The sequence below is a fragment of the Heptranchias perlo genome, unplaced genomic scaffold (assembly GCF_035084215.1).
Source record: "Heptranchias perlo isolate sHepPer1 unplaced genomic scaffold, sHepPer1.hap1 HAP1_SCAFFOLD_64, whole genome shotgun sequence".
NCBI lineage: Eukaryota > Metazoa > Chordata > Chondrichthyes > Hexanchiformes > Hexanchidae > Heptranchias > Heptranchias perlo.
The window spans coordinates 791,446-902,694 of record NW_027139666.1 but is presented as its reverse complement, the minus strand read 5'-3'; the positions used below and the strand labels follow the sequence as shown (position 1 = coordinate 902,694).

Below are 111,249 nucleotides of genomic sequence, written 5' to 3'. Positions count from 1 at the left end.
GTATGAGAGCGGAATTGATTAAAGTGGACTGGGAAAATGGTTTAAAGGGTAAGACGGTACATGAACAGTGGTGTTCATTTCAGGAGTTATTTTACAACTTTCAAAAAATATATATTCCACTGAGGAAAAAAGGGTGTAAAAGAAATGACAGCCATGCGTGGCTAAGTAAACAAATTAAGGATAGTATCCGACTAAAAACATGGACATATAAGGTAGCCAAACTAAGTGGAGGATAGAAGATTGGGAAGTCTTCAAAAGACAGCAAAAAGTAACGAAAGGATTGATTAAGAAAGGGAAGATAGATTATGAAAATAAATTAGCAAAAAATATAAAAACAGATAGCAAGAGTTTCTACACTTATATAAAAAGAAAAAGGGTGGCGAAGGCAAACAGAGGTCCTTTAGAGGATGAGACCGGGAAACATGGAGATGGCAAAAATGCTGAACAGATATTTTGTTTCAGTCTTTACTGCAGAGGACACTAAGAATATCCCAACACTGGACAAACAGGGGGCTCTCGGGGGGGAGGAGCTAAATACGATTAAAATCACTAAGGAATTGGTACTCAGTAAATTAATGGGACTCAAGGCGGATAAATCCCCTGGACCTGATGGCTTACATCCAAGGGTCTTGAGGGAAGTGGCAGTAGGGATTGTGGATGCTTTGGTAATAATTTTACAAAATTCTCTGGACTCGGCCAAGGTCCCGGCAGATTGGAAAACTGCTAATGTAACACCCTTATTTAAAAAGGGTATTAGGTAGAAGGCTGGAAATTATAGACCAGTTAGCCTAACATCTGTGGTGGTTAAAATTTTGGAGTCCATTATTAAGGAGACAGTAGCGGAACATTTGGATAAACATAATTTAATAGGACAAAGTCAGCATGGCTTTACGAAGGGGAAGTCACGTCTGACGAATACGCTTGAGTTCTTTGAGGATATAACGTACAGGGTGGATAAAGAGGAACCAGTGGACGTAGTGTATTTGGACTTCCAGAAGGCATTCGACAAGGTGCCACATAAAAGATTATTGCTCAAGATAAAGAATCACTGGATTGGGGGTAATATTCTGGCATGGGTGGAGGATAGGTTATGTAACAGGAAGCAGAGAGTTGGGATAAATGGTGCATTCTCGGACTGGCAACCTGTAGCCAGTGGTGTTCCGCAGGGGTAGGTGCTGGGTCCCCAACTCTTTACAATCGATATTAACGATTTGGAGGAGGGGGCCGAGTGTAACATATCAAAGTTTGCAGATGATACAAAGATGGGAGGGAAAGTAGAGAGTGAGGAGGACATAAAAAACCTACAAGTGGAGAGAGACAGGCAGGGTGAGATTTGGCAGATGCAATACAATATTGGAAAATGTCAGGTTATGCACTTTGGCAGGAAAAATCGGAGAGCAAGTTATTATCTTAATGGCGAGAAATTGGAAAGTACTGAAGTACAAAGGGATTTGGGGGTCCCAGTGCAAGAACATCAAAAAGTTAGTCTGCAGGTACAGCAGGTGATCAAGAAGGCCAACGGAATGTTGGCTTTTCTTGTTAGGGGGATAGAATATAAAAACAGGGAGGTATTGCTGCAGTTATATAAGGTATTGGTGAGACCGCACCTGGAATACTGCATACATTTTTGGTCTCCATACTTAAGAAAATACATACTTGCTCTCGAGGCAGTACAAAGAAGGTTCACTCGGTTAATCCCGGGGATGAGGGGGCGGACATATGAGGAAAGGTTGAGTAGATTGGGACTCTACTCATTGGAGTTCAGAAGAATGAGAGGCGATCTTATTGAATCATATAAGATTGTGAAGGGTCTTGATCGGGTGGATGCGGTAAGGATGTTCCCAAGGATGGGTGAAACGAGAACTAGGGGGCATAATCTTAGAATAAGGGGCTGCTCTTTCAAAACTGAGATGAGGAGAAACTTCTTCACTCAGAGGGTAGTAGGTCTGTGGAATTTGCTGCCCCAGGAAGCTGTGGAAGCTACATCATTAAATAAATTTAAAACAGAAATGGACAGTTTCCTCGAAGAAAAGGGAATTAGGGGTTACGGGGAGCGGGCAGGAAATTGGACATGAATTTAGATTTGAGGTTAGGATCAGATCAGATCAGCCATGATCTTATTGAATGGCGGAGCAGGCTCGAGGGGCCGATTGGCCGACTCATGCTCCTATTTCTTATGTTCTTATGTTCTTAAAGGGTAGTGGAAATCTGGAACTCTCTTCACTCCAAAAAGCTGTTGAGGCTGTGGGTCAATTGTAAATTTGAAAATTGAGATTGATAGATTTTTGTTCGGCCAAAGTATTAAGGATTATTATACCAAGGAGGTTAGATAGAGTTAAGATGTAAATCAGCCATGATCTAATTGAATGGCGGAACCGGCTCGTGGGGCTGAATGGCCAACTCCTGTTCCGATGTTCCGAAATGCAGCCATCCGCAATAAGATTGTGGATGGCAAGGGCCTTGCTCACAAGTGAACGGACATCTGGAGGGAGATGCGGTGAGAGGAGGTGACTGGTCAGTGAGTGTCTGCAAATGAAGCAGAAATGATAACCGGTCAGGGAGTGTCTGCAAATGAAGTAGAAATGTGACAGGTCAGGGAGTGTCTGTAAATAAAGTAGAATGGGGACGGTCAGGGAGCGTCTGTCAATGAAGGAGAAATGGTGATTGGTTAGGAAGTGTCTCTGAATGAAGTAGAAATGGGGACGTTCAGGGAGCGTCTGTCAATGAAGGAGAAATTATGACTGGTCATGGAGTGTCCGTAAATGAAGGATAAATGGTGACTGGTCATGGAGTGTCTGCAAATGAAGGAGAACTGGTGACAGGTCAGGGAGTGTCTATAAATGAAGGAGGAATGGGGACGGCCAGGGAGTGTCTTTAAATGAAGGAAAAATGCTGACTGGTTAGGGAGTGTCTGTAAATGAAGGAAAAATGGTGACTGGACAGGGATTGTCTCTAAATGAACGATAAATGTTGCCGGGTGAGGAAGTGTCTACATGTGAATGAGAAACGGTGAAGGGTCAGGGAGTGTCGATAAATGAAAGAGAAATGGGGATGGGTCAGTGAATGTCTGTAAATGAAGAAGAAATGGTGATCAGTCAGGGAGTGTCTGCAAATGAAGGAAAAATTGTCTGATTATGGAGTGTCTGTAAATGATGGAAAAATAGTGTCTGGTTAGGGAGTGTCTATAAATGAAATCGAAATGGTGACAGGTCAGGGCGTGTCTATAAATGAAGGAGGAATGGTGACGGGTCAGGGCGTGTTTACAAATGCAGGTGAAATGGCATCTGTTAAGGGAGTATCTATAAATGAGAGAGGACATGGTGACAGGTCAGGGAGTGTCTGTAAATGAAGGAGAAACGGTGACGGGATAGGGAGTATCTATAAATGACGGAGAAATGGTGACAGTTCAGGCAGAGTCTGTAAATGATGGAGAAATGGTGACTTGTCAGGCAGCGTTTGTAAATGACGGAGAAATAGTAACTGGTCAAGGAGTGTCTGTCAATGAAGGAGGAACGGTGATTGGTCCGGGAGTGTCTGTGAATGCAGGAGAAATGTTGACAGGTCAGGTAATGTCTCCAAATGAAGAAGAAATAGTGATGGGCCAGGGAGCGTCTATTAATGAAGGAAAATGCTGACTGGTGAGAAAGAGTTTGTAAATGAAGGAGAAATGGCGAAGGTTCAGGGAGCGTCTATAAATGAAGGAGAAGTGGTGTTTGGTCAGGGAGTGTCTGTAAATGAAGGAGAAATGGTGACTGGTCAGGGAGATTCCGTCGCAAAATTTGGGAGATATTACATATGGACTGCTTACAGGCAGCTATAGGGAGTTACATAGTGTCGAAATGAGGGGGAGACCAGATACACACAGCAAGAGTGAGCATCTTCAGGAGAGGAGAGGGGAACCAGTGAGTGTCGAACTGAATCCAACCAGAGTCACCACCTTCAGGGGAGGAGAGGGAGGGGAACCAGTGAGTTTAGAACTGAATCCAGCCAGAGTCAGCACCTTCAGGGGAAGAGAGGGTGGGGGAGCAGTGAGTGTAGAACTGAACCTAGCCAGAGCAAGCACCTTCAGTGGAGGAGAGGGAATGGAACCAGTGAGTGTAGAACTGAAACCAGTCCGAGTCGGGATCTTCAAGACAGAAAAATTAAATAGAAGGAAAATTGTTGCAAGTTGTGCGATGGGTTTGCGTTTCAGCAGTCAGAGGAGGGTGAGTGTGCGGGCCGGGGATTTACAGTCAGGGGGAATGAGCGAGTAGAATGTTCCATAGAAACTAGAATTACCTGTTCTGAATTTCTATTCCGTATTCACAGTGAGGACTTTTGTTATCTCCTTTTACAGGGTATTAGAAGGGGAGGATTTGTAGACGAGAAACGAAAACCAAACATCACGTCAAGATCTGACTCTATTCACCAGCACCTGAAGATTATCGGCCTTAAAATACAGGAGAAATGTTGATCTGTTCCATCTGTGGGAAAAGATTTCAAACATCACTGTGGCTGGAATAGCAGCGAGACACACACACCCGAGTGAGAGTGTTCCAGTGCACTGACTGTGGAAAGAATTTTAACCAGTTACACAGCCTGAAAAAACATCGTACCATTCACAGTGGGGAGAAACCAGACAAATGTTCTCTGTGCAGACGAGACTTGTATTGATCGTCCAACCTGGAGAGACACGTGGACGCCTGCACCATGGAGAAACCGTGGAAATGTGGGGACTGTGGGAGGGGATTCAGTTACTCGTCCCGGCTGGAAACTCATCGACACAGACACACCGGGGAGAGGCCGTTCACCTGCTCCATTTGTGGGAAGGGATTCACTCAGTCATCCCACCTCATTGAACATCAACTTGTTCACACTGATAAGAGACTTTTTAAATGTTCTGTCTGTGAGAAGAACTTCAAAAGAAAAAGTGATCTGCTGACACACCAACGCATTCACAGTGGGGAGAGGCCGTTCACCTGCTCCGTGTGTGGGAAGGGATTCATTCAGTCATCCAACCTGCTGACACACCAGCGAATTCACACTGGGGAGAGGCCGTTCACCTGCTCCGTGTGTGGGAAGGGATTCATTCAGTCATCCAACCTGCTGACACACCAGCGAATTCACACTGGGGAGAGGCCGTTCACCTGCTCCGTGTGTGGGAGCGGATTCACTCAATCTTCCCACCTCATTGAACATCAACTTGTTCACACTGATAAGTGTCTTTTTAAATGTTCTGTCTGTGAGAAGAGCTTTAAAAGAAAAAGTGATCTGCTGACACACCAACGTACTCACACTGGGGAGAGGCCGTTCATCTGCTCCGTGTGTGGGAAGGGATTTACTCGGTCATCCAGCCTACTGACACACCAGCGAGTCCACACTGGGGAGATGCCGTTCACCTGCTCTGTGTGTGGGAAGCGATTCACTCGATCATCCCACCTCCTGAGACATCAGCAAGTTCACATCGGGGAGAGGCCATTCACCTGCTCTGTGTGTGGGAAGGAATTCACTTGTTCATCCGGCCTGATTGAACACCAACTTGTTCACACTGAAAAGAGACCCTTTAAATGTTCTAACTGTGAGAAGAGCTTTAAAAGAACATGGGATCTGATGAGACATGAACGTATTCACACCGGGGAGAGGACGATCACCTGTTCCGTGTGTGGAATGCGATTCACTCAGTCATCATTCCTGCTGAGTCACCAGCGAGTTCACATGTGACTGCAGGGATTGGATTCTGCTGTTATTGCTGTATCCAGGACTAAACCATGTTCATTCTGACAGTTGGAGTTTGTTTCTGATGTTAATGACCCCCTTTTACTGGGCTGGAGTTTAGTATTCTGTACAAGTGTCAAATAAATCAGCTTTCTTTTAAACACAGTGTTTTTGACCTTCATATCTCGTTGATAAAAGAAACAGTTTGAGGACTTATGACGACGTGAGTGGAATACGTCTTAGAACTGAGCTCCTCCACCTTTTTAAAAGATGGATCTACAAGATGTCCAAGTCTGACAGGACATAAAATTCTATTATATCACAGGGTCCACTTCAATCAGCCTGAGCAGATTTCCACTCTCCTTGTGTGAAAAAGAGCTTCCTGATTTCAATCCTAGACGCCCTAGTTCTAAATTTAAGGCTATGGCCTCTTGTTCTGGATTCACCCACCAGAGAAAATAGTTTCTTTTTCTACCCTATCGAATCCCTTTATTATTTTATATCCCTGGATCAGATCACCCCTCATACTTCAAAACTCAAGGGAATGCAAAACCAAGTTTATGCAACCGGTCCTCATAATTGAACACTTCAAGCCCCAGTATCATTCTGGTGAATCTGCACTGTCCCCCCTCCAAGGCCAATATATCCTTGGTGAGGATCAGTACTCCAGATGGGCTCTGACCAAGGCTCTGTAGAACTGAAGCATCACTTCCTTCCCTTTGTATTCCAACACTGGAGATAAATGCCATTTGTCTGTGGTTGCTTTTTGCATCTGTGCACTAGCCTTTAGTGATTTGTGTCCATGGACACCCAAATCCCTTTGCTACTTCACCATTCCCAGTCTCTCACTTTCAGAAAATACTCCAATGTTTCCTTTTTGCTTCCATATTGAATGATCTCACACTTCCCCACATTGAACTCCATCTGCCACAGTTTGTCCATTCGCTTAAACTTTCCCTTTGTAACTTCCTGCTTCCGTCTACACAACTTACTGCACTTCATAACGAAGTGTCATCTGGAAACTTGGACCTATTACTCTCTATTGCTTCATCCAAGTTATTGATAAATGTGGTGGAAAGCTGAGGCCCCAGTACAGATCCCTGGGGACACCACCAGTCATATCCCGCCAATCAAAGAACATTCCCTTTCTCCTTACTCTTTTGTCCGACCTCCCAACCAATTCCAACCCAAGTCACAAGGTCACTTTCAATTTTGTGCCTTTTATTTATTCTATTAATCTCTTGTGCTGAACCTTTTCAAATGCTTTCTGTAAGTCCATATAGAAAACCTTCATAGACACTCCTCTGTCCACCTTGTTAGATTCCTCAACAAATCCAACTAAATTAGTCAGACATGACCTGCCCTTCACGAATCCAAGTTGACTCTCTTTGACCAGCTCATTTTGTCTCTCATGATAGGTTTAAGTAAGTTCCCCACAACCGACGTTAAAATGACAAGTCTGTATTGACCTGGTTTCTCCCTCCCTCCTTTCTTAAATAAACGGAGTGACATGTTCAACATTCATATCCAAAGGCACAATTCCTGAGTCTGGAGAGCTTTGGGAAATTATGATGAATGCATCTGCAATTTCCCCACCTGTTTCCTTTAAAACTCTGGTGTGGAAACCGTCAGGTCCTGGAGATTTCATTCTTAGTTTGCAGTTATTTATTTATCTGACTGTGTATAACAGGACTGAATGTCCCAGCACTGAGTGTGTGTATAACAGGACTGAATGTCCCAGCACTGACTGTGTCTATAACAGGACTGAGTGTCTTAGCACTGACTCTGTATATAACAGGACTGAGTGTCTTAACACTGACTCTGTATATAACAGGACTGAGTGTCCAAGCACTGACTGTGTGTTATACAGGACTGAGAGACCGAGCACTGAGGGTGGCGAGACATGCGGTTGTCGGTGGAGATTAAATCGGTTGCAGGGGATTACAGAGATAGGGTGGGGGTGAGGGCCATGGAGGGATTTGAAACGAGGATTGTAGGGCTGGAAGAAGTTGCAGAGATAGGGAGGGGGTGAGGGCCATAGAGGGATTTGAAGACGAGAATGAGAATTTTAAAATGGAGGCATTGCCACACCGGGAGCCAATGTAATAGAACACGAACAGAGCAAGACACACACAGAGGTCTCACAACAGAGCATGGACGGACTCAAGGACCACCTCCCTCCAGGGGTCACGATACCTCCATCGCGGGTTCGTGGTCACACCATCCCGGGGTTGCGGTGCCTCCGTCCCTGGGGTCGTGGTCCCCCCGTCCCTGGGGTCCCGGTCCCTCCATCCCGGGTTCACGGCCCCTCCCTCCCGGGGTCGCGGTCCCTCCGTCCGCGGGGTCACAGTCCCGCCATCCCTGGGGTAGCAGTTCCTCCATCCCGGGGTCGACGCCCCGCTCTCCCAGGATCGCGATCCCACCATCCCGGGGTCGCGGTCCCTCCGTCCCTGGGGTCTCGGTCCCAACGTCCCGGGGTCGCGGTCCCTCCATCCCGGGGTCTCGGTCCCACCGTCCCGGGGTCGCGGTCCCTCCGTCCCGGGGTCTCAGTCCCACCGTTCCAGGGTCTCGGTCCCTCCATCCCGGGGTCTCGGTCCCTCCATCACGGGGTCTCGGTCCCACCGTCCCGGGGTCTCGGTCCCTCCGTCCCGGGGGTTGCGACCCCATTAAAGCCAATCGGGCCTGAAGTCGGAGGAGCTGTTGCCCGGACCGGCCTCACTGCGCCATTCCAAAGCCCCGGAGCCCAGGCCATTTCCAGATGCGGACCCTCCCTCTGTCGGTCTCGACCCCGCCCACAGCAGCGGCCCTCCGACCGCCGACCCGAGGCCGCCATCATCATCCTCCCTGGACGCGCCTGTTGCGAAAGCAACGCGGCATCGGGACCGCGCGGCGTCCCTCGGGCCGGAGTTGCATGAACGCATCGCGATGTCAGCGCGTAAAGGTGAGAGACGGTACCGCGTGTCAGGTGATAGGAGGAGTCAGCCCAGGACCCAGGCGGGCGGAGGTGAGGGCTGTCATTCAAAGGGCCCGGAGTCAGCACTCACTGCGCACAGGGTTTGGAGAATTTGTTCAAAAAATAAAAATAGAAATGTACAAAAAAGTGGATAAATTGCAAATTCAATAATCTGAATCAAAAACAGAAATGTCCAAACTCACATAAGGCTAATGGTCTGGGTCCTCCTGTCACTTTCAATCTTCTCTACCTGGGGCACAGGATGAGCAGAATGCTTGAATATATATTTTTTAATGCAGAGGGCGCTGGATGTATGGAATGGACCAGCAAGGGAGGCAGTGGGGCCTGATTGTATCAGCAAATTCCACAGAGTTGGGAAAGTACCTGATAGCGGTACCTTGGGATATGACAGCCTAGAAATTGGGATCTTTCATTCATTTTTTACACTTGTGCACTTATTTTTATTGATTGCTGTACCTGGACACGCAAACCCCTCTGCTCCTCCACAGTCCCTAGTTTCTCACCCTTAAGAAAATACTCCCTATTTCTCACCTGATGCCTGTAATAAATGATATTTGTATAACTTCCAACATCTTTACGATAAGAATAGACATAGTGAGACTGGAACTTTTTTTGAATATTTCAAAATATACTTTATCTCATAAAATTCATGAATAGACACAGTGCAATGTAAATATTACAATTACAATTCAAAACAAATACAATACACATCATACGATTCCATTATTACAAGTCAAAACACAGTAAATATCTTCTAACACATGCTGTACAATACAAGGTGGGATAGCCGTACACGGTTGCCTTTCCCCATAAAGCCTTTGTGTAGGCCGCACCTCGCTTCAGTGTGCAGCTCAGCATGAAATACTGGACCTTGGATTGTGCCAGTGGCCAACACTTGGCCGCGGAGAGTTCCCTCGGCTGGAAGACCTGCAGGTTTCGGGGGAACAAAAGGCCTCCTTGACCGAATTGATGGTCTTCCAGCAGCTGTTGATATCTGTCTCGTTGTGCATCTTGGACAACTGCCCATAGAGGACAGCGACCTGTGTTACCGAGCTGTTGGAGATGAACTCCTCTTCGACACCACGGTATAGGGGTTCAGTCTCCGTGGAGGGGGTTATCAGCTTTTACCTGAATACACGGATCCATTCGCCCACATTCATGTTAGTGTTTGGCAAACACTGTCTGATGTCTTTCACACACCTGTCGAACCTTGCGGTCAGAGACGTAGGGGGTAATTTCACCTTCACATCTTGGGCGGTAAACTGACGGATCAAAAATTAATTTCGGGCCGGTTCTGTAACGGGCGGGTAATCCGCTCTACCAGTTCAGTCCCCAGCGATGGTGAAAATTTCCCTCCACGTGTTATGAACTGATGCAATTTGAGAAAATGGACCAGCTTGTGGGCTTCGAAGATTGATTCTAGCGCGTAGGTTAGGAAAGGTGTGGCCGATTTTAAGTATCCTCGCCTGGCGGAAATGGGGTGGTCGAGGCTTGTAAATGGTATCAGGTTACTTACCGCCCCTTTAACACTGGCGTTCCTGGCTCCGCCATCGTGGGTCATGTCCTGAGAAGAGCGGCCCGAGCAACACCCACCTGTTTCCGGTCAGGCCACGTGTAATATGTAAACCAGAGTATTATGACGTACAGGGGAAACCATTTAATGTTGGTTAAAAATGGGTGGAGGATCCGCCCTTTCGATGGGCATTGAGTGGTCCAGAACACTGAGAAGTTTCTTTTTAACATATATTTTGTGGGCCAAGGAGGAGCTGGAGAGCTTTCCCTTGGCCTGCTCGAGCCGTGTGAAATCTCCCAGCCCCTGATCGTCTCAGAAATGTATCAGGAGGTTTCCATATAGATGTATGTAGCCAGGTCCAGCCTCATGTCCCATTAAACTCCCTGCAGTGAGTAAACATTGCTGCACAACAGCTCAGAGAGGAAACGATCTCCGGAACTCCCCACTGGAGTTAGAAATTACATTAATATTTTACCAGTTAGTAACGGTCCGGGTGTTGGTCCATTATTATTCTGTTCTGGTCTGAACAAATGTCCGAATGAATAGGACGCTGTCTGACCCTGACAGCTCACCTTCAGTCCATCCCACCGGGCAGTGTGTGTGATGGGAAATAATCATCAACCGAAAAGGAGTATTTGATTTTATTCATTACAGGATTAAACATTTAATATTGAAATCATATTATTTCCCGACTAAGAACAGCAAACCATTTCATGTTAGAATCAAATCTTGTATTATTTCTCAAAAAGCATTTGTTGGATAAAATATAATTCCTGTCTGGTATTTCCAAATTTATTTGAAGTATTGGATTGATATCAGTTACTTCAGTGAACTCATTGGTGTCAATGGATAGTAAAATCAGGCGTAGTGAACAATGGGGGCCCGATCCGCTATCGCCGACTTACTCCACCGCCAAAGCGGAAAATCCACTCTCATTCAGCATTTTACAAAAATCTTATTCCAGCTGATTTGTAGAATCTCATGTGTTGGGGTTTGAATTGTGAAGCGGATTTGCTCCGCCAGTTTTACCGTCTCACAGAGACTCTCACCCTGAATCTGTGAAAAGGTTATGACCATGAACTGGGACTGGAGCCGAACACATCCCCAGTTACGGTGTGGCCTGGACACCCCATTCTCTCTGTTTTATATCAGACAGTATTCCACCTTCAAAAACAGCACTCGAGAGAGAAAGCGAGACACACACTGTCAGTCTTACACTTCCTATCAGTATGTTCATATCACGGTTAATAGCAGTATCCAACCTTCATATACAGCACCGGAGAGTGAGAGAGAAAGGGAGACAGATACTGTGACAGAGCGAGCGGAGAGGCACAGTGCAACAGTATCAGTTCCAGACTGACTTGTAAAATTGCGTTTCATCCAGAAATTCCCGTTGTAGAGACAGAAGATGTAGTCTTATCTCTCACTGATATACCAGAGACGGACACAGTATTAATCCCACACTCAGGGACAGTGCAGAGAGTGACCAAAACAATGTGGGCAGAATTTAACCCTCTCTTGCCTGTTGTACTACATTCGGTTTTGCAGATCAGGGCCGTTCGCTATTACTCTCAGTGACCGAGAGTTTCAATCTGATTATATTAATATGGGACTGTTGCTGTCAGATATTAATCCTACAAGCTCCCAGCAAATACACGGACTCCGACTTTCATCCCATTTTTCTCCAGGATTGGTTTGAGAAATCCTGCATCCAGTTTCGGAGTCACACGTTAATTAATGGTTAATGGGGCCAAGAATGAACAGAATCCATTGGCTCTTTTCAAAACGTCCCACTTTATCTATGAAAGACTATTTACCTTCAAAAGATACCGAGAGAAACAGCAGGGATGGAAACATCTAGTTTAATAGTTAGAGATTGTAAAGTCAGTCTGGATTCCAGCGTTCGGCACTGGTGGAATCCCATCTGTTTCCCATTCTGGTGCCTGTTCCTGCACTGCCTGTGGACCCCATTCCCTCTGACCTTTCCCCCAGACCCACTTCCTTTGCTCAGACTCTGAAAAATTCCAATTGGGGAAAGTTTCCATCGATTTTTGTATTGGGAATTAAACCAGATATCTGCGCATGCGCGGCTCAGCCCCGCCCCCAGAGCTGATAATTGGTGAGCAGAAGAGCGCATGCGCGCTCCCCTCCCCCAGCTCGGCCTGTGGGCGCCATTCCCTCAGTGAGCGGAAGAAGATGGTTTAAAACAGCCGGGAATGGAGAGATCACGGCCCCCGGGGGAAGGGAGCAAAGAGCAGCCTCGTTACAGCAGCTCATCGCTTCGGGACCGTGTCCGCAGATGGGCTCAGAGATCGGCACTGAGTCCGGGGGCAGGTCAGGGGGAGTCCGGGGGCTGTTTGTAAGAGGCGGAGTGGATCAGGAACTGGTCCCGGAACATGGAGTGAGCGGGGGAAGGGAGAGGTCATTCTCGGGCTGTGTGTGTACCGGGTGTGTCCAGGGGAAGGGAGAGAGAATGGGGAGAACCTGCTATTTAAAATCATTGCTGCTTTTTCGCCCCAAACCAGTAGTGAATGTTCCTGGTTTAGTTCCAGTCTCACCCTGTTTGTTGTTTTTGGAGAGTGAAGAGTGGAAACAGAGTCGGACAGTAATGATGTGTGGACTTATACAAAGAGCATCTATTGAAGGCACCAGGTGAGAAGTGTGAAGGACACAATTTAAACAACTGCTGTTATATTTCTGTTGAAAGGTTATTCTCCTGGGAGAGGGAATTAGAAACCTGACCTGTACAAAGTCCCCGCCCCATCGGGTAGTCCCATTCATGGATCAGTGCGGGGGTTGGGTTGAGTCTGGATGTCACTAAATTGTTGTAAAACAGCCCAACGCACCTGGTGTGCAGAAGCTGAGTGCTGCAGTACTGCAGTGGAGTCAGACACTGACAAGAGATGGGTGAGATCCTGAATGAATATTTCACATCGGTATTTACGGTTGAGAAAGGCATGGATGTTAGGGAACTTGGGGAAATAAATAGTGATGTCTTGAGGAGTGTACATATTACAGAGAGGGAGGTGCTGGAAGTCTTAACGCGCATCAAGGTAGATAAATCTCCGGGACCTGATGAAATGTATCCCAGGACGTTATGGGAGGTTAGGGAGGAAATTGCGGGTCCCCTAGCAGAGATATTTGAATCATCCACCGCTACAGGTGAGGTGCCTGAAGATTGGAGGGTAGCAAATGTTGTGCCTTTGTTTAAGAAGGGCGGCAGGGAAAAGCCTGGGAACTACAGACCAGTGAGCCTGACATCTGTAGTGGGTAAGTTGTTAGAGGGTATTCTGAGGGACAGAATCTACAGGCATTTGGAGAGGCAGGGACTAATTAGGAACAGTCAGCATGGTTTTGTGAGAGGAAAATCATGTCTCACGAATTTGATTGAGTTTTTTGAAGGGGTAACCAAGAAGATAGATGAGGGCTGTGCAGTAGACGTGGTCTACATGGACTTCAGCAAAGCATTTGACAAGGTACCGCATGGTAGGTTGTTACATAAGGTTAAATCTCATGGGATCCAAGGTGAGGTAGCCAATTGGATACAAAATTGGCTTGACGACAGAAGACAGAGGGTGGTTGTCGAGGGTTGTTTTTCAAACTGGATGCCTGTGTCCAGCGGTGTGCCTCAGGGATCGGTGCTGGGTCCGCTGTTATTTGTTATTTATATTAATGATTTGGATGAGAATTTAGGAGGCATGGTTAGTAAGTTTGCAGATGACACCAAGATTGGTGGCATTGTGGACAGTGAAGAAGGTTATCTAGGATTGCAACGGGATCTTGATAAATTGGGCCAGTGGGCCGATGAATGGCAGATGGAGTTTAATTTAGATAAATGTGAGGTGATGCATTTTGGTAGATCGAATCGGGCCAGGACCTACTCCGTTAATGGTAGGGCGTTGGGGAGAGTTATAGAACAAAGAGATCTAGGAGTACAGATTCATAGCTCCTTGAAAGTGGAGTCACAGGTGGATAGGGTGGTGAAGAAGGCATTCAGCATGCTTGGTTTCATTGGTCAGAACATTGAATGCAGGAGTTGGGATGTCTTGTTGAAGTTGTACAGGGCATTGGTGAGGCCACACTTGGAGTACTGTGTACAGTTCTGGTCACCCTATTATAGAAAGGATATTATTAAACTAGAAAGAGTGCAGAAAAGATTTACTAGGATGCTACCGGGACTTGATGGTTTGACTTACAGGGAGAGGTTAGACAGACTGGGACTTTATTCCCTGGAGAGTAGGAGGTTAAGGGGTGATCTTATAGAAGTCTATAAAATAATGAGGGGCATAGATAAGGTCGATAGTCAAAATCTTTTCCCAAAGGTAGGGGAGTCTATAACGAGGGGGCACAGATTTAAGGTGAGAGGGGAGAGATACAAAAGGATCCAGAGGGGCAATTTTTTCACTCAAAGGGTGGTGAGTGTCTGGAACGAGCTGCCAGAGGCAGTAGTAGAGGCGGGTACAATTTTGTCTTTTAAAAAGCATTTGGACAGTTACATGGGGAAGATGGGTATCGAGGGATATGGGCCAAGTGCAGGCAATTGGGACTAGCTTAGTGGTATAAACTGGGCGACATGGACATGTTGGGCCGAAGGGCCTGTTTCCATGTTGTAACTTCTATGATTCTATGATTCTATGATTCTATGATCGCTGATTTACATAATTATCATTAACAGAGCTATTAAACTTATCACTTTTGTATTTTCTACCTCACTGGTTCTGGAGTTACAACAGTTACTTTTTTCTTCTGACAGAAAAATACTTGAAGGGCCAAGAATAAATGTGATGCTTCCTCCATCCTAGGCACAAGGAACAGTGCAGCCAGCTCCTCCTCACACACAGTAGGTACGTTATCATTCACAGAGACACAGACGGGTCATCAGTTCCACAGTCTCAGACAGCAGAAGCAGTCAGTCACAAACTGATCCCAATATCCGGAGGCACATTTTCAATCCAACACGGAAACAGAGCAGGTGAGGCAGACGCTGTTTCCATTTCCCCCTAACTCAGTACCACTGACAGGTAGATACAAAAATCCCAGTCCAAAGTCATGCTTTAAGATTGTCAATCCCACAGTAGGTTAACAGTAGCTACGAATTAAATACCAGATAGTAATCACACATGGTGCCCGATTGAAAGGTACGGAATGAATTGCAATAATGTAACCCGAGATTCAAATTGAATACTTGACCAGAACTCTCACACACATGTGAGTTTAATACATGTCGTATCCATTCGAATAGTGCAGCATGAGATACAAATTGCAGACAGGTCCAAAACTCTCATACAGTGTCAGATTGAGAAATGCTGTGACAGCGTAACATGAGAAACAAATTAGATATCAGTTTATAATACACTCATGGTATGAGATTTAAAGATACAGTATCAATTCTATTAGTGCAGACTGAGATACACATTACACAGCAGTCCAAAAATGTCATCATATCAGTTTGAAAGATATATTATCATTCAAATTTGTGTTCAGAGATACAGATTTAATCATAGTCCAAAAAGCACACAAATTATCTGATTAAAAACCTCCAGCATCTTATCCGAAAGTGCATCCATATTTACAAATTAAATAATGAGAAAAACTATTTAAACATTAAGATATTAAAGCTAAATTATTGAACGCTATAATATAAACAGAGAGAATAATTTTACAGACACAGAATGAATCCCACACTCGCATACCGTACCAGAGACTGAGACATGCAGAAGGAATCTCAAACTCACATACAATACCAGAGACTGACAGATACAAAAAGTGAATCCCACACTCACACACAGCACCAGAGACTGACTGGTAAAGTATGAATCCCACACTCACACAAGCTACCTGAGACTGAGATACAGAAAGAATCCCAAACTAACCTACAGTATAAGAAACTGCATATGTGGAAATAATACAACACACACACACAGCACTAGAGAAGGTATATACAGACCGAAACCCACACACAGTACCAGAGAAGGTATATACAGAGTGAATCCCACACACAGTACCAGAGAAGGTATATACGGAGTGAATCCCACACACAGTACTAGAGAAGGTATATATAGAGTGAATCCCACACACAGCACCAGAGAATGTATATACAGAGTGAATCCCACACACAGCACTAGAGAAGGTATATACAGAGTGAATCCCACACACAGTACTGGAGAAGGTATATACAGAGTGAATCCCACACACAGTTCTAGTGAAGGGATATACAGAGTGAATCCCACACACAGTAATAGAGAAGGTATGTACAGAATGAATGCCACACACAGTACCAGAGAAGGTATATACAGAGTGAATCCCACACACAGTACCAGAGAAGGTATATACAGAGTGAATCCCACACATAGTACCAGAGAAGGTATATACAGAGTGAATCCTGCACACAGTACCAGAGAATGTATATACAGTATAATTTCCACACACAGTACCAGAGAAGGTATATACAGACTGAATGCCACACACAGTACCAGAGAAGGTATATACAGAGTGAATCCCACACACAGTACTAGAGAAGGTATATACAGAGTGAATCCCACACACAGTACTAGAGAAGGTATATACAGAGTGAATCCCACACACAGTACTAGAGAAGGTATATACAGAGTGAATTCCACACACAGTACTAGAGAAGGTATATACAGCGTGAATCCCACACATAGTACTAGAGAACGTATATACAGAGTGAATCCCACACACATTACTAGAGAAGGTGTATACAGAATGAATCCCACACACAGTACTAGAGAAGGTATATACAGAATGAATCCCACACACAGTTCGAGAGAAGGTATATACAGAGTGAATCCCGCACTCACATAGAGTACCAGAGTGTGACAGATACAGAATCTATCCCACAATCACACACAGTACCAGAGACTGAGAGATCCCAAATGAATCTCACAGTCACCTACATTAGTACAGGCTGATTTACACTTAACATACCAGACCAAATATCTCATAATGTCAGATTGAAAGATACATTATCAATTCCATTGGTGCAGACTGATCTACACATTACATATCACTACAAAAAAACTGACACAGATTCAGACTGAAATATACAGTATTCCATTCACACAGACTGAGCTACACATTATATACAAGATCAAAAATGTCACGATATCAGTTTGGAAGACACACCAAATCACAATTGTGTTTCCATCGATACAGATTTAATAGAATTCCAAAAAGTGCCCACATTCTCTGATTATAACCTGCAACATTACATTTTGAAGTGTATCAGTATCTACCAATAAAAGACTGGGGAAAATATTCATACATTAAGGTATTAAAGTACAGTTTTGAATGCCGTACAATAAACGGAGATACAATTTACTTAAATATAATGAATGAATCTCACACTCAGATACAGTGCCAGAGACTGACATGTACAATGAATCCCATGCTCACACAATGTACCAGTGACTGGCAGATCCAGAGTGAATGCCGCACTCACACACTGTGGTACAGACTGACAGATACAGAATTTATATCACTCACATACTGTATCAGAAATTAAGAGGTATGGAATGAATATCTCACTCACTTACAGCACCAGATACAAACAGAAACAGAATGAATCACTCATACACGCGCGCGCGCACGCACACACACACACACACTCACACACACACAACCAGAGACTGATAGGAACACAATTAATCCCACACTCACATACAGTACCAGTGATTGAGAGATACAGAATGAATCCCACACTCGCACACAGTACCAGAGACTGACAGATACAGAATGAATCCCACGCTCAAACACAGAACCAGAGACTGACAGATACAGAATGAACCCCACACCCACACACAGTACCAGAGATTGACAGATACAGACTGAATCCCACACTCACACACAGTACCAGAGAATGACAGATACAGGATGAATCCCACACTCACACACAATACCAGGGACTGAGAGATAAAGAATTAATCACACACTCACACACAGTACCACCGATTGACAGATACAGAATTAATCTCACAGTCATGTTACTGCAGACTGAGTTGCACATCAGATACCAGTCCAAAAACCTCATAGTGTCTGATTGAAAGATGCAGTATCAATTCCATGAGTGCAGACTGAGCTACATTTTATATACATTGCAAAATACTCATACAGTATTGTACTGAAACATACAGTATCAATACTATTGGTACAGACTGAGCTACACGTTACACACAAGTCCAAAAACCTCATAAATGATCAGACTGGAAGATGTAATTTCAATTCTATTATCACAGACTGAGACACAGATTACATGGCAGTCCAACAATCTCATAAATGATGACTGGAAGATACAGTATCAATTCTATTAGCACAGACTGAACCACACATGATATAGCAGTCCAAGAATCTCAAAGAGTATCAGACTCAAAGATACAATATCAATTCCATTAGCACAGACTGAGGTACATGTGACACACCAGTCCAAAAATCTCATAGAATATCACATTGAAAGATTCAGTATCACTTCCATTAGTGCAGACTGAGCTACATCTCACATTCCAGGCCAAAAATCTCATACAGTATCAGACTGATAGAGACAGTATCCACTCCTTTAGTGCAAGATGAGCTACGTATTGCATACCAGTTCAAAAATCTCATACAGTGTTCGACTCAGATACAGAATTAATTCCATCAGTGCAGACTGAGCTGCACACTACATACCAGTCCAATAATTTCACTGTGAACAGATTGAAAGCTACATTATCATTCACAATAGAGTTCAGAGATTAAGATGTGATCCCACTCCAAAACTCACACACATTGTTTGATTGAAGAAAATTAATATTTACAGATTAAATACACGATGAAGAACTATATCATTTAAAGTGTTAAAGATACAGTTTCAAATATAATGCTGTAAACTGAAATAAGAATACAGAATGAATCCAGACTTGCACATTGTCTCAGAGACTGAATTACAGAATGAATCCCAAACTGAGATAAAGCAGCAGAGAATGGCAGATACAGAATGTATCCCACACTCAGATACAACACCAGAGATTGACAGATACAGAATGTATCCCACACTCAGATACAACACCAGAGATTGACAGTTGCAGAGTTAATTCCACACTCACACATAGTACCAGAGACTGACTGATACAGAATGAACCCAGCACTTATATATAGTACCTGAAACTGACAGATGCAGAATATACCCCATGCTCACACTCAATAACAGAGTCTGACAGATACAGAATAAACCCCACCAGACACAGTACCAGAGACTGAACTCTACTGGACGTAAGCGAGAACTGTAAAAGAGCGGAACCAATTCACATTTCCTGTCGTGGTTACAGAAACAGGACAATCTGCAATGTGAGGAAAGTTTCTGTCTGTAACTTTTATTCTCGTATTTTTGCACATTTTGATAGTGAAAAATGAAGTCAATTGATTCATAATAATTTTTTTGTTTTACTCATTCGATAGTTGTGAATTTGCCCCATAATTTTTCGCTTACATTGCGCAGTATTTCTCTCTAATTTCTCAGGATGATTTACATTGCTCCTCTGTCCCGTTTAGACTCTTAATTTCCAAGCAGTATGTGGCCTCCTTAATCCCCCTGGCAAAATGCACCAGCTCACACCTTTCTATATTGAAATTCAATGGCCATTTAAACGGCCGTTCTGCAAGCTGATTTTGTCGTAGTCTTCCTCGATATAGACAATATACCCGAAATTAATTACAAGAATTTAAAACAGCGTTGCAAGTAGTGTTTGGTCCAACAGCTCGTCTCCATTCCCAGTTTTTCTAAATCCCACTCGTGCAATATAATGTGAAGAATGAGTTGATCTTCTGTCCCTCTCTCATCTGCAAACTTCAATGATCCGGGATTTGGGGACATCTACTGGCCGGAAGCAGAACTGCAACAGTTCGGAACAAAATGCTGAAACCGGACAATGTGCAGTGTGAGCGTGTTTGTGATTGGTGCCAGGGACTAAATCAGATTTTTTTTCTACCTGCCCTGTTTGTGATTGAACAGTAAACAGAGCCGGACAGTAAGGATGTGGGGAGTTATACAAAGAGCATCTATTGCAGGCATCATGTGAGAAATATGAAGGACACATTTTAAACAGCGGCTCTGTGGTTTTGGTTGAACTGTTAGCCCCATCGGAGAGGGGATTAGAAGCCTGACCTGTGCAAAGGTCCCCACCCCATCGGGTCGTCCCATTCATGGATCAGCGAAGGTGTTGGATTGTGTCTGGATGTCACTAAATTGTTGTAAAACAGCCCAACACACCTGGTGTACAGAAGCTGAGTGCTGCAGTACTGCAGTGGAGTCAGACACTGACACTGTTTGTATCACTGGTTTTCATTTGTGGATATTACAATGATTATTAACAGAGAGATTCAATTGATCACTTTTGTATTTTCTACCTCACCTGTTCTTGAGTTACAAGACTTAATTTCTCTTTCTACAGGCAAATACTTGAAGGACCCAGAATCAGTGTGATGTTTCCTCCGCAAGGAACAGTGCAGCCAGCTCCTTCTCACACACAGTAGGTACATTATCACTCACAGAGCACAGAGACACAGACAAGTCGTCAGTTCCACAGTCTCACACAGCAGAAATAGTCAGTCCCACACTGATCCCAATCCAACAGTCAAACAGAGCAGGAGAGACAGACGGAATTTCCATTTCTAAACAACTCAGTACCGCTGACCGGCAGATAAATAATTCCCAGTCCAAAATCACACCCAGTATCAGATTGAAAGGCATTGTGTTAATCTCACATTAGTTCAGCCTTAGCTACAAATTAAATACCAGTTAGAACTGACACATGGGACCGATTGATAGATACAGAATGAATCACAATAGTGTACCCCGAGATTCAAATTAAATACCAGCCCACAAATCACACACATTATGAGTTTAAAGATGCAGTATTCATGCCAATAGTGTACATTGAGATACAAATTAGATACCAGTTCAGATGTTACCCATATTTGACTCACATATATGTCCACAGACTTCATAGTGTCAGAATGAAATGTACAGTGTCAATTCCTTTACTGCAGACTGAGGTACACATTAGATACCAGTCCAAAATTCTCATACAGTATCAGATTGAAAGATACAATATCAATTCCATTAATACAGATTGAGCTGCTCATTATATACCAGTGCAAAATTCACATGCAGTATCGTACTGAAATATACAGTTTCAATTCCTTTACTGCAGACTGAGGTACACAGTAGATGCCAGTCCAGAAATCACATTCAGTGTCAGACTGAAAGACACAGTTTCGATTTGACTCGTATAGACTGACCCACACGTTACATGCCAGTATACAAATCTCACACAGTATCAGACTGAAAGATACAGTATCAATCCCATTAGTGCAGACTGAGCGACACATCATATACTGGTCTAAAAATCTCAGTGACAGGTTGAAAGATACAGTATTAATTCCAACAGTGCAGATTGAGCGACACATTATATATGGTCCAAAATTCGAATACAGTATCGTAATGAAAGATACAGTATCAATTTCATTACTGCAGACTGAGGTACACATTTGTTACCAGTCCAAAATTCTCATACAGTATCAGATTGAAAGATGCATTATCAATTCCATTAGTGCAGACTGAGCTACACATTACATAGAGTCCAAAAATCACATTCAGGGTCATGCTGAAAGATACAGTATCAATCCCAGTATTGCAGACTGAGCCACACCTTACAAACCAATCAAAATATATTACACGGTATTAGACTGAAAGGCACAGTACGAATTCCATTAGTACAGACCCAGCTACATATTGTATGCAGTCCAAAATTCGTATATACATATTATCATATTGAAACATACAGTCTGAATCCTATTAGTGTAGACGAAGCTACACATTGCAAACGATTCCAATAATTACTTCAAACTCATGCTGAAAGGTATGGCATCAATTCCATTATTGCGGACTGAGTTATTCCTGACATACCAGTCCAAATATAGCACAAAGTGTCAGCCTGAAAGATAAAGTATCAATTCCATTAGCGCAGACTGAGCTACACAATAAATACCAGATCAATAATTTCACGGTAAAATATCGAAATATACATTATCATTTGCAATAGTCTTTCAAGAGATTAAGATGTAATCCTACACCAAACCTCACACATTGTTTGATTGAAACAAAATACAGAAGTGTATCCATATTTAAAAAATAATGCTAGACAAAGGACCGTGCAAACATTAATGAAGTAAAGATACAGTTTCAAGTAACATGCTGTATCCTGAAATAAGAATACAGAACGAATCCAGACTTGCACTTTGTCCCAGAGAATGAGTTACAGAATGAATCCCACACTGAGATAAAATTCCAGAGACTTCCAGTCACAGAATGAATCCAACACTCACAGACAGCACCAGAGACTGACAGATACAGAATGAATCCCACACTCACACACAGTACCAGAGACTGACAAATTCAGAATTGATCCCACACTCACACAAAGTACCGGAGACTGACAAATTCAGTATTAATCCCACACTCACACAAAGTACCAGAGACTGACAGGTACAGAACGAATCCCACACTCACACAAAGTACCAGAGACTGACAGGTTCAGAATGAATCCCACACTCACACAAAGTACCAGAGACTGACAGATACAGAATGAATCCCACACTCACACAAAGTACCAGAGACTGACAAATTCAGAATGAATCCCACACTCACATACAGTACCAGAGAATGACAGATAGAAAATTAATCTCACACTCACAGACAGTACTGGAGGCTGACAGATACAGAATGAATATACAGTCTGACATCGACTGGCCGTAGGCGAGAACTCTAACAGAGTGGAACAAATTCACATTGTCTGTCGTTACAGAAACAGGACAAAGTGCAATGTGAGGAAATAGTTTCTCTCTGTAACTTCTACTCTGTTTTTTTAAAATATTTTGACAGTGAAAAATTAAGACAACTGACTCATAATAAAGTTTTTGTTTTGTTGATTCAAAAGTTGTGAATTTGCCCCATTATATTTCACTGTACATTGCGCAATATTTCTGTCTGATTTCTCAGGACATGAATTAGATTAATTCAAATAAATCGAACTAAAACACAAATAAAAACTGAGCACAAAGCTGGAAGTTTTAATGGCGACCGTCAAAAGTGAAAGGGATAAAATGGAGAGAAAAAAAATACCAAAAATGCTGGAAAGACTCAGCAGGTCCGGCAGCATATGTGGAGAAGGGAAGCTCGGGTTAACGGTTCAGGACTATGACCCTTCAATAGATCAGAAAGGTTAATCCGACATAATTTAAATAAGGGACGGGAATCAGCAGAGAGAAAAAACTTCAGAAAATCTATTAATTTCACTGAATCCGAGCAATTGTTTCCCGTGTCCACTGTACAGATCAGTGTAAATAATAATACAAAGGGAAAGAGTTAAATTCAAAGTTATGGGGGAAAGAAATGACCTTTCAAAGTATTTTTAAAATATAAATAAGACCCGTTTGTGTTTTCGAAACACTATCCCTCTGAACATCATCAAATTCGGTTCCAGTCTTGGTGATTCTGAATTCAGCGTGCTGGGATTCAAACCTGTTGGAATGAACTGTTTGGAAGGGAGCTCTGCTCACCATTATCGCGCCTTATTTGACTAGGAAGGAAAAATCGAGTGTTTCTGTGGAGTTTGGGTTTGGGGTTTCTGGTACTTTAATCATAGACAATAAATAGTTTCCAAACATCAGCCCCTGAACAGACACAAAAAGCTGGTAGAATTTCTCATTCATAGATATTAAATAAGAGGATGGCAAAAGCGAATACGAAGAGGTTAGGAAGAAGTCACAAAAACAATTAGGGAAGCAAACAGCAACTACGAAATCAAATTATCAAGGAATATAAAAAGAAATAGTAAATTATTCCACAGACACAAAAATAACAAAAGGAAAACCAGAATAGTTTGAGTGCCACTAAGGGATGCACAAGATAAACTCACAGGTAATGTCAGCGAAATGGCAGAAATATTGAATTGTTACTTTGCCTCAGTATTTACCAGGGAGATTAACAGGGTAAATATGATATAGAGGAAGAGGTCAATAAAGATATCAAGACATTTAAGTTAGAAAGGGTGGTTAAACTGGTCCAGATGGATTGCATCCGCACATATTAAATGAAGCAAGGGAAGAGATAGCAGAGGCACTGTTACATATATAGAAAAAAAATCATCACAAAAACGAATAGTGCCAAAGGGCAGGATGATAGTTAATGTGATTCATATATTTTGAAACAGGAGATAGAACAAGTCCAGGGAACTATAGGCCAGTTAACAAAAGGTCGGTGGTAGGAATGATCATGGAATCTTTTACTCAATGAAGCAATCGAAAAACATCTAGAAACCGAAAATATAATAAAGAATAGTCAGCACGGATTTCAGAAAGGGAAGGTTTAACAGTTTGACAGAAGGTTTGAAAGTTGAAATTACAGTTCAACATAACTTATCTGCTTTTCAATTCTATTCCTCGAGAAATAAACCCCAGTGCTGTGTTTGCTTTCTGTGGCCTCATCAACCTGTGTTGCTACTTTTAATGATTTGTCAATCTGTACCCCGAAATCCCTTCGCTCTTCTACCACATTTAGACTCTTATTTTCCAAGCAGTATGAGGCCTCCTTATTCCCCCGAACAAAATGCACCATCTCACACCTTTCTATATTGAAATTCAATGGTCATTCACACCGCCTTTCATCAAGCTTATTAAAGTCTTCTTGTATTTTGTTGGATTCTTCTTCAGTATAGACTATACACCCTAAATGAATTACAAGAATTTAATGCAGCATGCAACCAACATTTGGTCCAACCAAATGTTTCCAATTCCCAGTTTTTCTAAATCCCACTCGTGCAACATAATGTGAAGAATGAGTTTATCTTCTGTCCCTCTCTCACCTGCAAACTTCAATGTCCCGGGGTTTGGGGACATCTACTGGCCGGAAGCAGAACTGCAACAGTTCGGAACAAATTGCTCAAACCGCACAATGTGCAGTGTGAGCGTGTTTGTGATTGGTGGCAGGTATTAAATCTGATTGGTTTCTTCAGATATCCAATCAGAGAGTGAATGGAAAAGGTGACGTTGTATCACTCCGAATGACCCAATCACAATCAATGCCTTCCTCCATCCCTCATCAGCACAGGGCTGTGGGGCTGCAGATTTAATCCGAGTTCGGAGCGGATTTGGGTCATTCCTGGGTCTGAAATTGAGTTTGAAAATGCCTGAGGACAAGAAAGCAGCTCCCAAGAAGGGCGCCAAGAAAACCTTGAGTAAAGCACCAGCCAAGGGCGGCAAGAAGCGGAGAAAGTCGAGGAAGGAGAGTTACTCCATCTACGTCTACAAAGTGATGAAGCAGGTTCACCCCGACACCGGCATCTCCTCCAAGGCCATGAGCATCATGAACTCCTTTGTGAACGATATTTTCGAGCGCATCGCGGGTGAGGCTTCCCGCCTGGCCCATTACAACAAGCGGGCGACCATCAGCTCCCGGGAGATCCAGACCGCCGTGCGCCTGCTGCTGCCCGGGGAACTGGCCAAACACGCCGTATCGGAAGGGACGAAGGCGGTGACCAAGTACACCAGCTCCAAGTAAAACTCCACAATGCACTGAAAAAAATGAACACAAAGGCTCTTTTAAGAGCCACCCACAGTCTCTCTGAAGACGCTGTACCGACCCCTCTGTGTGGAATCATTTTACTGTAAAATGTTTGATACCAACTGTTTTTCTATAACTCTTGTGCTTTTCTAATTTCACTTGAAATCTAGTAGATTCTCGTCATCACTGCCGGTAAAAATCTGTGTGTTGCTTTTTTATTTAGTCCCAATAACCACAAACGTGTCACTGATCCTCTCGTTCTCGTTCATATTCCGACCCTTCCCCCGCTACTGCCCATTAAGAGCCGTTTTAAGTGGGTGGATTAGACTTCAGTCATTTCTTTCTCCTTTTCACGTTTGTTTGTTCATTATTCGGGAATATCACTTTCAGAACCGCAATCCTTTGTAAAGCAACAGCCTTGAAAGGGACTTCACACCGAGTACAGAATAGTCTAAAGGATCTGTTACTGTTCGACTTCTTACACCAGGAGTCCCGGCTCCGGTTTCGATCGCGATGCAGCTCCTGCGAACAGGGATCAATCCACAATCTGTCGTTTGATCCTTTCACAAAGATTGAGCTGGAATCTGTCTCGTTACAAAATGGGTCTTTATTCCCGCCCGATTGAAAATGAACGGTTAATGAAGCCGGATTTTAACCGGAATGTATAAGGTTCTGGAAGTTGTGACGGGAAATGTGGAACAACAGAGTAAAAGGAGAGAGATATTTAAATTTTTGTCTTTCGCGACATTATTTACTAAATCCGCTTCTTGTGTTACAGATATATTGGCGGGCTTTTCAAATTTCAAAAAAACGGATCAGTTCGGTATTTTCCGTCCTTTTCTCATTCGGCTATTGATTGGTGAATAAAACAGCTCTCTGAATGGGCTGTTCGTTGAACCAATGAGATTGAGAACAGATGGACCAATCACAAGTGCCCCCACTGCACTCCTCCAGAAGGTACAAGAAGGGCGAGTGCGGGAGGATTTCTTCATTCTTTGTGAAAGTGTTTGTGAGATTGTGGAAATGTCTGGAAGAGGAAAAACCGGCGGTAAAGCTCGGGCCAAGGCCAAGTCTCGCTCATCCCGGGCCGGACTGCAGTTCCCTGTGGGCCGTGTTCATAGGCTCCTGCGAAAGGGGAACTACGCTGAACGTGTGGGTGCCGGAGCCCCGGTCTATTTGGCTGCTGTGCTCGAGTATCTGACGGCTGAAATCCTCGAGCTGGCCGGCAACGCGGCCCGCGACAATAAGAAGACCCGCATCATCCCCAGACACCTGCAGCTGGCCATCCGCAACGACGAGGAGCTCAACAAGCTGCTGGGACGGGTGACCATCGCTCAGGGCGGGGTGCTGCCTAATATCCAGGCCGTGCTGCTGCCGAAGAAAACCAGCAGTGTGAGCACCAAGAGCAAGTAAAGCGGCCAAGATTTAACCTGATAACCCAAAGGCTCTTTTCAGAGCCACCCACGGTATCTATGAAAGGGCTGGTCACTGTTTGTGGGATCAGGAATTAACTTCAAAAGGACTTGATTCCGATTCGAGAAACGAACAATAACTTGTTATGCACAAATCATCCATATCGGTCTGTTGCAGTAATCGCTTCCGGACCGCAGATGTCGCCAACCTCCAATCGATTATAATTTGCAGTTTGTCTGGTGAATGAGACAAAATACCAGAACCGTTAGAATTGCCAACTCGGGCGGGTGGGATACAGAAATACCAGGGAAGCTTAATATTATTTACCGTCCCATCCTCGGACAACACTGGCTCAGTCTGTGTTATTTTACCCAGATTTGTACAACGGATGCTGACTGATGTGCTGTTATTGTATCAGCGATTACTGAATTAAGAATGTGAGTGAAATTTGTGTTTGGATGTGTGTGACGTATTTATTCTGTCCCTGTCCGTCTGATATCTGCTCCCTCCCCTTTATACGTTTCCCATTTAAGCAAATTTCTCACGACCCTGCCATTTCAACCCAGGAGATCACAGCTCTTTCCATCGCCGATTTGGTGGCTCTGAAAAGAGCCTTTGTTGAACTTGGTGCTGAAGCCGGGTCGGGTTTAGGCGCGCTCCCCGCGGATGCGGCGGGCCAGCTGGATGTCTTTGGGCATGATGGTGACTCGCTTGGCGTGGATGGCGCACAGGTTGGTGTCCTCAAACAGCCCCACCAGGTAAGCCTCGCTGGCCTCCTGCAGGGCCATGACGGCCGAGCTCTGGAAGCGCAGGTCTGTCTTGAAATCTTGAGCGATCTCTCGCACCAGGCGCTGGAAGGGCAGTTTGCGGATCAGCAGCTCGGTGGATTTCTGGTAGCGGCGGATCTCCCTCAGAGCCACAGTGCCGGGTCTGTAGCGATGAGGCTTCTTCACTCCGCCCGTGGCTGGAGCGCTCTTCCTGGCCGCTTTGGTCGCCAACTGTTTGCGAGGAGCTTTCCCGCCGGTCGATTTGCGCGCTGTCTGCTTGGTCCTGGCCATTTTCTGAACAGATCACAACACAACCCGAGACACACAGACTGTGAATACGGAGTGCGCTCTGGGGCCGCCTTTTGAAGCGTCTCAGGGTATCCGCCCCTGGCCTGTGATTGGCTGAGGTTTCACCCCCAGACAAGGAGGGACTGCCCCGGGACTGTGATTGGCAGGTTTGATCCGAGATCTGTCAGTCAGACCAAAACGGCGGGAGGTATTGGATCCCAATTGGCTGAGCTGAAATTAATCTTCAATTTCAAAAAGCCCGCCAATTTCAGAGCATCAAATAAGTTTCAAGAAAATTTCATTTCCCTCCAGCAATTTAAGAATCTCTCTCTTCATAATCTCCATTATTTCCTTCTCCTCAGCTCAAATCTCAGGCTGTTTCACATTCCGGTTCATTCTCTGATCTGTCTCTAAACGGGCGGGAATAAATTCCCGGTCATTGCTTTACGTAACGGGACAAAGTCCAGCTTCAATTTCAAAAATCCCGCCAGTTCCAGCCCGGTGAAGCGCTCCTCAAACAGAAACTTCACATCGAACTGATAATTGAATGAGGGCAGGAAATAAAGACCGAGCAGAGAGGACAGAGGGAGTGAGGAGGGATTTTAATTTGAGCGGAGAATGTAATGTCTGGGGAAAGACTCTGTATCACCGCCTGTACATTTATACCGTGAAACCGGGAATTCCGCTCCTTCTCTCGGGATGGCCGAGAACCCGGGCCGTTGTTTCTGATCTCCCTGTACCGAGTGTTGGGGAATCTCCCCATAATAATTAAATATCGGAAACTGATTCCCCATCCCGAGATCTTTCCTCTCCCCGTTCCCAGGTCAGTGCTCTCTCTGTGAGGCGGTGGGTGGCTCTTAGAAGAGCCTTTGTTTTGTGTCCGGTTTGAAAGGGTCGAGTTGTTCAGCCGCCGAATCCATAGAGAGTGCGGCCCTGCCGTTTCAGAGCGTACACCACATCCATGGCAGTGACCGTCTTGCGCTTGGCGTGTTCAGTGTAGGTGACCGCGTCCCTGATCACATTCTCCAGGAAAACCTTCAGCACCCCGCGGGTTTCCTCGTAGATCAGACCCGAGATCCGCTTGACACCGCCACGGCGAGCCAGGCGGCGGATGGCTGGTTTGGTGATCCCCTGGATGTTATCACGAAGCACTTTCCGGTGCCGCTTGGCTCCGCCTTTACCCAGTCCTTTGCCTCCTTTACCTCTGCCAGACATGATTATTCTTCACTCAAATCGCTGCTGAATGAACAGCAAACTGATGTTGGTTCGGTTTTTATGCAGCCTGCCCTGACCTGACTGAAACACACACAGGGTGAGAGAGGGAGGGGAGGAGATAGAGATAAATATTAAACAGGGAGGGGAGGAGACAGAGTGTGATATTAAACAGGGAGGGGAGGAGACAGTCAGAGTGACGGACAGAGCGGAGAGCGGCCTCTGATCTTCCAGCTCCACCTCCAGCTTTCTCCACCCGCCAATTTCAAACCGTTTATCGATAATAGAACCGAAACACAGCGCTCCGCACAAACCCTTGCAGACTCGGGCTTCATAGAATCCCGGAGCTTTTCAATAAGCCCCGTTACAATCAATAGTCAGCAATATTCCTCCCAAAATACAGTCCCTTCTATAACAAGTCAACCCGCCTCCTTCCATTTCAGTCCCAGACCCGATTCTATCTCCCCGCACATTCCCTCCCAGACGGGTTCAGCAGTTTATAAACACTTTATTCCAGCTGATTTGAAGAATCTCATGTGTTGGGGTTTGAATTGTGATAGCGGCCGATCTCCGCCAGTTTTACCCTGTCACGGACTGTCGCCCTGAATCTGTGAGAAAAAATGAACTGGGACTGGAGCCGAACACACGCCAGTTCCAGTGAGGCCCGGCCCGGACATCCCATTCTCTCTATTTTATTACAGACATTGGGGGTCGGGCGGGGATAGCGAATGTCAGCGAGTCACCAGGACCCTGGGTTTATTTGAAATGATTTCTATCTGAAATCTGAGCCCGGCCCCGGGACAGGAATCATCTGATTCCGGGATCAGCTCTCTTCTGAGAGACGTGGGTGGCTCTGAGAAGAGCCGTTGGGTTCAGATGGTCACAAGTTGCACTTGATTTTTTACTTTTTGCCCGCTGCTTTCTTAGGCTTTGCTGACTTCGGCTTGGGCTTGGCCCTCGCCCTCGGTTTTTCCACCTTCTTCGCCTTCGCCTTCACTGACTTGGGGGTCTTGGGCTTCTTAGCCACCGCTTTCTTCTTAATTGGTGATTTCGCCGCCTTTTTCGTGGTCGATTTCTTGACCGCTGGTTTCTTGGCCGTTAATTTCTTGACGGCTGCTTTTTTGGCCGCTGGTTTCTTTCCGGGAGATTTCTTGGTCACTTGTTTCTTCACCTTCATTCCCACTTTTGCCTGGGTTTCCTTCTTAGCGACTCTGAAGGAGCCCGAGGCGCCCGTGCCCTTGATCTGCACCAGGGAGCCTTTTTCCACATTTCTCTTGATACTTAATTTGATCTGGGACCGGTGCTTCTCCACATCCAGGCCTTTGGCAGCCAGAACCTTCTTTATCGCGGCCAGGGATATCCCCTTGCGATCCTTGCAATCCGCCACAATCTTGAGGATCTGTTCGCCCAACGGGGGACCGGTGGGTCGGGGAACCGCCTTCTTCTTCTTCGGAGCCTTGAGTGGAGCGTCGGCGGCAGGAGGAGCCGTTTCGGCGGCTGCTGTGTCTGTCATGTCCGGGACTCTGTCGAAAATCTCTCTGACAGTCAGAGCTGGGTCAGAAATGAAACGAGAGACGGCGGCACAGAGCAACTTAAAGGCACAGAGCGGACGGGGCGGAGACATCCTGCTGTCAGCTCCCGGCCCCTCCAGCCTCTCTGTGTTTCTCTCTCCTCTTAAACTCCCCGATTCCAATTCAAATCGGGCACTCCAGAGTCCCAGACGAGCCCCTTCCTTTCTCTAACACCGGTATGTTTGCTGTCGAAAAACTTTCACTGGAATTAAAAGCACCAGTTTCGATTTAAACCCGTTTCATTGCTGCACTGATCGCGCTCTCTCACCCGATCGCTGACATGATCTCCGTTTTTCACCTGAAATCTTGAATTGATCTGAAACTTTACCTTAAATTTCGACTTCGGAGCTCGGCAGGGGAGGAGGGCGATCCTTTGACAGGGATTTTTTAAAATTTTACTCAAAAGGGACTCGGAAATCTGGCGATGAGTCCGGCCACACAAACACAGTGACATTAATCTAACCCATCCGCCCCTTTAACACACTCTCTCTGACACAATGTTCACATCTTCACATTCACAGGACAAACTGTTCGCCAGATTGACAATTCCCGTGACAGGCTTTCCTCACCGCTCGGCCTGTGCTGCAGATTCTCGGAGGTGAGTTGTCGTTTCCCAGCTCAGTAACTGTTAAACACTCTGAGGCCAGCGCTCCTCACAGTGTCTGGTCCCCAGATTCAGGGGCAGCAGCCAATCACAGCTGTGGATGTGATTATCCATATCTGGTTTTACATGATTATATTATTCACACTCAGCAATATGTTTGGTTGAGACGATAATACAAATTCTCCTCTCTGGGCTCCTCCAGTCTCTCTGTCTTTCTCTCCCTCCTCCTAAACTGACTGACAGACAACAGTAACTGGTGTCCTATCCGTCCCATTCTCAACACCCAGAGACGGCCAGTTGCTGAATAAATTCAACATTCATAGGCAGTCCAGTGTCAGGCCGTTACAGGCTGTTTCTCCCCACCTTTCCTTATTGGACTGGAGACTGATAAATGCACCGTCAGACCGGCTCATACATAATAGAAGGGACAGTGACCGTCTCACCAACAGCACCGGAGGTCTGTTCACAGACACAGAATTAGTCTTTACCTTCCAACAGGGTGTTCATATTACGCTCAATAACACTATCCCGCTTTCATGTACAGCGCTGGAGGGAGAGAAATACAGACGGACAGATAAAGAGACAGACAGAGACAGGCACACAGACAAAGTATCATTCTCACACTTCCTCTCAGTGTGTCCGTTTCACACTCAGCAAACAGTATCCCACCTTCGTGTACCGCGCTAGAGAGATACAGACAGGCAGAGTATCAGCCATACGCTTCCCATCAGTCTCTCTGTATCACGCTCAGCAGCAGTATTCCACCTTCATATGTTGTACATAAGAGAGAGAGAAACTGACCTGCAATGTCCCGTTTTCACCCAGTAACAAATTGGAAAATTCTCCATTCCAATTGCCATTCCAAGCTGGAGTGACGGAAGATGCAGTCTCATCTCTCACTGATATTATTTCAGAGACAGATACATTATTAATCCCACTCTCAGGGACAGTGTCACGCATTTAACCCTCTCTTGCATGTTGTACCCTCTGCAATTTTGCAGCTCAGGGCCCTTCTGTATTTCTCTCAGTGACCGAGAGCTTCACTCCGATTGAAATAAACTGGGACTGTAGCCGTCAAATATTAATCCTACACGGTCCCAGCAAATACACCGACACCCACTTTCCTCCCATGTTTCTCCAGGATTGGTTCGAGGAATCCGGCCTCCAGTTACGGAGTCACAAGTTTCTTTATCAGTAAACGGACCAAGAATGAATAGAACCAATTGGCTCATTTCACAGCCGCCCACTTTATCTCTGAAAGACTCTTTTCCATCAAAAGATACCGAGAGAAACAGCAGGGATGGAAACATCTAGTTTAATAGTAAGAGATTGTAAAATCAGTCTGGATTCCAGCGTTAGGCACTGGTGGAATCCCATTTGTTTTCCATTCTGGTGCCTGTTCCTGCACTGCCTGTGGACCCCATTCCCTCTGACCTTTCCCCCAGACCCACTTCCTTTGCTCAGACTCTGAAAAATTCCAATTGGGGAAAGTTTCCATCGATTTTTGTATTGAGAATTAAACCAGATTTCTGCGCATGCGCGACTCAGCCCCGCCCCCAGCGCTGGTTGTTGGTGAGCGGAAGAGCGCATGCGTGCTCCCCTCCCCCAGCTCGGCCTGTGGGCGCCATTCACTCAGTGAGCGGAAGAATTTGGTTTAAAACAGCCGGGAATGGAGAGATCACGGCCCCCGGGGGAAGGGAGCAAAGAGCAGCCTCGTTACAGCAGCTCATCGCTTCGGGACCGTGTCCGCAGATGGGCTCAGAGATCGGCATTGAGTCCGGGGGAAGGTCAGGGGGAGTCCGGGGGCTGTTTGTAAGAGGCGGAGTGGATCAGGAACTGGTCCCGGAACATGGAGTGAGCGGGGGAAGGGAGAGGTCATTCTCGGGCTGTGTGTGTACAGGGTGTGTCCAGGGGAAGGGAGACAGAATGGGAAGAACCTACTATTTAAAATCATTGCTGCTTTCTCTCCCCAAATCAGTAGTGAATGTTCCTGGTTTAGTTCCAGTCTCACCCTGTTTATTGTTATTGGACAGTGAAGAGTGGAAACAGAGCCGGACAGTAAGGATGTGGGGAGTTACACAAAGAGCATCTATTGCAGGCACCAGGTGAGAAGTGTGAAGGGCACATTTTAAACAGCGGCTGTTTGATTTCGGTTGAACGGTTAGTCCCATGGGAGAGGGGATTAGAAACCTGACGTGTGCAAAGGTCCCCGCCCCATCGGGTTGTCCCATTCATGGATCAGTGCGGGGGTTGGGTTGTGTCTGGATGTCACTAAATCGTTGTAAAATTGCCCAACACACCTGGTGTGCAGAAGCTGAGTGCTGCAGTACTGCAGTGGAGTCAGACCCTGACACTGTTTGTATCACTGGTTCTCATTTGTGGATATTCAAAATAATCATTGATATGGATATTAATTCGAACACTTTTGTATTTTCTACCTCACTGGTTCTTGAGTTACAAGAGATAAATTTCTTCCTGCAGGGAAATCCTTGATGGACCCAGAATCAGTGTTATGTTTCCTCCACTCGAGGCACAAGGAACAGTGCAGCCAACTCCTTCTCCCACACAGTAAGTACATTATCACACACAGCGCACAGAGACACAGACAGGTCATCAGTTCCACAGTCTCAGACAGCAGAAGTCGTCAGTCCCACACTGATCCCAAGATCCAGCGACACATTTTCAATCCAACAGTCAAACAGAGCAGGTGAGGCAGACACTGTTCCATTTCCCCCGAGCTGAGTCCCGCTGACAGGTGGATACAAAAATCCCAGTCCAAGATCACACTATCAGATGGAAAGGCACTGTGTCAATCTCACAATAGGGCAACATTAGCTACGAATTAAATACCAGATCGAAATCACACATGGTCCCCGATTTAAAGGTGCAGAATGAATCCCAATAATGTACCCTGAGATTCCAATTGATTACTCGCCCAGAACTCTCACACACATGTGAGTTTATACACTATGCGAATGGATATTGCATGTATCATGTGATACAAATTGCATACGAGTCCAAAACTCATGTACAGTATCAGATTAAAAATGCTGTGAGAGTGTAATCTGAGAAACAAATTAGATATCAGTTTATAATGGACTCATATTGTGAGATGTAACGATACAGTATCAATTCTATTAGTACAGACTGAGCTATACATTATACGCCATTTGAAAAGTGTCACCATATCAATTTGAAAGATACATTATCTTTCACAATAGTACTCACAGAGATACAGATTTAATAGTAGTTCAAAAAGCACACAAATTATCTGATTAAAACCTACAGTGTCAAATCCTAAAGTGTATCCACATTTACCAATTAAATAATGAGAAATATGATCGAAACATGAAGATATTAAAGCTAAAATTTTTTATGCCGTAATGCAATCTGAGAGAATAATTACATACAGATACAGAATGAATCTCACACTCAGATATAGTACCAGAGACTGACAGATGCAGAAGGAATCCCAAACTCACATACAATAATAGAGACTGACAGACACAGAGCGAATCCTACACTCACATATGGTACCAGAGATGACAGATATCGAATGAATCCCACACTGGCATACAGTACCAAGGGCTGATAGATATCTAGTTAATTACTCACTCTCATAAAGTACTAGAGACTGACAGAAAGATAATGACTCCCACATTCACACAGTACCAGAGCCTGAGAGATACAGAATGAATCACACACTCACACACAGTACCAGCGAATGACAGATAGAGAATGCATCCCACACCAACATGCAGTCTGAGAGGCTGCATATACAGAAAGAATTCAACACCCACATACAACACTGGAGACTGAAAGACACAGAATAAATCCCACACTCACAGTATCAGAGACTGCATATATAGATTAAATCGCAAACTCACACACACTACTGACAAGATACAGAATGAATCCGACACTGACAAACTGTTCCAGATACTGAGAGATACAAAATGAATCACACATTAGTGCAGGCTGAGTAACATTATTTACCAGTCCAAGAAGTATCAGATTGAAAAATACAGTATCAATTCCATTAGTGCAGACTGATCTGCACATTATATACCACTACAAAAACTGATGCAGATTCAGACTGAAATATACAGTATTCCATTCATGCAGACTGAGCTACACATCATATACTAGTTCAAAAATGTCACCATATCAGTTTGGAAGATAAACTAATTCACAATTGTGTTCCCATCGATACAGATTTAATAGTAGTCCAAAAAGTGCCCACATTCTCTGACTATATTCTAAAGCATTTCATTATCAACCAATTAAACACTGGGAAAAATATGCATTCATTGAGGTATTAAAGATAAAGTTTTGAACACCATACTGTAAACGGAGATACAAATTACATACAGATAAGGAATGAATCTCACACTCAGATAGAGGGCCAGAGAGTGACACACAGAATGAAACCAGCACTCACACAATGTAACAGTGACTGACAGATACTGAATGAATCCGACACTCACACACAGTACAAGGGACTGACAGATATAGAATGAATCACACACACCCACAGTACCAGAGCCTGACAGATACAGAATGAATCCCACACGCACAGACAGTACTAGGGACTGACAGATATAGAATGAATCCCACACTCACAGACAGTGCTAGGGACTGACAGATACAGAATGAATCTCACAGTCACACACATTAATGCAGTCTGAGTTACACATTACACATCACTCCAAAAATCTCATAGTGTCAGATTGAAAGATACAGTATCAATTACATTAGTGCAGACTGATCTACATATTATAAAGCACTACAAAAAACTGATAAAGATTCAGACTGAAATATACAGTGTACCTTTCAAGCAGACTGAGCTACACATCATATACAAGTTCAAAAATGTCACCATATCATTTTGGAAGATAAACCAATTCACAATTTTTTTCCCATCGATACAGATTTAATAGAAGTCCAAAAAGTGCCCACATTCTCTGATTATAACCGAAAACATTATATTTTAAAATGTATCATTATCTACCAACACTGGGAAAAATTATTGATACATTGAGGTATTAATGAGAGAGTTTTGAACACCATACTGTAAACAGAGACACAAATTACATACAGATAAAGAATGAATCTCACACTCAGATAGAGGGCCAGAGACTGACATGCAAATTGAAAACAGCACTTAAACAATGTAACAGTGACTGACAGATACAGAATGAATCCGACACTCACACACATTACAAGGGACTGACAGATACAGAATGAATCCCACACTCACACACATTACAAGGGACTGACAGATACAGAATGAATCCTACACTCACACACATTACAAGGGACTGACAGATACAGAATGAATCCCACACTCACACACATTACAAGGGACTGACAGACTTAGAATGAATCACACACTCCCACGGTACCAGAGACAGACAGATACAGAATGAATCCTAAACTCACACACTGTAGCACAGACTGACAGAGACAAAATTTATATCACTCACAAACAGTACCAGAAATTGATAGATGCAGAATGAAAGTCTCCCTCACATATAGCACCTGACACTGATGGAAACAGAATGAAACGCTCATTCACACAAAATACCAGGGACTAACAGATATTGAATGAATCCCATACTCACACACAGTACCAGATACTGACAGATACAGAGTTAATTCCACACTTATACACAGTACCTGAGACTGGCAGATACAGAATTAATCCCACTCTCATATACAGTGCCACAGACTTGCAGATACAGAATGATCCCAAACTCATATGTAGTGCCCGAGACTGAGAGATACAGAATTAACACCATGCTCACACTCAGTACCAGAGACTGGCAGATACAGAATGAATCCCACACTCACACAGTATCAGATATTGACAGATGCAGAGTAAACCCCGCTCTCACACACAGTACTGGAGACTGACTTCTGCTGGACGTTAGCGAGAACTGTAAAAGAACGGAACAAATTCACATTTTATGTCGTGGTTACAGAAATCGGACAATGTGCAACGTGAGGAAAGGTTCTGTCTGTAACTTCTACTCCCGTATTTTTGCTCGTTTTGTTATTGAAAAATGATGACAATTGTTTCATAATGAAGTTTTTGTTTCACTCATTCGATAGTTGTGAATTTGCCCCATTATATTTCACTGTACATTGCGCAGTATTTATCTCTGATTTCTCAGGACACGGTTTGCATTGCTCCTTTACCCCATTTAGACACTTATTTTCCAAGCAGTATGTGGCCTCCTTATTCCCCCTGGCAGAATGCACCACCTCACACCTTTCTATATTGAAATTCAATGGCCATTTACAAGGCCGTTCTGCATGTTTATTTTGTCCCAGTCTTGATCTGTATTGACTATATCTCCGAAACAAATTACAAGAATTTATCACACTATCACAACTAGTGTTTGCTCTAACAAAATGTACTTGCAGCTCGTCTCCATCCCCAGTTTTTCTAAATGCCACTCGTGCAATATAATGTGAAGAATGAGTTCATCTTCTGTCCCTCGCTCATCTGCAAACTTCAATGACACGGGGTTTGGGGACATCTACTGGCCGGAAGCAGAACTGCAACAGTGCAGAACAAATTGCTGAAACCGGACAATGTGCAGTGTGAGCGTGTTTGTGATTGGTGGCAGGTATTAAATCTGATTTTTTAAAACCTGCCCATTAACCTTTAGTGTTTGTTATAGAACAGTAAACAGAGCCGGACAGTAAGGATATGCGGAGTTATACAAAAAGCATCTATTGCAGGCATCAGTTGAGAAGTTTGAAGGACACATTTTAAACAGCGGCTGTTTAGTTTTGGTTGAACGGTTAGTCCCATGGGAGAGGGGATTAGAAATCTGATATGTGCAAAGGTCTCCGCCCCATCGGGTAGTCCCATTCATGGATCAGTGCAGGGGTTGGGTTGTGTCTGGATGTCACTAAATTGTTGTAAAACAGCCCAACACACCTGGTGTGCAGAAGCTGAGTGCTGCAGTGCTGCAGTGGAGTCAGACACTGACAATGTTTGTATCGCTGGTTTTCATTTGTGGATATTACAATGATTATTAACAGAGAGATTCAATTGATCACTTTTGTATTTTCTACCTCACCTGTTCTTGAGTTACAAGAGATAATTTTTCTTCCTGCAGGCAAATCCTTGAAGGGCCCAGAATTAGTGTGATGTTTACTCCACCCGTGGCACAAGGAACAGTGCAGCCAGCTCCTTCTCACAAACAGTATGTATAGAGTCATAGAGTCATAGAGTTATACAGCACGGATAGAGGCCCTTCGGCCCATCGTGTCCGCGCCGGCCATCAAGCCCTGTCTACTCCAATCCCATATTCCAGCATTTGGTCCGTAGCCTTGTATGCTATGGCATTTCAAGTGCTCATCCAAATGCTTCTTGAATGTTGTGAGGGTTCCTGCCTCCACAACCCTTTCAGACAGTGAGTTCCAGACTCCAACCACCCTCTGGGTGAAAAAGTTCTTTCTCAAATCCCCTCTAAACCTCCCGCCTTTTACCTTGAATCTATGTCCCCTTGTTATAGAACCCTCAACGAAGGGAAAAAGCTCCTTAGTATCCATCCTATCTGTGCCCCTCATAATTTTGTACACCTCAATCATGTCCCCCCTCAGCCTCCTCTGCTCCAAGGAAAACAAACCCAATCTTCCCAGTCTCTCTTCATAGCTGAAGCGCTCTAGCCCTGGTAACATCCTGGTGAATCTCCTCTGCACCCTCTCCAAAGCGATCACATCCTTCCTGTAGTGTGGCGACCAGAACTGCACACAATACTCCAGCTGTGGCCTAACCAGTGCTTTATACAGCTCCATCATAACCTCCTTGCTCTTATATTCTATGCCTCGGCTAATAAAGGCAAGTATCCCATATGCCTTCTTTACCACCTTATCTACCTGTTCCGCCGCCTTCAGGGATCTGTGAACTTGCACACCAAGATCCCTCTGACCCTCTGTCTTGCCTAGGGTCCTCCCATTCATTGTGTATTCCCTTGCCTTGTTAGTCCCTCCAAAGTGCATCACCTCGCACTTTTCCAGGTTAAATTCCATTTGCCACTGTTCCGCCCATCTGACCAACCCATCTATATCGTCCTGCAGACTGAGGCTATCCTCCTCGCTATTTACCACCCTACCAATCTTTTTTAATATATTCTGTGAGTATATTATCACTCACAGAGCACAGAGACACAGACAGGTCATCAATCCCACAGTCTCAAACAGCAGAAATAGTCAATCCCAAACTGATCCTAATCCAACAGTCAAACAGAGCAGGAGAGACTGACGGAATTTCTATTTCACAATGACTCAATACCGCTGACTGGCAGATAAATAATTCCCAGTCCAAAATCACACCCAGTATCAGATTGAAAGGCACTGTGTTAATCTCACATTAGATCAGAATTAGCTACAAATTAAATACCAGATAGAACTGACACATGGTACTGATTGATAGGTACAGAATGAATCACAATAGTGTACCCCGAGATTCAAATTAAATACCAGCCCACAACTCACACCACATTATGAGTTTAAAGATGCAGTATTCATGCCAATATTGTACACTGAGATACAAATTAGATACCAGTTCAGATGTTACCCATATTTGACTCACATATATGTCCAAAAACCTCATAGTGTCAGAATGAAATGTACAGTTTCAATCCTATTGTTGCAGATTGAGCTACACATTATATACCAGTCCAAAATTTGCAGAAAGTATCATACTGGAAGACATAGTATCAATCCCATTAGACTGAGGTACACATTAGTTACCTGTCCAAAAATCATATTTATCAAACTGAAAGGCAGAGTATCAATTCCCTTACTGCAGACGGAGGTTCACATTAGATACCTGTCCAGAAATCACGTACAGTACCATACTGAAAGAAATAGTATTGATTTAATTAGTACAGACTGTCCTACACGTTACATACCAGTACAAAAATCTCACATAGTTTCAGAATGGAAGATACAGTATCAATCCCATTAGTGCAGACTGAGGTGTACATTAGATACCAGTCCAAAAGTCACTTTCAGTGTCAAAATGAAAGATACAGTATCAATTCCTTTAGTGCAGACTGAACTACACCTTACAAACCTGTCTAAATATATTACACAGTATCAGACTGAAAGGTACAGTATGAATTCCATTAGTACAGACTGAACCACACATTACATACCAGTCCAAAAATCTCATACAGTGTCAGGCTGAAAGATACAATAATTATTCTATTAGCCCAGACTGAGCTACAAAATAAATACCAGTCCAATAATTTCACAGTAAAAGATTGAAATACACATTATCTTCACGGAGATTAAGATGTAATCATTCAACAAAACTCGCACACATTGTTTGATTAAAACAAAATCCAAAAGTGTATCAATATTTACAAATTAATGCAGCACGAAAGATTTGCATACATTAATGAATTAAACATACAGTTTCAAGTACCATACTCTAACCTGAAATAAGAATACAGAACGAATCCAGACTTGCACTTTGCCCAGAGACTGAGTTGCAGAATGAATCCCACACTGAAATAGAATACCAGAGACTGACAGTCACAGAATGAATCCCACACTCACAGATAGCACCAGAGATTGAGAGATACAAAACGAATCACACACTCACACACAGTACCAGAGACTGACAGATACAGAATGAATCCCACACTCACAGACTGTATTGGAGACTGACGGATACAGAATGAATATCACACTCACATACAGTACCAGAGAATGATAGACATAGAATTAATGCCACACTCACATGCAGTCTGACATCTACTGGCCATAAGTGAGAACTGTAACTGAGTGGAACAAATTCACATTATCTGTCGTTGTTCCAGATTCAGGACAATGTGCAATGTGAGGAAATAGTTTCTCTCTGTAACTTCTACTCCCGTATTTTTTCTAATTTGTCAGTTAAAAATTAGACAATTGATTTCGAATAAAGTTTTTGTTTTCCTCATTCGAAAGTTGCCCCATTATATTTCACTCGACATTGCGCAATATGTCTGTCTGAATTCTCAGGACACGATTTATATTAATTCAAATAAACCGAACTGAAACACAAATAAAAACTGAGTGCAAATCTGCAAGTTTCAACGGCGACAGTCAAAAGTGAAAGGGATAAAATATAGAAAAAAATCAAACCGAAAATGCTGGAAAGGCTCAGCAGGTCCGGCAGCATCTGTGGAGAAGGGAAGCTCGGGTTAACGGTTCAGGTCAATGACCCTTCCATAGATCAGAAAGGTTAATCCGACATAATTTAAATAAGGAACGGGAATCAGCAGAGGGAAAAACTTCAGAAAATCAATTAATTTCACTGAATCCGAGCAATTGTGACCCGTATCCACTGTACAGATCAGGGCAAATAATAATACAAAGGAACAGAGTTAAATTCAACGATATGGGGGAAATAAATGAATTTTAAAAATATTTTTTTAATATAAATTAGACTCGTTTGTGTTTTGAAAACACTATCCCTCTGAACATCATCAAATTCGGTTCCAGTCTTGGTGTTTCTGAATTCAGCGTGCTGGGATTCAAACCTGTTGGAATTAATTGTTTGGAAGGGAGCTATACTCACCATCATAGCACCTTAGTTCACTGGGAGGGAGAAATAGAGCCTTTCTGTGGAATTTCGAACTGAATTGCTCCCTTTGGGTTTCTGGTACTTCAATCATAGACAATAAATAGTTCCCAAACATCAGCCCCTGAACAGACACAACAAGCTGGTGGAATTTCTCATTCATAGATATTAAATAAGAGGATGACAAAAGCGAATCGGAAGAGGTTAGGAAGAAGTCACAAAAACAATTAGGGAAGCAAACAGGAATCACGAAATCAAATTATCAAGGAAAATAAAAAGAAATCGTAAATTATTGCACAGAGCCAGAAATAACAGAAGGAAAATCAGAATATCTTGAGGGCCACTAAGGGATTCACAAGATAAACTCACAGGTAACGTCAGCGAAATGGCAGAAATATTGAATTATTACTTTGCCTCAGTATTTACCCGGGAGATTAACAGGGTGAACATGATTTTAGAGGAAGTGGTCAATAAAGATATCAAGGCATTTAAGTTTGAAAGGGTGGTAGAACTCCTGGTCCAGATGGATTGCATCCGCACATATTAAATGAAACAAGGGAAGAGATAGCAGAGGCACTGTTACATATATAGAAAAAATCATTACAGAAAGGAATAGTGCCAGAGGACTGGATGACAGTTGATGTGATTCTTATATTTTGAAACAGGAGATAGAACAAGTCCAGGGAACTGTGGACCAGTTAACTAAAGGTCGGTGGTAGGAATGATCATGGAATCTTTTACTCAATGAAGCAACAGAAAAACATGCAGAAACCGAAAATATAATAAAGAATAGTCAGCACGGATTTCAGAAAGGGAAGATTTAATAGTTTGACAGAAGGTTTGACAGTTAAAATTACAGTTCAACATAACTTATCTGCTTTTCAAATATATTCCTCCAGAAATAAACCTCTGTGTTTGCATTTCATGGCCTTATCAACCTGTGTTGCTACTTTTAAAGATTTGTCAATCTGTACCCCTAAATCCCATTGCTCTTCTACCCCATTTAGACTCTTATTTTCAAAGCAGTGTTTGGCCTCCTTATTCCCCCGAGCAAAATGCACCACCTCACACCTTTCTATATGGAAATTCAATGGCCATTTACACCGCCTTTCAGCAAGCTTATTAAAGTCTTCTTGTATTTTGTCGTAGTCTTCCTCAGTATAGGCTATACCCCCAAAATTAATTACAAGCATTTAATACAGCATTACAACTCATGTTTTGTCGAACAAACTGTTTTCCATTCCCAGTTTTTCTAAATCCCACCCGTGCAATATAATGTGAAGAATGAGTTTATCTTCTGTCCCTCTCTCATCTGCAAACTTCAATGACCCGGGGTTTGGGGACATCTACTGGCCGGAAGCAGAACTGCAACAGTTCGGAACAAATTGCTGAAACCGGACAATGTGCAGTGTGAGCGTGTTTGTGATTGGTGGCAGGTATTAAATCTGATTGGATATTTGAAGAAACCAATCAGAGAGTTACAGTTAATTATTGTGACCTCACTACGAATGACCCAATCACAATCATTGCCTTCCTCCATCCCTCATTACCATAGTAAACAATTTTACAACACCAAGTTATAGTCCAGCAATTTTACTTTAAATTCACAAGCTTTCGGAGGCTTCCTGCTTCCTCAGGTGAACGATGTAAAATTGTTTACAATTGTCAACCCCAGTCCATCACCGGCATCTCCACATCATCATTACCATAGGGCTGTGGGGCTGCCTATTTAATCCGAGCTCGGAGCGGATTTGGGTCATTTCTGAGTCTGAAATTGAGTTTGAAAATGCCTGAGGACAAGAAAGCAGCTCCCAAGAAGGGCGCCAAGAAAACCTTGAGTAAAGCACCAGCCAAGGGCGGCAAGAAGCGCATCGCGGGTGAGGCTTCCCGCCTGGCCCATTATAATAAACGGCGCACCATCAGCTCCCGGGAGATCCAGACCGCCGTGCGCCTGCTGCTGCCCGGGGAACTGGCCAAGCACGCCGTGTCGGAAGGGACAAAGGCGGTGACCAAGTACACCAGCTCCAAGTAAAACTCCACAATGCACTGAAAAGAAAATAAACACAAAGGCTCTTTTCAGAGCCACCCACAGTCTCTCTAAAAAACTGTACCAACACCTCTATGGAATCATTTTACTGTCGATAGTTTGATACTCACTGTCTCTCTAACTTGTGCTTTTGTAATTTCACTTGAAATCTGGTAGATTCTCATAATCACTGCCCGGTATAATCTCTGTCGTTGTTTTATTTAGTTTCAATAACCAATAACGTGGCCCTGATCCTCTCGTTCCCGGTCATATTCCGCCCCTTCCCCCGCATCTGCCCCTTCAGAGCCGTTTTAAGGTCATTTATTTCTCCTTTTCACGTTTTTTTGTTCATTATTCGGGAATATCACTTTCAGAACCGCAATCCTCTTTAAAGCAACAACCCTGAAAGGGACTTCACACCGAGAACAGAAAAGTCGAAAGGCTCTGTCACTGTTCGACTTCTTACACCAGGAGTCTCGGCTCCGGTTTCGATCGCGCTGCAGCTCCTGTGAACAGGGATCAATCCGCAATCTGTGGTTTGTTACTTTTACAAAGATTGAGCTGGGATCTGTCCCGTTACAAAATGGGACTTTATTCCCGCCGGATTGAAAGCGAACGGTGAATGACGCCGGATTTTCACCGGATTGTAAAAGATTCTGGAAGTTGTGACGGGAAATGTGGAATAACAGAGTAAAAGGAGAGAGATTTTTAAATCTTTGTCTTAAGGCGACATTATTTACTTAATCCGCTTCTTGTGTTACAAATATATTGGCGGGCTTTTCAAATTTCAATAAAACGGTTCAGTTCAGTATATTCCGCCTTTTTCTCATTGCCGGCTATTGATTGGTGAATAAAACAGCTCTCTCATTTGGCTGTTCGTTGAACCAATGAGATTGAGAACAGATGAACCAATCACAATTGCCCCCACTGTACTCCTCCAGAAGGTATAAGAAGGGCGAGTGCGGGAAGATTTCTTCATTCTTTGTGAAAGTGTTTGTGAGATTGTGGAAATGTCTGGAAGAGGAAAAACCGGCGGTAAAGCTCGGGCCAAGGCCAAGTCTCGCTCATCCCGGGCAGGACTGCAGTTCCCTGTGGGCCGTGTTCACAGGCTCCTGCGAAAGGGGAACTACGCTGAACGTGTGGGTGCCGGAGCCCCGGTCTATCTGGCTGCTGTGCTCGAGTATCTGACGGCTGAAATCCTCGAGCTGGCCGGCAACGCGGCCCGGGACAACAAGAAGACCCGCATCATCCCCAGACACCTGCAGCTGGCCATCCGCAACGACGAGGAGCTCAACAAGCTTCTGGGACGGGTGACCATCGCTCAGGGCGGGGTGCTGCCTAATATCCAGGCCGTGCTGCTGCCGAAGAAAACCAGCACTGTGAGCTCCAAGAGCAAGTAAAGCAGCTAAGATTTAATCTGATAACCCAAAGGCTCTTTTCAGAGTCACCCACTGTATCTATGAAAGGGCTGGTTACTGACTGAAGAGACTGACCTATTGATTACAGTTATCCCCGATCTACGTTAATATATTACATCGCAACAGCGGTTAAACTTATGGGAGGCAATGTAATTCACCGAGCACATGGGTGATAGGTGAACGGGTCTTGGTGGGAGTTAGGATAGGGGAACGGAGTTTTGGAGGAGTTGAAGTTTTCAGAGGGCGTAAGTTAGGAGGCTGACCAGGAGAGCATTGGAAGAGCCAAGTCTGGAGGTAACAAGGGCGTGGATGAGGGTTTCAGCACCAGATCAGCTGAGGCAGGGGAGTAGACGCGCGATGTTTCGGAGGTGGAAGTTGGCGGTCTTGGTGGTGGAGCGGAAATGGGGTCAGATGCTTATCTCAGGGTAAATTGGACGCTGAGGTTGCGAAGTTTTATGATTCCGCTTCACACAGTGGCCAAGGACAAGTCTCTGTCCATCTCAGTCCTTGAATCCAGTCCCCACACAGGAACTGTCTCTGTCCATCCCAGTACCTGAATCTATCCAGTCCCCACACAGGACCAGTCTCCATCCATCCAGGTCCCTGAATCTATCCAGTCCCCACACAGGACCAGTCTCCATCCATCCCAGTACCTGAATCTATCCAGTCCCCACACAGGACCAGTCTCCATCCATCCCAGGACCTGAATCTATCCAGTCCCCACACAGGACCATTCTCCATCCATCCAGGTCCCTGAATCTATCCAGTCCCCACACAGGACCAGTCTCCATCCATCCCAGTACCTGATTCTATCCAGTCCCCTCACAGGACCATTCTCCATCCATCCAGGTCCCTGAATCTATCCAGTCCCCACACAGGACCAGTCTCCATCCATCCCAGTGCCTGAATCTATCCAGTCCCCACACAGGACCAGTCTCCATCCATCCAGGTCCCTGAATCTATCCAGTCCCCACACAGGACCAGTCTCCATCCATCCCAGTGCCTGAATCTATCCAGTCCCCACACAGGACCAGTCTCCATCCATCCCAGTGCCTGATTCTATCCAGTCCCCACACAGGACCAGTCTCCATCCATCCCAGTGCCTGATTCTATCCAGTCCCCACACAGGATCATTCTCCATCCATCCCAGTGCCTGATTCTATCCAGTCCCCACACAGGACCAGTCTCCATCCATCCCAGTGCCTGATTCTATACAGTCCCATATTGACCCAAGCACGGAAAGGTATCGGGTGCCTTCCACACCGATTTATGTTTATTGAACTATTGGGCGCCTCCTGTCAGCTACAAATCTGAAAACTAAAACTCCCTCTTCCAACGGTCCCGGAGCGGCACTGATTGATTCTGTTATGATAGTGATTGTATTGGATCTGTAGTGTGCCTCAATTATTGAATTTAAATTGTATTTTCCGCCTTTTTTTTCGAGCAATCCTTGAATATCAAGCCGGAGTCTGTAATGATTGTGTCCGAATTTATGTTCCGCATTTGATACTGGTGAAAATTTTATAAAGGACGGTAACTAATTCCTGGAGGCGGAGCTAAAAGTTGCACGTCCGCTTGTCCGTCATTCTGAGCCAGTCTCCTCCTCTCCCGCACTTCATGCTCTGTCTGTCATTCAAACACTCCTCCCCGGCCTCTCCGATAATGTGCATTTCTCTACCAGGTCGGGGCGGGCTTTATAAATACAGAAGAAAGGCGAGGGTTTTTCATTCAGCAGCGATCTGAGTGAAGAATCATCATGTCTGGCAGAGGTAAAGGAGGCAAAGGACTGGGCAAAGGCGGAGCCAAGCGGCACCGTAAAGTGCTTCGTGATAACATCCAGGGGATCACCAAACCAGCCATCCGCCGCCTGGCTCGCCGTGGCGGTGTCAAGCGGATCTCGGGTCTGATCTACGAGGAAACCCGCGGGGTGCTGAAGGTTTTCCTGGAGAATGTGATCAGGGACGCGGTCACCTACACTGAACACGCCAAGCGCAAGACGGTCACTGCCATGGATGTGGTGTACGCTCTGAAACGGCAGGGCCGCACTCTCTATGGATTCGGCGGCTGAACGACTCGACCATTTCCAACCGGACACAAAACAAAGGCTCTTCTAAGAGCCACCCACCGCCTCACAGAGAGAGCACTGACCTGGGAACTGGGGCGGAGTTAAATGGGGATACGGAATAGTTTTTTTATTATAAGGAGTTTTCTGGAACACACAGTAACGTAACGTGGTATCGGCGGCGAGCTGCACCGGTTACTGAGGAAAATTTCCCTCATTGAGTGCACTGAATTGTCCAGGGAACGTTACAAGTGAGTTTACCCCGAGCCGAATTCCCCACTCAGTGAATTGTTCCTTCACTCCATTCGCTCTGTTTTGGTTCTATTTATCAGTCAGATGTTGTGATGTGGGACCGGGGGTTTCCATGGGAGAACAGGTTGAGCTGAGCCGCTGTGATAAGGGCCCAGCTTGTGATATGGATTTTCCCTCTGACGGTTGTTTCTGAGACTGATACTGAGAGGGTTTGTGAAATTGAACCGTTTGAGCTCAGTCACTGGGGACCTGGAATTACCACAGGCCCAACTGTCGAAACCAGCTGTAAACAGACTACTTCTCATTGGTTGCTTTGCTTGAAAACTAATTTACTTAACCAATCGGAGAGACGAAATTAAGAAACGGAGCAAATGAGTGGCCTCAATTGACCGATTTTTTTTAAATTTTGAAAAAGGCCGCCAATTTCAATGTATGAAAGAAGTGAATTTACTCGGCCATGTCGTTTTTACACAAAGACTTAAAATCTCTTTGTAATAATGTTATTCCGTATTACACGTCCCAAATTCCTGGCCCTGTTTCAAAAATATATTGTCTCTAACTTGCGGAATTAAACCCCAAATTTCACTTCGACCTGGAAAAGTAACAAATCACAGGTTATCGATTGATTCCGTTGCAGGGACTGAACAGGAACCGTGTGTCCTGAAAACGGAATCATGGACGAAGCCTTAAAATGAGCCGATTCTTTTCCCCAAGGCGTTCATTCCGGATTGTTACACTGCAGGGAACGTGTTGCTTATATGCGCGATATTAAGATCAGTAATTAATTATTTCAGAGACTCGCTCCACAGTGAGAAAGAGGAAGTAACTAAATTCTGATTCTCAGCCCTGAAAGTGGTGGTTAACGGGAAAACCGGGGGCGGTGCAAATCTGAATGAGAGCGAGAGCAAAGCAAAAGGGAATTGAACGAATCCCGGACCCGTGTTCACTTTATTGGGCAGTAAATTCTGCAGAGACAAACATTAAAATGGGGGAGTTTCACTGACTTTCTTTCAATTTCCCCACCAGATTCAAAGGATGATGATCGAAATGAATAAATTGACGACATAAGTGCTGTGGGCGGCTCTTAAAATAGCCGTTGTTTTTTTTCAGTACGTTGTGGAGTTTTACTTGGAGCTGGTGTATTTGGTCACCGCCTTTGTCCCTTCCGACACGGCGTGTTTGGCCAGTTCCCCGGGCAGCAGCAGGCGCACAGCGGTCTGGATCTCCCGGGAGCTAATAGTGTGGCGCTTATTATAATGGGCCAGGCGGGAAGCCTCACCCGCGAAGCGCTCGAAAATATCGTTCACAAAGGAGTTCATGATGCTCATGGCCTTGGAGGAGATGCCGGTGTCGGGGTGAACCTGCTTCATCACTTTGTAGACGTCGATGGAGTAACTCTCCTTCGTCGACTTTCTTCGCTTCTTGCTGCCTTTGATGGCGATTTATTCACCGTTTTTTGTTGCCCTTCTTAGGAAGTGTTTTCTTCACCGACATTTTCAAATTCAATTTCAGACACAGCATCAACCAAAATCCGCTCCGAGTTCAGATTATACGGGCAGCCCTTTCGTTCTGCCAATTCATTCTGCATCTGTTAGTTTCGAGTACTGTGTGTGAGTGTGGGATTCATTCTGTATCTGGTACTGTATGTGAATGTGGGATTCATTCTGTATCTGGTACTGTGTGTGAGTGTGAGAGTCATTCTGTATCTGGTACTGTGTGTGAGTGTGGGAGTCATTCTGTATCTGGTACTGTGTGTGAATGTGGGAGACATTCTGTATCTGGTATTGTATTTGAGAGTGGGATTCATTCTGTATCTGGTACTGTATGAGAATGTGGGATTGATTCTGTATCTAGTACTGTATGTGAATGTGGGATTCATTCTCTATCTGGTACTGTGTGTGAGTGTGGGATTCATTCAGTATCTGGAACTGTGTATGAGTGTGGGATTCATTCAGTATCTGGTAATGTGTGTGAGTGAGGGATTCATTCTGTATCTTGTACTGTATGTGAATGAGGGATTAATTCTCTATCTGTTACTGTATGTGAGTGTGGGATTCATTCTGTATCAAGTAATGTGTGTGAGTGAGGGATTCATTCTGTATCTGGTACTGTATGTGAATGTGGGATTCATTCTGTATCTGGTACTGTATGTGAGTGTGGGATTCATTCTGTATCTGGTACTGTATGTGAATGTGGGTTTCATTCTGTATCTGTACTGTATGTGAATGTGGGATTCATTCTGTATCTGGTACTGTGTGTGAATGTGGGATTTATTCTGTATCTTGTACTGTATGTGAATGTGGGATTCATTCTGTATCTGGGACTGTGTGTGAATGTGTAATTCATTCTGTATCTGGTACTGTATGTGAATGTGGGATTCATTCTGTATCTGGTACTGTGTGTGAATGTGGGATTCATTCTGTATCTGGTACTGTATGTGAATGTGGGATACATTCTGTATCTGGTACTGTGTGTGAATGTGGGATTCATTCTGTATCTTGTACTGTATGTGAATATGGGATTCATTCTGTATCTGGTACTGTATGTGAATATGGGATTCATTCTGTATCTGGTACTGTATGTGGATTTGGGATTCATTCTGTATCTGGGACTGTGTGTGAATGTGTGATTCATTCTGAATCTGGTACTGTATGTGAATATGGGATTCATTCTGTATCTGGGACTGTGTGTGAATGTGTGATTCATTCTGTATCTGGTACTGTATGTGAATATGGGATTCATTCTGTATCTGGTACTGTGTGTGAGTGTGGGATTCATTCTGTATCTGGGACTGTATGTGAATATGGGATTCATTCTGTATCTGGTACTGTATGTGAATGTGGGATTCATTCTTTATCTGGTACTGTGTGTGAGTGTGGGATTCATTCTGTATCTGGGACTGTATGTGAATGTGGGATTCATTCTGTATCTGGTGCTGTGTGTGAGTGTGGGATTCATTCTGTATCTGGTACTGTGTGTGAATGTGGGATTCATTCTGTATCTTTCAGTCTCTGGTACTGTGTGTGACTGTCGGAATCATTCTGTATCTTTCAGTCTCTGGTACTGTGTGTGAGTGTGGGATTCATTCTGTACCTGTCATTCCATGGTACTCTGTGTGAGTTTGGGATTCATTCTGTATCTGTCAGTCTCTGGTGCTGTATGTGGGTGTGGGATTCATTCTGTATCTGTCAGTCTCTGGTGCTGTATGTGGGTGTGGGATTCATTCTGTATCTGTCAGTCTCTGGTGCTGTATGTGAGTGTGGGATTCATTCTGTATCTGTCAGTCTCTGGTACTGTGTGTGGGTGTGGGATTCATTCTGTATCTGTCAGTCTCTGGTACTGTGTGTGGGTGTGGGATTCATTCTGTATCTCTCAGCCTCTGGTACTGTGTGTGATGGATTCATTCTGTATCTGCCAATCTCTGGTACTGTTTGAGTATCTGGGATTCATTCTGTATCTATCAGTTTCTGGAACAGTCCAAAAGTCAGGATTAATTCCATATCTGTCTTTTAATTGGAGATCAGCTTACAGTTTGGTGTTTGAAACTCTATCTTGTGTATATCTAAACCTATAAATAGTTTTCCCCATAGTAGTTAATTTTGAAAATGCCGTGCACATTCGAATTTCTTGTTGCAGGTTTTAATGTGACAAGCTGTGTGCCCTTTGGACCAATATTAAACCTGTATCACAATGAACACTAACGCAATTGATCCTGGATCTCAGTCTCAAACTTTGAGATTTTTGGATTGCTATACAATGTGCAGCTCAGTCTGCACTCATGGAATTGATATTGTATCTTTCAGGGTGTCACTGTATGAGACTTTAGCACTTCTATGTAATGTGTTGCTCTGGGTCTAATCGAATTGTAACTTTCAGGTTCATAAAATGGGTGAGTTTTGAACTGGTAACTGATTTTGTTTCTCAGGTTATACTATCTTTCAGCATCTCTCACTCTGATACTATATGTGAGTTTTGGACTTGTATGTAATTTGTATCTCAGGTTACAGAATTTGGATGGATACTGCATCTTTTAATATCACAATGTGTGTGAGTTCTACTCATTATTTGAGATGAAACTTGGTTTACATTATTGGGGCTATTGCTGTATCTTTCAATCGGGCACCATGTGACAGTTCTATCTGTGATTTAATTTCTAGCTTAGGCTGCACTATTGTGAAATTGACACATTACCTTTCAATCTGATGGTGGGTGTGATATTGGACTGGGATTTGTGGATCTACCTGGCAGTTGTACTGAGTTGGGGTGAAATGGAAACAACGTCTGCCTCTCCTCCTCTGACTGTTTATTTGAAAGTGTGTCTGTGGGACTTGGCATCAGTGTGGGACTGACTACTTCTACTGTCTGAGACTGAGGAACTGATGACCTGTCTGTGTCTCTGTGCTCTGTGTGTGATAATGTACCTACTGTGTGTGAGAAGCTGGCTGCACTCTTCCTTGTGCCTCGGGTGGAGGAAAATCACATTTTTTCTGGCTCCTTCAAAAATTTGCCTGTCGAAAGAAAAAGTATCTCTTGTAACTCAAGAACAGGTGAGGTAGAAAATACAAAAGTGATCAGTTTAATGGTCTGTTAATGATCATTTTGAATATCCACAAATGAAAACCAGCGATACAAACAGTATCAGTGTCTGACTCCACTGAAGCACGCAGCTTCTGCACACCATAGAAACATAGAAAATAGGAGCAAGAGCAGGCCATTCGGCCCTTCGGGCCTGCTCCACCATTCAAAATTATCATGGCTGATCGCCTAACTCAGTATCCTGTTCCTGCTTTTCCCCCATATCCCTTGATACCTTTGGCATTCAAAAATGTATCGATTTTCTTATTGAATACATCGAATGACGAGGCCTCCACTGCCTTCTCTGGTGGCGAATTCCACAGGTTCACCACCATCTGAGTGAAGACATTTCTCCTCTCGGTTCTAAAGGTGCCAGATGTGTTGGGCTGTTTTAAAACAATTTCGTCACATCCAGACACAACACAACACAACATCTGCACTGATCCATGAATGGGACTACCGGATGGGACAGGGACCTTTGTACAGGCCTGGTTTCTAATCCCCTCTCCCATGGGATCGACCGTTCAACCGAAACCAAACAGCCGCTGTTTAAAATGTGTCGTTCACACTTCTCACCTGATCCCTGCAATCGATGCTCTTTGTATAACTCCCCACATCCTTACTGTCCGGCTCTGTTTCCACTCTTCACTGTCCAATAACAATCAACAAGGTGAGACTGGAACTAAACCAGGAACATTCACTACTGGTTTGGGGAGAGAAAGCAGCAATGATTTTAAATAGCAGGTTCTTCCCATTCTGTCTCCCTTACCCTGGACACACCCTGTACACACACAACCCGAGAATGACCTCTCCCTTCTCCCGCTCACTCCATGTTCCGGGACCAGTTCCTGATCCACTCCGCCTCTTACAAACAGCCCCCGGACTCCCCCTGACCTTCCCCCGGACTCAATGCCGATCTCTGAGCCCATCTGCGGACACGGTCCCGAAGCGATGAGCTGCTGTAACGAGGCTGCTCTTTGCTCCCTTCCCCCGGGGGCCGTGATCTCTCCATTCCCGGCTGTTTTAAACCATCTTCTTCCGCTCACTGAGGGAATGGCGCCCAGAGGCCGAGCTGGTGGAGCAGAGCGCGCATGCGCTCTTCTGCTCGCCAACAATCAGCGCTGGGGGCGGGGCTGAGTCACGCATGCGCAGGTATCTGGTTGAATTCCCAATAAAAATCGATGGAAACTTTCCCCAATTGGAATTTTTCAGAGTCTGAGCAAAGGAAGTGGGTCTGGGGGAGAGGTCAGAGGGAATGGGGTCCACAGGCAGTGCAGGAACAGGCACCAGAATGGGAAACAAATGGGATTCCACCAGTGCCTAACGCTGGAATCCAGACTGACTTTACAATCTCCAACTATTAAACGAGATGTTTCCATCCCTGCTGTTTCCCTCGGAACCTTTTGATGGTAAAGAGCCTTTCAGAGATAAAGTGGGCGGCTGTGAAATGAGCCAATGGGTTCTGTTCATTCTTGAACTCTTTACTGATAAAACTGACGCTTGAGGAAGAAACTGGAGGGAGGATTTCTCAAACCATTCCTGGAGAAAGCAGGAGGAAAGAGTGAGTCGGTGCATTTTCTGGGACGGTGTAGGATTAATATCTGACAGCAACAGTCCCAGATTAATTTAATCAGAGTAAAACTCTCGATTACTGATTGGAATACCGAACGACATTGAGCTGCAAAACCGAATATAGTGCAACGGGCAGAAGAAGATTAAATGTGGCACATTGTTTTTGACACTCTCTGCACTGTCACTGAGGGTGGGATTAATAATGTGTCTGCCTCTGGTATAATATCAGTGAGAGATGAGATTTCATCGTCTGTCTCTCCAATGGGATCTTTCTGGAAAAAAACGGAACTTTACAGGTCAGTCTGCAACTGATACTGTGGCACTGTGTCTCTCCGCTCTCTCTCTCACCGTGTCTGTCGCCTTCTCTCTCCCTCTCGCTCTCTCTGGTGCTTTATGTGAAGGTTGGATACTGCTATTGAGCGTGATATGAACACACTGATAGGAAGTGTAAGTCTGACAGTCTCTCTCTCTCTCTCTCTAGTACGGACATGAAGGTGGGATACTGTCTGATATAAAAGAGAGAGAATGAGATGTCCGGGCCAGACCTCACTGTAACTGAGGATGTGTTCGGCTCCAGTCCCAGTGCATGGCCAAAATCTTTTCACAGATTCAGGGTGAGAGTCTCTGTGAGGCGGTAACACTGGCGGAGAAATTCCGCGTCATAACTCAAACCGGAACACATTAGACTCTCCAAATGTATGCAAGGTGTTTGTAAACTGCTGAACTCGTCTGGGTGGGGATGTGGGGAGATTGAACAGGGAAACAGACTGAAATGGAGGAGCCGAGTTGATTGTTATTGAATGGAATGTATTCAGGCAGGAATATGACTGACTTTTCATTGTAACGTGGCTTATTTGAAAGCTCCGGGTGTTTTGGAATCCTTGAACATGAAGACCGAGTTTGTAAGGGTTTGTGCGGAGCGCTGTGTTTCGGTTAGATTATCGTTAGAAATCGTTTGTCGGCGAGAACTGGAGGTGGAGCTCGAAGATCAGAATCCGCCATCTGCTCTGTCTGTTACTCTGGCCCCGCCCGCTTTCCCTGTTTAATCCCCCATATGGAATCAAAGCGGGTAGGTGGACTCGAAACACGGTTTACTTGTTAACAGGACGAAAGGCGAGTAATGTGTCTGATCTCCTGGGCACCAGACAATTCACTGTTATTTGTTTCTGTACAAATTTACATCTCAGTGATTCCCCAGTGAGTTTGATGCGTGATGTAAATAATCCAACAAAATAGAAGAGAAACGGAGCGAAGCGCTGAATTCCACAAATGTGGAAAGGTTAGTCGAGCAGTTCTGGTGATGCTTTAAGAGCCCAACATGGCAAGTAGTTTAAATAAATACAAGAAATCTGGTGATGTGTGAACTGGGTCTGCGGGTCACCGTTTAAAGTACCGGACTGTGGTCGGTGCCCCGATTCCAGTCCCATTAATACCTCACCTCGCCTACAACGAGAATAAAGCAGCTCAAAGCCACACCAGGAGCATATCAGCGTCTCCGTTCAGCCAGTAACCACCACTTTCACAGATACAGTGGGTGGCTCTGAAAAGAGCATTTACATCGAGTTACTTCGGAACGACGGCACATTCGGCCCAACTGGTCGATGTCGGTGTTTATTCTCCACACGAGGCTCCTCCCTCCCTAATTCATCTAACTCTATCAGAATACCCTTCGATTCCTTCCTTCCTCATGTGTTAATAGAGCTAAACCTTCAATGCACCTGTGCTATTTGTCTGAACTACTCCTTGTGGTAGCATTTTCCACATTCTAACCACTCTTTGGGTAAAGCAGTTTCTCCTGAATTACTTATTGGATTTATTAGCGACTATTTTATGTTTATTACCTCTAGTTTTGGACTCAATCCAAGTTGAAACATTTTCTCGATGTCTACCCTATGAAACCCCATCGGAAGACTTCTATCAGGTCACCCCTCAGCCTTCTCTTTTCTGGAGAAAACGCCCCCAGTCTGTTCAGCTTTTCCGAATATGAATATCCTCTCATTTCTCGTATCGTGAGAATTTTTTTGCACCTTCGATGTCCTTTATATAACATGGAGACCAGAACTGTGCACAGTACTCCAAGTGTGGTCTAACCAAGGTCCCATACAATTTTAACATAACTTCATTGCTTTTCAATTCTATCCCTCTCGAAATGAATCCTAGTGTTTGATTTGCCTTTTTATGACCATATTAACTTGCGTCGCTACTTTCAGTAATTTGTATATATGTACCACTAAATCCATTTGCTCCTCTATCCCGCTCACCCTCACTGACATTCTATCGTTGAACTGCTGTACTATTGTCCTTTAGTAATGTTGCTACTGCTCCTCCTTTCCTTATTTCCCTTATTATCCAAGCCGTATGTGACCTCCTTATTCTTCATTCTGCAACTTTGTAAATGTTCTCTTGCATTTTGATGCATTCTTCCTTTGTATTAACTATATCCCCCAATTTGTTGTCGTCCACTAATTTTGAAATTGTACTTCCGATTCTCGTGTCCCGAATTTTTAATGTAAATTGTGAACAACAGTGGTCCCAACACCGATCGCTGTGGAACTCCACTTCCCACCTGTTTGCCAATCTGAGTAACTACCCTTAACCTCTATTCTCTGTTTTCTTTTTTGTTGCCAGCTTGCAAACCATTCTTCCACCTGTCCCCTGACTCCGCGTGTACTGAACTTAGCCATGAGTCTCCAACGCGGTACCTATCAAAGGCCTTCGGAAAATCCAAATATACTGCATCTACGACATGAACCTTGCTCTCCATGGGTCTTTCAGAGTGTTTACACTGCCCGCTCACCCTCATTGACATTCTATCTTTGAACTGCTGTAATATTGTCCTTTAGTAATATTGCTACTCCTCCTCCTTTCCCTGTTTCCCTGTCCTTTCTAAATATCTTATAGACTTGAATATTAAGCTGCCATTCGTGCCCAACTGGTAATCAGGTCTCTGTAATGATTTAATGTAATTATTTAATTTTACTCAATGGCTGATGTGAGCTGCGGGAAAATGTATTTCCAGCTGGTCAAGTATTGCAGGTATCGACTGTCTCTTCAGTCCGATGTCAGGTGAAGAATCAATGTCTGTTGTGTAATTTTCGTCGATTGGGGGTTGGCGACATCTACTGGGCGGAAACGGGAACTGCAACAGAGCGAGAAAGGATCCGTCAGAAACCAGTTGAAATGAAGAACAAAATTCAACAGCCTGCAGTGTCTGTTCAGGGTCTGAGGTTTCGGAGCAATTTGCTTGTCTTTGACTGCCAGCGATGGTGCTATAGTAGTGAACATAGCTGCCTTCCAAGCAATTGACTCGGGTTCGATTCCCAGCCATCGCATTTCAGTGTTTTTATTAATTTATATCCCTCATTAAGATTGCCAGCGAATTTGTTGGCGTTCAGCTGGATATTGTTTCAAAAACATAAACTGTTAGAATTATAGCAAAATGTTTTCAACGTTAATTTATTTTCCCTATAGAAGGAATAGAGGACAAACATACTGGAAATAGTGAGCTACCAAGGGTCTTCTGAGAGTGAGAAAGGCAAATGGTATGTTAGCTTTTATTGCAAGGGTGTTGCAATATAAGAGTAATGAGGACTTGCTGCAATTGTACGATGAGGAGATATTGTGTAAAATTGGCCTATATTCGCTGGAGTTTAGAAGAATAAGAGATGATCGCATTGAAACGTATAACATTTTTAGACGGCTTGAAAGGGTAGATGCGGAGAGGCTGATTCCCCTGGTGGGAGAGTCAAGAACTTGAGGTCAGAGAATCAAGATAAGGGGTTGGCCAATTAGCATCGACATGAGGAAAAATTTCATCACTCAAAGGGTTGTGAATCTTTGGAATTCTCCACCCCAGAGGGCTGTGGATGCTCAGTCGTTAAATATTTACAAAGCTGAGATCGATAGATTTTTGGACGCAAATGGAATCAAGGCAAATGTGGATCAGGCGGGAAAGTGGAGTTGAGGTCGAAGATCAGCCATCATCATATTGAATGGCGGAGCAGGCTCGAGGGGCCGTATGGCCTACTCCTCCTCCTATTTCTTATGTTCTTTTGTAGAGAGCCTTATATCCAAGTCTGCTGATGAAACTAAGTTAGGTGGCACCGCAATCATTATAGATGGGAGCAGAAAGTTGCAAAGGAACATTGATAGATTAAGTGAGTGGGTGAAACTGTGGCAGATGGAGTTCAACGTGGGGAAGTGTGAGGTCATCCACTTTGGACGTTAAAAAGATAGATCAGAGTATTTTCTAAATGGGAAGAAACTAGGAACTGTGGGTGAGCAGAGGGATTTATGAGACCAAGTACAGAATTCACGAAAAGGTGCAAAAATAAGTTAAAATGGGAATGGTATTTTGATGTTTATCTCAAGGGACATGAAATAAAAAGGAATGGAAGTTATGTCACAGTTATACAGAGCTCTGGTTAGTCCTCATTTAGTTTTGGGTACCGCATCTCTGGTAGGATATGAACATATGAAATAGGAGCAGGAGCAGGCCATACGGCCCCTCGAGCCTGCTCTGCCGTTCAATAGATCATTGCTGATCTTGAACCTCATCTCCACTTTACCGCCCTATCCCCATATCCTTTGATTTCCTTGTGAAAAAATCTATCATACTCAATATTGAATACACTAAACGACTGAACATCCACAGCCCTCTGGGGTGGAGAGAACAGCATCAATGAAGATAAAGGGAATGAAATGAAATGTGTCATACTGTTACATCTCGCTGCTCTGTTTGACCATTTTGATCGCTACTTCCCTGCAGAGGGATTTGAAAATTTGATGGAAAAGCGTAAGGTGAAAGATCCTTTTGGTTTCTAAAATCCTGAATCAATAAATAAGCTAAATTTGATGCCTGAGCAAGAAAACGAGCTGGTGCGACTTACCTGTGAGCACACTGAAAACACGCCACAAGTCATTCAGTTTGTCATCTTTTTCGATCAGTGCTTTCAAAAAATATCCTCTGTTAAGTAAGATTAGTGTTTTGTTGTTGCTGCCGTTCACAACAACCTACATGTGCGAACTGGGATTTTCGACTTTGACAAGAATAAAAACAAGAGCAAGAAACCTGATATGCGTGCAGCGCTTTCATCTTGTGATCCAGATTGGAACGAAATCATGAAAAACAGGCAGACCCATCCGTCACATTAAGTAAGTGCAACTCAACCTGACCGTTTTCTTATTGTATTTATACTGTACTTAAAATGTTTTTCAAGGATCGTCGAAGTCTAATTTTAGTTATTACTTGAAGTGAAGTGAAGAGAAGAGCGAGCATGGACTGACTTTTATTGGGATTTGATAAAAACTCCAGTCAGAAGATATTATTGTTATAGGTCCCTGGGGGAAGTGTTTTTCTTCCACTGGATCACGAGAAACATAGTTTGAGAAACACTGTTCTACATTGTACCGTGAGTGTCTGTTCAGCAAAACGGCTCTGAATTCCTCAGTCTCTATTTCTCGATACGGTTCTGTGCGCAACTTGGGCAACAAAACACTGATCGACACCCGGCGAGCAATGGCGGCCGGAGGCCCCACAATCCCCCGCGCCCCAGAAACACCTCTATCTCTTCAACGCGGTGATTTCCGGGTCAGGCTGCGCATGCTACCCAGGCCCGCATTGTATTTTGGGAGCGCATCGCTCCTGTGGTTTGTCTCGAGTCGGACTCGGTGGAAACTGGAGAAGAAACCGGGAATCGGCGGGTCGGACGGGGGATGCCGCCTGTCGGGCCCCGAGCCCCACTCGGTGTTGCTGAGACTCCGCTCAGTGTAAATGCAGGTTGTTGATCTGCTCCTGTTGGCCTCAGCTTTACCGGACAGAATCAGCCAGGGACGGTGGCTCTGCTGCTCCCCATGGTAGAAATGCTGACAGCTCGGTATACAGGCTCACAAGTACAGAATTACGACTTGACCGGGTACTGGAGGTAAACATTGACTGGTCCCGAACCCCACCATCACGCAGCACCTTCAGGTGAGAAAGGGAGAAAAAATAGAGGCTGCGATGAATCTCGATTTCAAACAGCGAGGACGTGTCAAGGAGGGAGATTGTGCGGGACGGGGGATTTACAGCTTTATTGAGGCAAGGAGGGAGAGTGTGTGGGACGGGGGATTTACAGCTTAATAGGGGCAAGGAGGGAGAGTGTGCGGGACGGGGGATTTACAGCTTAATAGAGGCAAGGAGGGAGAGTGTGGGACGGCGGATTTATAGCTTAATATGGGCAAGGAGGGAGAGTGGGTGGGACGGGGCATTTATTGCTAAATAGGGGCAAGGAGGAGGGCAATGAGTGAGATTGTGTTGGACGGGGGATTTACAGCTTAATAGAGGCAAGGAGGGAGAGTGTGTTGGACGGGGGATTTACAGCTTAATAGGGGCAAGGAGGGAGAGTGTGGAACAAGGGACTAACAGCTTAGGAGGTGCAAGAGCGGAAAGAATGTTCCGGAGAAAGCAGAACTGTCTGCTGTGAATTTCTAACCTGTACTTACAGTGATGATTTTTGTAAATTATGAGGACAGATTGCATAGACTAGGTTTGTATTGTCTTGAATATACAAGATTAAGGTGTGATCTAATTGAGGTGTTGGAGAAGATTAAAGGATTTTATAGGGTAGATAGAGAGAAACTATTTCCTCTGGTGGGGGAGTCTAGCACAAGGGGGAATCACCTTCAAATTAGAGCTAGGCCGTTCAGGGGTGAAGTCAGGAAGCAATTTTTCACACAAAGGTTAATGGAAATCTGGAACTCTCTCCCCCTGAAAGCTGTTGAGGCTGGGGGTCAATTGATAATTTCAAAACTGAGATTGATATATTTTTGTTTGACAAGGATATTAAGGGTTATGGTATCAAGGCGGGTGGATGGAGTTAAGATACAGATCAGCCATAACCTAATTGAAGGACGGAACAGGCTCCTGGAGCTGAATGGCTGACTCTTGTTCCTATATTGCTAAATGCAGCCATCAGCAATAAGATTGTGAATGGCAAGGGCCTTGTTCACTACTGAAAGGACATCTGGAGGGAGATGTGGAGAGAGGAGGTGACTGATTCGGGAGTGTCTATTAATGAAGGAGAAATCGTGACAAGTTAGGGAGTGTCTCTAAATGAAGGATAAATGATGATGGGTCAGGGAGTGTCTGTAAATGAAGCAGAAAGGATGACTGATCAGGGAATATCTGTAAATGAAGGAGAAATTGTTACGGGTCAGGCAAAGTCTATAATTGAAGTAGAAATGGTGATTGGTCAGGGAGTGATGGTGACTGGACAGGGAGCCAAAATCACCAAAAGTGGGAGATATCACAGATGGACAACTTACAGGCAGCTATAGGGAGCGATATAGTGTCGAAAAGAGGATGAGAGCATAAGCACCCAGCCAGAGTCATCACCTTCAGTGGAGGATAGGGAGGGTAACCAGTGAGTGGCTGGATTCAGTTCCACACTCACTGGTTCCCCTCCTTCTCCTCCCCTGAAGGTTCCGACTCTGGCTAGGTTCAGTTCTACAGAGTCAGGACCTTCAGGGGAGAAGAGGGAAGGGAACCAGTGAGTGTAAAACTGAACCCAGTCAGAGTCAGGACCTTCAGGGGAGGAGAGGGAGGGTAACCAGTGAGTGTAGAACTGAACTCAGTCAGAGTCAGGACCTTCAGGGGGAGTGAAAACATAAATTGAAGGAAAAATTTTGGAGATGGTGCGATGGGTTTGGATTTCAGCAGAGGGAGGAGGGTGAGTGTGAGGGGCAGGGATTTACAGTCTGGGGGAATGAGCGGGAAGAATGTTCCATAGAAACTGGAATTGCCTGTTCTGAATTTATATCCTGTATTCCCTGTATTCACAGTGAGGACTTTCGTCATCTCCTTTTACAGGGTATTAGAAGGGGAGGATTTGCAGATGGGAAACTCAAACCAAACATCACATCAAGATCTGACAGTCACTCGATTCACCAGCACCTGAAGATCATCTGCCTTTGAATATAGAAGGAGGAATGTTTGTCTGTTCTGTCTCTGGGAAGAGATTTCAAACATCAGTTCAAATATCAGGAGGCATATGACATGCATAGGCAGCTGGGATCAAGTGGATCCCTTGAAGAGTATAGAGATTGCCGGAGTAGAGATAAGAGAGAAATCAGGAGGGCAAAAAGTGGACATGAGATTGCTTTGGCAGATAAGCAAAGGAGAATCCAAAGAGCTTCGACAAATACATAAATGGCAAAAGAGTAACTAGGGAGAGAGTAGGGCCTCTTAAGGATCAACAAGGTCATCTATGTGCGGAACCACAAGAGATGGGTGAGATCCTAAATGAATATTTCACATCGGTATTTACGGTTGAGAAAGGCATGGATGTTAGGGAACATGGGGAAATAAAAAGTGATGTCTTGAGGAGTGTACATATTACAGAGAGGGAGGTGCTGGAAGTCTTAACGCGCATCAAGGTAGATAAATCTCCGGGACCTGATGAAATGTATCGCAGGACGTTATGGGAGGTTAGGGAGGAAATTGCGGGTCCCTTAGCAGAGATATTTGAATCATCGACAGCTACAGGTGAGGTGCCTGAAGATTAGAGGGTAGCAAATGTTGTGCCTTTGTTTAAGAAGGGCGGCAGGGAAAAGCCTGGGAACTACAGACCGGTGAGCCTGACATCTGCAGTGGTAAGTTGTTAGACGGTATTCTGAGAGACAGGATCTACAGGCATTTGGAGAGGCAGGGACTGATTAGGAACAGTCAGCATGGTTTTGTGAGAGGAAAATCATGTCTCACGAATTTGATTGAGTTTTTTGAAGGGGTAACCAAGAAGATAGATGAGGGCTGTGCAGTAGACGTGGTCTACATGGACTTCAGCAAAGCCTTTGACAAGGTACCGCATGGTAGGTTGTTACATAAGGTTAAATCTCACGGGATCCAAGGTGAGGTAGCCAATTGGATACAAAATTAGATTGACGACAGAAGACAGAGGGTGGTTGTGGAGGGTTGTTTTTCAAACTGGAGGCCTGTGACCAGCGGTGTGCCTCAGGGATCGGTGCTGGGTCCGCTGTTATTTGTTATTGATATTAATGATTTGGATGAGAATTTAGGAGGCATGGTTAGTAAGTTTGCAGATGACACCAAGATTGGTGGCATTGTGGACAGTGAAGAAGGTTATCTAGGATTGCAACGGGATCATGATAAATTGGGCCAGTGGGCCGATGAATGGCAGATGGAGTTTAATTTAGATAAATGTGAGGTGATTCATTTTGGTGGATCGAATCGGGCCAGGACCTACTCCGTTAATGGTAGGGCGTTGGGGACAGTTAAAGAACAAAGAGATCGAGGAGTACAGGTTCATAGCTCCTTGAAAGTGGAGTCACGGTTGGATAGGGTGGTGAAGAAGGCATTCGGCATGCTTGGTTTCATTGGTCAGAACATTGAATATAGGAGTTGGGATGGCTTGTTGAATTTGTACAATACATTAGTAAGGCCACACTTGGAATACTGTGTACAGTTCTGGTCACCCTATTATAGAAAGGATATTATTAAACTAGAAAGAGTGCAGAAAAGATTTATTAGGATGCTACCGGGACTTGATGGTTTGACTTATAGGGAGAGGTTGGATAGACTGAGCCTTTTTCCCTGGAGAGTGGGAGGTTTAGGGGTGATCTTATAGAAGTCTATAAAATAATGAGGGGCATTGATAAGGGAGATAGTCAAAATCTTTTCCCAAAGATAGGGGAGTCTATAACGAGGGGCATAGATTTAAGGTGAGAGGGGAAAGATACAAAAGGGTCCAGAGGGGCAATTTTTTCACTCAAAGGGTGGTCAGTGTCTGGAACGAGCTGCCAGAGGCAGTAGTAGAGGCGGGTACAATTTTGTCTTTTAAAAAGCATTTGGACAGTTACATGGGTAAGATGGGTATGAAGGGATATGGGCCAAGTGCAGGCAATTGGGACGAGCTTAGTGATATAAACTGGGCGACATGGACATGTTGGGCCGAAGGGACTCTTTCCATGTTGTAAATTTCTATGATTCTATGATTCAGTGTAACTGGAAAATCACCGAGACACATACACCCGAGAGAGAGTGTTCCAGTGCACTGTCTGTGGAAAGAGCTTTAACCAGTTACACAGCCTGAAAAAACACTGCACAATTCACAGCGGGGAGAAACCGTACACGTGTTCTCTGTGTTGTTTTGGCTTCAACTGATCATCCAACCTGGAGAGACACAAGGATACCTGCACCATGGAGAAGCCGTGGAAATGTGGGGACTGTGGGAAAGGATTCAGATTCCCATCCCTTCTGGAAACTCATCGACGCAATCACACCGGGGAGAGGCCGTTCACCTGCTGTGTGTGTGGAAAGAGATTCATTCAGTCATCCAGTCTTCTGACACATCAGCTTGTTCACACTGATATGAGACCTTTCAAATGTTCTGACTGTGAGAAGAGCTTTAAAAGTAAAACGGAACGACTGGCACACCAACGCAATCACACTGGGGAGAGGTCGTTCACCTGCACTGAGTGTGGGAAGAGATTCACCAATTCATCCCATCTGCTAACACACCAACGAGTTCACACTGGGGAGAGGCCGTTCACCTGCTCTGTGTGTGGGACAGGTTTCACTCTGTCATCCTGCCTCATTAAACACCAAATTGTTCACATTGATAAGAGACCCTTTAAATGTTCTGACTGTGAGAAGAGCTTTAAAAGAACAAGTGATCTGCTGACACACCAGCGAGTTCACACTGGGGAGAGGCCGTTCACCTGCTCCGTGTGTGGGAAGGGATTCACTCAGTCATCCAGCCTAATGATACACCAGCGTGTTCACACTGGGGAGAGGCCGTTCACCTGCTCCGTGTGTGTGAAGGGATTCACTCAGTCATCCAAACTCATTGAACATCAACTTGTTCACACTGATAAGAGACTTTTCAAATGTTCTGACTGTGAGAAGAGCTTCAAAAGTAAAAAGGAACTGCTGACACACCAACAGACTCACACTGGGGAGAGGCCATTCACCAGCTCTGTGTGTGGGATGGGATTCACTCAATCATCCCACCTGCTGAAACACCAGCGAGTTCAATTGTGACTGCAGGGGTTGGATTCTGCTGCTATCGCTGCTGTTAATCACATCCAGGACTGAACCATGTTCATTCTGACACTTGGGATTTGTTTCTGATGTTAATAACCCCTTTAACTGGGCTGGAGTTTAGTATTCTGTACAAGAGTCAAATAAATCAGCGATGCTTTAAAGACAGTGTGTCTAGTGCTTGATATCTTGATGATAAGACAAGCTGATTGAAGATTATTGTGGGGTGAGTAGAATCCATCTTATAATTGGGTTCCTAGATGGATATACATGACGTCCAAGTCTGACAGGACAGAGTGTCCCAGCACTGATTGTGTGTATGACAGGACAGACTGTCCCAGCACTGACTGTGTGTAGGACAGGACAGACTGTCACAGCACTGACTGTGTGTATGACAGGACAGACTGTCACAGCACTGACTGTGTGTATGACAGGACAGAGTGTCCCAGCACTGACTGTGTGTATGACAGGACAGACTGTCCCAGCACTGACTGTGTGTAGGACAGGACAGACTGTCACAGCACTGACTGTGTGTATGACAGGACAGACTGTCACAGCACTGACTGTGTGTATGACAGGACAGAGTGTCCCAGCACTGACTGTGTGTATGACACGACAGAGTGTCCCGCCACTGACTGTGTGTATGACAGGACTGAGTGTCGCAGCACTGACTGTGTGTATGACAGGACTGAGTGTCCCAACACTGACTGTGTGTATGACAGGACTGAGTGTCCCAGCACTGATTGTGTGTATAACAGGATTGAGTGTCCCAGCACTGATTGTGTGTATGACAGGACTGAGTGTCCCAGCACTGATTGTGTGTATGACAGGACAGAGTGTCCCGCCACTGACTGTGTGTATGACAGGACAGAGTGTCCTGCCACTGACTGTGTGTATGACAGGACTGAGTGTCCTAGCACTGACTCTGTGTATGACAGAACTGAGTGTCCCAGCACTTACTGTGTGTATGACAGGACTGAGTGTCCCAGCACTGACTGTGTGCATGACAGGACTGAGTGTCCCAACACTGAATGTGTGTATGACAGGACTGAGTGTCCCAGCACTGATTGTGTGTATAACAGGATTGAGTGTCCCAGCACTGATTGTGTGTATGACAGGACTGAGTTTCCCAGCACTGATTGTGTGTATGACAGGACAGAGTGTCCTAGCACTGATTGTGTGTATGACAGGACAGAGTGTCCTAGCACTGATTGTGTGTATGACAGGACTGAGTGTCCCAGCACTGATTGTGTGTATGACAGGACAGAGTGTCCCGCCACTGACTGTGTGTATGACAGGACTGAGTGTCCCAGCACTGATTGTGTGTATGACAGGACAGAGTGTCCCGCCACTGACTGTGTGTATGACAGGACTGAGTGTCCCAACACTGACTGTGTGTATGACAGGACAGAGTGTCCCGCCACTGACTGTGTGTATGACAGGACAGAGTGTCCCGCCACTGACTGTGTGTGTGACAGGACGGAGTGTCCCGCCACTGACTGTGTGTATGACAGGACTGAGTGTCCCAGCACTGACTCTGTGTATGACAGAACTGAGTGTCGCAGCACTGACTGTGTGTATGACAGGACTGAGTGTCCCAGCACTGACTGTGTGTAAGACAGGACTGAGTTTCCCAGCAATGATCGTCCGTAGAGTGTACATGGGCTGTGGGCGGAGATAAATGGGTGGGGTAGAATCCATGATAGGGTGGAGTGACATGGGGTTGTCAGAGGAGATTACATCGGTTGGAGGAGGTTACAGAGATAGGGAAGGGGAGAGGACCATGGAGGGATTTGAACACGAGGATGAGGATCTTAAAATCGAGACGTTGCCGGACCGGGAGCCAGTGTCGTAACACACGAACAGAAACTTACGGTTCACTGCCCGGCAGACAGGTGGAGAAGACATTGATGCCCGCGGGGGAACAGTCAGGGTCACAACAGCAGTCGAGGGGTTGAAAATGAGGAGGGGTTTTGATGGAGTCGATGGGGAGAAACTGTTGCCACTGGCTGGAGGGTCTGTAACCAGAGGACACAGATTGAAGGGAATTGGGAAAAGAGCCAGAGGGGGATGAGGAAAATGTTTTTAGGCAGCGAGTTGTTCTGATCTGGAATTCACTGCCTGAAAGGGCGGTGGGTGCAGATTCAATAATAACTTTCAAAAGGAAATCGGGTGAATCCTTGAAGGGGGGAAATTTGCGGGACTGTGGGGAAAGAGTAGGGGAGTGGGACTAATCGAATCGTTCTTTCACAGGGCCGGAACGGGCGCGATGGGCCGAGCGGCCTCTTTCGCAGAGCCGGCACAGGCGCGATGGACCGAGCGGCCTCTTGCACAGAGCCGGCACAGGCGCGATGAGCCGAGCGGCCTCTTTCTCAGAGCCGGCACAGGAGCCGTCAGCCCGACCCCCGCCAAGCCCGCTCTCCCATCTCAGGCCACTCCCGGGTGCGGGCCCTCCCTTTGTCGGGCGAGGACCCGCATCATCATCCTCCTGGCCCCGGCACAAGGACCGCGTCTTGACGTCAACGCGCTAAGGTGAGTGACGCTGACGCGTGTCACTTGATGGGAGGAGTCAGCCCGGGGTCCAGGACGGGGGTGGTGAGAGCTGTCAATCAAAGGGCCCGGAGTCAGCACTCACTGCGCAAAGGGTTTGAAGAATTTGTTTAAAAATGCAAAATCTGCAATAATTAAATTAAAATATAAAGGTACAAGAAAGGGAAGAAATTTCAAATCCAACAATCTGAATTAAAAACAGAAACGTCCAAATTCATATAAGGCTGATGGCCTGGGTCCTCCTGGGTCCGCCTGTCACTATTAGTCTTCTCTCCCCAGGGTTTAGGATGAGTAGAATGATTGAATGTAACCTTTTTAATGCAGAGTGTGCTGGATGCATGGAATGGCCCAGCAAGGGAGGCAATGGGGCCTGATTGTATCAACAAATTCCAGAGAGTTGGCGAAGGACCTGATAGCGATACCTTGGGATATGACAGCCTAGAAATTGGGACCATTATTTTTTTTTACATGTGCAATAACTTTTAGTGATTGGTGCACCTGGACACCCAAACCCCTTTGCTCCTCTCCAGTCCCTAGTTTCTCATCATTAAGGCATTAATCCTATTTCTCACCTGGTGCCTGAAGTAGATGCTCTTTGTTTATCTCCCCATATTTGTACTGTCCGGCTGTATCTCCACCATTCACTGTCTAATAACATCAGACACGTTGAGACTGGAACTTTTAAAAATATACTTTATTTCATAACATTTATGAATACAGGCAGTTCAATGCAAATATCACAGTTACAATTCAAAATAATACAATACAGCTCGTACACACTACGATTCAATTATTACAATTCAACACACGGTACATAGCTTCTAATACATGCTGTACAATACAAAGTGAAATGTCCTTGCACGGTGGCCTTGCCCCATACAGCCTTTGAGAAGGCTGCTCCTCGCTTCAGTGTGTCCCACAGCACGGACTCCTGGACCATGGTGTGTGCCAGTCAGCAACAATCGGTCGTGGGCAGGTCCTTCTGCTGGAAGACCAGCAAGTATCGGGTGGACCAAAGGGCCTCCTTCACTGAGTTGATGGTCTTCCAGCAGCAGTTGTTATCTGTCGCGGTGTGCGTCCCGGGGAACTGCCCTTACAGCACAGCGGAAATGGGGTGATGGAGGTGTTAGGTTACTCACGTAAATCGGAGTAGTATGACGTACGCGGGACACTATTCAATGTTGGTTACAAATGGGTGGAGGAGCCGCCCTTTCGATGGGAATTGAGTGGTGCAGAACACTGAGAAGTTTTATTTTAACTGATATTTTGTGGGTCAAGGAGCAGCAGGAGAGCTTTCCCTTGACTTGCTGCGATCGCGCGAAATCCCCTGTCCCCTGATAATCGCGGAAACGTATCAGGCGGTTTCCGTATAGATCTGTGGAACCAGGTCCAGCCTCATGTCCCATTAAACTCCCTGCAGTGAGTAAACATTGCTGCATAGCAGCTCAGAGAGGAAACGATCTCCGGAACGCACCACTGTAGTTTGAAATTACATTAATATTTTACCAGCTGGTAACGGTCCGGGTGTTGGTCCATTATTATTCTGTTCTGGTCAAAACAAATGTCCCAATGAACAGGGCGCTGTCTGACCCTGGCAGCTCACCCTCAGTCCATCCCACCGGGCAGTGTGTGTGATGGGAAATAATCATCAACCGAAAAGGAGGATTTGAGTTTATTCATTTCAGGATTAAACATTGAATATTGAAATCATATTATTTCCAGACTAATAACAGCAATCCATTTCATGTTAGAATCACATCTTGTATCATTTCACAACACTGCATATGTCGCGTAAAATATAATTCCTTTCTAATATTTCCAAATTTATTTGAACTATTGGATTGAAATCAGTTACTTTAGTGAATTCATTGATGTCAATAGATAGTAAAATCAGGGGCGGCGAAAAACGGGCGCCCGATCCGCTACCGCCCGTCTTACGCCACCGCCAAATGTAAAAAAATATACTCCAACTGACACTTTATTTAATTTTGAATGAAAAGTCTTGAGACGTTTCTATGATTTAACTATTCTAACAATTATATTCAGTGGGTATTTCACCCCGTTTATCAGCTCCTCTCTGAATTTAGTCTGGGTCACAGCATAAATACACGTGTTGGTGCAGGAACTGAGAAGTTGAAGCATGAATGCGGCTGACTCAATGTCACTGGTCATATAGTTCTGGACGTTTGTGAAACGCACAGAGATAACATAAAAAGCTTCTGTGCTCCATAACAATATAAAACTGCCTGATATACTGAAGAGTAAAATGATGGATTTCCTTCGATTCTCCATCTCTGGATCCTTGTGATTCTCTCCATTGCTGCGGCCCCGGAGTCCCCTGCGGAGTCCACTGGCCGCTAATATGTGCCTGGCGGTGAGAACATTGAACAGCAAAATCAGAATGAATGGGAGACAAGGCACTAACACAAGATGAAACAAGTCAAACGCTGCCCATGCAGTTGAAGTGAAGAAGGTTGGTTTCAAGACACAACCCCGGGCTACATTGTCCATTGTATATTCCGGGCCAATTACAAAGTACCAGGGAATGTTTAGGAAACAGCTCAGCGCACTCACCACCCCGATAACAACAGCCGCCGTTTTCTCGGTGCAATATTTTGTTTTCAGCTTCTGACAACAAATGGCCACAAATCGATCAAAGGTGAAAACCACTGTGAACCAGACCGAGGCCGTTGTGGCTGCTAAACTCAGGCTGGCAATGAGACGGCACACGGGGGTAATGGTCAAGAATGAAACTTGGAAATAAATAACAACAATGCGCCACATTAGGACATCAGTGATAACGACCAGGAGATCGGCCGCCGCCATTCCCACCAGGTAACGAGTGATACATTTGGAGAGTCCGCACTTTCCTCGGGACAGGATCGCAATCGCCACCAAGTTAACTGTAAGAGAGAGAAACGGAAGCAGAGAAATTACTGATCAGACCTGGAGCCAAAGCAGCAGTTTGACAGGATCTGGGGTGAAATTTCTAGCTTTGTCGCTGCATCAAACGTTGGAAACTGATTCACTGACCTGGGCAGCGCTTTCGGGCAGAGAAATGTTTTTAAATACAATGATCAATAATGAATTGGGAAATTGATAAGGAAATTGAATAAAGTGAGCACCGGATGCACTGGAAGGGCCGAATGAGGGCGCAGTGCCGGTGGGGAAGGGAGAAGGTGTTTTACGGAGGAATGCAACGTATTGAAGACGGAGTTGGGCTCCAGACGAAGGGGGGAGAGAGCGCGGGCCGGGAAGGTGAGGGGACAGGGATAAGTGCTGCTGGTTTGTTGCTCTGGAGTCAGAGAGCTGACAGGGGGTGGCACAAAACGGGAAAGCCCGATATCCGCGGCGGTGTGTTTCAGGCTTCTGTTCGGATTGGAAAAGACAGCTGGAGGCTGAGCCAGTGAGTGAGATTGGGAGGAAGACAAGGAAAAAGACATGTAGGAGCTGGAGGGGAGTGAGTAGCAGATGATTTGGGAAAGCGGTTAAACTGAAGCAACGGATGAGGAGACAGAGGATTCAATGCAGTGGGAGGAGAGACTGTGATTCACAGGGAGAGACTGTTGGAGGGTGTTCGAGGGAATTTAATCTGTGGGTCACAGTAACTCAACGCAATTAATGAATTCAACCTTTAATTTTTATGTTTATCTAAACAAAAATCTCGTTTTTTTTATATAACGCGGTCAATAAATTTACTTTGCACATTCAATTATAATTAAATTAAAAGGCATTAATTAAATTAGCCTCGTTCTTTATTGAATTAAGTTGACACACAATTTTTAGAATACAGTATCCTAATAATCCAATAGGATCAACAAATGGCTCATTTTATTCTTTAATTACATTTCAATTATGTTCATGTATTCAGTCATTAAACAAGTAAGTGGAACATTCACATAAACAGACTGAGGTCCTGATAGGGTTAAAAACATCCGGCGCGAGTACAATAAAATTCACACATCTATCGACGACATCCTAATAACACCTTCAAGTCTCATTTCCTCTGCATAATTGTACTGCAAATTTCAGCAGTTCATTCCGATAAATAATTCACAACGCTGCCGCTCTCTCTCTCTCTCTCTCTTTATCTGTCTCTCTCTTTCGTTCCTTCTCCCCCTCCCTCTCGTTTTCCTTCTCAGTCGCGTTGTCGATCGCTCCTCTCTATCTCTCTGCACTCTCTCGACTCTCTTTCTCAATGCCCCTTTTCCCATCCGAGTAAATCATCACATCCTGCGCCTGCTTTCTCTCCACAAGCCCCGTGTTCCAACGATCATATTCTTCGTGTCCGTTTGTTAAATGGTGAAGCCTCTGTGAACAGTTTAATGTTTCTATAGATCATTCAAGTCTCTACCTGTTCACCCACACTGTTCACTTCATCTACAATGCATGTTCCAGAAACACATCGCCAGAATTGAAATTCCTTCTCCTGTAATCATAAAGTACAGCGTTAGATGGCGGCATTGTTCAATGAAAAATACGCCAACATCACCGCTGCTGCTCATAATCTGCAGATAAATAGAAGGGCTCCTGATTCCAACAGATGAAGTGCAAACTGATACAACATAACCTCAAAACATTGCATATTAAAGTGAATTCATCCACAATGGAACAGAGAATGAGATGTGAAAGAATCAGCAGCAAACTCAGTTCAGTAGCCAGACCTCTGGAGATGCGTGAGATACACACATAATGAAATAGTAATTCATAACATTGACAACCAATAAATACATTGAAATCCCAGTTAAACTGAACCATGTTATTGAAGAGGGAGAACATTGCGCTGCCTCCTTGTAACACTGAGACCGTGAGCTGTCTCATTATCAATCACTGAAAACACATTTATGAAAAAATATTCCATGGCAGGTTAGTTCCACAACATGAAGCAATTAATGGCTCCTGATGGTCTGATACCAGCTCTTAGCCCAGACACCTGATTCCAATACATTCAGTGCAGGGAATAATCCAGTAACAATGCCAGGGTTGGATATGAAACGTTCATTAGAGATATAATGCAAAACCAAAAGAGCAGCGACTTTAAATATTCCAACATCCAACTGATGGAACAGAAAAGGCGGTTGTGTAAAACATGGTGGGAGGAAAATAATTAACCAAGTAAAGCAGCACAGTTAACAGCGATTTACAATATTCACAGATGAGATAACGGCTTACCCGGGACTCCAATGCCTGCAAGAACAGGATAGTAAATGCGTTCTATCTGGGACATTACTGGATATCCCATTTCTGTGAGAAGCAGTGACTTCTGTTGATCTGAAAACCGCAGTTCCGGCAGGCACTCTGAGCTGACACATTGCAACAAGCCCTGATTTATACAGGGGATAAATTTCCACTGACACGGTTATACCCCTGATCATTGCTATTAGTTACAGTCGGCTGAACAAACACATTACATCTGCAGCTTTGTCTTCAGTGTAAATAATGACATGGATATATCACAAACATCTCAAAGTTCAGAACCTTGTCTTAATGAGACCTCTCTCAGTAATAAAGTTAAAAGCTGTGCTCAGAAAGGACTGGTCCAACAACAAATGAGCGGCTTCATTTACAGTTTTCATATCATTGTATTGACCAAGTTCACTCCTGACGATTCATTTTCATCCTGTGGTTTAAATCCCTGCATGGCCTTCCCCTCCCCATCTCCGCCCACTCCTCCACACCTACAGGAAACCCACCCATGACCTCCGCATTCATTGATCCTGGGCCTCTGGTGGTGGGACCACTCTCTCTCGGTTCCACTCACCAATCTGATCATAGCCAGGAGAAGCTTCTCTTCCCACCCTATCACCGTTATCTCTGATGTCTCGAAAGGTTCAATCCTTGGCTCCCTCCTCTTCCTCATCTACATGCTGCCCTTTGGTGACATTGTCCGCAGACATGGATCAGCTTTCAGATGTACACTGACAAAACCACCGCCTGTCTTCTCCCATGCAATATCTTTGAGTTGTCAGAGCGATATTCGGCTTTCGATGAGCCACAATTTCATCCAGTTAAAAATTGGGAAGTCATGATCTTTGACCCCACGAACTCCACATACTTGCCACAGGGTCCATCCGCACCCCTCTCTTTCCGATTGGTGAGTCCCTCACCAATCATCCAGGTCCTACTGACCTTCATTGACTTCCAGTCTCCTAAGCCTGCAGTTCATTTTTATTCTTTCTTGCACTTAAATCCACCCGGGCCTCACACCTCGCTATCTCTTTCACCTCCTCCTGCAGTCCCTGCCAAATACTCTGCTCCTCCACCTCTGGCCGCTTGTGCCTCCTCAGCCCATTTGCCCCACTTTGACAGCCGTGCCTTCAGCCACAGCCACGCTCCAGAATTCCCTCCCGATGCCCCTCCATCTCCCTCTCCCTCTTTCAGGCGCCAGCCGTGTCTCAGTGGTAGCAGTCTCGCTTCTGAGGTTAGAAAGTTGTGAATTCAAGTCCCACCTCAGAGACTTGAACACATAATCCAGGCTGACACTGCAGTCCAGTACTGAGGGCGAACTGTATTGTCGGAGGTGCCAACTTTCAGAGCACACGTTAAATCGAGGGCCCATCTGCCCTCTCGGGTAAAAGATCCCACGGCAATATTCGAAAAATAGCAGAGGAGTTCTCCCTGGTGTCTTGGGCTTTATTTAACCCTCGACCAACATTACTGTAAACTGATTTTCTGGTCATTTATCTCAGTGCAGTTTGTGGGAACTTTCCTTGTGCAAATTAGCGGGCCACATTTTCTTACATTACCACAGTCACTGCACTTCAAAATGTACTTCATTTATTGCAAAGCGCTTTGGAATGTCCTGAGATCTTGAAAGGCGCGATATAAAAGTAAGTACTTTGCTTCTTTTAGATCTTCCATGAAAGCCATCTCTTGCTTTATGATTTTGACATCCCTCCTAATACCTCCTTCTTTGGTCTTGGGTCAATTTTTATCTGATTATAGATCAGTAAATGGTCTTAAGATATTTATCGATGTTAAATCCGCTATATAAATCCGAGTAGTTATATTTTACCATCCTCCACTCTCTTAATCCCATCTTTGGTGACCATTCCTTCAGGCATCTAAATTCTACTCTCGAAAACCACCTTATCCCCTCCGTCTCTCCATTTGCTTCTCCTCCTTTTACAACCTCCTTAAACTCAATCGTTAACCAAGGTTTTGCCAGTCCTCCTTTTACCCACTCCTCAGTGAAGCCTCATTGTAGAAACAACATTAAAGTCACAGAGAGCACAATGTGGATTCTCTGGAATGAGGCCAGGAAAGGTGCACTGTATGAGGAAAGATGTAAAATTCCGGGAATTTTTCTATGGAAATGGATATGAGGAGATTTAAATTTCAAAACATGAAGTTGTTTGATCGAGTAATAGAGAATTACTGTATTCTCTGTTTGTGAGAATCAGTGATAGAGAAATAGAAAATTACTGTAACCTCTGGTTGTGAGGATCCGTGATCGAGTAATAGAGAATCATTGTCTCCTCTGGTTTTGAGGATCAGTGATAGAGTAATAGAGGATTAATTAATAATGTCCTAGTTAAGGATCACCCGGGAATGAGTGACCATAACATGGTTACATTCAATATCCAATTAGAGGGTGAGAATGTTGGTTCTCAAACAAGCGTACTGAGCTTCAATAAAGGAGACTATGATGGTATGAGAGCGGACTTGATTAAAGTGGACTGGGAAAGTAGATTAAAGGGTAAGACGGTAGATGAGCAGTGGTGTTCATTTAATGAGTTATTTTACAACTTTCAAAAAATATATATTCCACTGAGGAAAAAAGGGTATTAAAGAAATGACAGCCATGCGTGGCTAAGTAAAGAAATTAAGGATAGTATCCGACTAAAAACAAGGACATATAAGGTAGCCAAACTTTTGGGAGGATAGAAGATTGGGAAGTCTTCAAAAGACAGCAAAAAGTAACTAAAGGATTGATTAAGAAAGGGAAGATAGATTATGAAAATAAATTAGCAAAAAATATAAAAACAGATAGCAAGAGTTTCTACAGTTATATAAAAAGAAAAAGGGTGGCTAAGGCAAACATAGTTCCCTTAGAGGATGAGACCGGGAAATTAATGGTGGGAAACATGGAGATGGCAAAAATTCAGAACAAATTTTTTTTTCCGTCTTTAGGGTAGAGGACACTAAGAATATCCCAACACTGGACAAACAGGGGGCTCTGGGGGCGGGGAGAAGCTAAATACAATTAAAATCACTAAGGAATTGGTAATCAGTAAATTAATTGAACTCAAGGCGGATAAATCCCCTGGACCTGATGGCTTACATCCGAGGGTCTTGAGGGAAGTGGCAGTAGGGATTGTGGATGCTTTGATAATAATTTTCCAAAATTCTCTGGACTCGGCAAAGGTCCCGGCAGATTGGAAAACTGCTAATGTAACACCCTTATTTAAAAAGGGTATTAGGCAGAAGGCTGGAAATTATAGACCAGTTAGCCTAACGCCCGTGGTGGGTAACATTTTGGAGTCTATTACTAAGGAGACAGTAGCAGAACATTTGGATAAACATAATTTAACAGGACAAAGTCAGCACGGCTTTATGAAGGGGAAGTCATGTCTGACAAATTTGCTTGAGTACTTTGAGGACCTAACGTAAAGGGTGGATAAAGGGGAACCAGTGGACGTAGTGTATTTGGACTTCCAGAAGGCATTCGACAAGGTGCCACATTAAACATTATTGCTCAAGATAAAGAATCACTGGATTGGGGGTAATATTCTGGCATGGGTGGAGGATTGGTTATCTAACAGGAAGCAGAAAGTTGGGATAAATGGTTCATTCTCGGACTGACAACCAGGAGCCAGTGGTGTACCGCAGGGGTCGGTGCTGGGTCCCCAACTCTTTACAATCTATATTAACGATTTGGAGGAGGGGACCGAGTGTAACATATCAAAGTTTGCAGATGATACAAAGATGGGAGGGAAAGTAGAGAGTGAGGAGGACAAAAAAACCTACAAAGAGATATAGACAGGCTGGGTGAGTGGGCGGAGATTTGGCAGATGCAACACAATATTAGAAAATGTGAGGTTATGCACTTTGGCAGGAAAAATCAGAGACCGAGTTATTATCTTAATGGCGAGAAACTGGAAAGTACTGCAGTACAAAGGGATCTGGGGGTCCGAGTGCAAGAAAATCAAAAAGTTCGTATGCAGGTGCAGCAGGTGATCAAGAAGGCCAACGGAATGTTGGCTTTTATTGCTCGGGGGATAGAATATAAAAACAGGGAGGTATTGCTGCAGTTATATCAGGTATTGATGAGACCGCACCTGGAATACTGCATACAGTTTTGGTGTCCATACTTAAGAAAAGATATACTTGCTCTCGAGGCAGTACAAAGAAGGTTCACTCGGTTAATCCCGGGGATGAGGGGGTGGACATATGAGGAGAGGTTGAGTGGATTGGGACTCTACTCATTGGAGTTCAGAAGAATGAGAGGCGATCTTATTGAAACATATAAGATTGTGAAAGGGCTTGATCGGGTGGATGCGGTAAGGATGTTCCCAAAGATGGGTGAAACTAGAACTAGGGGGCATGATCTTAGAATAAGGGGCTGCTCTTTGAAAACTGAGATGAGGAGAAACTTCTTCACTCAGAGGGTAGTAGGTCTGTGGAATTTGCTGCCCCAGGAAGCTGTGGAAGCTACATCATTAAATAAATTTAAAACAGAAATAGACAGTTTCCTCGAAGTAAAGTGAAGTAGGGGTTACGGGGAGCGGGCAGGAAGTTGGACATGAATTTAAATTTGAGGTTAGGATCAGATCAGCCATGATCTTATTGAATGGCGGAGCAAGCTCGAGGGGCCGATTGGCCGACTCCTGCTCCATTTTCTTATGTTCTTATTATGTTCTTATGTTCCTCTGGTTGTGAGGATCAGTGATAGAGTAACAGAGAATTACTGTATCCTTTGGTTGTGAGGATTAGTGATAGATTAAAGAGAATTACTGCATCCTCTGGTTGTGATGATCAGTGATAGAGTAATATGGAATTACTGTATCCTCTGGTTGTGAGGAGCAGTGATAGAGTAATTGAGAATTACTGTATCCTCCGATTGTGAGGATCAATGATAAACTAATAGAGAATTATTGTATCTTCTGGTTGTGAGGATCAGTGTTAGAGTAATAGAGAATTACTGTATCCTTTGGTTGTGAGGATCAATGATAAACTAACAGAGAATTACTGTATCTTCTGGTTGTGAGGATCAGTGACAGAGTAATACAGAATCACTGTATCATCTGGTTGTGAGGATCAATGATAAGGGGTCATCAATTTCAGCTCATCATGAAAGAGTTTACGTGTAAATTCTTCACGCAGAGATGTTTTGGAGAATGGATTGTTTTACCACAGGGAATGGAAAAACCAGAAAAGTAGCAATTGCAACTTTTACCATTGTATCATTTATGAGAAAATTGAATACATGTTTCAAATTGATGAAGAGACAGGGCATTTGGAGGTTTGAATTGCTTTAACCTTGAACTGGCACTGACACGATCGGTCAGATGGCCTCCCATTCTTCTCTAAACCTCTTTACTTCATGTTTCTCCTAGATTGAGATTTATGATGTGCTTGGATGATCCTGCTTGAATGTGTTGCCCAATATCTAACAAAATGATTGTGTAACGTACGGCTGTAACAATAATTCCCCATATAATCTGAACTGGATATTCATGTTTCTGCACTGCCCAATATCTAACACTATGATAATGTAACCCAGGGATGTTGCAATAGTTCCCCTTATAATCTGAACTGGATATTCGCTTCTGCGTTGTCACATCTCTAATAACACGACAGTGAAAACAATGGATGTAACGATAGTTCCCCGTTATTTTCTGAACTGGATATTCATGTGCCTGCAACCCCCAATATCTATCAATATGATAGTGTAGCCCATTGATGTAACAAAAGTTGCCCTAATAATCTGAACGTGATATTCCTGTTGCTGTACTTCCCCATGTCTAACAATACGAGAGAGTAACTCGGGGGTGTAACAAAAGTTCCCCCTGTAATATGAGCTGGATATTCCTGTTTCTGCACTGCCCAATATCTAACAATATGATAGTGTAACCCAGGGGTATAACAATAGTTCCCCTTATCATTTGAACGGGATATTCGTGTTTCTGCATTGCCCAATATCTAACAATGCTACAGTGTCGCCCAGGGATGTAACAACAGTTCCTCCTTATAATCTGAACAGGATAATCGTGTTTTTGCACCGTCCAATTTCTAACATTACGACGATGCAACGCAAGGATGCATCACCTGATTCCGTTTTAAATTTAACTGGACATTTGTGTTTCTGAACTGTCACGTAACTAATAATAACACAGTATTACCCAGGGATGTGACAATAATTCCCCATATAATCTGAACTGGATATTCGTGTTCTGCACTGCCCAATATCTAACTATACGATCGTGTAACCCATGAATCTAACAGCAGTCACCCATGGGATTAAAGGGACAGTGGCAGCGTGTTTTAAAAAACTTCCCATCTATATTCCACATCGGTTTTATCACCACCCATAGTTTTAACCAATTAACCTGTTCCAAATCTTTTGTTATTTTAGTGAAGTTTGCCATAATGAAATCTGGAATGAGTTGTGAATTTTCAGTACCTTTGGTTCTATCAGCCAATTGGAACCATTTAATAATGAGGTCACTGTTTCTCAGGTTTCCCCCACATGAAGGCCTGACATGAGCTCAGGCTCAGTATTAAACACTCGATATTTCTTTTTATTCGTTCGTGGGATGTGGGCGTCACTGGCAAGGCCAGTATTTATTGCCCATTCCTAATTGACCTTGAGAAGGTGGTGGTGAACCATCTTCTGGAACCGCTGCAGTCCATGTGGTGAAAGTTCTCCCACAGTGATATTAGTTAGGGAATTCCAGGATTTTGACACAGCAACGATGAAGGAACGGCGATGTATTTCCAAGTCGGGATGGTGTGTGACTTGTAGGGGAACGTGCAGGTAGTGTTATCCTCATGTACCTGCTGCTCTTGTCCTTCTGGGTGGGAGAGATCGCGGGCCAACCGCTCTGGTAGAATTTGAACTTACCATTCACGAATTGTTAGTCCAGGCCTTTGGATTACCAGTTCAGTAACATAACCACTATGCTAACGTACACACGTATATCTGTGTAGGAACTGTCTGGATCAATATGTGAGCTGTCCGAACCTGCGTAGTTGCTGTCTATGTCTAGGTAGGACCAGTCTGGGTCTATATAGGTGCACCCAAGACCTGTGTTGGTCTCGTTAGGAGCTCTCTGTGTCTGTGTGGGCGATCCATAGTTCTGTGCAGGAACTGTCTGGGTCTGTGTCGGAGCTGTCTGTGTCTGCGTAGGAGCTCAATCTCTGTGTGTGTAGGACCTGTCTCGGTTTGTGTCGGAGTTCCCACGGTCTGTGTAAGGGCTGTTCGGACCTGGATAGGAGTTGTCTCCCTGGGTTGGTTCTATCTGCGTCTGTGCAGGAACTCTTTTCATCCGTATGTGTCTGGGTAGGGGCTTTCTGGGTCTTTGTTGGTGCCACGTAGACCTGTGTAGGATCTGTGTTGGTCGAGTTCGGAGCTTTCTAGATCTGTGTGGGAGCTCCATAGTTCTGTGCAGGAGCAGTCTGGGTCGGTGCAGGTGCTGAATGGGTCTTTGTGGGATATGACTAGGTCTGGCGAGGAGCAGCCTGGGTCTGTTTAGCCGCTCAATGGCCGATGTACGAACTGTCCTGGTTAGTGTCGGAGCTATCTGGGTGTAATTAGGATCTGTCTGGTTCTGTGCAAGAACTGCCTGCTTCCGTGTAGCAGCTCTCTGGTTCATGTCAGGAGTTGTCTGGGATGTGTAGGAGCAGTCTGGTTCTTTTCAGGAGATGTCTGGGTCTTGGCAGGAGCTGCCTGGGTCTGTGTAGGATCTGTCTGGTTCTGCGTATGGACCGTCTGAATCTATGTAGGAGATGTCCGTTTCTTTGTAGGAGCTTTCTCGGTCTGCATTGGAACTGTATGGGAATGTGTGGGAGCTCGATAGTTCTGTGTAGAGGCATTTTTTAGACACGTTTATGGGATGTGGGCGTCGCTGGCGAGGCCGGCATTTATTGCCCATCCCTAATTGCCCTTGAGAAGGTGATGGTGAGCTGCCTTCTTGAATCGCCGCAGTCCGTGTGGTGAAGGTTCTCCCACAGTGCTGTTAGGAAGGGAGTTTCAGGACTTTGACCCAGAGACGATGAAGGAACGGCGATATATTTCCAAGTCGGGATGGTGTGTGACTTGGAGGGGAACGTGCAGGTGGTGTTGTTCTCATATGCCTGCTGCCCTTGTCCTTCAAGGTGGTAGAGGTCGAGGGTTTGGGAGGTGCTGTCGAAGAAGCCTTGGCGAGTTGCTGCAGTGCATCCTGTGGATGGTACACACTGCAGCCATAGTGCGCCGGTGGTGAAGGGAGTGAATGTTTAGGGTGGTGGATGGGGTGCCAATCAAGCGGGCTGCTTTGTCCTGGATGGTGTCGAGCTTCTTGAGTGTTGTTGGAGCTGCACTCATCCAGGCAAGTGGAGAGTATTCCATCACACTCCTGACTTGTGCCTTGTAGATGGTGGAAAGGCTTTGGGGAGTCAGGAGGTGAGTCACTCGTCGCAGAATACCCAGCCTCTGACCTGCTCTTGTAGCCACAGTATTTATGTGGCTGGTCCAGTTAAGTTTCTGGTAAATGGTGACCCCCAGGATGTTGATGGTGGGGGATTCGGCGATGGTAATGCCGTTGAATGTGAAGGGGAGGTGGTTAGACTTTCTCTTGTTGGAGATGGTCATTGCCTGGCACTTGTCTGGCGCGAATGTTACTTGCCACCGAGCGGAGGGAGCGTCCGATAAAAGGCGGGATTTCAGAGCGCTGAGAGGAGCCGAGCCGAGCGGAGGGAGCGTCCGATAAAAGGCGGGATTTCAGAGCGCTGAGAACAGCTGAGAGGAGCCGAGCGGAGCGGAGGGAGCGTCCGATAAAAGGCGGGATTTCAGAGCGCTGAGTGCAGCTGAGAGGAGCCGAGCCGAGCGGAGGGAGCGTCCGATAAAAGGCGGGATTTCAGAGCGCTGAGAACAGCTGAGAGGAGCCGAGCCGAGCGGAGGGAGCGTCCGATAAAAGGCGGGATTTCAGAGCGCTGAGAACAGCTGAGAGGAGCCGAGCCGAGCGGAGGGAGCGTCTGATAAAAGGCGGGATTTCAGAGCGCTGAGAACAGCTGAGAGGAGCCGAGCCGAGCGGAGGGAGCGTCCGATAAAAGGCGGGATTTCAGAGCGCTGAGAACAGCTGAGAGGAGCCGAGCCGAGCGGAGGGAGCGTCCGATAAAAGGCGGGATTTCAGAGCGCTGAGAACAGCTGAGAGGAGCCGAGCCGAGCGGAGGGAGCGTCCGATAAAAGGCGGGATTTCAGAGCGCTGAGAGGAGCCGAGCCGAGCGGAGCTGCGACCGAGTTCGAAGTGACGTCAGGAATCAGATCGGGACGCGACACAGGGGAGGCACCTGATTGGTGAGTAGGTTCAGGTGAGTATTTCTCCTTATCTACAGTAACTGAAGTAAAAGGAAAGGGAAGGTCTGCAGGTCTTATAGGAAGTAGCGTTTATTTTTTAGTGAATCAAGGTCCCTAGTGTAGTTAACATTCTCTAAATTGAGAACAATTTAAAGGAGTAAACTCCTTAAAGGGAGTGGTAAGTAGTTTTTCTTTCCTTTTTTTTTCTCTTGACATTGTAGTTGTTCTTAAGCTAATTTAAGGGTTAAGTCATGGCAGGAGATCCCAGCGCCGTGTCATGTTCCTCTTGTGGGATGTGGGAATTCAGGGCTCCTTCCTGTATCCCTGATTCCTTCACCTGCGGGAAGTGTGTCCAGCTGCAGCTATTGTTTGACCGCTTGACGGCTCTGGAGCTGCGGATGGACTCACTTTGGAGCATCCGCGATGCTGAGAAAGTCGTGGATAGCACGTTCAGTGAGTTGGTCACACCGCAGATAAAAATTACTGAGGGAGATAGTGAATGGGTGACCAACAGACAGAGGAAGAGTAGGAAGGCAGTGCAGGGGTCCCCTGCGGTCATCTCCCTCCAAAACAGGTATACCGTTTTGGATACTGTTGGCGGAGATGGCTCACCAGGGGAAGGTGGCAGTGGCCAGGTTCATGGCACCGTGGCTGGCTCTGCTGCACAGGAGGGCAGGAAAAAGAGTGGCAGAGCTATAGTGATAGGGGACTCGATTGTAAGGGGAATAGACAGGCGTTTCTGCGGACGCAACCGAGACTCCAGGATGGTATGTTGCCTCCCTGGTGCAAGCGTCAAGGATGTCTCGGAGCGGCTGCAGGACATTCTGGAGGGGGAGGGTGAACAGCCAGTTGTCGTGGTGCATATAGGCACCAACGATATAGGTAAAAAACAGGATGAGGTCCTACAAGCTGAATTTAGGGAGTTAGGAGTTAAACTTAAGAGTAGGACCTCAAAGGTAGTAATCTCAGGATTGCTACCAGTGCCACGGGTTAGTCAGAGTAGGAATGACAGGATAGCTAAGATGAATACGTGGCTTGAGAGATGGTGCAAGCTGGAGGGATTCAAATTCCTGGGCCATTGGAACCGGTTCTGGGGGAGGTGGGACCAGTACAAATTGGACGGTCTGCATCTGGGCAGGACTGGAACCAATGTCCTCGGGGGAGTGTTTGCCAGTGCTGTTGGGGAGGGTTTAAACTAATGTGGCAGGGGGATGGGAACCGATGCAGGAAGTCAGTGGGAAATAAAGTGGTGACAGAAACAAAAGGCAGTAAGGGAGAGTGTACAGAACATGACCGGACAGATGGTCTGAGAAAGCAGGGCAAAGACCAAGGGAAGTCTAGATTAAACTGCATTTATTTCAATGCAAGAAGTCTGATGGGCAAGGCAGATGAACTCAGGGCATGGATGGGTACATGGGACTGGGATGTTATAGCTATTACTGAAACATGGCTAAGGGAGGGGCAGGACTGGCAGCTCAATGTTCCAGGGTACAGATGCTATAGGAAAGATAGAGCAGGAGGTAAGAGATGAGGGGGAGTTGCGTTCTTGATTAGGGAGAACATCACGGCAGTAGTGAGAGGGGATATATCCGAGGGTTCGCCCACTGAGTCCATATGGGTAGAACTGAAAAATAAGAAGGGAGAGATCACTTTGATAGGATTGTACTACAGACCCCCAAATAGTCAACGGGAAATTGAGGAGCAAATATGTAAGGAGATTACAGACAGCTGCAAGAAAAATAGGGTGGTAATAGTAGGGGACTTTAACTTTCCCAACATTGACTGGGACAGCCATAGCATTAGGGGCTTGGATGGAGAGAAATTTGTTGAGTGTATTCAGGAGGAATTTCTCATTCAGTATGTGGATGGCCCGACTAGAGAGGGGGCAAAACTTGACCTCCTCTTGGGAAATAAGGAAGGGCAGGTGACAGAAGTGTTAGTGAGGGATCACTTTGGGACCAGTGATCATAATTCCATTAGTTTTAAGATAGCTATGGAGAAGGATAGGTCTGGCCCAAAAGTTAAAATTCTAAATTGGGGAAAGGCCAATTTTGATGGTATTAGACAGGAACTTTCAGAAGTTGATTGGGAGAGTCTGTTGGCAGGCAAAGGGACGTCTGGTAAGTGGGAGGCTTTCAAAAGTGTGTTAACCAGGGTTCAGGGTAAGCACATTCCTTATAAAGTGAAGGGCAAGGCTGGTAGAAGTAGGGAACCTTGGATGACTCGGGAGATTGAGGCACTAGTCAAAAATAAGAAGGAGGCATATGACATGCATAGGCAGCTGGGATCAAGTGGATCCCTTGAAGAGTATAGAGATTGCCGGAGTAGAGTTAAGAGAGAAATCAGGAGGGCAAAAAGGGGATATGAGATTGCTTTGGCAGATCAGGCAAAGGTGAATCCAAAGAGCTTCTACAAATACATAAAGGGCAAAAGGGTAACTAGGGAGAGAGTAGGGCCTCTTAAGGATCAACAAGGTCATCTATGTGCGGAACCACAAGAGATGGGTGAGATCCTGAATGAATATTTCACATCGGTATTTACGGTTGAGAAAGGCATGGATGTTAGGGAACTTGGGGAAATAAATAGTGATGTCTTGAGGAGTGTACATATTACAGAGAGGGAGGTGCTGGAAGTCTTAACGCGCATCAAGGTAGATAAATCTCCGGGACCTGATGAAATGTATCCCAGGACGTTATGGGAGGTTAGGGAGGAAATTGCGGGTCCCCTAGCAGAGATATTTGAATCATCCACCGCTACAGGTGAGGTGCCTGAAGATTGGAGGGTAGCAAATGTTGTGCCTTTGTTTAAGAAGGGCGGCAGGGAAAAGCCTGTGAACTATAGACCAGTGAGCCTGACATCTGTAGTGGGTAAGTTGTTAGAGGGTATTCTGAGGGACAGAATCTAAAGGCATTTGGAGAGGCAGGGACTAATTAGGAACAGTCAGCATGGTTTTGTGAGAGGAAAATCATGTCTCACGAATTTGATTGAGTTTTTTGAAGGGGTAACCAAGAAGATAGATGAGGGCTGTGCAGTAGACGTGGTCTACATGGACTTCAGCAAAGCATTTGACAAGGTACCGCATGGTAGGTTGTTACATAAGGTTAAATCTCATGGGATCCAAGGTGAGGTAGCCAATTGGATACAAAATTGGCTTGACGACAGAAGACAGAGGGTGGTTGTCGAGGGTTGTTTTTCAAACTGGATGCCTGTGTCCAGCGGTGTGCCTCAGGGATCGGTGCTGGGTCCGCTGTTATTTGTTATTTATATTAATGATTTGGATGAGAATTTAGGAGGCATGGTTAGTAAGTTTGCAGATGACACCAAGATTGGTGGCATTGTGGACAGTGAAGAAGGTTATCTAGGATTGCAACGGGATCTTGATAAATTGGGCCAGTGGGCCGATGAATGGCAGATGGAGTTTAATTTAGATAAATGTGAGGTGATGCATTTTGGTAGATCGAATCGGGCCAGGACCTACTCCGTTAATGGTAGGGCGTTGGGGAGAGTTATAGAACAAAGAGATCTAGGAGTACAGATTCATAGCTCCTTGAAAGTGGAGTCACAGGTGGATAGGGTGGTGAAGAAGGCATTCAGCATGCTTGGTTTCATTGGTCAGAACATTGAATGCAGGAGTTGGGATGTCTTGTTGAATTTGTACAGGGCATTGGTGAGGCCACACTTGGAGTACTGTGTACAGTTCTGGTCACCCTATTATAGAAAGGATATTATTCAACTAGAAAGAGTGCAGAAAAGATTTACTAGGATGCTACCGGGACTTGATGGTTTGACTTACAGGGAGAGGTTAGACAGACTGGGACTTTATTCCCTGGAGAGTAGGAGGTTAAGGGGTGATCTTATAGAAGTCTATAAAATAATGAGGGGCATAGATAAGGTCGATAGTCAAAATCTTTTCCCAAAGGTAGGGGAGTCTATAACGAGGGGGCACAGATTTAAGGTGAGAGGGGAGAGATACAAAAGGATCCAGAGGGGCAATTTTTTCAATCAAAGGGTGGTGAGTGTCTGGAACGAGCTGCCAGAGGCAGTAGTAGAGGCGGGTACAATTTTGTCTTTTAAAAAGCATTTGGACAGTTACATGGGGAAGATGGGTATCGAGGGATATGGGCCAAGTGCAGGCAATTGGGACTAGCATAGTGGCATAAACTGGGCGACATGGACATGTTGGGCCGAAGGGCCTGTTTCCATGTTGTAACTTCTATCATTCTATGATTCTATGATTATCAGCCCAAGCCTGGATGTTGTCCAGGCCGTGCTGCATCCGGGCACGGAGTGCTTCATTATATGAGGGGTTGTGACAGGAACTGAACACTGTGCAATTATCAGCGAACATCCCCATTTCTGACCTTACGGTGATGAGAAAGCCGTTGATGAACTAGCTGACGATGGTTGGGCCTAGGACACTGCCCTGAGCAACTCCTGCAACAATATCCTGTGTCTGAGATGATTGGCCTCCAAAAACAACTACCATCTTCCGTTATGCTAGGAATGACACCAGCCACTGGAGAGTTTTCCCCCTGATTCCCATTGACTTCAATTTTACCAGGGCTCCTTGGTGCCACACTCGGTCAAATGCTGCCTTGATGTCAAGGGCAGTCACTCTCACCTCACCTCTGGAATTCAGCTCTTTTGTCCATGTTTGGAACAAGGCTGTAATGAGTCTGGAGCCGAGTGGTCCTGGCGGAACCCAAACTTAGCTTTGGTGAACAGGTTTATGGTGAGTAAGTGCCGCTTGATAGCACTGTCGATGACACCTTCCATCACTTTGCTGATGATTGAGAGTAGACTGATGGGGCGGTAATTGGCCGGATTGGATTTGTCCTGCTTTTTGTGTACACGACATATCTGGGCAATTTTCCACATTGTCGGGTAGATGCCAGTGCTGTTACTGTACTGGAGCAGTTTGGCTCGAGGCGCGGCTAGTTCTGGATTACAAATCTTCAGCACTACAGCCGAGATGTTGTCGGGGCCCATAGCCTTTGTTGCATCCAGTGCACCCAGCCGTTTCTTGATATCGCGTGGAGTGAATCGAATTGGCTGAAGACATGGCTTCTGTGATGGTGGGGATATCGGGAGGAGGCCGAAATGGATCATCCACTTGGCACTTCTGGCTGAAGATGGATGCAAATGCTTCAGCCTTGTCTTTTGCACTCACGCACTGGATTCTGCCATCATTGAGGATGGGGTTGTTTCCTGAGCCTCCTCCTCCCTTTAGTTGTTTCATTGTCCACCATCGTTCGCGACTGGATGTGGCAGGACTGCAGAGTTTTGATTTGATCCGTTGGTTGTGGAATCGCTTAGCTCTACCTGTAGCAAGTTGCTTCCGCTGTTTAATCATGCATGTTGTCCTGAGTTGTCGCTTCACCAGTTTGCAATTCATATTTAGGATCGTCTGGTGCTGCTCCTGGCATGCTCTTCGACTCTCCTCATTGAACCAGGGTTGATCCCCGGCTTGTTGGTCATGGTAGTGATGAATGCCTTACCTGCCCTGAGTCGTGCTTTTTGCATCGGCTGGAGTTGGGGTCTCGGCCCCTCGGCCCCGGGTCGCGGTCCTTACATCCAAGGGTCGCGGTCTCTCCGTCCCGGGTCGCGGTCCCTCCTTCCATGGGTCGAGGTTTCCCTGTCTCGTCTCGCGGTCCCTCCATCCCGGGGTCGCGGGCTCTCCTTCCCGGGCGTCGCGGTCCTTGGTCCTGGGGTTGCAGCCCCATTCATGCCGCTCGGGCCTGGAGTCGGAGGAGCTGCAGCTCGGGCAGCTCTCACCGCGCCATTCCAAGGCCCTAGGCTCAGGCCACTCTTGGGTGCGGGCCCTCCCTCTGTCACCCTCTCGCCCGCCCAAAGGAGCGTCCTCCCGGCGCCGGCGTGTTGCTGAGGGAAGGCGGCACAGCGATTGTGCGGCAAATGCGCGGCGTCCCTCGGGCCAGGGATGCACGTACGCGTCATGACTTCAGCGCGCAAAAGGGAACGACGCTGCCGCGTGTCACTTGATGGGAGGAGTCAGCCCAGGAGGGTGGGGTGGGGGCGGGGGCTTTGGCATGTGAGAGCTGTCAATCAAAGGGCACTGAGTCAGCACTCACTGCCCTCAGGGTTTGGAGAATTTGTTCAAAAATTCAAAATCTGCAAGAATGAAATAAAAGTAGAAATTTACAGAAAAAGGGAAAAATTGTAAATACAATAATCTGAATTAAAACTGGAAATTTCCAAACTCACATATGGCTGATGGTCTGGGTCCTCCTGCCACTACAGTCTTCTCGACCTGGGGCACAGGATGAGCTGAGTGCTTGAACGTAACTATTTTAATGCAGAGGGCGCTGGATGTATGGAATGGACCAGCGAGCGAGGTAGTGGGGCCTGATTGTATCAGCAAATTCCAGAGAGTCGGCGAAGTACCTGATAGTGGTAACTTGGGATATGGCAGACCAGAAATTGGGATCAATAAAATTATTTTTGGAAATGTGCATTAGCTTTTCGTGGTCAGTGTGCCCAGACACCAAATCCCTTTGCTCATCTACAGTCCCTACTTTCTCACCATTTCGAAAATACTGCTATTTCTTACCTTGTGCCTGCAATAGATGCTCTTTGTTCCACCCACATCTTTACTGTCCGGCTCTGTGTCCACTATTCACTGTCCAATAATAATAAACACGGTGAGACTGGATTTTTTTTTAATATTTCAAAATATAGTTTATTTCATAAAATTTATGCATTCACACAGTTCAATGTACATTTCACAGTTACAGATCAAATTAATACAATACATATCGTACACACTACGACTCCATTATTACAATTCAAAACAGAGTAAATATCTTCTAATACCTGCTGGACAATACAAGGTGAAATGGCCTTACACGGTGGCCTTTCCCCATAGATCCTTTCCGTAGACCGCACCTCCCTTCAGTGTGCCCGTCAGCACGTGCTCCTGGACCTTGGAGTGTGCCAGTTGGCAACACTCAGTCATGGACAGCTACTTCAGCTGGAAGACCAGCAGGTATCGGGTGGACCAAAGGGCTTCCTTCACCCAGTTGATGGTCTTCCAGCAGCAGTTGATAACCGTCTCGGTGTGCATCCCGGGGAACTGCATGTGGAGCACAGCGTCCTGTGTTGCCGAGCTGTTGGGAGTGAAACACTCTTTGCCTCCACGGTATAGGGGTCCTGTAATATTGAAGGTATGTTATCACCTTTTAACTAAATACGCGGATGCATTCGCACACATCCATGTAAGTGTTTGGCAAACACTGTCTGATGTCTTTCACACACAAGTAGAATCTTGGGGTCAGAGACAGAGGGATAATTTCACCTTCACTGCTTCCGCGGTACACGGACGGAGCAGAAATTAAAATCGGGCCGGTTCTATAAGGGGCGGGTGATCCGCTCTACCAGTTCAGCCCTCAGCGATGGTGAAAATTTCCCTCCAAGTGTTGTGAACAGATGCATTTTGAGACAATGGACCAGCTTGTGGGCTTCGATGATTGATACTAGGGCGTAGCTCATGAAAGGTGTGGCCGATTTTAAGTATCCCCTCCTGTCGGAAATGGGGTGGTTGAGGCGATTAAATGTTGTCAGGTCACTTACCGCTCCTTTAACGCTGACGTTCCTCCCTCCGCAATGGTGTGGGGTGTCCTGAGAAGATTAGCGGAGCAACACCTATCTGTTTCCGGTCAGGCCACGTGTAATATATAAATCAGAGCATAATGACGTAAGTGGAACACAATTTAATGTTGGGCACAAATGGATGGAGGAGCCGCAGTTTCGATGGGCATCGAATGATCCAGAACATGAGAAGTTTCCCTTTCAACTTGTATTTTGTGGGCAAGGAGGGGCAGAAGAGCTTTCCCTTGGCCTGCTGCGGCCGTGAGAAATCTCCCGGCCCCTGATCGTCTCTGAAATTTATCAGGGGGTTTCCTCATAGATCTGTGTAACCAGGCCCAGCCTCATGTCCCATTAAACACCCTGCAGTGAGTAAACATTGCTGCACAGCAGCTCAGAGATTAAACAAGCTCCAGAACTCCCCACTGGAGATGGAAATTACATTAATATTTTACCAGTTAGTAACGGTCCGGGTGTTGGTCAATTACTATTCTGTTCTGGTCAAAACAAATGTCCCAATGAACAGGACGCTGTTTGACCCTGACAGCTCACCCTCAGTCCAACCCACCGCGCAGTGCTCGTTTTCTTTATTCGTTTATGGGATGTAGGCGTCGCTGGCAACGTCAGCCTTTATTGCCCATCATCAATCGCCCTTGAGAAGGTGGTGGTGATCCGCCTTCTTGAACCGCTGCAGTCCGTGTGGTGAAGGTTCTCCCACAGTGCTGTTAGGAAGGGAGTTCCAGGATTTTGACCCAGCGACGATGAAGGAAAGGCGATGTATTTCCAAGTCGGGATGGTGTGTGACTTGGAGGGGAACGTGCAGGTGGTGTTGTTCTCATGTGCCGGCTGCCCTTGTCCTTCTAGGTGGTAGAGATCGCGGGTTTGGGAGGTGCTGTCGAAGAAGCCTTGGCGAGTTGCTGCAGTGCATCCTGTGGATGGTACACACTGCAGCCACTGTGCACCAGTGGTGAAGGGAGTGAATGTTTAGGATGCGGAATGGGGTGCCAATCAAGCGGGAGGCTTTGTCCTGGATGGTGTTCAGGTTCTTGGGTGCACTCATCTAGGCAAGTGGAGAGCATGCAAAAACTTCAGCCTTGCCTCTTGCATTCACGTCCTGGTCTCTGCCGTCATTGAGGATGGGGTTGTTTACAAAGCCTTCCACTCCCGTTAGTTGTTTAATTGTCCACCACCATTTTGTGTGATGGGAAATAATCATCAATCGAAAAGGAGGATTTGAGTTTATTCATTTCAGAATTAAACATTTAATATTGAAATCATATTATTTCCAGACTAATAACAGCAAACAATTTCATGTTAGAATCACATCTTGTATCATTTCACAACGCCGCATTTATTGTCTAAAATATAATTCCTGTCTGGAATTTCGAAATTTATTTAAATTATTGGATTGATATGAGTTACTTTAGTGAACTCATTGATGTCAATGGATGGTAAAATCAGGCGCGGTGAATAACGGGCGACGGATCCGCTGCCGCCCGTCTCACACCACCACCAAACCTGAAAATCTACTCTCATTGACATTTTATTTAATTTAGGATCAAAACTCTTCAGTTGTTTCTATAATTTAATTAACGTAACAATTAGATTCATTGGGTATTTCACCGCGTTCTTCAGCTCCTCTCTGAATTTAGTCTGGGTCACAGCATAAATACACGTGTTGGTGCAGGAACTGAGAAGTTGAAGCATGAATCCGGCTGACTCAATGTCACTGACCGTATAGTACTGGACATTTGTAATACGCAGAGATATAAAATAAAAAACGAATGTGCTCCATAACAATATAAAACTGCCTGATATACTGAAGAGTAAAATGATGGATTTCCTTCGATTCTCCATCTCTGGATCCTCGTGATTCTCTCCATTGCTGCGGCCCCGGAGTCCCCTGCGGATTCTAATGGCCGCTAAAATGTTCCTGGCGGTGAGAACATTGAACAGCAAAATCAGAATGAATGGGAGACAAGGTATGAACACAAGATTAAACGAGTCAAACGCTGCCCATGCGGGTGAAGTGATGAAGGTCGGTTTCAAGACACAACCCCGGGGTACATTGTCCATTATATATTCCGGGTCAAATACAAAGTACCAGGGAATGTTTAGTAAACAGCTCAGCGCACTCACCACCCCGATAACAGCAGCCGCCGTTTTCTCGGTGCAATATTTTGTTTTCAGCTTCTGACAACCAATGGCCACAAATCGATCAAAGGTGAAAACCACCGTGAACCAGACAGAGGCCGATGTGGCTGCCAATCTCAGGATGTCAATGAGACGGCACACGGGGGTAATGGTCAAGAATGAAACTGGGAAATAAATCTCAACAATGCGCCACATTATGACATCGGTGATAACGACCAGGAGATCGGCCGCCGCCATTCCCACCAGGTAGCGAGTGATACATTTGGAGAGTCCGCACTTTCCTCGGGATAGAATCACAATCGCCACCAAGTTAACTGTAAGAGAGAGAAACGGAAGCAGAGAAATTACTGATCAGACCTGGAGCCAAAGCAGCAGTTTGACAGGATGTGAGGTGAATTTATCAGCTTTATTGCTGCATCAAACATGGAAGCTGATTCACTGACCTGGGCAGCGCTTTCGAGCAGAGAAGTGTTTTAAAACACAGTTATCAATAATGAATTCGGAAATTGATACAGAGAGTTTGTACTGTATCCAATGGAAGGGCCGAGTGAGGGCGCATTGCCGGTGGGGAAGGGAGAAGTGTTTTACTGAGCTGGAAGCCAACGGGTTAAATCCACATTTGGGCACCAGATGGACGGGAAAGTGAGCGAGGTCCGGGAAGGTGAGGAGACAGACGGAGGTGACCCTGGTTTGTTGATCGAAGTTAAGAGAGCCGACAGGGACTGACATAAGACGGGAAAGACCGAGATCCGCGGCGGTGAGTTTGAGGTTTCGGAACTGATTGGAAGAGGCAGCTGGAGGCTGAGCCAGTGAATGAGATTGGGAGCGAGACAAACAAAAGGACATGCAGGAGTTGGATGGGAGTGAGGAACGAATGGTTTTGGAAAGCGGATAAAATGAAGCAATCAATAAGTGAAAAGTGGATTCGATGCAGTGGGAGGAGAGGCTGGGATTCAAAGGGAGAGACGACAGCAATATGTTAGATGAAATCTAATCCATAGGTCCCAGTAACATAACGCAATTAATGAATTCAACCTTTAATTTCTGTGGTTATTAGTGTCAGGGAACAGTTCCTTGGTTACATAATGTATTCAATAAATTAACTTTGCACATTCAATTAAAATTAGATTAAAATGCATTTATTAAATTAACCTAATTTTTTATTGAATTAAGCTGACACATAGCTTCTAGAAAACATTATCCTAATAATTCAATGCGATCAAGAAATCACTGATTTTATTCGGTAAATACATTTCAGTTTTGTTTATTTATTCAGTCAGTAAACAAGTAAAAGGAACATTGACCTAAACAGACTCAGGACCTGATAGCGATAAACACACCCGGCGCGAGTACAATAAAACTCTCACAATCTGACAACATCCTAATAACACGTTGAAGTCACATTTCCTCTTCATAATTGTATTAGAAGTTCAGGCATTTCATTGCGATGAATTATTCACACCGCTGCCGCTCTCCTTCTCCCCTTCTCTCGTTCTATGTCTCAGTCCCGTTCTCTATCGCTCCTCTCAATTTCTCCGCACTCTCTCTACTCTCTTGCTCGATGCCACTTTTCACATCCGAGTAAATCCTAACATCCTGCGCCTGCTTTCCCTTCACCAGCCCCGTGTTCCAATGATTCTATTCTCAGTGTCAGTCTGTTAAATGGTGAAACCTCTGTGAACAGTTTAATGTTTCTACAGATCATCCAAGTCTCCACCTGTTCACCCACACTGTTCACTTCATCTACAATGCATGGAATAAACAGAGTCGAATGCCTCTTCCAGACACACCTCACAATAATTGAAATTCCTTCTCCTGTAATTACAACATTCAGCGTTAGATGGCGGCATTGTTCAATTAACAAAACGCCAACATCACCGCTGCTGCTGATAATCCACAGGTGAATAGAAGGGCTCATGATTCCAACAGATAAAGTGCAAACTGATACAACATAACATCAAAACATTGCATTTTACAGTGAATTCATCCACTGTGAAGCAGAGAATGAGATGTGAAAGAATCAGCAGCAAACTCAATTCAGTAACCTGACCTCTGGAGCTGCGTCAGATACAGAGGTAATTAAATAATCTTTCATAACAGTGATAACCAATGAATACATTGAAATCCAAGTTAAAATAAACTAATTTATTGTGGAGGGAGGACATTGCGCTGCCTCCTTGTAACACAGAGGCCGTGAGCTTTCTCATTATCAATCACTGAAAACACATATATGAACAATATTCCAGGACAGGTTCGTTCCACAACATGAAAGTGTTAACAGCTCCTGATGGTCTGATACCGACTCTTAGCCCAGACACCTGATTCCAATACATTCAGTACAGAGAATAAGTTAATAACATTGCCAGGGTCGGATAAACAACGTTCACTACAGATATAACGCAGCTGCTACAAGACCAAACTATCAGAGCTTAAGGACATACCATGTTTCAACAATACATTCAATACAGGGAATAATCCAGGAAAAATGCCAGGGTAGGATTAATAAAATACATTACAGATATAGGCAACTCTTACAAGGTTGAAAAAGCAGAGACTTTAAATATTCCATCGTTCAACTGATAGAACTTAACAGGCAACTGAGTAAAGCATGGTGGGAGAAAAATAATTTGCCAAGTACAGCAGCAGAGTTAACACCAATTATAATATTCGCAGATGAGATAATTGCTTACCCGGAACTCCAATGGCTGCAAGGACAGGATAGTAAATGCGTTCCATCTGAATTATTACTGAATATCCCATTTCTGTGAGAAGCAGTGACTTCTGGTGATCTGAAAACTGCAGCTCCGACAGGCATTCTGAGCTGATACATTTCAACGAGCCTGATTTATACAGGGGATAAATATCCACTGGCACGGTTATACCCCTGATCATTGCTATTAGTTACAGTCACCTGAACAAAACACATTACATCAGCAGCTTTGACTCCGATGTAAACAATGACGTGGATATATCGCAAACATCTCAAAGTCCAGGACATTATCTTAATGAAAACTCTCTCAGGAATAAAGTTGAAAACTGTGCTGAGAAAGGACTGGTCTAACAACAATGAGCGGCTTCATTTACAGTTTTCATATAATTGTATTCACCATGTTCACTCCTGCCGATTCATTTATAAATGTTACCGATTTCAACGCGTGTACACTGAATGCAGGGACACAAACAGACCCGTTTCACTCTGTTCCTGTAGTTTCCCAGTTAAAGTAAGAATTTTGAGCCTCTGACACGGGGACAGTTAAAGGCCACGTTGAGGATTGCAGCCGAGAAATGTCTGTGGGTGATATTAGGGGTCGGACACTGAACGAGCTTCATTGCAATTCCTCTCTCCGTTATTTTATTGCAGATGTTACGCGTTTATTTTACATCGGTTGACGGCACCAAAAAAATTGTTCCCGTGTAACCCTGAAATGAGCTCATGCCCCGATTTGACCTCCATCACAAAGGCCCCGTGCTTCCCTCACTTGACTCCATTCCTTCCTCAGCCCATTGCCATTAAAACCCTCATCAATGCATCTGTCCCCTCCAGACTCCATTCTCCAATACACTCCTGGCCGGCAATCCAACCTCCACCTTCCAACCAGCACCAGGTCCTGCTCGGCCTCACCATCCCTCATTGGCTGCCAGTTCTCCTTCGCCTAACATTTAAAATTTTCATCCTGGAGTTTAATCCCTCCATGGCCCACCCCTCCCCATCTGCGCCCTCTTCATCACACCTACAGGAAACCAACCGTGACCTCCTCATTCATCGATCATTGGCCTTTTTTGGTAGGACTACGCTCGCTTGTTTCCTCTCACCAATCTGATCATAGCCAGGAGAAGATTCTCTTCCCACCCTATCACCTTTATACCTGATGTCTCTAAAGGTTCAATCCTTGGCTCCCTCCTCTTCCTCATCTACATGCTGCCCATGGCGTGGACCAGCTTTCAGATGTACGCTGACAAAACCATAGCCTCTCTTGACCCTTCGAATGCATTTGTGTTGTCAGGCCGACCTTCTGTTTTAGATGAGCCACAATTTGCTCCAGTTAAAAATCGGGAAGTCATGACCTTTGACTCCGCAATCTCCACATCCTGGCCACTGATTCTATCCCCACCCCTCTCTTTTTGATTCATGAGTCCCAAGTCCTTTTTGAACTCCATTGGCTTCCAGTCTCCTCAGCATGTAGTTTATTTTATTGTTTTTTACACTGAAATCCACCAGGACCTCACCCCTCGCTATTTCTGAAACCGTCTTCAGCCCGGTAGCCCCTGCCTAACAGTGCACTTTTACGCCTCTGGCCGTTTGTGCATCCACTGCCCATTTGCCCTTCTTTTGACAGCCGTGCCTTGAGCCATTTGCACACTCCAGAGTGCCCTCCCTATGCCAGTCCATCTCCCTGTTCTTTTTCAAATGTGGCTCAGTGGTAGCAGTTTCACTTTTGGGTCAGAAGGTTGTGAGTTCAAGTCCTACTCCATGAGACTTAAACACATGATCCAGGCTGACACTGTTGTGTGGTACGGAGGGAGCACTGTAGTGTCGGGGGTGCTGACTTTCATGGGACACGTTAAACCGAGGGCCCGTATAACCTCTCCTGTAGATGTAAAAGATCCCAGGACAATATTCGAAAAAGAGCTGGGGAGTTCTCCCTGGTATCCTGGGCAATATTTATCCCTCAACCAACATGACTAAAACCGTTGATCTGGTCATTTATCTTATGGGTTTGTGTGAATTGGCTGTGGGCAAATTGGCTCACACGTTTCCTACGTTACCATAGTGACTACACTTCAAAATGCACATCAAGGACTGGAAAGCAGTTTGGGGAGTCCTGAGGTCTTGAAAGGCGCTATATATAGGCAAGTACTTTTCTTCTTTCAGACCTTCTATGAAAGCCATCTCTTGCTTCATGCTTTTGTCATCTCTCCTAATATCTCCTTCTTCAGCCGGGGATCCATTTTTCCTCTGATTATACCTCGGTAAATCGGCAAAGGATATTTATCTGTGTTAAATGCGCTTGATAAATACAAGTAGTTATTGTTATATTTTACCATCCTCCACTCTCTTCATCCCAACATTGGTGGCCATTCCTTCAGACATCTAAATTCTACTCTCGAAATCCAACCTTATCCCCTTCGTCTCTCCATTTCCTTCTCCTCCTTTTACACCCTCTATAAACCCACTCGTTACCCAAGGTTTTCGCCAGTCCCCCTGATATCTTCTTATTCCTTTCGTGCCCTTTTTTCCTCACTCCTCCGTGAAGCCCCTTGGTAATGTTTACTACATTAAAGGCGGTCTGTGAACGCGAGTTGTTGTTGACTTTCATTGGAATGTATTCATTAGTTGTCCACTGTATGTGCAAAAGTAATTCCTGGGCTAATATTCTTGTACCAGAAAGAGATTTATATAATAAACGGAATTGTTGAGCTAAATTAACATGAGCAACTACTCGTGGACATTGTTTTGTTTGAACAACGTAACTTGGTTAATCTACAGACATCGAAATAGAGGGCATTCTGGAACGTGGATATGGCTGAAGGCATTGTTGTGAAAAGTGGGGCAAAATGGACTGCGGAAGCAGCCTTTAGGGAGTCCACTATCTAGGATGAGACAAGCTACAGTGAATAGGGTGGAAGTTTATTTGTTATTTGCCTTCTTTCTCTTTGGTTATAACCCGTTTTACTGCTCACAAGGGCTTATGGAAAGGATGTAGCTTTCTCATTTATTCTCCTTCGTTAAAGCCCGTGGTTCCACAGCATAATGTGCAGTTTGGGCGCCTCATAATAGAAACAACATTAAACCCACAGAGGACAAACTAGATTATCTCGAATGAAGCCAAAGAAGGGAAACTGTACGAGGAAAGATTTGAAATATTGGGATTATTTCCACGGAAATGGAGAAGAGGAGACATAAATTGTAAAATTTAAAGGTGTTTGATAGAGTAATAGAGAATTACTGCATCCGCTGGTTGTGAGGATCAGTGATAGAACGATAGACAATTGTTGTATTCTCTGGCGATGAGGATCAGTGAAAAATTGATAGTGAATTATTATATCCTCAATTGTGAGGATCAGTGAAAGAGTAATGGAGAAATAAAGTGTCCTCTGTTTGTGAGGATCAGTGATAGACTAATAGAGAATTATTGTATCCTCTGGTTGTGAGGATCAGTGATAGAGTAACAGAGAATTAATGTATCCTCTGGTTGTGAGGATCAGTGATAGAGTAATAGAGAATTATTGTATCCTCTGGTTGTGAGCATCATTGATAGAGTAATAGAGAATTACTGTATCCTCTGGTTGTGAGGATCAGTGATAGAGTAATAGGGAATTACTGTATCCTCTGGTTGTGAGGATCAGATATAGAGTAATAGAGAATTACTGTATCCTCTGGTTGTGAGGATCAGTGATAGAGTAATAGGGAATTATTGTATCCTCTGGTTGTGAGGATCAGATATAGAGTAATGGAGAATTACTGTATCCTCTGGTTGTGAGGATCAGTGATAGAGTAATAGGGAATTATTGTATCCTCTGGTTGTGAGGATCAGATATAGAGTAATGGAGAATTACTGTATCCTCTGGCGATGAGGATCAGTGACAAGGGGTCACCAATACCAACTCATCATGAAATCGTTTAAGTGTAAATTATTTTTGTAACATTGAATGCTTTGCAACAGGGAATGGCAAAACCAGAATAGAGAGAATTGTAACTTTTACCATTGCATCACATAAGCGAAAATTGAACACATATTTGAAATCGAAGAAGATAAAGGGCATTTGGAAGAAAGTTTGCCATAACTTACGTATTGAATTGCTTTAACCGTGAACTGGCATTGACATGATGGGCCAAATGGACTCCCCCTGTTCTGTAAACCACTGTGCTGTATGTTTCTCCTAGATTGAGATTTTTAATGTACATGAATGATTCCGGAGGCCGATGTGCTGCTCCTTATCTAACGATACGGGACTGTAACCCATCGCTGTAAATAAAGTTTCTATTCATTATCGTAATTAAATATTCATATGACTGCACTGCCCAATATCTAACAAAACGAGAGTGTAATCCAGGAATGTAATAATCGTTTCTCTCTCATAATCTGAACTTGATATTCGTGCTTCTGCACTGTCCAATATCTATGAATAATGCCCTTTCGGGATGGAAACCTGCCGTCCTTACCCGGTCTGGTCTACATGTGACTCCAGACCCACAGCAATTTGGTTGATTCTTAATTGCACTCTGAAATTGTCTAGCAAGCCACTCAGTTGTAAAATCTCGCTCAAAAAAAGTCATAATAAGAATAAAACCCGAAGAACTACCCGGCATCGGACCAGTAGGCACCAGACACGACAAAGGCATACCAAGCCCAGTCGACCCTGCAAAGTCCACCTCACGAACATCTGGGGACTTGTGCCAAAATTGAGAGAGCTGTCCCACAGGCTAGTCAAGCAACAGCCTGACATAGCCATACTCACAGAATCATACCTTTCAGCCAACGTCCCAGTCTCTTCCATCACCATCCCTTGGTATGTCCTGTCCCACCGGCAGGACAGACCAATCAGAGGTGGCGGTACAGTGATATACAGTCAGGAGGGAGTGGCCCTGGGAGTCGTCAACATTGTCTCTGGACCCCATGAAATCTGATAGCATCAGGTCAAACATGGACAGGGAAACCTCCTGCTCATTACCACCTACCGCCCTCCCTCAGCTAATGAATCAGTCCTGCTCCACGTTGAGCACCACTGGGCTTGCAGTGGTGGGGAGCGAAACAACACGAGGGGAAAAACCTAGTTGACCTCGTCTCAACAATCGACCTGTCGCAGTTGCATCTGTCCATGAAAGTATTGGTAGGAATGACCACCGCACGCTCCTCGTGGAGACGAAGTCCCGTCTTCGCACTGAGGGCACCATCCAACGTGTTGTATGGCACTATCACCGTGCTAAATGGGATAGATTCAGAACAGATCTCGCAGATCAAAACTGGGCATTCACGAGACGCCATCAGCAGCAGCAGAATTGTATTCCAGCACAATTTGTAACCTCATGGCCCGGCATATTCCTCACTCTACCATTACGAACAAGCCAGGGGATCAACCCTGGTTCAATGAGGAGTGTAGAAGAGCAGGCCAGGAGCAGCACCAGGCGTACCAAAAATAAGGCCACAACCTGGTGAAGCTACAACTCAAGACCACATGAATGCTAAACAGCGGAAGCAAAATGCGACAGGCAGAGCAACAAGATTCCACAACCAAAGGATCAGATCAAAGCTCTGCAGGCCAGCCACATCCAGTTCTGAATGGTGGTGGACAATTAAACAACTAACGGGAGGCGGAGGCTTTGTAAACATCCCCATTCTCAATGATGGCAGAGTCCAGGACGTGAGTGCAAAAGACAAGGCTGAAGCGTTTGCAACCATCTTCAGCCAGAAGTGCCGAATAGATGATCCATCTCGGCCTCCTGCCGATATCACCAGCATCACAGAAGCCAGTCTTCGACCAATTCGATTCACTCCACGTGATATCAAGAAACGGCTGAGTACACTGGATACAGCAAAGGCGATGGGCCCCGACAACATCCCAGCTGTAGTGCTGAAGACTTGTGCTTCAGAACTATCCGCGCCTCTAGCCAAGCTGTTCCAGTACAGCGACAACACTGGCATCTATCCGACAATGTGGAAAATTGCGCAGGCATGTCCTGTCCACAAAAAGCAGGACAAATCCAATCTGGCCAATTACCGCCCCATCAGTCTATCCTCTATCATCAGCAAAGTGATGGAAGGTGTCGTCGACAGTGCTATCAAGCGGCACTCACTCACCAATAACCTGCTCACCGATGCTAAGTTTCTGTTCCACCAGGCCACTCGGCTCCAGACCTCATTACAGCCTTGGTCCAAACATGTACAAAAGCGTTGAATTCCAGAGGTGAGGTGAGAGTGACTGCCCTTGACATCAAGCAGCATTTGACCTAGTGTGGCACCAAGGAGCCCTTGTAAAATTGAAGTCAATGGGAATCAGGGGAAAAACTCTCCAGTGGCTGGAGTCATACCTAGCAGATGGTAGTGGTTGTAGGAGGCCAATCACCTCAGCCCCAGGACATTGCTGCAGGAGTTTCTCAGGGCAGTGTCCTCGGCCCAACCATCTTCAGCTGTTTCATCAATGACCTTCCCTCCATAAGGTCAGAAATGGGGATGTTCACTGATGATTGCCCAGTGCTCATTTGCATTCGCAACCCCTCAGATAATGATGCAGTCTGTGCCCCATGCAGCAAGACGTGGACAACATCCATGCTTGGGCTGATAAGTAGCAAGTAACATTCGCGCCAGACAAGTGCCATGCAATGACTATATCCAACAAGAGATAGTCTAACCACCTCCCTTTGACATTCAACAGCATTACTGTCGCCGAATTCCCCACCATCAACATCCTGGGGGTCACCGTTGACAGGAACTTAACTGGACCAGCCACATAAATACTGTGGCTATAAGAGCAGGTCAGAGGCTTGGTATTCTGTGGCGAATGACTCACCTCCTGACTCCCCAAAACCTTTCCACCATCTACAAAGCACAAGTCAGGAGTCTGATGGAATACTCTCCACTTGCCTGGATGAGTGCAGCTCCAGCAAGACTCAAGAAGCTCGACAGCATCCAGGACAAAGCAACCCGCTTGATTGGCACCCCATCCACCACCCTAAACATTCACTCCCTTCACCAGCGGCGCACTGTGACTGCAGTGTGTACCATCCACAGGATGCACTGCAGCAACTCGCCAAGGCTTCTTCGGCATCATCTCCCAAACCCGTGGCCTCTACACCAAGAAGGACAAGAGCAGCAGGCACGTGGGAACAACACCACCTGCACGTTCCCCTCCAAGTCACACACCATCCCGACTTGGAAATATATCGCCGTTCCTTCATCGTCGCTGGGACAAATCCTGGAACTCCCTTCCTAACAGCACTGTGGGAGAACCTTCACCACACGGACTGCAGCGGTTCAAGAAGGCGGCTCACCACCACCTTCTCAAGGGCAATTAGGGATGGGCAATAAATGCTGGCCTCACCAGCGACGCTCACATCCAGTGAACAAATAAAAAAAATAGCACAGTCTAACCAAACGCTGTAACAACAGTTCCACTCTAATATCTGAACTTGATATTCATGTTTCTGCATTGCCCAATATCTAACAATATGACAGAGTGAACCAGGGACGGAGCAATAGTTCCCCCACAATCTGAACTGGATGTTCGTGTTTCTGCACTTTGTAACATCTACCAATACTACTGTCCAACCCAGGGATGCACCAATAGTTCTCCTTTATAATCTGTCCTGGATATTCATGTTTCTGTGCTCAGCAAGTTCTAACAATTCGAAAGTGGAACACATTAATGTAACAATGGTTCAGCCTCATAATTAACTGGATACTTGTGCTTCTGCACTGCCCCACATCTAACATTACGACACCGTAACAGAAGGATATAAAAATAGTACCTCTTTATGACATAAATATGATATTTTAACCCCGGGATGCATCAATAGTTCCCCTTATAAACTGAACTGGATAGTCTTGCTTCTTCATTGTCCAATAACTGGCAACGCGATAATGTAACCCAGGGATTTAACAGTAGTTCCACCTTATAGAACTAGATATTCGTGTTTCTGCACTATCCAATATCCAACAATGCGATAGTGTAACGCAGGGATGTTACAGGAACTGGATAGTCGTGTTTCTGTACATGTGTCACATGCCTCAAACACCTTTCAATATTCGGACACCGGAAACTCTTGTTAAGATGACGCAGTACCAAATCGATAAACTGCTTCATTTTACACCAAGCAAACTGACAAACCAATTGGTATTATTGGCGACACAAATTCAATCATTTCGACTTAACGGTACCTATTAAAGTAAAATAAAGTATATGCAACACTTCCCCACATCAGCGGGTCGTTTTGGTTGAGCGAAACAAAATGTCTTCTGCCTGTTTGAGTGCTGCGGAGTGAGCAAATTGAGAGTTTGGTAAGTGTGGGAGTTTAAGGGTTAATCTCTTTTAAAATCTTGCTGTTAACTTTTAAGTAAGATTAACTGTTTAAGTTCAATTTTAAACTTTATTTTTTTAAGTTTCTGTTTGGCTAAGCAGAGACAAACAATCAAGCTCTCCGACTGGAGAACTGCTGTGGTTCGTTCATTGGTTAGCTGATAGAGCAGCAGAGCAGGGCTCACTCCTCTGAGTCAGAAATAGTAGAAATAGGGGGGCCTGTGAGTGCAACCGGCACTGAGTGCAGCGGGCACGGAGTGAGAAACTTGAGAGTTTGGTGAGTGCGGGAGTTTCGTGAAGTGGGCGAAGGAGGTGCAGGTTTGCTTTGCTTTTCCTAAGTTTTCCTGCAGAGCGGCGGCGGACCTGAGCAGCAGCAGACCTGCAACAAGAGAAAACTGCAGTGTGATGTCACAGGTGAGGCAGATAAGTGATTAATGTAAGGAGACACACAACAACCGGTTATAGTTCAACAGCTTTATTTGAAATCACAAGCTTTCGGAGCTTTGCTCCTTCGTCAGGTGAAGTGAAGAGTTACATGAAGGCACAGCATATATAGTCAGAGAACAATGCCTGGTGATTACAGATAATCTTTCTAACTGCCCTTTATCACACCTCGGCAGAGAGATAATCACAGCAATCAAAGGAGTGAATGGTGTTCAAACAGGTTAGTCAGGGAAACATTACATCCAAGAATACTGAGGTGGGGTCACCAGGGTCAAATGTAGCAGATGCTGGGGTTTGAATAAAAACAGATAATTTTTTTTGATGGAAATCCAGCGGGTCCGGCTGCATCTGTGTACGGAGAACAAGCCAACTACGACTTGAGTCTGGATGACTCTACGTCAGGTGGGGTTACATGTAGCGTGACATGAACCCAAGATCCTGGTTGAGGCCGTCCTCATGGGTGCGGAAATTGGCTATCAATTTCTGCTCGTCGAATTTGCGTTGTCGTGTGTCTCGAAGGCCGCCTTGGAGTACGCTTACCCAAAGATCGGAAGCTGAATGTCCTTGACTGCTGAAGTGTTCCCCGACTGGGAGGGAACCCTCTTGCCTGGCGATTGTTGTGCGGTGTCGCAGATAAGTGATTGGTAGTGAATGTGGGCTACGTTATCAATTAACACATAGTATATAACTAAATTTTTTTAAAAAGCTTGATTTAATTAATCTACTAAATTAAACGAGGTAAATAATTTGAATAACATGAAATTAATTCAATAAATAAATAAGCTATTGGGAGAACGGGAGATGTGTTGCTGCTGCAATATGTGGGATCTTGTGGACATTTTTGTCCGGAGCGACTACATCATCGGTAAGTGTCTGTGGTTCGAGGGACTTCGGCTCTGAGTTAAGGAGCTGGAGTCCGAGCTGCAAGCGTTGTGAGACATCAGGGAGGGAGAAAGATACCTGGACCCTTTGCTCCAGGAGTCAGGCACACCCCTTCGATTAAATACTTTAGAATTGACACGTGGTCAGGGACAGGAGGGTGTGGCTGCGAGTGAGGCAGGTACGGGGATCCAGGAGGTAGTATTGCAGGAGCCTCAGTTCCTGCCCTTGTCCAATAGATTCGAGGTTGTTGCAACCCTCGTAGACAAGTGCGGGAGCTGCAGGGAGGACGAGCAAACTGACCATGGCACCGTGCTACAGGAAACCTTTCAAGTAGGGGGAGTAAAAAGGAAGGTGATTGTAGTCGGCAACATTATAGTTAGGGAGGATAGACACTGTTCTCTGCAGGCATGAACATGAGTTCATAAGGCTATGTTGCCTACCCGATGCCAGAGTTAAGGACATCTCCTCCGGGCTGATGAAGAACTTGGAGTGCGAGGGGGAGGATCCAGTTGTCGTGGTCCATGTAGGTACCAAAGATATAGGTAGGACTAAGAGAAAAGTTCTGCTGACAGAGTTTGAGCAGCTAAGTACTAAAGGAAAAAGCAGAACCAGAAAGGTAATAATCACTGGATTATTACCTGAGACATGAGCAAATTGGCAAAGGGTCAACAGAGGATCAGAGAGATGAATGCGTGGCTCAAAGATTGGTGTGGGGGAGGTGGGTTTCGATTCGTTGGGCAATGGTACCTGAAATGGGGAAAGAGAGAGCTGTTCCATTGGGACGGATTACACCTGAACCATGCTGGGACCAGAGTTCCAGCGAATCGAATAAATGGGAGGTCGATAGGGCTTTAAATTATATCGGGGGTGGGGGGTCCCGGTGGAGAGGAATCTAGAATGCTAAAGGGAAAAGACAAGGAAGCAGTACAGGAAACTAATTGGGGTAAGGATAACCAGATTGTGTCAGGAAGGGACAAAGTGTACAAACAAAAGAGTGCACTAAAAATACGGTCTGTGTAAGAAAAAACGTTAATAAGACAAACATTTCCATAGTACAAAAAATGTGAAGATGTCTAAAAATGTTAAAAAGACAGGTCTAAAGGCACTGTATCTGAATGCACGAAGCATTCATAATAAGGTAGACGAATTAGCAGCGCAAATAGATGTAAACGGACACGATATAATTGCAATGGCAGAGACATGGCTGCAGGGTGACCAAGGCTGGCAGCTGATTATCCAAGAGTATTCGATATTTAGGAAGGACAGACAAAAAGGATAATAAGGCGGTGTGGCGTTGTTAGTAAAGGATGGAATCAGAGCAATAGTGAGAAAGGATATTGGCTCAGAAAATCAAGATGCAGAATCAGTCAAGGTGGATTTAAGCAGCATCAAGTGGCAGAAAACACTGATGGGAGTTGTCTATATGCCTCCAAACAGTAGTGGTAATGTAGGGCATGGGATCAAACAGGAAATTAGAGATGCATATAACAAGGGTATTACAGTAATCATGGGTGACTTAAATTTACATATAGATTGGCCAAACCAAATTTGCAATAGTACTGTGGAGGATGAATTCCTGGAGTGTGCACGAGATGAATTTTTAGACCAGTACGGTGAGGAGCCAACTATGGATCAGGCTATCCTAGATTGTGTATTGTGCAATGAGAAGGGGTTAATTAATAATCTTGTTGTGTGGGGTCCTTCAGGGAAGAGTGACCATAACATGATAGAATTCTTCATTAAGTTGGAAAGTGAAGTAACCCAATCCGAAACCAGGATCCTAAACCAGGAAACTACGAAGGTATGAGGAGTGAGTTGGCTATGATAGATTGGGAAGCTTCATTAAAAGGTGTGATGGTGGATAGGCAATGGCTAACATTGAAGGAATGAATGCATGAATTACAACAGTTCTTTAATCCTTTCTGCCGCAAAAACACAAAAGGAAAAGCGGCCCAACCTTGGCTAACAAAATAAATTAAGGATAGTTTTTGGTCCAAAGACGAGTCATATAGAGTTGTTAAATATAGTAGCAAGCCTGAGGATTGGGAGCAGTTCAGAATTCAGCAAAAATGGACCAAGAGATTGATTAAGAGGGGGAAAATAGAGTATGAGAGTGAACTTGCAAGGGACATAAAAGTGGGCTGTAAAGCTTCTACAAAGATGTAAAGAGAAAAATATAAGTGAAGACAAATGAAGGCCCCGTACAGTCGTAAAGGGGAGAATTTATAATGGGGAACAAGGAAATGGCAGAGCAATTTACCAATAATTTGGTACTGTCTTCATGAGACAATAACTTCCCAGAAATGCAAGGGAACGAAGGGTCTAGTGAGAAGGAGGAATTAAAGGAAATTACTATTAGTAAAAAAATATTGCTGGAGAAATTAATGTGACCTAAAGCCGATAAATCCCTAGGGCCTATCAATCTGCATCCCAGAATACTAAAAGAGGTAGCCTTGGAAATAGCGGATGCATTGGTTGTCATCTTCCAAAATTCGATATATTATGGAACAGTTCCTGCAGATTGGAGGATGGCAAATGTAACCCCACTATTTAAAAAAGGATTGAGAGAGAAAGCAAGGAACTACAGACCAGTTAGCCTAACATCAGTAGTAGGGAAAATGCTAGAGTCCATTACAACGGATGTGATAATCGGACACATCGAAAATATCAACTGTATTAGAAAAAGTCAACATTGATTTATGAAAGGGAAATCGTGTTTGACAAACCTACTGGAGTTTTTGGAGGATGTAACTTGTAGAATAGATAAGGGAGAACCAATGGATGTTGTGTATTTGGATTTTCAGAAGGCCTTTGATAAATTCCCACATAAGAGGTTTGTGTGCAAAGTTAAAGCACATGGGATTAGTGGTAATACACTGGATTGAAAATTGGTTAACAGACAGAAAACAGAGAGTAGGAATGAATTTGTCTTTTTCGGTGTGGCAGGCGGTGACTACTGGGGTACCGCAGGGATCAGTGCTTGGGCCCCTGTTAGTCACAACCTATATCAACGATTTTGATGAGGGAACCAAATTTAATATTTTCACATTTGCTGAGGACACAAAACTAGGTGGGATTGTGAGGAGGATGCAAAGAGGCTTCAAGGCGATTTCGACAAATTGAGTGAGTGGGCAAATACATTGCAGATGCAGTATAACGTAGATAAATGTGAAGTTATCCACTTCGGAAGGAAAAACAGAAAGGCAGATTATTATTTAAATTGAGATAGATTGGGAAATTTTGATGTACAAAGGGAACTGGATGTCCTTGTACACCAGTCACTGAAAGCAAACATGCAGGTGCAGCAAGCAGTTAGGAAGGCAATTGATATGTTGGCCTTTATTGCAAGAGGATTTGAGTACAGGAACAAGGATGTCTTACTGCTGTTGCACAGGGCCTTGGTGAGAACACACGTGGAGTATTGTGTGCAGTTTTGGTTTCCGCACCGAAGAAATTATATACTTGCCAGAGAGGGAATGCAGCGAATGTTCACCAGACTGATTCCTGGGATGGCAGGACCGTCGTATGACATAAGAACATAAGAAATAGGAGCAGTAGTAGGCCAATCGGCCCCTCGAGCCTGCTCCGCCATTCAATAAGATCATGGCTGATCTGGGTCGACTCGGCCTGTATTCACTTGAGCTAAGAAGAATGAAAGGGGATCTCATTGAAACATATAAAATTCTGACAGGGCTAGACAGACTGAATACAGGGAGGATGTTCCCCTGACTGGGGTGTCTGGAATAAGCGGTCACAGTCTCAGGATATGCGTCGGACATTTAGGACCGAGATGAGGAGAAATTTCTTCACTCAGAGGGTGGTGAACCTGTGGAATTCTCTCCCACAGAAGGCTGTGGGGGCCAAGTCGCTGAATGTATTTAGGAAGGAGATAGTTAGATTTCTAGGCACAAAAGGTATCAAGCAGTATGGGGAGAGAGCGGGAATGAGGTATTGATATGGAGGATCAGCCATGATCATATTGAATGGCGGTACAAGCTGGAAGGGCCGAATGGCCTACTCTTACTTCTATTTTCTATGTTTCTGGGCCAGTCAGTTTAACTTCAGTAGTGGGGAATCTTTTAGAAATAATACTTCGGGTCAAAATTAACAGTTACTTGGACAATTGTGGATTAATTAAGTCAAGCCAGCACGGATTTGTTAAAGGAAAGTCGTTTAAGGAAAGTGATTGAGATATTTTGCTGAATCGGGGAGTGGAGGAGAGGCATTCGAGCTGGATGGTGTTTGAGCAATTCATGGGCCTTCGTGTGTCCAAAATCAAAACTATCTGCGTAACTCCAACTGCCCCATTTTTCTTGCCCTTTATCTTTCTACCTCCCTCAGCACCCAGCCCTCACACCCCATCTAACTGTGTCCTTACTATTCTCAAGCTACGCAGTTTCTGTTCTGTCTTCCTCCATCCATCAGCTCAACCACCTTGTTCATGAAGCCCACGATCTGTTCCCTCGATCTCCAACAGCCCAAGCTACTGATGATTCAAATTCAGCTTCCCTTTCACATGTTTCCTGAAACTATCACCATCAACCAGCACAGCAGCTTCCTTCAGAACCACTGTGGTCACCACCTCCTCAGGTCGTCAACCCTCAGCTCACTCTAATTTTACATTGGAAATATAGGTAGATAATTAGACCATAAGTCTATAAGAGATAGAAGTAGGAGTAGGCCATTTGGCTCCTCGAGCCTGCTCCGCCATTTAATGAGATCATGGCTGATCTGATTTTTACCTCAACTCCACTTTCCCGCCTTTTCCCCATATCCATTGACTCCCTCGCTGATCAACATTTTGTCAAACTCAACCTTGAATGTATTCAATGAAACAGCCTCCAGAGCTTTTTGGGGTAAAGAATTCCAAAGATTCACAACCCTCTGGGAGAAGAAATTCCTCCTCACTTCCGTCATAAACGGGCGACCCCTTATTCTGAGACTATACCCCCTAGTTTTGGATTCACCCATGAGGGGTAACATCATCTCAGCATCTACCCGATCGAGTCCCCTCGGAATCTTGTATGTTTCAATAAGATCTCCGCTCATTCTTCTAAACTCCAATGAGTACAGACCCAACCTGTTCAATCTTTCCTCAAAAGACAACCCTTCCATACCCGGAATCAACCTGGTGAACCTCTCTGAACTGCCTCCAATACAAGTATGTCCTTCGTTAAATAAGGGCACCAGAACTGTATGCAGTGCTCCAGGTGTGGTCTCACCAGCACCCTGTACCGTTGTACCACGACTTCCCTGCTTTGATACTCCATTCCTTTAAAAATAAAGGCCAATTTTCCGTTTGCCTTCCTAATTACCTGCTGCACCTCGATGTTGACATTTTTCTTTCATGTACGAGGACACCCATATCCCTCTGAACAGTAGCATTTTGAAGTGTTTCTCCATTCAAATAATATTTTGTTTTTTTTTCCCAAAGTGGATGACTTCACATTTTCCCACATTATATTCCATCTGCCAAATTTCTGCCCATTCGATTAACCTGTCAATATCCCTTTGCAGATACTTTGTGCCCTCATCGCAACTTGCTTTTTCACTTATATTTATATCATCAGCAAATTTGGCCACAAGACACTCTCTTCCTTCATCCAAGTCATTGATATATATTGTAAATATTTGAGGCCCCAGCACTGAGCCCTGCGGCACCCCACTAGTTACAGATTGCCATTTTGAAAATGACCCTTTTATCCCGACTCTTTGTTTTCTGTTAGGTAGCCAATCCTCTATACATGACAGTATATTACCCTCAACACCATGAGCTCTTATCTTGTGCAGTAATCTTTTATGTAGCAACTTCCGGAATGCCTTTTGGAAATCCAAATATACTGCATCCATTGGTTCCCCTTTATCCACCCTGCCCTTTACTTCCTCGAAGAACTCTAATAAATTTGTCAGACATAATTTCACCTTCATAAAACCAAGTTTACTCTCCTTGATTGTATTATGAGTCTCCAAATGTCCTGCTATTACTTCCTTAATAATGGATTCTAGCATTTTTCCAATGGCAGATTTTAGGCTAACTGGTCTATAGTTACCTGCTTTCTGTCTCACTCCCTTCTTGAATAGAGGTGTTACGTTTGCGGTTTTCCAATCCGCTGGGACCTTTCCAGAATCAAGTGAATTCTGGAAGATTACAACCAATGCAATCACTATCTCTGTAGCCACTTCCTTTAAGACCCTCGGATGCAAGCCATCAGTTCCAGGGGACTTGTCAACCTTTAGACCCATTAGTTTACCTAGTACTTTTTCTCTAATGATAGTGATTGTTTTTAGTTCCTTCCTCCCCTTTGCCCCTTGATTTTCTGTTACTATTGGTATATTATTAGTGTCTTATACTGTGAAGACATATACAAAATATTTGTTCAATTCCTCTGCCAGTTCCTTGTTTTCCATTATTGTTTCTCCAATCTCATCCTCTAAGGGACCAGTGTTTACTTTAGCTAGCCTTTTCCTTTTTATATACTTGTACAAGCTTTTACTGTCAGTTTTTATATTTCTTGCTAATTTACTCTCACAATTTATTTTCTCCCTCTTTATTATCCTTTTAGTCATCGTTTGTTGGTTTATATATTTCTCCCAATCTTCGGGCTTACCAGTAATCTTTGCCACGTTGTATGCTTTTTCTTTTAACATGATACCATCCTTGACTTCCTTAGTTAGCCTTCGTTGGTTCACCCTTTTTGTGGAATCTTCCCTCCGCACAGGGGTATATTTTTGCTGCGAGTCTTAAAATATCTTTTTAAAAGTTTGCCACTTCTTATCCACCATCATACCATCCAATCTGTTTACCCAGTCCACTTTCGCCAATTCCACTCTCATTCCTTTAAAATTGCCCTTATTTAAGTTTAATACAGTAGTTTCAGACCCAAGATCCTCGCTCTCAAACTGGATGTGAAATTC

At 44.8% G+C, this 111,249-nt stretch overlaps 3 protein-coding genes and 1 long non-coding RNA gene across 4 annotated transcripts; 3 read left to right on the top strand and 1 right to left on the bottom strand.

The window, feature by feature from the left end:
- Positions 1-4,350: 4,350 nt before the first annotated feature.
- On the top strand, positions 4,351-68,854 carry LOC137317956 (zinc finger protein 271-like). Its single transcript, XM_067980952.1, has 3 exons — positions 4,351-5,694; positions 64,593-65,061; positions 68,619-68,854. Exons 1-3 carry the CDS (start codon positions 4,690-4,692, stop codon positions 68,852-68,854), a joined length of 1,710 nt encoding a protein of 569 aa, XP_067837053.1. The 5' UTR covers positions 4,351-4,689.
- On the top strand, positions 12,310-23,169 carry LOC137318005 (uncharacterized). Its single transcript, XR_010961793.1, has 3 exons — positions 12,310-12,833; positions 14,935-15,025; positions 20,624-23,169. It is a non-coding gene; the product is annotated as an uncharacterized lncRNA (long non-coding RNA).
- Positions 25,417-25,791, top strand: LOC137318004 (histone H2B 1/2-like). The gene has a single exon (XM_067980990.1). It carries the CDS (start codon positions 25,417-25,419, stop codon positions 25,789-25,791), a length of 375 nt encoding a protein of 124 aa, XP_067837091.1.
- On the bottom strand, positions 30,397-30,987 carry LOC137318046 (histone H1-like; the record flags this gene model as incomplete). Its single annotated transcript, XM_067981034.1, has 1 exon — positions 30,397-30,987. A coding segment is annotated over exon 1 (591 nt), but the record flags the coding sequence as incomplete, so codon positions are not given.
- Positions 68,855-111,249: the final 42,395 nt, after the last annotated feature.

Coding starts and splice junctions, on each gene's coding strand:
- LOC137317956 (XM_067980952.1), top strand. CDS start 4,690: ATGGAGAAACCGTGGAAATGTGGGGACTGTGGGAGGGGATTCAGTTAC. Junction 5,695..64,592: donor TGAGTCACCAGCGAGTTCAC/ATGTGACTGCAG, acceptor CAACGCAATCAC/ACTGGGGAGAGGTCGTTCAC. Junction 65,062..68,618: donor CTGTGAGAAGAGCTTCAAAA/GTAAAAAGGAAC, acceptor TGCCCCATACAG/CCTTTGAGAAGGCTGCTCCT.
- LOC137318004 (XM_067980990.1), top strand. CDS start 25,417: ATGCCTGAGGACAAGAAAGCAGCTCCCAAGAAGGGCGCCAAGAAAACC.